A 144179-nucleotide genomic window follows, 5' to 3' on the forward strand; every position below is an offset into this window, starting at 1 on the left:
CTGCTCCCTCCCGGACACGACCGATGATGAAGCCTCCTCGACGCTGAAATCCTGTTCCATAGCTTCGCCCTCAGCAGTATCTGAAACAGACGATGAAGCCGCCCCCTGGGCCGAAACCCTGGGCACGGTCGACACAGCAGGAGAAGACACAGCCGCACCAGCCCCAGACGCCTCTGGTCTTGCCAACTGAGCCGCAGCGGAGCCCATAGCCTTGCAAGCCTGCATGAACTGATCTACCGCTGGCCCTAGAGTAGCAGAAATTGAACGCTGCCTCTGATCCACCCTTTCACTATCTGCTTGGCTAGGAGCCAATGCCGCAACCATGGGAGCAAAAGCAGATGTCATTGATGACATCATGGCCGCAAAAGCTGCAGGGTCAAAGGACTGACTTGCACCCCCCACTAGGGACCTGAGTATCCACATAGCCAGAAGCTGCTGCCCCAGACATGGCCCTGTCTGCTGATTGCTGACTAGCCTGCCAATCATCCTCCATCAGCTCTCCCTGTCCTAAAATGGCTGCCTCCCTGACTGACAAAGCCCCTAATGTGCTGCCAGGGCTGTCCATCTCCCCCACCTCGACATTCCCCACTTCATTAACTGTGGGGGAGTCCCCCCTGCCCCTCCGGGCACTAACAGGGCTATTAGCAGCCCTCCTTGCGGTGCGCGTGTGCGCCTGTGACCTTTGAACCCGCGGGGGGCGAGCGCTCACCGCCCTAATCGCGGCAGCTCTGCCCTCCCGCGGGCTCACTAACTGCCTCTCGCGGCTGCTCAGAGCAGCCGCGCCTTCCCCCCGCCGGCGGCTGTGTCCAGCCGCCCTGACAGCACCTGCTTGACGGCCGCGGGTAAGCGCGGCCGCGCCCGGCCGCCCATGACGCCGCGGGGCTGCGCGACTCGCGCTAGCCCCTTCAGCTCCCTCTTGAGAGGCAGGAGCCTCCCCAGAACTCCCTGGGCCTTCTTCCTGTGCCCGGTAACGGGCGGGGATCCACGATGAGCGGTGCGGGCGGGGCATGCTACCAATTTGGGGGGGGTCACAGTCCTTATAAGGGTTAGGAGGATTGTTAGAAAATGCAGAGCGCAAAGGTGGGGGAGGGCAGAGAGAGAGAGGGATAGATGAAGAAGGTGAAGAACAAAGATAAGAAGAGGAAAGAAAAACAGAAGGATGGCTATGAAGAAAATATAACAGAGCTCAGGTAAGAGCACTTACCCACTCCAAGACAGGAACAAAAGAGGCTGACTCCGCCTCCAACAATCTCTAATATCCCTGCTATAACCTACAACCCTAAAAACCCATTGGCCCTAATTATCACATGATTCCTCACACTGGTCTGCCCCCAGACTAGGAAGTTTAACCCTCTCCACTCCTATACAGTCATTTCGTTTATCTACATACAGTAATACACCAGCTCTGATATATACATACAGTAATACACCAGCACTGATATATACATACAGTAATACACCAGCTCTAATATATACATACAGTAATACACCAGCTCTGATATATACATACAGTAATACACCAGCTCTAATATATACATACAGTAATACACCAGCACTGATATATACATACAGTAATACACCAGCACCGATATATACATACAGTAATACACCAGCACTGATATATACATACAGTAATACACCAGCTCTGCTATATACATACAGTAATACACCAGCACTGATATATACATACAGTAATACACCAGCACTGATATATACATACAGTAATACACCAGCTCTAATATATACATACAGTAATACACCAGCTCTAATATATACATACAGTAATACACCAGCACTAATATATACATACAGTAATACACCAGCTCTAATATATACATACAGTAATACACCAGTACTAATATATACATACAGTAATACACCAGCTCTGATATATACATACAGTAATACACCAGCTCTAATATATACATACAGTAATACACCAGCACCGATATATACATACAGTAATACACCAGCACTGATATATACATACAGTAATACACCAGCACCGATATATACATACAGTAATACACCAGCTCTAATATATACATACAGTAATACACCAGCACTGATATATACATACAGTAATACACCAGCTCTGATATATACATACAGTAATACACCAGCTCTAATATATACATACAGTAATACACCAGCACTGATATATACATACAGTAATACACCAGCTCTGATATATACATACAGTAATACACCAGCTCTAATATATACATACAGTAATACACCAGCACTAATATATACATACAGTAATACACCAGCACCGATATATACATACAGTAATACACCAGCACCGATATATACATACAGTAATACACCAGCACTGATATATACATACAGTAATACACCAGCTCTGATATATACATACAGTAATACACCAGCTCTGATATATACATACAGTAATACACCAGCACTAATATATACATACAGTAATACACCAGCACCGATATATACATACAGTAATACACCAGCACCGATATATACATACAGTAATACACCAGCACTGATATATACATACAGTAATACACCAGCTCTGATATATACATACAGTAATACACCAGCTCTGATATATACATACAGTAATACACCAGCTCTGATATATACATACAGTAATACACCAGCACTGATATATACATACAGTAATACACCAGCACCGATATATACATACAGTAATACACCAGCACCGATATATACATACAGTAATACACCAGCACTGATATATACATACAGTAATACACCAGCTCTAATATATACATACAGTAATACACCAGCACCGATATATACATACAGTAATACACCAGCACTGATATATACATACAGTAATACACCAGCACCGATATATACATACAGTAATACACCAGCACATATATATACATACAGTAATACACCAGCACCGATATATACATACAGTAATACACCAGCTCTAATATATACATACAGTAATACACCAGCACTGATATATACATACAGTAATACACCAGCTCTGATATATACATACAGTAATACACCAGCACTGATATATACATACAGTAATACACCAGCTCTGATATATACATACAGTAATACACCAGCACTGATATATACATACAGTAATACACCAGCACTGATATATACATACAGTAATACACCAGCTCTGATATATACATACAGTAATACACCAGCTCTGATATATACATACAGTAATACACCAGCTCTGATATATACATACAGTAATACACCAGCACCGATATATACATACAGTAATACACCAGCTCTGATATATACATACAGTAATACACCAGCACTGATATATACATACAGTAATACACCAGCACTGATATATACATACAGTAATACACCAGCTCTGATATATACATACAGTAATACACCAGCTCTGATATATACATACAGTAATACACCAGCACTGATATCTACATACAGTAATACACCAGCTCTGATATATACATACAGTAATACACCAGCACTGATATATACATACAGTAATACACCAGCTCTGATATATACATACAGTAATACACCAGCACTGATATATACATACAGTAATACACCAGCTCTAATATATACATACAGTAATACACCAGCACTGATATATACATACAGTAATACACCAGCACCGATATATACATACAGTAATACACCAGCACTGATATATACATACAGTAATACACCAGCTCTGATATATACATACAGTAATACACCAGCACTGATATATACATACAGTAATACACCAGCACCGATATATACATACAGTAATACACCAGCACTGATATATACATACAGTAATACACCAGCACCGATATATACATACAGTAATACACCAGCACTGATATATACATACAGTAATACACCAGCTCTGATATATACATACAGTAATACACCAGCTCTGATATATACATACAGTAATACACCAGCACTGATATATACATACAGTAATACACCAGCACCGATATATACATACAGTAATACACCAGCTCTAATATATACATACAGTAATACACCAGCACTGATATATACATACAGTAATACACCAGCTCTAATATATACATACAGTAATACACCAGCACTGATATATACATACAGTAAAACACCAGCACTGATATATACATACAGTAATACACCAGCCAGCACTGATATATACATACAGTAATACACCAGCTCTAATATATACATACAGTAATACACCAGCACCGATATATACATACAGTAATACACCAGCACCGATATATACATACAGTAATACACCAGCACTGATATATACATACAGTAATACACCAGCTCTGATATATACATACAGTAATACACCAGCCAGCACTGATATATACATACAGTAATACACCAGCTCTAATATATACATACAGTAATACACCAGCTCTGCTATATACATACAGTAATACACCAGCCAGCACTGATATATACATACAGTAATACACCAGCTCTAATATATACATACAGTAATACACCAGCACTGATATATACATACAGTAATACACCAGCACCGATATATACATACAGTAATACACCAGCACCGATATATACATACAGTAATACACCAGCACCGATATATACATACAGTAATACACCAGCTCTGATATATACATACAGTAATACACCAGCTCTAATATATACATACAGTAATACACCAGCACTGATATACTCTAATATATACATACAGTAATACACCAGCACTGATATATACATACAGTAATACACCAGCACCGATATATACATACAGTAATACACCAGCTCTGATATATACATACAGTAATACACCAGCTCTAATATATACATACAGTAATACACCAGCACTGATATACTCTAATATATACATACAGTAATACACCAGCACTGATATATACATACAGTAATACACCAGCACTGATATATACATACAGTAATACACCAGCACCGATATATACATACAGTAATACACCAGCACCGATATAAACATACAGTAATACACCAGCTCTGATATATACATACAGTAATACACCAGCACCGATATATACATACAGTAATACACCAGCACCGATATATACATACAGTAATACACCAGCACTGATATATACATACAGTAATACACCAGCTCTGATATATACATACAGTAATACACCAGCTCTGATATATACATACAGTAATACACCAGCACTGATATATACATACAGTAATACACCAGCACTGATATATACATACAGTAATACACCAGCACTGATATATACATACAGTAATACACCAGCTCTGATATATACATACAGTAATACACCAGCACCGATATATACATACAGTAATACACCAGCACTGATATATACATACAGTAATACACCAGCACTGATATATACATACAGTAATACACCAGCTCTAATATATACATACAGTAATACACCAGCACCGATATATACATACAGTAATACACCAGCACTGATATATACATACAGTAATACACCAGCTCTAATATATACATACAGTAATACACCAGCTCTGATATATACATACAGTAATACACCAGCACTGATATATACATACAGTAATACACCAGCTCTGATATATACATACAGTAATACACCAGCACTGATATATACATACAGTAATACACCAGCTCTGATATATACATACAGTAATACACCAGCTCTAATATATACATACAGTAATACACCAGCACCGATATATACATACAGTAATACACCAGCTCTAATATATACATACAGTAATACACCAGCACCGATATATACATACAGTAATACACCAGCACCGATATATACATACAGTAATACACCAGCTCTGATATACACATACAGTAATACACCAGCACCGATATACACATACAGTAATACACCAGCACCGATATACACATACAGTAATACACCAGCACCGATATATACGTACAGTAATACACCAGCACCGATATATACGTACAGTAGTACACCAGCACCGATATATACGTACAGTAGTACACCAGCACCGATATATACGTACGGTAGTACACCAGCACCGATATATACGTACGGTAGTACACCAGCACCGATATATACGTACGGTAATACACCTGCACCGATATATACGTACGGTAATACACCAGCACCGATATATACGTACGGTAGTACACCAGCACCGATATATACGTACGGTAGTACACCAGCACCGATATATCCGTACGGTAATACACCAGCACCGATATATACGTATAGTAGTACACCAGCACTGATATATACGTACAGTAGTACACCAGCACTGATATATACGTACAGTAATCCACCAGCACTGATATATACATACAGTAATACACCAGCTCTAATATATACATACAGTATTACACCAGCACCGATATATACATACAGTAATACACCAGCACCGATATATACATACAGTAATACACCAGCACCGATATATACACACAGTAATACACCAGCACCGATATATACACACAGTAATACACCAGCACCGATATATACACACAGTAATACACCAGCACCGATATATACACACAGTAATACACCAGCACCGATATATACACACAGTAATACACCAGCACCGATATATACATACAGTAATACACCAGCACCGATATATACATACAGTAATACACCAGCACCGATATATACATACAGTAATAAACCAGCACCGATATATACATACAGTAATACACCAGCACCGATATATACACACAGTAATACACCAGCACCGATATATACACACAGTAATACACCAGCACCGATATATACATACAGTAATACACCAGCTCTGATATATACATACAGTAATACACCAGCTCTAATATATACATACAGTAATACACCAGCTCTAATATATACATACAGTAATACACCAGCACTGATATATACATACAGTAATATACCAGCACTGATATATACATACAGTAATACACCAGCACTGATATATACATACAGTAGTGCACTAGAACTGATATATACATACAGTAATACACCAGCTCTAATATATACATACAGTAATACACCAGCTCTGATATATACATACAGTAATACACCAGCTCTAATATATACATACAGTAATACACCAGCTTAATATATACATACAGTAATACACCAGCACTGATATTTACATACAGTAATACACCAGCACTGATATATACATACAGTAATATACCAGCACTGATATATACATACAGTAATACACCAGCACTGATATTTACATACAGTAATACACCAGCACTGATATATACATACAGTAATATACCAGCACTGATATATACATACAGTAATACACCAGCACTGATATATACATACAGTAATACACCAGCTCTAATATATACATACAGTAATATACCAGCACTGATATATACATACAGTAATATACCAGCACTGATATATACATACAGTAATACACCAGCACTGATATACACATACAGTAATACACCAGCACTGATATATACATACAGTAATATACCAGCACCGATATATACATACAGTAATACACCAGCACCGATATATACATACAGTAATACACCAGCTCTGATATATACATACAGTAATACACCAGCACATATATATACATACAGTAATACACCAGCACTGATATATACATACAGTAATACACCAGCTCTGATATATACATACAGTAATACACCAGCACTGATATATACATACAGTAATACACCAGCACCGATATATACATACAGTAATACACCAGCACTGATATATACATACAGTAATACACCAGCACTGATATATACATACAGTAATACACCAGCTCTGATATATACATACAGTAATACACCAGCTCTGATATATACATACAGTAATACACCAGCACCGATATATACATACAGTAATACACCAGCACTGATATATACATACAGTAATACACCAGCTCTGATATATACATACAGTAATACACCAGCTCTAATATATACATACAGTAATACACCAGCTCTAATATATACATACAGTAATACACCAGCACTGATATATACATACAGTAATACACCAGCTCTGATATATACATACAGTAATACACCAGCACCGATATATACATACAGTAATACACCAGCACTGATATATACATACAGTAATACACCAGCTCTAATATATACATACAGTAATACACCAGCTCTAATATATACATACAGTAATACACCAGCACTGATATATACATACAGTAATACACCAGCACTGATATATACATACAGTAATACACCAGCACCGATATATACATACAGTAATACACCAGCTCTGATATATACATTAGGGGTGAGCGGGTTCGGATTTCTGAAATCCGAACCCCCCCGAGCCCCCCCGAGCCCCCCCGATCCGAGTCCGATCCGAGTCAGGCTCGACTTTTCCCGCCTGACTCTAATCTGAAATCGAGGCAAAACGTCATCATCCCGCCTTCCTAGTCTCGCGGGTTTTGGATCCTATATAAGGTACCCGCGTCGGCGCCATTTTCTCACTCGGCTGTGGACAGTGAAGAGGGAGGGTGGGAGTTAGGGCTGGCTGGGCTGTGTAGTGTAGTGTAGTGCAGAGTAGTGTTGTGTTGTGCTGTGCTGTGCTGCGCTGTGCTGCTGTTGTCCACTACTTCAAAGTCCATAGGGGCTGGCTGTGTTGTGCTGTGCTGCTGTTGTTAATAGGGGCTGTGTCCACTACTTCAAAGTCCATAGGGGCTGGCTGGACTGTGTTGTGCAGTCAGTTCTCCATAGGGGCTGTGTACACTCCAAAGTCCTGTGCAGTGTCCCAGTCCTAAAGGGGTGCTGTAGTGTTGTCCAGGGGGTGCTCTGTCCATCAGGGCTGCTCCCCCCAAGTGCTAAAAAAATTATATATTTTCTGTGTTTGTGAATTGTGTGCGCAGTAGCCGCACGTGCATCAACAAAGTAATGCCAAGCGTGCGCCTGAGTCATAAGTAAAGGGCCGGCTGGCTTGACCGTTAAGGGTGCTGTAACCCCCGAAAGTACACTCCAGTCCAAACCCCCAAAAAAATAATTTTCTGTGTTTGTGAATTGTGTGCGCAGTAGCCGCACGTGCATCAACAAAGTAATGCCAAGCGTGCGCCTGAGTCATAAGTAAAGGGCCGGCTGGCTTGACCGTTAAGGGTGCTGTAACCCCCGAAAGTACACTCCAGTCCAAACCCAAAAAAAAATTATTTTCTGTGTTTGTGAATTGTGTGCGCAGTAGCCGCACGTGCATCAACAAAGTAGTGCCAAGCGTGCGCCTGTGTCATAAGTAAAGGGCTGGCTGGCTTGACCGTTAAGGGTGCTGTAACCCCCGAAAGTACACTCCAGTCCAAACCAAAAAAAAAATTATTTTCTGTGTTTGTGAATTGTGTGCGCAGTAGCCGCACGTGCATCAACAAAGTAGTGCCAAGCGTGCGCCTGTGTCATAAGTAAAGGGCCGGCTGGCTTGACCGTTAAAGGGTGCTGTAACCCCCAAAGTACACTCCAGTCCAAACCAAAAAAAAATTATTTTCTGTGTTTGTGAATGGTGTGCGCAGTAGCCGCACGTGCATCAACAAAGTAGTGCCAAGCGTGCGCCTGTGTCATAAGTAAAGGGCCGGCTGGCTTGACCGTTAAAGGGTGCTGTAACCCCCAAAGTACACTCCAGTCCAAACCAAAAAAAAAATTATTTTCTGTGTTTGTGAATTGTGTGCGCAGTAGCCGCACGTGCATCAACAAAGTAGTGCCAAGTGTGCGCCTGTGTCATAAGTAAAGGCCCGGCTGGCTTGACCGTTAAAGGGTGCAGTAACCCCCAAAGTACACTCCAGTCCAAACCAAAAAAAAAATTATTTTCTGTGTTTGTGAATTGTGTGCGCAGTAGCCGCACGTGCATCAACAAAGTAGTGCCAAGTGTGCGCCTGTGTCATAAGTAAAGGGCCGGCTGGCTAGACCGTTAAAGGGTGCTGTAACCCCCGAAAGTACACTCCAGTCCAAACCAAAAAAAAAATTATTTTCTGTGTTTGTGAATTGTGTGCGCAGTAGCCGCACGTGCATCAACAAAGTAGTGCCAAGCGTGCGCCTGTGTCATAAGTAAAGGGCCGGCTGGCTTGACCGTTAAAGGGTTCTGTAACCCCCAAAGTACACTCCAAACCAAAAAAATATATATTTTCTGTGTTTGTGACTTGTGTGCACTGTGGCTGCACGTGCATCAACAAAGGAGCAGCGCCAAGCGTGCGCCTGTGTCCCATAAGTAAAGAGCCGGCTGGCTCATTTCTTAAAGGGTGGTGTAACCCACAAAGTGCACTACTCTCCAGCAAAAATAAAAAAATATTTTCTGTGTTTGTGTGCGCTTTAGCCGCACGTATATATATCAATATAACATAAATGGAGGACCAAACTTTCTCCGATAAAAATAAAATAGGGAAAGATCAAGAACCACTTCCTCCTAGTGCTGTTGCTGCTGCTGGGAGTTGTTCATCATCCCAGAGAGGAAGTAGGAACATCACTACTTTAACTAAACAATTGACCCTCCAACAGTCCCTAGCGATGAGGATGAAGTACGACAGCAGTCATCCTGAAGCAAAATGTATAACTGAGGCCTTGACTGCTATGTTGGTGTTAGACGTGCGTCCGGTATCCGACATTAGTGCAGTGGGATTTAGACAATTGATGGAGGTAGTGTGTCCTCGGTTCCAAATCCCGTCTAGATTCCACCTGCATCCTCAAAGCAGCAGCGACAAGCATGCGTCTGTCTGTTAAAGGGTGGTGACACCCTCAAAGTGTGCTACACAAACAATTAAAATATTGTTCTTTTTTCTGTCTTTGTGAATTGTGTGGGCTGTAGCCGCACCTGCATCCTTAAAGCAGCAGCGACAAGCATGCGTCTGTCTGTTAAAGGGTGGTGACACCCTCAAAGTGTGCTACACAAACAATTAAAATATTGTTCTTTTTTTTTTGGTCTTTGTGAAATGTGTGGGCTGTAGCCGCACCGCAGCAGCGACAAGCGTGCATCTGTCTGTTAAAGGGTGGTGACACCCTCAAAGTGTGCTACACAAACAATAAAAATATTCTTCTTCTTTTTTCTGTCTATGTGAATTGTGTGGGCTGTAGCCGCACCTGCATCCTTAAAGCAGCAGCGACAAGCGTGCGTCTGTCTGTTAAAGGGTGGTGACACCCTCAAAGTGTTCTACACAAACAATTAAAATATTGTTCTTTTTTTTTCAGTCTTTGTGAAATGTGTGGGCTGTAGCCGCACCTGCATCCTTAAAGCAGCAGCGACAAGCGTGCGTCTGTCTGTTAAAGGGTGGTGTAACTCTCAAAGTGCTCCAAAAAATAAAAAACTATTTTTTTAATGTGTTTGTGACTTGTGTGCGATGTAGCCGCACTTGCATCCTCAAAGCAGCAGCGACCAGCGTGCATCTGTCTGTTAAAGGGTGGTGACACCCTCAAAGTGTGCTACACAAACAATAAAAATATTCTTCTTTTTTCTGTCTTTGTGAATTGTGTGGGCTGTAGCCGCACCTGCATCCTTAAAGCAGCAGCGACAAGCGTGCATCTTTCTGTTAAAGGGTGGTGACACCCTCAAAGTGTGCTACACAAACAATTAAAATATTGTTCTTTTTTTTCCGGTCTTTGTGAAATGTGTGGGCTGTAGCCGCACCTGCATCCTTAAAGCAGCAGCGACAAGCGTGCGTCTGTCTGTTAAAGGGTGGTGACACCCTCAAAGTGTGCTACACAAACAATTAAAATATTGTTCTTTTTTTTTCGGTCTTTGTGAAATGTGTGGGCTGTAGCCGCACCTGCATCCTTAAAGCAGCAGCGACAAGCGTGCGTCTGTCTGTTAAAGGGTGGTGTAACTCTCAAAGTGCTCCAAAAAATAAAAAACTATTTTTTTAATGTGTTTGTGACTTGTGTGCGATGTAGCCGCACTTGCATCCTCAAAGCAGCAGCGACAAGCGTGCGTCTGTCTGTTAAAGGGTGGTGACACCCTCAAAGTGTGCTACACAAACAATAAAAATATTCTTCTTTTTTCTGTCTTTGTGAATTGTGTGGGCTGTAGCCGCACCTGCATCCTTAAAGCAGCAGCGACAAGCGTGCATCTTTCTGTTATAGGGTGGTGACACCCTCAAAGTGTGCTACACAAACAATTAAAATATTGTTCTTTTTTTTTCGGTCTTTGTGAAATGTGTGGGCTGTAGCCGCACCTGCATCCTTAAAGCAGCAGCGACAAGCGTGCGTCTGTCTGTTAAAGGGTGGTGACACCCTCAAAGTGTGCTACACAAACAATTAAAATATTGTTCTTTTTTTTTCGGTCTTTGTGAAATGTGTGGGCTGTAGCCGCACCTGCATCCTTAAAGCAGCAGCGACAAGCGTGCGTCTGTCTGTTAAAGGGTGGTGACACCCTCAAAGTGTGCTACACAAACAATAAAAATATTCTTCTTCTTTTTTCTGTCTATGTGAATTGTGTGGGCTGTAGCCGCACCTGCATCCTTAAAGCAGCAGCGACAAGCGTGCGTCTGTCTGTTAAAGGGTGGTGACACCTCAAAGTGTTCTACACAAACAATTAAAATATTGTTCTTTTTTTTTCGGTCTTTGTGAAATGTGTGGGCTGTAGCCGCACCTGCATCCTTAAAGCAGCAGCGACAAGCGTGCGTCTGTCTGTTAAAGGGTGGTGTAACTCTCAAAGTGCTCCAAAAAATAAAAAACTATTTTTTTAATGTGTTTGTGACTTGTGTGCGATGTAGCCGCACTTGCATCCTCAAAGCAGCAGCGACAAGCGTGCGTCTGTCTGTTAAAGGGTGGTGACACCCTCAAAGTGTGCTACACAAACAATAAAAATATTCTTCTTTTTTCTGTCTTTGTGAATTGTGTGTGCCGCCGCACCTCCATCCTTAAAGCAGCAGCAACAAGCGTGCATCTGTCTGTTAAAGGGTGGTGACACCCTCAAAGTGTGCTACACAAACAATTAAAATATTGTTCTTTTTTTTTCAGTCTTTGTGAAATGTGTGGGCTGTAGCCGCACCTGCATCCTTAAAGCAGCAGCGACAAGCGTGCGTCTGTCTGTTAAAGGGTGGTGACACCCTCAAAGTGTGCTACACAAACAATAAAAATATTCTTCTTCTTTTTTCTGTCTTTGTGAATTGTGTGGGCTGTAGCCGCACTTGCATCCTCAAAGCAGCAGCGACAAGCGTGCGTCTGTCTGTTAAAGGGTGGTGTAACCCTCAAAGTGTGCTCCACAAACAATAAAAATATTCTTTTTTTTTTTCTGTCTTTGTGAATTGTGTGGCCTGTAGCCGCACTTGAATCCTCAAAGCAGCAGCGACAAGCGTGCGTCTGTCTGTTAAAGGATTACATCGGTGACAGCATCCAAGTAGGCATGTCAGACAGTCCGTACCTGTACTGGCAGGAAAAAGAAGCAATTTGGAGGTCCCTGTACAAACTGGCTCTATTTTACCTGAGTTGCCCCCCCTCCAGTGTGTACTCCGAAAGAGTGTTTAGTGCAGCCGGGAACCTTGTCAGCGAAAGGCGTAGGAGGTTGCTTCCACAAAATGTGGAGAAGATGATGTTCATAAAATGAATTATCAACTCTTCCAGGGAGACCAGCCTCCAGAACGTACAGAGGGACCTGTGGTTCCAGCAGGGACGAATTAATACTCTGTGAGGATGAGGATGTACACACTGAAGAGGGTGAGGAATCGGTGGATGAGGATGACATCTTGCCTCCGTAGAGCCAGTTTGTGCAGGGACAGATAAATTGCCAGCTTGTTTTGTGGGGGCCCAAACGAACCAATCATTTCAGCCACAGTTGTGTGGCAGACCCTGGCGCTGAAATGATTGGTTTGTTAAAGTGTGCATGTCCTGTTTATACAACATAAGGGTGGGTGGGAGGGCCCAAGGACAATTCCATCTTGCACCTCTTTTTTTTCTTTGCATTATGTACAGTTTGGGGCCTAGTTTTTCAATGCCATCCTGTCTGCCACTGCAGTTTCACGCCTAGATGGGTCACGTGTTTGTGCCGCCCACTCGTGTCGCTTAGCATAGTCATCCAGCTACCTCGGTGCAACCTTTTGGACATAAAAACACTATTGTGAGGTGTGAGGTATTCAGAATAGACTGGAAATGAGTGGAAATTAAGGTTATTGAGGTTAATAATAGCATAGGAGCAGAAAAACCTACAAATTCTGTGATTTTAGCTGTTTTTATGCTTTTTTTCAAAAAAATACAGATCCAAAACACAAAACCCAGAACCCAAAACACGGAAGGGTGGTTTTGGCAAAACCAATCCAGATCCAAAACACGAAGAAAGATCCAGATCCAAAACCAAAACACAAAACACGAAAAGTGGCCGGTGCACACCCCTAATATACATACAGTAGTACACCAGCACTGATATATACATACAGTAAAACGAGGTTCCAGAGTTCCAGTTTTAATAAAAGTTATGAATACAAGTGTCATTTCATTGCTTTCAGGGCATGATTCAGATCCGCTCGCTAGATGCCTTCACATGCAGTCAAAGTATGCAAATCCCGCGATCTCACGGCAAGGCATTAGCACGCCCACTATGTCTTGCCGTGCGATAGCAGTGTGTATTTAGATACCCACCAGCCTGTCTTAAGATGCCCACTTTCCCTTAGTGTTACACGTCATCTCCAGGAAGTGTATGCAACAATCGGTAACATCGGATGCATACGCAGCACTTGTGCCTGACCATACCCTACCCCAAGCACTGCGAGTGCTGCAGTGTGTCATTCAGCCATGTGACGTGTACTATGATGCTGCATCTTAATTGTGCACGCCTCTGAAACGGCGTTAAGACGCTCAGACACGCCTGCGTTCGCACCACTACTCCCCCCGTATCCATCACCATTCCCAGTCACCACCCACAAACGGCTCATCCTGTCACTCATTCTAGCGAGGTGGCTATGCTCTGCGAGCGAACGCCTCCCGATAGCATGGACTAGTTTGTGCCCGTGCACTGCGTCTTACACGCATGCGCACATTGCAAACATCGGCAGGCTACATGCGACCGCAGCCTAGCGAGCGGGTCTGAATCAGGACCTCAATGTGTGTACTGAATTGCATTCCGAAACGTGTTGAATTATATGTCTGGTGTGACAATGGTTATTTTGTTATCGGTGAATTGATATCGGTGAATAAGTCTTACTTTGTGCTTAATCATATTGCCTGTATCTATATTGTAACCCTTCGGAAGTATCGTAGAGCATCCAGAGGCAGTGTAGCTTGGTAAGAATTATTCCATTACACCACATCTAGACCTGTCCGTATAGTGGGTGTCACATCAGGAGCTGAGTGCTACACGTAATGCTACAGTGCAGCACCCGGCTCCTGTCACTGAGTCAGCACTTTGGTGTCACCCATCGGAAGGTGACACCCAGGTGCAGCCCGCACCCCCCTTGTGATGTCACTGTGGCTGGTACTCCCTCCACTTTATCAATCTTGAAGACTTAGGGCCTGAATCAGATCTGCTCGCAAGCGCTATGCTCTTGCAAGCGGGTCGATGGCCGAGCAGTGTGCACGTGCGCAAGCCCCGGAGCGAGCGAGAAATCACTTGCTCCAGGGCTGGCAACGAAACGGGGCTGCTGTCGATGTTGATTGACAGCTCACCCCATTTTATAGGCGGGGAGGGGGGTGGCTGGCCAAACGGAGGCGTTCCCGAAGGAACACCTGCCGTTCGAGGGCGGCCCTACTGACATCACTTGTGATGTCAGTAGTTGAGCTTCCTGTACTATTAGAGCAGAAAGCTCACTGGGGCTTGCGGGAACGAGACCCTACCACAAGGGTCTTGTCGCAAGCCCGATGGTCGCGATAGTCGGATGGTCACCCACAGCTTAGCGACCGGCCAGGAGGTCGGCTCCAATAAAAAAAAAAAAACACCCTGATTCATAGTGAGCGCTCTGAATCAGGGCCTGAGTACATCTCCATACAGTGGTCTGGGGCACCAAAGCCTAATAAAGGAATATGTGAGAAGACCCTGATAGGATGACAATCATTCTAATATCCAATCTTGATGTGATTTAACAATCCTAGGTTACTATTGCCTTATGGAAAACATAGACTGCCAGTAACTAATGACTGGCCATGCACTAGTAGAAGATCCCAAAAAAATAATAATTGTGAATTGATGGTTTACCTGCTGCCCTGCAGGGCTGACACTATATTACATGAACTATTCAGTAAAACTGGAAACCACTGGGTTAAAGTCATATATATCATGTTTTGTTTAATATAATTACTGATGTGCGATGAGGTCAACCAGGAATATGAGTTGCATTAACCAGAGAAATATGAACCATGTAATCTTGTTTTTTTCAATTACATCCCTGACTTAAAAACTGCCAGGCAATAAGGCAACGGGGAGGTTTGAAGTGAGTGACTGGGAGACGCTGCTGCGCTGTGTATTCAGGGGAACATTTATGTATGGGCGAAGCGTCTGGCCAAGGAGACATTACCTCACAGTCATTTATAAACAGTCTCACCGAGACAAAGCACAAAATCATATATTACGCTATACATGGCATGGAGACGGATGTTATTTGTATATTTTATGCTCTAACCCAGTTATCCGCAATGAGAGAAGACGACATGTTTAGGAAAGGGCTGCGGGGGTCGGTCTATATTCCCTATTGTCTCTTCCAATTATCTAGCAACTGAACGCGCCGCCATGAAGATGGGAAATGGGAGAGGAGTTTGTGGATGTAGCATTTGACTGTGCAAGGACAAGGCCTCGGCCATCTGTGGACAAGACCTGTGCTGGTCAGGATCAGGGCCGTAGAGTGCCTGGCCAGGCCCGGGTAAAGGAGGGGGCATGGAGGAGGTGGCCACGCCCCATTGGGAAAAAAAAAATCACTTTTTCAGCGCCGCGTAGCGGTGCTGCACGCCATGGAGGGGGGTGCTGTAAGCCCCCCAGCCCGGTGCTAAGAAGGGGGGGACGTGATCAGTGTGATCGCTCCCCCCCCACAGCCATAGGAGACTGCTCAGGCTGCTGCCCAGCACAAGCTGTGTGCTGAGCTGCTGTGGGGGTGGGGGGGGGGCGACGCCGGACCTGGGCCCCGCCGGGCCCTTCTAGCAAGCCCGGGCCCGGGTAAACTGTACCCGCTCCCCCCCCTCTCAGTGCCCACGGTCAGGATAGGGATAGTGTAGAGTAGTGTAGGCTCTGGTGCATGTGGAAAACTGCATCATACATGACAAGTGTCATTTAACCCCTTCAAGATTATGGTCCTGATTGAGACGAGGATGTACTGCCGATGTTGGACATAGTGGAGCCATTTTTTTGATACTGTGCATGTGGGTAAGTCGCACAGCGCTTGCATTCTAGTTGCCGGATACAGAGATGTATGATAAATAATATCACCACACTGTTACATCATTGTATACCGCGTCTGTGCGGAATGATGCTAAAGCCGCAGGAGGCATCTTAAGTAAAGGGTTCCACTGCCAACTTCTCTGATTCACTTCTGAGTCTGAAGACGCAGCATCGGATAAACTGCATAAACATCGGACATCTGAGCAACTCTCAGGTTACTTATGATGTCCGGCAAAATCGCGCTGTCAGGGCCAGTGAAGGCATGTACGAGGACGCAACCGCTGTCACCGGCATGCCCATAAGATGGGGCCGACACGCATAGTTTCTGGGAGGCTGCCCACTGTAGCCCCCAAATGCCAGCTGCATGTCAATCATGCTCCTGCGTTATACATGCTCAGAGCATTACACATCAGAGAGTTATGTAAAGATATGAATTATCCCCGAGTTGCGGCTACAATTTCCGTATGGAGATGTGTAGGGGTCATTACTGGTCGGTGACAGGGAGGTGGCATGGCGCATACACGGAGATGGTCCATCTTATGGGTGCGTTATGGGAGTGTCGCAAGCATGTCGGGGAAAGTGGCTGCATACGCAGATGCTCACATAGAAGTCCTTATTATAACAGAGAAATTGTACCTGCCATGGAGCCGGCACGCGCTCCGATGGTGCAACCGATGGTGAGGTCTAAGGACACACCAATTGGTATTTTTGGGTGCAGAGATGCTGGAATCTCAGTTCTTGTACATTTGTGTACCTGGAAGTAGTTGTATGGGCAGCACAGATGATGTAATGGTTAGCATTACTGCTTCACAGCACTAGGTTGTGGGTTCAATTTCCAATGCGGCCCTAAGTGTGTGGCGTTTGTATATTCTCCCTGTACTTGCGTGGGTTTCCTCCCGGTGCTCCGGTTTCCTCCCATACTCCCAAAAAATATACTGTTAGGTTATTTGAGTCCAACAAATTTACTCCTAGTGTGTTAGTGTGTGTGAGCATGTGGTAGGGAATTTAGATTGTAAGCTCCACTGGGGCAGGGACTCATGTGAATGGCCAAATATTCTCTGTAAAGTGCTGCAGAATATGTGTACGCTATATAAATAACTGGTAATAAATAATAGTAAAGAGTAGTGGTTGTGTGTCCAACGCTAACCTTATATCTGTCACAAGCCGTGGCAGCGGCTTGTTTCCCACCGGCTTGAGACCTACACTGACTCACAATATTCAGAATCCAGTCCTGCTGATTACCAAGCATCGGGGATGCTGCAGAGAGTGACTCATACTCCCATATGCTGCTGATTGGCTGCCCCTCCTGTTTGTAGCTTCCAAATTCATTCCCCCTCGCCGGTTATAGAGTTTTCCCCTACAGCTCGGTCTAGTTGTTCCAGCTATCCTCCGTGATTGTCTACACTTCTGCCGCTGCTTCTGTTTACCACTCTCCGTCTCCCTCCACGCTGCCTTCCAGGCTTCAGCAGGTAGCTCAGTTATTCAGACTGTTGTTCCACTCTGCTCTGAATGCTGTTAGCTTGCTTTCTGTTTTCACCATCCACATGCTGTGCTCAGTGTATGCAGGCCCAAGCCTTTGGGTCCGTGCTTCCTCTGTGTAATCAGCAGCTACAGCTTTCTAAGCCCTACTGTGTGTAATCAAACTGTACATTTGCACCTGTACTATTTTCAACCTGTTGTATCCTGCACTCCTGTCAGGCAACTCATCTAGCCAAGTTATCCTGCCCTCCTGGCAGGCAACTCATCTAGCCAAGTTATCCTGCCCTCCTGGCAGGCAACTCAGTTATCCTGCCCTCCTGGTAGGTAACTCATCAAGCCAAGTTATCCTGCCCTCCTGGCAGGCAACTCATCAAGCCAAGTTATCCTGCCGTAACCCTGCACAAATCCTCGCCGCACAGATCCAAGTACTTACACAAAAAGTTCAGGAGCTCTCTATAAGACTTGAGGATGTTCAGGCATCCACTACTAGAGCCGTTCCCAAGGAACCTAAAATGAATCTCCCCGATAGGTTTTCTGGAGACCGTACTCAGTTCCTGAACTTCCGTGAGAGATGTAAACTCTATTTTCGTCTCCGACTTTTATCTTCTGGATCCGAGACTCAGTGGGTAGGATTAGTGATCTCGCTCTTACAAGGAGATCCACAGACATGGGCATTTGGTCTCACTTCAACACATTCTGCGCTTTTATCAGTAAATGCCTTTTTTAATGCCCTTGGATTATTGTATGCAGATCCTGACCATAGTTCTATGGCTGAATCCAAGCTGCGGTCCCTTCGGCAGGGAAAGAATCCCGCAGAGGATTATTCCTCAGAGTTTCGGAGATGGGCGGTGGATTCAGGATGGAACGACCCGGCATTGCGTAGCCAATTCCGCTTGGGTCTTTCGGATGCCATCAAGGACATTTTGGTCCAACATCCATCACCCTTGACGACTTAATCTCTTCAGCCATCCATATTGACCGTCACCTCCGAGAACGCAAACAAGAACGCAGTCTTTCTCTACAGTCGCCTCGGTCACCTTCCTGGCTGCTGGCAGAGGACTCTGAGGAACCCATGCAACTGGGAGCTTTCCGGCTATCGCCCAGGGAGAGACAAAGACGACTATCTCAAGGCCTCTGCCTATATTGTGGAGCTAGAGATCATCCACTGAAATCTTGCCCACATAGACCAGTAAAAGATCGGGTTTAAATGTAAAGGAGGAGTTACATTTAGGCCTGGCATCTGTTTCCTCAAAAAATTCGTTGCTAGTTCCTGCGGTGGTACATCTGTCGCAGTCCGTCCATTCCGTATTGGCGTTTGTGGACAGCGGTGCTGCTGGGAACTTCATGGACTTGTAATTTTTTCATTCCTTAGGTTTAGCTGCAGTTCCTTTACCTCAAGAGGTTCCTATTTTTGGGTTAGATGGTGGTCTGGTGCCTAATGGTCTTATCAAATTCTCTTCATCTCTCAGTTGGAATTTTGCATTCGGAGATGATTTATTTTACGCTACTCCAGTGTCCATTTGCTCCCATCATTTTGGAGTTTCCATGGTTAATGACCCATAATCTTGTCATTGATTGGATTACGGGGGATATTGTCAAATGGAGTCCAGCGTGTCTAAATTGCTGTTTATCTACACCCATCCGGAAGGCCTTCTCTGCTGTCTCAGAGTCTCTTCCAGGACTTCCTGCTCAATGCCATCTTTTTGCAGATGTTTTTTCTAAATCAAAGGCCAATTCTCTACCACCTCATCGTCCGTATGATTGCGCCATACAGCTGTTACCAGGAGCCAAGTTACCCAAGGGTCATCTCTATTCTCTTTCAATTCCTGAGAATAAGACCATGGAGGAGTATATTGCGGATGCCTTGACTAAAGGATTCATCCGTCCTTCTAAATCTCAGGTTGGGGTTGGTTTCTTCATCCAGAAGAAGGATGGGTCATTACGTCCTTGCATTGACTTTAGGGCATTAAACTAAATCACCATCAAAGACTCGTACCCTTTGCCCTTGATCTCGGTACTTTTTGTTCAGCTCCAGCAAGCTTCCATTTTTTCCAAGATCGATCTCTGTGGAGCTTATAATTTGATCCGGATCAAGACCGGAGATGAATGGAAAACAGTGTTCAATTCGCATACGGGGCACTATGAAAATTTAGTTATGCCGTTTGGTTTGGCTAATGCTCCAGCAGTCTTTCAAGACCTTATCAACGATGTACTCCGGGAGTTTCTTGGCATTTTTGTGGTTGTTTATCTTGATGACATCCTCATTTACTCTCACTCCATGCACCAGCATGTCCAGCATGTCAGTCAGGTCCTATCTAAATTGAGAGAGAATTCTTGTTTGCCAAGTTGGAGAAGTGTGAGTTTCATGTGGAGCAAGTATCTTTTCTTGGATATATTATTTCTACTCATGGCTTCTCCATGGATCCTGGAAAGGCGAAAGCAGTATTGGACTGGGTTCAGCCTACTACATTGAAAGACATTCAACGTTTCCTTGGTTTTTCCAATTACTATCAGAGATTTATTGGCTCTTTTTCCTCCATTGTTGCCCCCATAGTAGCGTTAACCAACAAAGGTGTGGATGCTTCTAACTGGCCTAGTCAGGCAATTCGGGCTTTTGAACATCTCAAGCTTGCTTTCGCCAGCGCCCCGGGTCTCAAACATCCGGATCCAGATCTGCCTTTTGTGGTTGAGGTGGATGCCTCTGAGATTGGGGCTGGAGCTATTCTCTCTCAGAATAATCCGTTGGATAGCAAACTCCATCCGTGTGCATTTTTTTCACGTAAATTTTCTTCAGCCGAGTGTAATTATGATGTTGGGAACAGGGAGCTGTGTTGCCATTAAGTTAGCTTTCAAGGATTGGAGACATTGGCTTGGAGGAGCCAAACACCGGATCTCTGTCCTCACGGACCACAAAAATTTGGTATACATTGAATCGGCCAAGAGGCTTAACTCCAGGCAAGCACGATGGGCATTATTTTTTACCAGATTTGATTTTCTCATTTCTTTTCGACCTGGATCTACTAACATCAAGGCTGATGCATTGTCCAGGAATTTCACTCCTGTCCAACAGGATACTATGATCAAAGATTCCATCATTCCCAGATCTTGTATCCAGATGGCTTTATCTCGAAATTTGGCTGAGGATCTGTCAGTGTTTCAAGTGGATTCGCCTCCTGGTAGACCGTCCAATCACCTGTTTGTTCCTGTAAATTTGAGAAAAGCTGTCCTACAGGACTTTCATGTGAAATGGGCTTTCGGACATCCAGGCATCAATAAGACCATTGAATTAATGTCTCATGCAGTTTGGTGACCGTCTTTGGCTTTGGACGTTTGGGAGTTTGTTTTGGTATGTGAGGTTTGTGCTCGTAACAAGACTCCTCGTACCCCACCATCAGGATTACTGCTTCCTCTTTCTACACCAAAAAGACCCTGGACACCCATTGCGATGGACTTCATTGTGGACCTTCCTCGCTCTGCTGGCTGTTCAGTTATTTGGACTATCGTGGACCGCTTTAGCAAAATGACGCACTTTGTTCCTCTGCCCAAATTGCCGTCTGCCAAAGAACTTTCTGTCTTCTTCTTGGAACATATTTTTCATTTGCACGGTCTTCCCTGTGACAATGTTTCCGACCGTGGGACGCAATTTGATGCATGGTTTTGGAGATGTTTCTGCACTGCACTGGGTATCAGTCTCAGCTTGTCTAAAGGATATCACCCACAGTCTAATGGGCAGACAGAATGTGCTAATCAAACCCTGGAGCAATATTTACGGTGTTACGTCTCAAAATTCCAGAATGATTGGGTGTCTCATCTTCCCATGGCTGAATTTGCTTTTTCCTGTCACTCTGCATCTTCAGTTTCACCCTTCTATTGTGTGACAGGCCAACATCCTCAGGCCAATTCATTTGATTTATCTTTCTCCACATCCTCTGAGTCAGGGACTGTTTCCAGACTCCATGGTATTTGGGCCAAGGTGCATCATAATCTCCTCAAGGCATCTCTCCATTCTAAGAAATTGGCAGATAGACATCGGAGGCCTTGCATGTTCAAAAGGGGGGACTTAGTGTGGCTGTCCACTAGAAATATCAAACTCCGGCAACCCACTCACAAATTGGGTCCTCGATTTATTGGTCCTTTCCGGATCATTTCTCAAGTTAACCCAGTTGCTTTCAAACTCCAACTACCAAATTTGTTAAAGATAAACAACACTTTTCATGCCTCTTTATTAAAGCCAGTCCATAAGTCAGATAGATTTGGGAACTGGAGTTCATTCAGGCCTGCTCTAGTGGTGGTCCACGGTCAACAGGAGTTTGTGGTCGGTTGCAGTTTCTGGTCCATTGGAAGGGCTACAGTCCGGAAGAACGTTCCTGGATTCCAGAAGATGCCTTACATGCTCCCAGGTTGAAGAGGTTGTTTTTTCAGGAATTCCCTTTAAACTAGGCTCTGGGGGTTCTTCAACCCCGCGTCAAGGGGGGGATACTGTCACAAGCCATGGCAGCGGCTTGTTTCCCACCTGCTCGGGACCTACACTCTGACTCACAATATTCAGAATCCAGTTCCAGTGATTACCAAGCACCGGGGATGCTGCAGAGAGTAACTCATACTCCCATATCCTGCTGATTGGCTGCCCCTCCTATTTGTAGCTTCCAAATTCATTCCCCCTCACCGGTTATAGAGTTTTCTCCTACAGCTCGGTCTAGTTGTTCCAGCTATCCTCCGTGATTGTCTACACTTCTGCCGCTGCTTCTGTTTACCACTCTCCGTCTACCTCCATGCTGCCTTCCAGGCTTCAGCAGGTAGCTCAGTTATTCAGACTGTTGTTCCACTCTGCTCTGATTGCCATTAGCTTGCTGTCTGTTTTCACCATCCACATGCTGTGCTCAGTGTATGCAGGCCCAAGCCTTTGGGTCCGTGCTTCCTCTGTGTAATCAGCAGCTACAGCTTTCTCAGCCCTACTGTGTGTAATCAAACTGTACATTTACACCTGTACTATTTTCAGCCTGTTGTATCCTGCCCTCCTGGCAGGCAACTCATCTAGCCAAGTTATCCTGCCCTCCTGGCAGGCAACTCATCTAGCCAAGTTATCCTGCCCTCCTGGCAGGCAACTCATCTAGCCAAGTTATCCTGCCCTCCTGGCAGGCAACTCATCTAGCCAAGTTATCCTGCCCTCCTGGCAGGCAACTCATCTAGCCAAGTTATCCTGCCCTCCTGGCAGGCAACTCATCTAGCCAAGTTATCCTGCCCTCCTGACAGGCAACTCATCTAGACAAGTTATCCTGCCCTCCTGGGAATCAACTCATCAAGCCAAATTATCCTGCCCTCCTGGCAGGCAACTCATCTAGCCAAGTTATCCTGCCCTCCTGGGAGGCAACTCATCTAGCCAAGTTATCCTGCCCTCCTGACAGGCAACTCATCTAGCCAAGTTATCCTGCCCTCCTGGCAATCAACTCATCAAGCCAAGTTATCCTGCCCTCGTGGCAGGCAACTCATCTAGCCAAGTTGTCCTGCCCTCCTGGCAGGCAACTCATCTAGCCAAGTTATCCTGCCCTCCTGGCAGGCAACTCATCTAGCCAAGTTATCCTGCCCTCCTGGCAGGCAACTCATCTAGCCAAGTTATCCTGCCCTCCTGAGAGGCAACTCATCTAGCCAAGTTATCCTGCCCTCCTGGCAATCAACTCATCAAGCCAAGTTATCCTGCCCTCCTGGCAGGCAACTCATCTAGCCAAGTTATCCTGCCCTCCTGGCAGGCAACTCATCTAGCCAAGTTATCCTGCCCTCCTGGCAGGCAACTCATCTAGCCAAGTTATCCTGCCCTCCTGGCAGGCAACTCATCTAGCCAAGTTATCCTGCCCTCCTGGCAGGCAACTCATCTTGCCAATTTATCCTGCCCTCCTGGCAGGCAACTCATCTAGCCAAGTTATCCTGCCCTCCTGGCAGGCTTCTCTACAAGCCAAGTTTTCCTGCCTTTTTCTGGTGAGACACTTTTTCATTCTTTAAGACACTTCATAACAATATCTATAAGGGGTCTATTTACTAAACAGTGTTAGGAGAAGAGATAAGTGAAGAGTGAAAAGTGTTAAGGTGCCAGCCAATCAGCTCCCAACTGCCATCTCACAGGTTGTGTTTGAAAAATGACAGTTGGGAGCTAATTGGCTTGCACCTTATCACTTTTTACTCTTCACTTTTCACTTCTAACACTGCTTAGTAAATAGACGCCTAAATGTGGAAAATGGTGTAGTTTGATCAGGGCTGCCATCAGGGGGGGAGTCCCGGGCCCGGACCCTGGCTGAATGGGGGGGGGCCCGGCCACTGCTACTGCCCACTGACGCTGCTAGCTACCACCCGCCGCTGCCGACCTAATGGTGGAGGAGGAGGCGCTCCTCCACCAACCTGAAGGATACCTGTTGGCCCCTGTTATGCTTAATAAAGTTTGTTTAGGAGTCGGCGCGCATGACGTCATGACGTCACGCGCGCCGCTGGAGGAAGAGGTCGGAGGAGCCGCGGATCGAGAGGAGAAGAGTAGAAAACACCGGAGCCGAAGCAGGGAACTCAGAGCCTTCTACAAGGAAATATGATAAGTGGAAAAAGCTGTGCACAGCGGGCAGATGCCACATGGATTAAATAATAATAAACAGGGCAGGGGCAGCGAAGTTGGGAAAAAGAACTGTGAAGGGGGCACAGACTGGATTTACTAAACGGGGGGGTGAAGTGGGGGAAAAAGAGCTGGGCAGATGGCACAGACTGGATTTAGTAAATGGGGTGGGGTTGTTAGTGAAGTGGGGAAAGCTGGACAGATCATTGCACGGACTGGATTTAATAAATGGGGGGAGTGAAGTGGAGAAAGAGCTTAACAATTTTTGCCCAAAACATTTGACGATTTTTTTTTTATTGTGAATGAATAAGGAGGGGGGCCCGGCCCTTGCCTATTTAGTCAGTTCCGGGCCCCACAATTTCTGATGGCAGCCCTGAGTGCGATTCTTAATGTACACATGCAAGTTTTATGTTAAAACAGTTGGTGTTTAAAAAGATGAGCAGGATAAATGTAAAGGAGTCACAATGCTCCTATACAGAATTCAATTAAAAGTCCAGATTCTATATTGATAATAGTCTGTGATGAATACTGGTTCTTACTAGGGTGAGGTAAGATGACTCCTTTAGGTTGTCTCTTTCTGTAGGGCACTAATAAGTGTCTACATGTCCCTATGGCCAGATAGAGTGATCCCAATATGCTGGAATGTCTCTCAGTATAGGTATGCTCCTTGAATAAATGAACGGGTTGCAGGTAACATAAGTAGGCCCCTTTAGGGGGTCCCTTTCCTAATAACACTGAGTGCCTACGTCTCCCTATTATCACCTAATGTGACAACCCGTGAAGTTGTGACAGTGAATCGCAGTCTCCAATGAGTTAATCAGTGGAGCAATAAGTACTGTGCAAGATGAGTGTAGGGTGTTGGTATTCCCTCAATGAGGGCTGACCTGCCATATGAGAGTATCATACATTCCCTCGCTCGGTATTGGTAACACTGCGGGTAGTGTGTATGCTGAAATACAAGACAGGGGCGGCGTCCCGCACTCCTGTCCTTACCGTGAGCAGTGTTCCCTCCCGCTTGTGCAGTGTCTCTGATCGCCTCCCGCCTCCACATGCGGCTTGTGGTCTTCTCCGGGGTGCCTGCTGCCGGGATGGTTGTCAATGTGCACAGTGCGTGCGCGGTGCGACAACGATCTGCTGCTGCCGCCCGGGTGATAAGCAGCTCCTTATTGTATTCTTCTATATACTATTGTGTGTTTCATTTTTTTAAATCTGACTATGTTTTATACTATGCGGATTGCTTTCTTTATGTTTTAACTCTATTAAATATTTTTTTTATATATCATTATAGTCCTCCACTATTATTATTAACGATAATTTATCGTCTTATTAACTTTATTTGAGGCACAGCACTTGCACTTTATTGATTATATATTCTATATTACCACGGTACTGATATATAGGTACATAAATGTATTATTCTATTGAATTAAATGATTGCACGACACTTTAGATATATGAATTAGCAACCCGTTAAGTCACTCTCTAGTCAATTTCCTTTTTCAATGTTTATGCATTTAGTATTTTTACCAGTACTAATTTATTATTGATTTGAGCTGACGCCTTTATATTTAGGCACTTTTGGCGGTTGTATTGTCTGGATTATATATAAGACATCTTAAGTGGTATATATATTCATTGGCGCTTTCTGCCACACATTTATTATATACGAGGGTTGTTCAAAAAGTAATGCCTAAATGCTCATAACTCTGAAATAATATGCAACATTTATTTGAAACTTTGTCAGTTTGTAGTTTAATATGTCTGCTAGCTATATATGTGATTTTGTTTAGATAGTCCAAGAAATACCATGGAATCCAGGATGAAACAAAGAGCCGTCATTCAATTTCTGGAAAAAGAAGGCTGCAGTGCTACAGAAATCCACAGAAGACTGAATAAAGTGTATGGTGAGCGTACGATGGACTATAGCAATGTCAGAAGGTGGATGAAGCGTTTTCAATTGGGAGAATAGTCCGTGGTGGCAGACCATCAGCTGCAGTGCCAGCAGAGAACTGACACTAAGTCGGTGCCATGATTCAGAAAGACCGTCGTGTGACCATCAGAGATGTCAGTGATGACCTGGAATGTAGCCATGGCACTGTAAAAACACTAATCAATGATTTGGGATGTCGTAAAGTGTGTGCTAAATGGGTTCCAAAGCAATTAACCAGGGATCATAAGGCCCAGAGGGTGGAAGTGTGCAATGACCTTTTGACCAACTTTGAAGCCAACTCTGAGACGATTTTGGAAAATGTCATTACAGGTGATGAGACCTGGGTATTCCTTTATGACCCAGAAACAAAGACCCAATCAAAGCAATGGAAACACCTAAGTTCACCTAAGCCAAAAAAGTTTAAATCACAGTGATCCGTAAACAAAGTCATGGTCACATTCTTCTGGGATTGCCGAGGTGTTATTCTCATCGATTACTTGGAACAAAACCAATCAATCAACAGTGATCTATACATTATTACACTTAAGAAGCTGAAGGAAGCCATCCACAAAAAAGGTTAACAATTCCACTGTCAAATGTCATCTTACACCACGACAGTGTCAGACCTCACACTTCGAAGGCAACATCTGCGGACATTGCCAAAATGGGGTGGGCAATAATGCCACATCCACTATTCAGTCCTGATTTGGGCCCTTCTCATCTGTTTGGCCCTCTCAAAAACTGTTACCGTGGTCAACATTTTAAAGACATAAGAGGTTGTTAAAAACGCCATACGTTCCTGGGTCAAACACCAAACACTGGAATTTTTCCAAAGTGGATTCACAGCTTGGGTTGAGAGGTGGAGAAAATGTTTGAGGGCAGATGGTGAATTTTTTCAGTAGAATCATTCTGTTACTAAGGCTTCAAAGTATTTTACTGCAAATTTTCAAATCAGCATCTATAACAAAATTTGAGTTGTGAGCATTTAGGCATTACTTTTTGAACAACCCTCGTGTATATATATATATATATATATATATATATATGACACAAGAATGACATGGCAGCACATACCCAGTGTTGCTCGGCTCAGTGGTTCTACAGCAATGCAGTCCAACAAACACACCTTACAGCTAGCAGGGGACTCCAGCTTCCAACTTCGCCTTCCATATTGAGATATTGTGCTGCGTGATGGTTGCCTTTCCTTGGGGATACTGGGAAACCTTATAGACCATGGTCCTGATGTCATCCACACAGCCGCCTGGCTGGAATGTGATTCTGTCCTCCGCATTGGCCATGGCCCTTAGCGGAGAAGCAGCTAGCCCACGCGTCACTACCTCTGTCCTCATTTCCAGCTTTATCCTCCCTGCCCTCCCGGTGACTGACAACTGACGTTACTGGGAGACGGGGCTTAAGTCAAGCTGCTCTGGGAGGTGGGGCTTAAGCACATCATATACTACAGTATAGTAGTTTGTATCTATATATATTACCCAATACTGACCTTGTCTTGTTTTTCATTGTCCCTACTATATTTTGTCCCTGTGTTGTGCGATTCTGTGCCCGTCACTCCATTACTTAGTAAATGCACCTTTACTGCATTGGACCTAACCTTCATTTATTGCATAAAATCCACCATTAACACAGCTCTGCAGTTATTTATTGAGCAAAAGTCTTTATTTTGTTTGTGAATAAACTTGAGAGTACATGTACAGTATATAACAAACCAAAACTTACAACAATGAGTGTGATACATTCCGTGTGCAATCCAGTTGCACATTTATATCGAGAGCAAAACTGACTTGATCATTTATTAAAATCTACCTACCTGGTTTTAGGCGCAATGTTTTTCTATGTTAGGGGCTAATTTATCAAGCTGCCCCTTGTATATAGGGATTACATACTGTATGTTTATGTTTTTAATCATCGCAATTTACAAAATATTATGGCTGGGGCAGTAGGTTCCTCCAGTCTGCGGATGTGCGCACGCATTAGTTAAGATACCACCCAGGGGAGTTATTATCACTGGTGCTGGCAATATTATTATTCAACATCTAGGAAACATTTTAAACCTGGGTCTGTCCCAGTAAATTAGGGATGGCTGGTGTCTATGTATTATGAAAGCTTCCATGGAAGATGTAACCCAACATTCAAGTGAAGTTACGTTTCGTCAGTGACTTCCAGCGCACATCAGAATCCTGTGATTTCTTTCTTTTCTTTGTTACTGTTGTGTAACATTAGTGCAGCAGGTAGATTGTGATAAAGGATCAATCCAATGTAATATATTATATTCTGACACATAAAAAGCACAGTCATACAAGGAGAATTTACAAGTTTGCTATTGCAGTTTGTGCGCTGAGATGAAAACATTTCTCCGCAGTAGTGAAATTATTCTGCACCTTTACAGAATGAAGTTATCGGACAATTTTAGGTCCTACCAGCATAAACCATAGACAGAAATAGCTCTTTTAGCCACTTTGGGAGCAGATGCATAAAATACAGTGAAAAGGAGAAACACCAATAATATCCGTACCGTTACGTCACTATATAATATGCAGATTAGCGGTTTCTCTTTCCCCAGTATGCAATGTTATAATGGGAAACTATAGTTATAAAGTGAATGCTAAATATGATTTTGTCTCAGTATTTAATTTAGCTTAAAGGAGATACAATTATAGAGAACACATTCATTGAATAAGATAATATAATACAATCACTGTTTGGTCCCCAGGAGCCGCAATTTCAAATGCGGTGGTTTTACTTAAACTGAGTAGTGAATTGAAGTTTCCAGACAATTTAGGCCACTCCCACATTACACCAGTCTGCGCCTGATACACCCAAACCACGCCCATTTTTTGGGGGGGCAAAGCCTGCTTTAGCCTCCTGAAGCTGGGAATGATCTGCTAAAATCAGGACTGTTGGCATGTCTAATAAGAGGACCACTACACTATTACTAGACTAAAAATGGATCAATATTATGCATCTTAAAGCATGATATGTAAATGAACCAATATCTGACACATGTGCGGGTTACTAATGCATGCATGCCATTTTAGGCTCTCAGTGCCTCCATTCTCCTCAATATACTAACAGACATGACGTCTAGCGTGTACAGTACAAGTGCTTCCCTTATCTGTAAACTATTTAGCTTATGTGAAAGACATCGATGATAAATATTGTACAGGATCCTGGTGCTATAATCCCTTACAACATTTTAAAAAAATGTTCTGCTAAAAATGACTGTGGACTCCGGGCCTCATTCAGCAAGGATCGCTACTCTGCTAATATGCACGCAATGCAGTTGTTAATATCAATGGTGATATGTAAATGACTGCATTCGCATTGCGATCGCAGCCTAACATTGGGACGCTCACTTCCGCTTACTCACATCCATACACTTTGGCAACATAGCAATATAATCGGTAACATCGGACCCATACGCACAGGTAAGGCAGGTCAGAGCTCACTCATGCAAACTTCAGCGCATGCTATGAGCCCTCAGGCTGTCCCTGGTATCGCAGTGAATAATTTATGCACGCCCCTGCAACGGCATTACAATGCACAGGCACGCCTGCATTTCACCGACCACCCCCCATCACCACCCACAAACGGCAGTTCCTGTCAATCACTCTGCCATGGGTCTGCGTGGTCACTGTGATCACAGTTGCGATCGTAGCGGCTGCTTCGCGCACTGCGATGCATGCGCAGTGCGAATAAATCAGCCGATGGCGTGCATATTAGCAAATGAGATCCAAGCTGAATCAGGCTCTTTGTTTGTTTTGTTGGGTTTTTTTGTCCCCGCACATATTCTTCCATATAGACATTTTCCTCATTATATCTCAGCCACACCACAGAACAGCACAAATTGATGCTGGCATTGTCCCTGTTCTTTATATATACTATAATTTTCACATAGTGAGCATAATGTGGAAATTATAAATACAGCGCAGGGAGGCAAAGCAGAAACAAAACTGGCAGATTGTAATGGCGAAACGCGTTTCGTTCAAGATGTTTCTCATTTTCAGCCTGTCGCTTGACACTTCCCTTGTCACAAGTAGCTCTGGCCTCACTAATATAATCACATGAATGGACAGGTTACTGCCTCATCATACCCAGTGAACATTATTATATGTTGATATAGTTGGCTACCTGGCTCCAAACATTGTTGCCGGGGATTGTTAAACTCAACTGTGGAAAGATCAGTTGTGTCTCTGTGTGATTGACAAGAGTGTGGTATTAGCCTGCCCCCAGACTCCTGTGTCAGCTAGCTGCCATTAGATAGTTTTGGCCAATAAGAGCTGACACAGAAGTCTAGGGGCGGGATAATCTGGCGTACCTCTTATCACACATAGACCCATATGATCCTTCCCTGGTGAGCTTAATGATCCCTGGCAACAGTACATAGTGCAGGGCAGACTTCATATTGTTTAAACTGCACCCCTCCCCCACCCTGACAGTTTTGGATTGTGCTGTAGCCCCCATCTTGCAACCACAATTGCATATGATCTTCATTAGACTCTTCAAGGACCTTAAAAAAAATATCACAACCCTAAACTTAAATGTATAACACCAATAATAAAAGGAAAGAAGAAAGTGCATATCTCATATAATTCATCAGGTCTTAGCGCGCACAATAATTCAAACAAAACAAATATTCATTCTAAAAAAAGCATCTAGCAGTGTCAACATCTGGCTTATTTAATGTGAATTGAGATCACATACAAAAGGGGGATCTTACAATTAATCACTATAGAGCTGCTGCAAAACCACACGGCAGCCAGTAGCCTGCTGTACCGCTGAGATCGGTCATCTTGTATCGTGATGTCACACAGTTACTTACCCTTGTGTTTGCTGCGCTCCAAGAGATTGCACACATGCATAGAGGAAAGAGAGTCAGCAAATGGTCACTGATACCCAGATGCATCGCGCTTTTTGTGGTGGGACACAGCAGGATGTTGTATTGGCCCCCTATTTTTTTCACTTTTAGTTTTTATAACCATTTCCAGAAAAGGGAATAAATCAGTGAAATCATTTCAGAAATGACTAAAATAAGCATCTGCGCACTTACAGTACTGTATTTATTCCTGAGAGACAATGGACCTTATTCAGAGTCGGTCGCGAGCGCTGAGCGCTCGCAACCGACTCGATGTTGGTCCACAGGGCATGCGCACGACGGAGACGGCTCCATCGCGCGCATGCGCGAGCCCCCGCTAACGACGTCATTGGCGGGCTCGAAGCAGATGGAGCGAGCTCCGTTTGCTGGGCGGGCAGGGGGCGTGCCTGGCCAAACGGAGGCGTTCCTTTCGGAACGCTTGCCGTTTTGTGATGTCAGTGGGGAGCTTCCTGCTCAAACAGAGCAGGAAGCTCCCTGGGGCTTAAGGTTAAGGTTAACGAGACCCTACCCTAGGGTCTCGTAGTAAGACCCGATGGTCGCGATGGTCTTGACCATCGCGACCATCTCCCTTAGCGGTCATTAGAGCTGTGGGTGTTAACCCACAGCCTAACGACCGACATGGAGGCGGCCGTTCAGGATGCAAGCGGCCGCCCTGTTTCTGAGTGACTGCTTGCATCCTACGACCGCCTCTGAATGAGGCCCAATGTCTCTGTTCTGAGTGCCGGTACCATTTTTCATGAAAAAAGCACTGCCTAGATCAGCGGTGGCCAACCTGTGGCTCTTCCATTGTCCTGATGCGGCTCTCCTGCCGTCTCCCCTGACTGACACTGACTGCTGGAGTGACACATGCAGAGGCTGCTGTTGTGACACATCAGGGGCCGCTGGAGTGACACATGGAGGGGCTGGATTGTATTATGTAAATCTATTTTTTTTTCCAATGTATATTTTGTGGAAGTGGCTCTTTCAGTGTATTTTATGTGGATGTGGCTTCTTCAGTGTATTATTTGTGGATGTGGCTCTTACATTGTATTTTATGTGGATCTGGCTTGTTTTAGTGTATTTTATGTGGATATGTTTTTTTTTTTCAATGGTTTTTTTTTATATTGTTCTGGCTTTTTCTTTACCTTTAACAGTTACCTCCATGGTGATTGCATTCATGTGATTTTACACACTCCTACAAAAATCGTACCAGGGACGTGGCCTAGCTAGCACAAGGCCATACCCCTTTTTGCATGTGCGCCTTCGGCGTGCACATGACCTCGGCTCTTTGACATACCTACAGATATTTTTGGGCTCTTTAACTCTGGCTGGTTGGCCACCCCTGGCCTAGATGATATCACTGGATTTCGCTAAACATGGCACCCACCAAAACTGCATCATACGTGGGATGTGTGGTTTGTGCGTGTCTGTAGAACTGAGTAATGCAAAGAAGTGCCCCATACATGTATGTCCAGACGCTATTTGTGTGATCATTACCCTGCCGTTTACTATGTCTGAGGTCACAGCCATCCAGCTATAAATGCAAGAGAAAAGCGTTGCGCTGATGAACTAATATAATTTTCTTTCAGAAACAGTTTATATTGCAAAGAAACAAAGTGTCAGAGTGTTCTGCTAAAATACGACAGCAATTAAAGCTTGATACAGTATGCCCCGCTGTACGTATGCTGGAATTATGTACAGTAATGAGAGGTGACTTGTGTATAGTTAGTATGCAACTTACAGCAATTAATATGGACACAAACCAAACGTAAGTTGTGATACCTATTCATCTTCCCAATGTACACATCTATGTATTTTATATACAGTACTGGTAAGTGGAGTATTTAGCATAAATGTGTGCGTGCTTTCTATATACTTACTGTAACAATATCTCTCCAGCACCTAAACTGAGTTTGGCTGCACTGAGTTACAGATGAAAGTTCCTGTGACAGGACCTCTATATTTTTCTTGGAAATCAAGGGGGTTGAAATAACCACATAAAGTAAAAACACCCTGTGCATACACTCATTTCATAACATTACACAGCCCCCCCCCCCCCTCAGCTGGAGCAGGATGGACAAGCTGCGGCCGTTTGGGGGAGCAGCAAGGTCAGGGCTGGGGAGCGTTCTTGCAAACTGGGGCGTGTCCTCCGACGCAGCTTCACTGTCCCCTGTAGAGCAAAAACTCCATTCATACTGCGTAACATGAGGGTTGCTCAGATGGCCGATGTTTTCGTAGATGAACCAATGGCTGCCTTCTCGGACGCAGCTAAGGATCACAGGAGCTGGCAGGAGGCTTTACACAAGATGCCTCCTGCAGCATTAGTATATTTTAGCATCGCTGCTGCGTCTGATTTTATCTTTTTTTTTTACTAAAACAACTTTTTGAGAGGAATGTCGTTAAATTACTTCCTTAGTAAAGAACATATGGAATAATATTTACAAAGGTAACACCATCACAATGTAATACGAGTCGCACGCAGTGGAGTATAATGGCAGGCTCCGGTCTACAACTTTAGGCAAATGCCCGCTACATACTCCTTCCATTTTGTGCACGGACTGAGATATCCACTTTTAGTGCCCGTGCACACTGTAACACCGATTTATTCATCCTTATACATCACCATCAGTTGCACCATCGAAACTTGCACCAGCTCTATGACAGGTGCAGTTTCGCTGTCTGACCACGACCTATGGCTGTGGCTGTGCATCCGGGAACGCGGCTGCTTGCATTGACACGCCCATGACATTCCCATAATACGCCCACTGAGCATACTATCTATGAGTGCACTACTAACCACCTCCCATCACTTTTTCCACCACATTTCTGATTCCATCTGTCCACATCGCAGCAGCGCCTCTGTGTGTACGCTCTGTGTAATGCACGCGCCATAGGAGTTTTTACAAATTTTTGTGCATGTGCAGTTTCAAAGAATAGCTTAACTACGTGAACATCGGTGTTGCGTTCGGCCCCAATCAGACCCATTGTTGGGCCAATAATCAGAAGAGAAGAATGGAGTTTATGCAGCATTTGTACGTTCAAAGTTCAACAGGTGCATCATTTAGAGACAGAATATGGTTTCCGCCCAGCGATCTATACTCAGACATTACTGAGAATTGTCAGACATTGTTGGGGGAGCATAAGGTCTACGTCTGACAATGGATAACCTGCATTTCAGGTCAACGTTTTTGTTCACGAATGTTGATCATTTTGAATTCACTGTAAAAAATAATCTACAGTCATAACATTTTGTTTTTCGTTCCTCAGTGCTGCAATCATGTAACTTAAGTTCCATTAAAAGTGGTTACATTCATTTAGAGAAAGTAGATGGTCCTTTTGGCCCCGGTGGCCCAGGCAAACCACGAGGTCCTGGAATCCCAGCTTCCCCTTGTGGACCCACTGGTTCACTTGCCTGAAGTTCTGGTCCTCCATAGAAGACGTTGGGCCCTATGTATCCTGGAGGTCCACCAGGACCTATCAGACCTATATCGCCTTTTGCTCCTTTTTGACCTTTGGGACCTGGTGGCCCCATGCTGCCCTTCTCACCTTTGAGACCTGCAGCCCCTTTTGTTCCAAGGGAACCTTTTACTCCCATAGGTCCAATATCACCAATAGGTCCTCTTGGTCCTTCATGACCAGGATCCCCTAAGTCAGCCATGTCACCTTTATCTCCTTTTAGGCCTAAAGGTCCCTTGACACCCACATCACCTTTGAATCCTCTCGGGCCTGGAAGACCTGGGGAACCTGTTAAAAAAAGAATGACATATTAGTGGCGTTTATTTACAGGTATTAATCATATTCAGAATTATCCTGCATATTCATGTTTTTTAACTATCTATCATGTACATATCTTGTGTGTAACGGAACCTTGTGGGCTTTCGGATGTCTCATGCAGGATGGCTGAAACAGAGCTATTTTCTGATTCATGCCTGTATTTTCTGAACTGCCTGTATTGGGATGAGCGGCCTGTATTGGGGTGAGCGGCCTGTATTGGGATGAGCGGCCTGTATTGGGATGAGCTGCCTGTATTGGGATGAGCGGCCTGTATTGGGATGAGCGGCCTACACTGGGATGAGCTGCCTGTATTGGGATGAGCAGCCTGTATTGGGATGAGCGGACTGTATTGGGATGAGCGGACTGTATTGGGATGAGCTGCCTGTATTGGGATGAGCGGCCTGTATTGGGATGAGCGGCCTGTATTGGGATGAGCGGCCTGTATAGGGATGAGCGGCCTGTAATGGGGTGAGCGGCCTGTATTGGGATGAGCTGCCTGTATTGGGATGAGCTGCCTGTATTGGGATGAGCTGCCTGTATAGGGATGAGTGGCCTGTATTGGGATAAGCTGCCTGTATTGGGAAGAGCGGCCTGTATTGGGATGAGCGGCCTGTAAAGGGATGAGCGGCCTGTATTGGGATGAGCTGCCTGTATTGGGATGAGCGGCCTGTATTGGGATGAGTGGCCTGTATTGGGATGAGCGGCCTGTATTGGGATGAGCTGCCTGTTTTGGGATGAGCGGCCTGTATTGGGATGAGCGGCCTGTATTGGGAGGGATGAGCGGCCTGTACTGGGATGAGCGGCCTGTATTGGGATGAGCGGCCTGTATTGGGATGAGCGGCCTGTATTGGGATGAGCGGCCTGTATTGGGATGAGCGGCCTGTATTGGGATGAGCGGCCTGTATTGGGATGAGCGGCCTGTATTGGGATGAGCGGCCAGTATTGGGATAAGCGGCCTGTATAGGGATGAGCGGCCTGTATTGGGATGAGCGGCCTGTGTTGGGATGAGCGGCCTGTATTGGGATGAGCGGCCTGTATTGGGATGAGCGGCCTGTATTGGGATGAGCTGCCTGTATTGGGATGAGCTGCCTGTATTGGGATGAGCGGCCTGTATTGGGATGAGCTGCCTGTATTGGGATGAGCGGCCTGTATAGGGATGAGCGGCCTGTAATGGGGTGAGCGGCCTGTATTGGGATGAGCTGCCTGTATTGGGATGAGCTGCCTGTATTGGGATGAGCTGCCTGTATTGGGATGAGCTGCCTGTATAGGGATGAGCGGCCTGTATTGGGATGAGCTGCCTGTATTGGGAAGAGCGGCCTGTATTGGGATGAGCGGCCTGTAAAGGGATGAGCGGCCTGTATTGGGATGAGCGGCCTGTATTGGGATGAGCGGCCTGTATTGGGATGAGAGGCCTGTATTGGGATGAGCGGCCTGTATTGGGATGAGCTGCCTGTTTTGGGATGAGCGGCCTGTATTGGGATGAGCGGCCTGTATTGGGATGAGCGGCCTGTACTGGGATGAGCGGCCTGTATTGGGATGAGCGGCCTGTATTGGGATGAGCGGCCTGTATTGGGATGAGCTGCCTGTATTGGGATGAGCGGCCTGTATTGGGATGAGCGGCCTGTATTGGGATGAGCGGCCTGTATTGGGATGAGCGGCCTGTATAGGGATGAGCGGCCTGTATTGGGATGAGCGGCCTGTGTTGGGATGAGCGGCCTGTGTTGGGATGAGCGGCCTGTATTGGGATGAGCGGCCTGTATTGGGATGAGCTGCCTGTATTGGGATGAGCGGCCTGTATTGGGATGAGCTGCCTGTATTGGGATGAGCGGCTGTATTGGGATGAGCCGCCTGTATTGGGATGAGCGGCCTGTGTTGGGATGAGCTGCCTGTGTTGGGATGAGCGGCCTGTATTGGGATGAGCGGCCTGTATTGGGATGAGCTGCCTGTATTGGGATGAGCGGCCTGTATTGGGATGAGCGGCCTGTAGTGGGATGAGCGGCCTGTATTGGGATGAGCGGCCTGTATTGGGATGAGCTGCCTGTATTGGGATGAGCGGCCTGTATAGCGATGAGCGGCCTGTATTGGGATGAGCGGCCTGTGTTGGGATGAGCGGCCTGTGTTGGGATGAGCGGCCTGTATTGGGATGAGCTGGCTGTGTTGGGATGAGCGGCCTGTATTGGGATGAGCGGCCTGTATTGGGATGAGCTGCCTGTATTGGGATGAGCTGGCTGCGTTGGGATGAGCGGCCTGTGTTGGGATGAGCGGCCTGTGTTGGGATGAGTGGCCTGTGTAGGGATGAGCGGCCTGTCTTGGGATGAGCGGCCTGTATTGGGATGAGCGGCCTGTATTGGGATGAGCGGCCTGTATTGGGATGAGCGGCCTGTATTGTGATGAGCGGCCTGTATTGGGATGAGCTGGCTGTGTTGGGATGAGCGGCCTGTATTGGGATGGCTGCCTGTATTGGGACGAGCGGCCTGTTTTGGGACGAGCGGCCTGTATTGGGACGAGCGGCCTGTATTGGGACGAGCTGCCTGTATTGGGACGAGCTGTCTGTATTGGGACGAGCGGCCTGTATTGGGATGAGCTGCCTGTATTGGGATGAGCGGCCTGTATTGGGATGAGCGGCCTGTATTGGGATGAGCTGCCTGTATTGGGATGAGCGGCCTGTATTGGGATGAGCGGCCTGTATTGGGATGACTGGCCTGTATTGGGACGAGCGGCCTGTATTGGGATGAGCTGCCTGTATTGGGATGAGCGGCCTGTATTGGGATGACTGGCCTGTATTGAGATGAGCGTCCTGTATTGGAGTGAGCGGCCTGTATTGGGATGAGCGGCCTGTATTGGGATGAGCGGCCTGTGTTGGGATGAGTTGCCTGTGTTGGGATGAGCGGCCTGTATTGGGATGAGCTGCCTGTTTTGGGATGAGCGGCCTGTATTGGGATGAGCGGCCTGTATTGGGATGAGCGGCCTGTATTGGGATGAGCGGCCTGTATTGGGATGAGCTGCCTGTATTGGGATGAGCGGCCTGTATTGGGATGAGCGGCCTGTATTGGGATGAGCGGCCTGTATTGGGATGAGCGGCCTGTATAGGGATGAGCGGCCTGTATTGGGATGAGCGGCCTGTGTTGGGATGAGCGGCCTGTGTTGGGATGAGCGGCCTGTATTGGGATGAGCGGCCTGTATTGGGATGAGCTGCCTGTATTGGGATGAGCGGCCTGTATTGGGATGAGCTGCCTGTATTGGGATGAGCGGCTGTATTGGGATGAGCCGCCTGTATTGGGATGAGCGGCCTGTGTTGGGATGAGCTGCCTGTGTTGGGATGAGCGGCCTGTATTGGGATGAGCGGCCTGTATTGGGATGAGCTGCCTGTATTGGGATGAGCGGCCTGTATTGGGATGAGCGGCCTGTAGTGGGATGAGCGGCCTGTATTGGGATGAGCGGCCTGTATTGGGATGAGCTGCCTGTATTGGGATGAGCGGCCTGTATAGCGATGAGCGGCCTGTATTGGGATGAGCGGCCTGTGTTGGGATGAGCGGCCTGTGTTGGGATGAGCGGCCTGTATTGGGATGAGCTGGCTGTGTTGGGATGAGCGGCCTGTATTGGGATGAGCGGCCTGTATTGGGATGAGCTGCCTGTATTGGGATGAGCTGGCTGCGTTGGGATGAGCGGCCTGTGTTGGGATGAGCTGCCTGTGTTGGGATGAGTGGCCTGTGTAGGGATGAGCGGCCTGTCTTGGGATGAGCGGCCTGTATTGGGATGAGCGGCCTGTATTGGGATGAGCGGCCTGTATTGGGATGAGCTGCCTGTATTGGGATGAGCGGCCTGTATTGGGATGAGCGGCCTGTATTTGGATGAGCGGCCTGTATTGGGGTGAGCGGCCTGTATAGGGATGAGCGGCCTGTATTGGGATGAGCGGCCTGTGTTGGGATGAGCGGCCTGTGTTGGGATGAGCGGCCTGTATTGGGATGAGCGGCCTGTATTGGGATGAGCTGCCTGTATTGGGATGAGCGGCCTGTATTGGGATGAGCTGCCTGTATTGGGATGAGCGGCTGTATTGGGATGAGCCGCCTGTATTGGGATGAGCGGCCTGTGTTGGGATGAGCTGCCTGTGTTGGGATGAGCGGCCTGTATTGGGATGAGCGGCCTGTATTGGGATGAGCTGCCTGTATTGGGATGAGCGGCCTGTATTGGGATGAGCGGCCTGTAGTGGGATGAGCGGCCTGTATTGGGATGAGCGGCCTGTATTGGGATGAGCTGCCTGTATTGGGATGAGCGGCCTGTATAGCGATGAGCGGCCTGTATTGGGATGAGCGGCCTGTGTTGGGATGAGCGGCCTGTGTTGGGATGAGCGGCCTGTGTTGGGATGAGCGGCCTGTATTGGGATGAGCTGGCTGTGTTGGGATGAGCGGCCTGTATTGGGATGAGCGGCCTGTATTGGGATGAGCTGCCTGTATTGGGATGAGCTGGCTGCGTTGGGATGAGCGGCCTGTGTTGGGATGAGCGGCCTGTGTTGGGATGAGTGGCCTGTGTAGGGATGAGCGGCCTGTCTTGGGATGAGCGGCCTGTATTGGGATGAGCGGCCTGTATTGGGATGAGCGGCCTGTATTGGGATGAGCGGCCTGTATTGGGATGAGCGGCCTGTATTGGGATGAGCTGGCTGTGTTGGGATGAGCGGCCTGTATTGGGAAGGCTGCCTGTATTGGGACGAGCGGCCTGTTTTGGGACGAGCGGCCTGTATTGGGACGAGCGGCCTGTATTGGGACGAGCTGCCTGTATTGGGACGAGCTGTCTGTATTGGGATGAGCTGCCTGTATTGGGATGAGCGGCCTGTATTGGGATGAGCTGCCTGTATTGGGATGAGCGGCCTGTATTGGGATGAGCTGCCTGTAGTGGGATGAGCGGCCTGTATTGGGATGAGCGTCTGTATTGGGATGAGCGGCCTGTATTGGGGTGAGCGGCCTGTATTGGGGTGAGCGTCCTGTATTGGGATGAGCGGCCTGTATTGGGATGAGCGGCCTGTATTGGGATGAGCTGCCTGTATTGGGATGAGCTGCCTGTATTGGGGTGAGCGGCCTGTATTGGGATGAGCTGCCTGTATTGGGATGAGCTGCCTGTATTGGGATGAGCGGCCTGTATTGGGGTGAGCGGCCTGTATTGGGGTGAGCGGCCTGTATTGGGATGAGCGGCCTGTATTGGGATGAGCGGCCTGTATTGGGATGAGCGGCCTGTATTGGGATGAGCGGCCTGTATTGGGATGAGCTGCCTGTATTGGGATGAGCTGCCTGTATTGGGATGAGCTGCCTGTATTGGGATGAGTGGCCGGTAAGGTACATTGTAAATTTCAGGTTTTACCTGCAGGGAGGCAAAATAATGGTAATTTCGACCGAATCTGTTTGTGCGTCACACTTTGCAGACTTCTGTATATTTTTCTATTATCAAACTGTCCTGATCATCTCTGTCACAGGCGCCATCCGTACATCTGATTTTATATCGCACCAGATGTATTTTGCCTATAATGTCTTTAAACACAGTATGTGCTCCCTGAAAAGTGGAAAAATAATATTGGCTGTGTGATTAATCCTTTCTCCTTGAGCTGGGAATCTGTGTATGAAGTAATGCTTGGAAACGAGTTATCCCACCAGCCGTGGAACTGAAAGGAAAGTGCATTTTACAACGTGTGCAGTCCAGTCCTGAGTTACGCTGCCAGGTTTGTCACAGACCTACTGAGCTTCTCTGTGACTTTTGTTTTTATTGTTGAACTTTTTTTTGTCATACACAATGCAGCTAATACTTATTTCCCGAATGTTGTTATTGAAGTTTTGCTATACCAAAAAGGCAACATCCCCCCCCCCTTCCACCTGTCAGAGGTTCATTTATACTCAGCAGGAGACAGTACACTATAGGACGACACACTAAAGCTGCATACACACACAACGATTTTGTTACCAACGATTTTCTGAACGATTATCTGTCAGATTTTTTAAAGTGTAATAAACGATTTTTTTTTAACTACAAACGATTTTTGAAAATCGTTCAGTTGGTCAGTCAGAATGAACTACAAACTACAGACGGGAACGCGCATGAACGATAATCGTTCATCATTATAACTCAGAAACTGAACAATTTTTTCAATGATTGAACGATAACGACGTTGTTATAGTTAAATCGTTAAAAAAATCGTTACATGTATATGCAGCTATAGAGATGTACATATGTGTCCTCACACACTGTGGCTTCAGTCGTGCCAAATAGCCGTTCTCGGCGCGCCAGGTCCCGGGCATCTCAGCTGTGCCAAGTGTCTAGCTCAAAATGTGCATTTACTCACATAAATAAAACAACTGGAAGCGACAAATCTGCATTGCTAGCGTACACTGATCAAATGGATGTGCAACGTCTGTGTGCGATTGAGTCTGAATCTAGGTAAGAAGTGCTGCAATGCAGCGGCCATGGCTCTGCGCCACGCCAATTTCTGTAATAAATCATCTGCAACTTTGTACGGGTTTAAAACCAATTTATGTGAGATGAATGTCGTACCCCAGAAAAGTAGGGCACCCTAGTCCTCTCAGAGCATCTCAACCACGCCGGTGCACCCACACTAGACAGCCCAGGCCAGGGATCCCTGTGGAGGTGGGGACCCCCCAATAAAGGGGTACCCCCTCTCCTGGGTACCCCAGGTCAGTGCTGAAGCCTGGGGCTATCCTCCGGATTCCTGGCTGGTAAGTGCACACTTGATGGGGTTAATAATTTTTGTAAAAGTAATATTGTCTTTTACAGGGGGGTAGTTGTCCCACCAAGACTCCCTCGCATGCCGGTATTATAGAACTACAGGTACAAGCATGCGCGGCATTAAGGGCCTGCTGGTGCCACTTTTCCGCCTGTAAAAGAAATATTGAAAAAAAGACAGTAGACATACCATAGCTTTTAATATTTTATTACACATACACTCACTGAATCACTCACCCGCACTCACACTACATACTTACCTTGTCCCGAGCGCTTGTCTTTCCCCTTCAATGATCAGTACCTGTAAAAAAAATCCATACGCACCCACCCATTGGTTCTGGTCCTCTTCATTCCATGTAGGCATCCTTGGTCTTGGTAAAATAGAAATAACACCAATGCCGAGCCCACCGGACAGAGTACTGCCCTCTAGGGACAGTACTTCCCGAATGCCAGTTCAGCCGCCACGTGTCCCATAGAAATACATTGACTGAACGCTCATTGGCTGAGAGAGGCAAGCCTCCGCCTCTCAGCCAATGAGCAGTTCCCTCATTGACTTCAATGGTGGGAATGAACTTTAATAACTCTGCGGTTCCCACCACTAAACTGCTGCTGCACAGCCAGAGAAAGCAGATCTTCAAGCACATAAGTGCACAGGTTCTGCCTATTTTTACTATCATCTACTGTATAATAGTGGATTCATTTGAGGCATTTTTCAGCCCCATTCCACTTATTATCTACCTTCTTTCCCATGTGTGGCTCAAATTATTGTTAATTATCACCAGTGCTTACAGTGGTCCTAGAGACGTGCTGGAACTCACCCCCCCCCCCCCTGCCGATGCTTTTTTAATAAGGACAACATGCATGACAAAAAGGGGTGTGGTCTCAAAAGAAAGGGGCGTATTCACACAATAGTATCCCCAATTCAAATTATGCCACACAGTAGCACAATCTTATTCACATTACATATTTTCCCTGATTAACATTACACCACATAGTAGGTTCCCTTAATCATGTATGACACACAGTAGTGCCCCTTTTACACAATGCCCACAGTAGTAGTGCCTCTAATGCACATAATACCCACAGTAGTAGTGTCTCTTACACAATGCCCACAGCAGTAGTGCCCCTTATGCAATGCCCACTGTAGTGGTGCCCCTTATGCAATGCCCTCAGTACTGGTGTGCCTTAGGCAGTGCCCCCAGGTAGTGGTGCCCCTTATGCAGTGCCCCCTATGCAATTCCCCCATTAGTAGTGGCCACAGTGGTAATGCCCCCAGTAGTAATGCCCCCATTAGTAGTGCCCCCAGTAGTAATGCCCCCAATAGTAGTGCCCCCAAAAGTAATGCCCCCTGTAGTAGTGCCCCAATTCTAATGCCCCCTGTAGTAGTGCCCCAGTAGTAATGCCCCCTGTAGTAGTACCCCCTGTAGTAGTGCTCCCAGTAGTAATGCCCCCAGTAGTAGTGCTCACTGTAGTAATGCCCCAGTACTAATGCCCCATAGTAGTAAAGCACCAGCAGTAGTGCCCCCAGTAGTAGTGCCACTTACACAAAAATAAAAAGTAACACACAATACTTACCTTAAGCCCTGCTCCTGTGTTCGCTGTTGTCCGACTGGCTGCTCCTTGGAACTATGGGAGAGACGTCATGACGTCTTTCCCATAGTGCCCACTCCGGCTTCAGCTGTAGGGAAGGAGCCGGGCGCCAGCTGGTAACAAAATCTCAATGGACTCCCGGCAATTCCCTGCAGCGCAGGGCTGACTGGCCGGGTAAGGTGGGCTGGAAAAGGCGGAACTAATTCCACCTCCAAATAGAACCGATAGAAAACAGTTCAGGCTCCGTTCCGGCCCACTTCAAATCCTGATTATCACTGATATTGATAGAAGTATGTGGTATCTTTACATAATAGTGGAATAACACATCATTTCCACTATACATCTTTGCACTTTTATTATTCTTGCTATTTTACTCTTTATATATTTTTTCTGCTTTTCTCATTGTCAGTCAGTATTTGATATTTAATAGCATCCATTTTTTTTAAAGAACTAATTAAAAGTTCAATGTTAGTATAACCTACTTTCTAGAGCTTCTTTTTCTGTCTGTTATTCGTTCAGATTAGTATGGTTCCTCATTGTTTGTTATATAATACTCAGATGCTTTTACTCAAACTATAAACTATTAGAGATTTTTTTGTTCTCCTGTGTGAGAATCTTTCTCCCCTGTTTTCCCTTTCCCACATAATTACCCCATACTGTACTGCACCTACCTTGTGTTTGTCCATATTATAGAGCTATCAGCTGAGAAGTGTTCATACATGTGGCAAATATCACAGTGTGCGTGACATGGGTCCTCTGGTGGGGTTGTACACGGATTGTAGCAGCTGGAAACATTATTTTCACTACTGGGGGTTATAACGTGTTGTGTAGCTGTATGTCAGCGCTGTATGTGTGGAATGCATTATATGCATATAAAAAATTTTCATAAAAGAGAATGGTATCAATACAAAACATTCCTCATTGACAAGTTACAAAAACATGGATATCTTGTTTTTTTCAGTATATTTTCTACCAGCAGTGTGTTGTGCAACATTGTTACCAGAATATTTTGTTACATATTTTTTTCTTATTTTGATTAATGGTGGGACTAAAGAACATTCTTCCAGGAACTTATTTATTAGGCCCTGATTCAGAGCCGGATGCTCTGACCAGAGCGCTCGCTCTGAATCAGGGCCCACCTCCATAAATATGGAGCGTCCTCCTGGACGCTCGTACAGCTGTGGGTCACCACCCACAGCATATACGAGCGTGCAGGATGATGGTCACGCTGGCTTTGACCATCGCGACCATCGCCACTGCGAGCAGAAGCCTGCGGTTGAGTTTCTCAACCGCAAGGCCTGGAGTGATTTTGGCTCTATCAGAGCCAAAATCACTCCCACTGACATTACTAGTGATGTCAGTGGGGCCGGCTTCTGACGGTAGGCATTCCCTTGGGAACGCCTCCGTCTGGCAGGCATGCCCCCGGCACGCCCACCAAAGGGGGCGTGCTGTCAATCAACATCGACAGCACGCTCCCTTTGATCAGACACTACGAGCGAAGGAAAGTCCTTCGCTCGTCGCGTCTCGCGCATAAGCACGACGGAGCTCCCTCCGTCGTGCGCATGCGCAGTGCAGACCATCGACCCACTTGCGAGCGGACAGCCGCTCGTGAGTGGGTCTGAATCAGGGCCATAGATCCATCCAGACACTTGCGTTATATTAAACTGCTAATCAGCTAATTGGACCAACATCACTGGGTGTTTACGTACAGTAGCTACAAAACAAGAACAACATCTGGGAATAGTCCAATCAAAGTTGATTAGATCTTTAGTGTCCATGTTTGGATATGGGGTCTGGAGATGAGCACAACGGTCATTGATGATCAACTTCTGGTTGCAAGTGTTGGTCCCTCCATTCTGCACTTCTGTGACCAGATTAGAACGTTATTATGCCCATCAGAGCTTGGTCATCTGGAACAGTCATGTGTGTGGCATGAAATAAATAACTCATAAGGAATAACTAGCAATTTACTAACAGAGAAGCACAATGTTATTGCTTCAGCTAGGAATTTCCACCAACACTATACATGGATAGCTTATTGTGCATATTTGAATGTGTTTTACTTCTTTTGTGCCCATTTTTGTACTTTAATATATGGAGATATATATTTAGACCTTTATTATGGCCACATTCCTCCAGCAAAGCATTCAACGGTCTGCAGACAGAAGCTCAAGAATAGTCAATGAAACGGGGGCACAAAGATAGATGCCGGCTGGTGGAGTAAGTGCTTTGGGACATGGAAAATGTAATAACATTCTTTCTATTTTGGTTTAGTGGCCCATTAAAAACACAGGCACTAGTTATTCTGCACAGCGGTGGTGGGGACAGACGGAGGGGTAAGAAGTATTTCTGGCATAAATCTATCTGCACAAGAAATGACGCTTATATCATGTCTGTTTATTTCATCAGAATATCCCTTTAGATTGTGCCTTAAAGCCCCATTTATTTTGAAAGAACCACCCATAGTTTTCGATAATTTGTCTGCAAAACTGTCAAAAATAATTTTGTCCTTTTTTTGTAGTTACTACCAGGATAACGCGTTTTGTTTATTACCAAGGCAAATGGAACAATAAGTCATCTGTAATAATTCAGGTTGTCTTACAGCAATCTGTGGTCTTGTAAAATCCAGCCTTGCTGTGACATTTCCTGGCAGAGAAAGTCTCTCTCACTCCCAGGTCATTGTGATTTGTGGTATAAATAGTTTTGCTTTCTGCATAGTTAAACTTTAAACGTTTCCATGAATCACGTAATGACAACAAGACTGAAGAAGTAAAATGTATGTGGGTACTAAAGTAATTATAACTGACTCTTTCTTTTAAAAATGTCTATAGTAAATTGAGACGAGACATCTGAGTAAATAGGGGGTAATTCAATTCCCTGCAAGGTGCTGTGCTGAAGTGCACTGCGCACATCACTGAGAATTATTGTAGTCCAACGTAGAGATGTGGGGTTCGGTTCTCCAGAAATTCAAATCCACCCAAATTTCTTGAATCCAGACAGATCAGAGTCATGGTTCTGATTTAATGGAGGCATTTGGAAATCAGATTTTAAATCCAAATTTTGGGTTTTAGATTGAAAAAAATTACATGATTTTAGCTGTTTCTAAAAAAAAAAATGTTTAGAATTTTGTATTTATTTATTATTTTAAAACCCAGATCGAAAACCAAAATGCGAAGATGAATCAGATCTAAAACCGAAAGATGGGGTTCAGCGTACATCTCTAGTCCAACATCAGACATTTCCCTATGCACCTCTATTGGGTGCGCATTAAAATGTGTGACCTTGGTCACTATGATGTACCAGCGTTCCGACCGCTTGTCCATCACTTTTAATTGAATTTCCCCCATAAAGTGTTGTGTATAGCGAGGACAGGGTTTCATGCAAAAAATAGCATGATGTACCCAATCCATAAAGTATACTGTAAATTGTAGCAAATTATTAGCCAAAACTAGTGGCAAAGTTCATGAATAATTGTGGGTACAAAACACAATAGCCTTTTCACCTACATTCATCCGTATTAATGAACAACTAATCCAGAAAATGAAGCTCTTTGTATAAAATGCAGAATTCATCTGATTTCAGCTCTGTTAATAATAAAATATGATAGAAAGTTCACATATTCCCTGTGTATCACATTTAAAAGAAAACTGCGCAATCGGAAGCCGGTGACAAAATGGCCGCTGCTCTGTTTTGAAATCTACACTGGTCATGCCATATTGGAATCCACTAATGTCAATAACCTATTTATACATACATAGTCCACACATGTCTTGTTCCCATGCTCACAGGTATTTAAACTAGAAATCTGGCCTAAATGGGATAAATCAGGAAAAACATGTACTAAAGTGTATTGTGTACATATTCTACACCCCCCTTCCCCCAACAGGATTGGTTGGTGCTTAATCAGCAGCTGACTTTGAGTCACATGGCTCTATATTCTGTATTGGGTCTTCGGAAAGACCCATTCTGCACCAAACACTATCAACAGAGGTCTTGATAAATTTTGGCAAAATACTTTATGAAATGGATAACTGCTGTGACACCATGTATGTGAGAATATTTAATGAGAATGACCTTTCAGGGAAATGCAAACGGCGCTCTGCATTTTATTCCATAAATGTGAAGTATCGCTTGCCAGTCTTACCTTGCACAATAGTGACCTTCTGAAGAATTTCCCCGTGACTGATGTCCACTAACTTCATTTCTTCCATGATCATTGATAGGTTCCGTACGTCAAAATCTAACTGCGCGTTCATTAAACTGAACCTCTCTCTCAGCAAATCGGTGGCGCCCAGCATGAGCCCGACCGTTTTATTGAGGTAATATAATTCCTCGGCATGAGAGTTGAACCCGTGGGTGCAAGACAGTCGTACGTCGTCAAGGTATTTCAGCATGCTGTGCACGTGGGTGTCGGTAGCATTGATATTGGCAAATATTGTGCCGATTTCTGTCTCATGGGAAAACATCCTGCCCTCCAGGCTCTCGAACCGCTCAACCGTCCGGTTCTGCGTGTACTTGGAATGATATTGGAGATCTTGCATGTTTTCCTCGTGGTCGTCCAGGAAGGAAGTAATGTTATCCAACTGCAGCTGGAGACTCATCACTTGGAGAACTAGGTCATGTATGACCTCCGTGTTGAGGGTGATTTGTTGGGCGGTGGCTCCCATGCTGCTCTGAATGTTCCTCACCATGTCAATTGTTTTGCCCGATGTGGCCTTAAATGTGGTGAAAACCTTGCTGTAATTTTGCCAATCATTGACGATTTTTTGCAGCGTCAGAGTTTCCTCGTCAGTCTTCCTGTGTATAACTTGTATCCAGTCTGATGTTTGGCCTAGAGTAAAATTTATCTGCTGAACAGCCGCTGTGATGTCATACCTCTCCTGGACCAAGTTCTTCACCGAGGCCTCCAGCTCCGACGCTGCCGTCTGCCAGCCTTTGACCTGGGACAGGAAAAGACCCAGGGTCTGGTTTATCTGACGAAGGGAGACGTTGCTTCTCACTATCTGGTTGTCCATTTTGCTGTTGACAGCTGTCAGTAGTTGATGGTTCTGAGAGGTTCGGTACATTTTCACATCCTGTGCCACGAGCAACTTTTGCATTTCCTCCAGCTCCCCGTGTAGTTTGCTGATCTCCTGGCTCAAGTAGTTGGCGTCATGGCAGTACGAGCAGTTGCCCACAGATTTCATGTCTAATGATCAAAAACATAATTATTAAAATGCAGTGCTATAAATGGAATCAACAATTACATAATTGCTTAATGATTGCTAATTGCCTCTCTTTTTAGCATGGTGTTTCCAAGCTATTAAATAGATGACACTCATCTGATTTGCTCTGTAATAAAGACTAATCTCTCCCCCTCTCTCTCTCCCTCTTTCTCTCCCCCTCCTTACAGCCCTTCTAGTTGCGCCATGCCGTTGCGTTACTCGGTAACGCTGAGCGTCTTTTCATGCAACTTTTTCCTTCAATGCATATTATTTATAAAGCCATGCAAATTGGACACACATGCAGCTTCTGCTGATTAAAATGATATGCGGGATGCCTATATTCTGTGTGTGACTGCGGGTGTATCTGCATACCTATATTCTGTGTGTGACTGCGGGTGTATCTGCATGCCTATATTCTGTGTGACTGTGGGTGTATCTGCATGCCTATGTTCTGAGTGTGACTGTGGGTGTTTCTGCATGCCTATATCCTGTGTGTGACTGCGGCTGTATCTGCATGCCTATATTCTGTGTGTGACTGCGGGTGTATCTGCATTCTTTTATTCTGTGTGTGACTGCGGGTGTATCTGCATGCCTTTATTCTGTGTGTGACTGCGGGTGTATCTGCATACCTATATTCTGTGTGTGACTGCGGGTGTATCTGCATGCCTATATTCTGTGTGTGACTGCGGGAGTATCTGCATGCCTATATTCTGTGTGTGACTGCGGGTGTATCTGCATACCTATATTCTGTGTGTGACTGCGGTTGATCTGCATGCCTATATTCTGTGTGTGACTGCGGGTGTATCTGCATGCCTATATTCTGTGTGACTGTGGGTGTATCTGCATGCAAAATGCTACTTTGCAGTGGCAGTGTCACAGCCGCTGACACTGTAACATAGCATTTTGCATGCAGATACACCCACAGTCACACACAGAATATAGGCATGCAGATACACCCACAGTCACACACAGAATATAGGCATGCAGATACACCCGCAGTCACACACAGAATATAGGCATGCAGATACACCCACAGTCACACACAGAATATAGGCATGCAGATACACCCGCAGTCACACACAGAATATAGGCATGCAGATACACCCGCAGTCACACACAGAATATAGGCATGCAGATACAGCCGCAGTCACACACAGGATATAGGCATGCAGATACACCCGCAGTCACACACAGAACATAGGCATGCAGATACACCCACAGTCACACAGAATATAGGCATGCAGATACACCCGCAGTCACACACAGAATATAGGCATGCAGATACACCCGCAGTCACACACAGAATATAGGCATGCAGATACACCCACAGTCACACACAGAATATAGGCATGCCGCATATCATTTTAATCAGCAGAAGTTGCTTGTGTGTCATATTCTCATCGTTTTCGCACAAAAAGACGATCTGTGCTACCAAGTGGCACGGTGCTCACGCGTTATGTTTAAAGCGACTTGTAGCACATGGATGTGAGATGTATGTGGACACATCTGTAGATATACAGTATATATATATATATATATATATATATATATATATATGTAATATATCTGTCATGAAGAGGAATTGTTTAATTCAATGTCTTATTAAACATATATGTCCCAGTCTCTGACCAGCAGAGCCTTGGGTGGCGCAAACTGTAAAATGCGTTGGGTTTAGGAAATGAGATATAATAGGGAAAATTGTATTTAGGTGAGTTAATTTAATAATATGATGCAATGAAATATATAACAAATTATAATAAGGTAGTGCACACCTCTAAATGTACTGTATAATGGTGCCATATAGCCTGCGTCAAGGGTTATTATTTAAATATATATGAATAAGCATAAACGTTGAAGCAGTAAGCATTGTTCTGACAAGGATGTAATAAAACAGAGAAAAAAAATATGCCACGCTGTAATTACTCAAAGTGTATAAAGTAGTTTTCATAAATAATTGTTTATTATTTAAATTAGAGACGAGCGGGATTTACTTGGATTTACTCGGATCTCAAAACGGCATTTTATTGGCTATTGGCTATCACGTGTTTTGGAAAGCTAATAAAATAAATCCGAACTAATCCGAACTTGCGGTAAAATGGCGGTAAGGACCGAGTAAATCCGAACCCGCACATCTCTAATTTAAATACACCTTTGCTCAATCCTCTCCAAATAGCCTGCAAGCTACTTTGTACACAGCTACGATGCAAATATGTCACAAAAGTTTTGGGAAAAGTACAGTACAGTATGAATTGCTGTCCATGGTGGAGCATCTAAGTGGCACCATCCACCATATAGTAAATAAACGCTAGGTGAATGAGGACACATCTGTACATTTTTATTTAGATGCTACACATACCGCACAAGAAGGCTTGAGAAGTTCCGCACAAGCTGATACTCCCTGTTACCCAAATCATTCCATGGCACGTTTTTAATTGCAGATGTTTATTGAAAAACTAACCAAATAATTGTGTTTTTCAGAGCAAACAACATTTAAATCACTTTAATTAGTTAATCAGCATCATTATCTCCAGCTGACTATAACTAAGTATCTGCAGACGGCCCTCCTGACTGGTCTGCAGCCATTTATAGTTCACAAATAACTTTATGTTCAAACAGGATGTGGAGTTTTGTAGGTTGAACTTTTGGTAGCAGCAGAACACATGGTTCTCAGTCTGGACTGATGTTTATTTGGGGGGGGGGAAGCTGGTGTGTAAAGTACAAGAGTTCTCAGCCGATGCGGAAACTCAAACCTGCTTTTCTGTGGATTATTTCAGCGTTTGTAAACACTTCAGGGTAGCGCAGATCTATTTCATGTCCCAAACGTGTGGTTGTTGAGACTTTTATGGGTAGGGTCCTCTCGGAAGTTAAAACGCAGAAAATAAATGCGTCAGTTTTGGTAAACGTTCAAATCCCCATAATTTACACTTCACTGCAAAAGCAACACACAGCTGATGTGTTCTGGGAATAAACATACACGGGCCTGAAGCCTTGAATGTCCTTACCCCAGTCCTCTAATGAACTGGCTGGAAAAGTGTTGTTTGTCAGAGATAATGCTTGTGCAGCATGTACACAGCACACGCGTGTAGTAATTCTCCAGATGTGGTAGATTTATAGACAAAGAAGAACATGCACTTTGGATACTTGCTATTATTATTATTATTATTATTATTATTATTTTATTTTTTTATTTTTTTTAACACTAATTTAACTATAAATATTCCTATATATTTAAAAAAAAAAATCATAATCAGTAAATAATATTAATAATGTTAATTATAATAACAGAGGAAATGGGTTATAATAATAAGATTTAGCTGTATACGTTAGACAGGGGATAGCTGTGTTAAAGAGCGTAACCATCATTTAAAACTTTGAACTTAAGCTAAATAGTTCCTGAATTGAATAAGCTTGTCACTTGTCTCTAGATAAATATTTTTTTCTATTTAATAAGAATAATAATAATAAAAATAATAATTTTGTATTTTCTGCGATAATGATGGTTATATTGTATTACTTTTCGTATATTGTACACTATAAGATATAATGTATGTTAATATTATGTATTTTTGTCTATCAAGAAATTAATTTAATATTGAGTATATACTACTGACTACTGAGTCAAAATAAAAATATATTTAAAAAAAAATAATAATAATTTATATTGTTGTATATCATATTATACTGCTTTATGGTGGATATACAGCACTAAGTGGCCTATTCATCATCAGGGGCTGGGTGACCCCCAACATTTATGTATCCAACTTGCCTCTAGTTGGGGCAGTGGATACTGAATTACTGGAGCAATTCAGTATTCCTCTGGTGCGGGGACAGCTGTCCTCGTGATCCCTAACAATGTTACCTCTCCCGTGTTGGGCCACGGCGCATGCATGATCCAAGCTCACGACGGCAGGTCACGCAGTGGGGAGGTGTCAAGGGGATCTGCTTGGATCCCTCTTTGCAACCCTGGATCTCTTTCCCACAGGAATAAGCGGGGATCTGGGAATCAATGCCATCTGAAGATGCTGTCAGTTCCTGCAAGCAAACTCCCCTAATATGGAATGGGCACTGTTACAAAAACCATGCAGGAACTACACTATTTAAACTTTTAACATTGAATGGAAATAATATTGTTTTAGCAATGTACATGTTCTTAAATACCTCTCTGAATCCTGGGTATCTTGAGCACAATTTCCACTGTTTACCCAAATCAGCACGGTCCTGGTACATTACATTTAAGGCACACATCCACTAGACGATTTAATTGGGTCGATTGAACGATAACGATATCGTTATCGTTTGATCATTTGAAAATCATTTGATAATCGTTTGAACATCGTTGGTCGTTTAGACATCTATCATCGTACAAATATGTTGTACAACCTGACGATATCGTCAGGTTCAACATGTTTGCAGATGATTGATGACCTTACACCGAACGACTGCTCATTCAGTGTAGGCTCATCACAGACTGACAAACGACTGCACAATTACAATGTCGGAATTGTGCAGTCTTTTGCCTGTCATCTAGTGGATGTGTGCCTTTAGTCTTATCTCTGAGGGTCGGAGGATGTGATTACTGTGCCAATAGAAATAATGTCTGCTTCTTGAGCGATTGGCCACTGTGTTCTATCAGTAGCCCCCTGTCAGTTCCAGCCCCTCCTCCAAGGCTCAGAAATGATCATGGATGCCGCCCAGCAAAGATCCACAGTAACTTTAAGCAACAGAACCAGACTTAAACTAGTGATACTATTGGGATCTCTATGTCTTAGTGATAGAGGCCCCTAGAGTTGGAGAAGAGACATTAAATAACTTTATTGTCAGGTGAAAACCCCCTTTAACTGGAAACACCGCAGCTTTATGTCTGTTACATTTAAAGAACAGATGAGCAGCTCATATACTGTGTCCTAGCAAAATAGGCAATTACAGTAGTTTAGAAGAAAACAGAGATAATTCCACAAAGATAAAGCGACAATCGGAATATTTACCGAGCTCTTGAAGATTTACTTGTACCGAAACAATCTTCTTCTCGTAACTGGACTTGGCCGAGCTGAAGTCTTCGTGCAGAGAATCGACTCTCCTGAAAACTACAAATAACAGGTGGGGATGAGAAATCATGCTTCACTGCTTCCTAATCATTTCTGGGTGACATTATAGACCATTCCTCTTATTTACTAAGGTACACGAAGAAAAACTGCCCCTTGAGCCTTGTTCTTTTGGCTGTCACAAATGTATAGGTATTGTACATTACAGGCCTATACTGTACTTTCATGAATGAAACAGACTTGTATTCTTGTTACTGTACACTATGCACAGCAATGTGTAATACAAGGGAAACAACTGTAACACTGGGCCTGATTCAGACCCGGTCGCAAGCGCTGAGCGCTCGCAACCGGGTCGATGGTGGCCCAGAGCGCATGTGCACGATGGAGCTGGCTCCGACGTGCGCATGCGCGAGACCCGGATAGCGACGGGCACTCCGTCGCTCCGGCTCTCGCAACAAATGGGGTGAGCTGTCTATGTTGAGTGAGAGCTCGCCCCCTTTGGTGGGCGGGCCGGGGGGGGTGGCTGCCCAAACGGAGGCGTTCCCATGAGAACGCCTCTCGTTTGGGGGCGGCCCCACTGACATCACAAGTGATGTCAGTGGAGAGCTTCCGGCTCTGTGAGAGCCGAAAGCTCTCTGGGGCTTGCGGCCACGAGACCCTACCACAAGGATCTCGTCACAAGCCTGATGGTCGCGATGGTCTTGACCATCGCGACCATCATGATAGCCGCTCGCTATAGCTGTGGGTGGTAACCCACAGCTATGCGAGCGGCCAGGAGGCCGTTCTAAAAAACAAATAGCCCGGCCCTGATTCAGAGCGTCCAGCTCTGAATCAGGGCCACTGGGCCTGATTCAGAGCCGGACGCTATTTGCGCTCGCTCGTTCAGAAAAAAGGGGTGGCTATTCAAATGAACCGTTCGCTCTTTGCGGTCTGTTCACGCCTCTATGTCTGAACGAGCGAACAAATCTTGCGGTCGATTTTTGGGAAACTACGCCCCCTGGCCGCTCGCATCCTACGTCATGTCCGCTATTTATTAGATTAATCGAGTACATCGACCAGCGTATGAACTGCTCGCTAGTCTTGTGGTTGGTTTTTCCTACCGCAATCTTGCGAGCAGTTCTGACTATAAAATAACGCAGTGACGTGGTCAATGACGCTGCTGTATTAATTATGCACACCCATAAAATGCCCGTTTTGACCTTTAAGCACGCTTGCGTTCGAATCTCCACTCACCGTTTTCAAGCACCTTCCCCTGTTACCACCCACATACGCCTCCTCCTGTCACTCAAAATAGCAGGCAATCGCCATTTAGCGAACAAACGATTTTCGGCCGCACTGACTGGTTCGCGCATGCGTATTACGATCCGTACGCATGCGCAATTGTGCAAACATCGCTCGGAACGAACGAGCGGCCGCTTACGAGCGGCTCTGAATCAGGCCCACTGTCCACATCTATAAAATTCATGGAAGTTCAAGTGGGGCAAGTAGTCCCTTGATGGGCCTTGTTATCCCTCCCCATTGTGGGCCTGATTCTTAGTTGAGAGAAAAGCAAAAAAGTAACTTTGTATCTGGAGCAAACCATGGGGCAATGCAAGGGGTGCAAATACATGAATTGCTCCTGCAAGTAGGGTAAGTACTTGTACATGTAGCCCACAAATGCTGGCCAGCTTTATTATTGCACTGCAATTTACATTTGAGTTTGGACACACCTCTCCCAAATCTAAGGGGTCTATTTACTAAGCAGTGTTAGGAGACAAAGTAAAATGAGATAGAGTACCAGCCAATCAGCTCCTAACTGCCATGTCACAGGCTGTGTTTGAAAAATGACAGTTGGGAGCTGATTGGCTGATCCCTTATCTACTTTAACTTTGTCCCCTAACACTGCTTAGTAAATAGACCCCTACGTCTCTTTGCACATGTTACATATGCCCCACCTGCAGTGTAGTATGGTTTTACCAAGGTGCAAAGTTAATGTCTTCTTTTTTGCTTTACTCCCAACTCAAAATAAGCCTTTGTATATTGATGTTTCTACCAGTCACAGTTCATGCCGTTGTGGATGTTTGTAAACATTTGAGTGGTGGTCAAATTCCATACTCTCAGGATAACACGGGCGAGACCTTAAACTGGCACCCCTTTTCCTCATGTTGTCTCATAGAGCTGCTCATTCAGTAGGCATGAAAGGCCAGACACCCCATGGCAACTTGTTATGTATACAGATTCTGAGTCAAGGTTCGACTTCCTAAGTCAGTCCGATTTCCTCAGGAGAGAAGTATGGGATCCCGAGGGGGAGGACCACCGTTATGCCGACATTGTAAGGGGGCATTATTATAATAAATGTATACATTTGAATAGAAGTTTCATCATATTATGGAAAGCGGTGATATAATAGGGCAGGAGAATCCCCATTGAGTGGACAACGCACAGTCCTTGCTTTCATATTCTACAGCAGACAGTGCACATATGACTAGGGGTGTGCACCGGCCACTTTTCGTGTTTTGTGTTTTGGTTTTGGATCTGGATCTTTCTTCGTGTTTTGGATCTGGATTGGTTTTGCCAAAACCACCCTTCCGTGTTTTGGGTTCTGGGTTTTGTGTTTTGGATCTGTATTTTTTTGAAAAAAAGCATAAAAACAGCTAAAATCACAGAATTTGTAGGTTTTTCTGCTCCTATGCTATTATTAACCTCAATAACCTTAATTTCCACTCATTTCCAGTCTATTCTGAACACCTCACACCTCACAATAGTGTTTTTATGTCCAAAAGGTTGCACCGAGGTAGCTGGATGACTATGCTAAGCGACACGAGTGGGCGGCACAAACACGTGACCCATCTAGGAGTGACACTGCAGTGGCAGACAGGATGGCAGTTAGAAAAACTAGGCCCCAAACTGTACATAATGCAAAGAAAAAAAGAGGTGCAAGATGGAATTGTCCTTGGGCCCTCCCACCCACCCTTATGTTGTATAAACAGGACATGCACACTTTAACAAATCAATCATTTCAGCGCCAGGGTCTGCCACACAACTGTGGCTGAAATGATTGGTTCGTTTGGGCCCCCACAAAACAAGCTGGCAATTAATGTGTCCCTGCACAAACTGGCTCTACGGAGGCAAGATGTCATCCTCATCCTCCTCATCCACCGATTCCTCACCCTCTTCAGTGTGTACATCCTCATCCTCACAAAGTATTAACTCGTCCCCACTTGAATCCACCACCACAGGTCCCTCTGTACGTTCTGGAGGCTGGTCTCCCTGGAAGAGCTGATAATTCATTTTGATGAACATCATCTTCTCCACATTCTGTGGAAGCAACCTCCTACGCCTTTCGCTGACAAGGTTCCCGGCTGCACTAAACACTCTTTCGGAGTACACACTGGAGGGGGGGCAACTCAGGTAAAATAGAGCCAGTTTGTACAGGGGCCTCCAAATTGCCTCTTTTTCCTGCCAGTACAGGTATGGACTGTCTGACATGCCTACTTGGATGCTGTCACCGATGTAATCCTCCACCATTCTGTCAATGGTGACAGTATCATATGCAGTGACAGTAGACATGTCAGAAATTGTTGCCAGGTCCTTCAGTCCGGACCAGATGTCCAAACTTGGTCCTGCCTGCCCTGCATCACCGCCAGCGGGTTGCTTAGGATACCTAAGTTTTTTCCTGGCAGCCCCAGTTGCGGGAGAAAATGAAGAAGGAGCCGTTGACGTGTCACGTTCCGCTTCAGCTGACAGTGTGTTCACCAGCAGGTCTTTGCACCTCTGCAGGCTTGTGTCGGCCGGAAAGAGAGACACCACATAGGCTTTAAACCTAGGATCGAGCACGGTGGCCAAAATGTAGTGGTCTGATTTCAACAAATTGACCACCCTGGAATCCTGGCAAAGCGAATGAAGGGCTTCATCCACAAGTCCCACATGCCGAGCGGAATCGCTCCGTCTTAGCTCCTCCTTCACTTTCTCCAGCTGCTTCTGCAAAAGCCTGATGAGGGGAATGACCTGACTCAAGCTGGCAGTGTCTGAACTGACTTCACGTGTGGCAAGTTCGAAGGGCTGAAGAACCTTGCACAACACGGAAATCATTCTCCACTGCGCTTGAGTCAGGTGCATACCCCCTCCTTTGCCTATGTCATAGGTGGATGTATAGGCTTGTATGGCCTTTTGCTGCTCCTCCATCCTCTGAAGCATATAGAGGGTTGAGTTCCACCGCGTCACAACCTCTTGCTTCAGGTGATGGCGGGGCAGGTTCAAGAGTGTTTGCTGGCGCTCCAGTCTTCGGCACGCAGTCGCTGAATGGCGAAAGTGGCCAGAAATTTTTCGGGCCACCCAAAGCGTCTCCTGCACGCCCCTGTCGCTTTTCAGAAAATTCTGCACCACCAAGTTTATTGTGTGAGCAAAACATGGGACGTGCTGGAATTTGCCCAGATGTAATGCCCGCACAATATTGGTGGCGTTGTCAGATATCACAAATCCCCAGGAGAGTCTAAGTGGGGTAAGCCACTGGGCGATGATTTCCCTCAGTTTCTCTAAGAGGTTGTCGGCGGTGTGCCTCTTACTGAAACCGGTGATACACAGCGTAGCCTGCCTTGTAACGAGCTGGCGTTTCTGAGATGCTGCTACTGGTGACGCTGCTGCTGTTGCTGCGTAAGGTGATACATCTACCCAGTGGGCTGTCACAGTCATATAGTCCTTAGTCTGCCCTGTTCCACTTGTCCACATGTCCGTGGTTAAGTGGACATTGTGTACAACGGCATTTTTCAGGACACTGAGGACACTTTTTCTGACGTTTCTGTACAGTCTCGGTATCGCCTGCCTAGTGAAGTGGAATCTAGACGGGATTTGGAACCGGGGACACACTACCTCCATCAATTGTCTAAATCCCACTGCACTAATGGCGGATACCGGACGCACGTCTAACACCAACATAGCAGTCAAGGCCTCAGTTATACGTTTTGCTTCAGGATGACTGCTGTCGTACTTCATCCTCCTCGCTAAGGACTGTTGGAGGGTCAATTGTTTAGTAAAAGTAGTGGTGTTCCTACTTCCTCTCTGGGATGATGAACGACTCCCAGCAGCAGCAGCAACAGCAGCAGCGGCAGCAGTAGGCGTAGCAATGCAGGATCCTCCGGAGGAATCCCGGATAGGAGAGTCAGTCATGCCAGTGATATGGCCTGCAGGACTACTTCCGATCCTGACTAAGGAGGAAATTGACGAGGAGGGAGTTGACGGTGTGGTTTGCAGGCGCTTGGATACAACAGGACAACGGGATTTAGGTGTCCCTGGACTGCTTACGGTCTGAGCCAGTTTCTGAACTTGACAGTAACTTTTTATGAACGCGCTGCAGGTGCCGTATAAGGGAGGATGTTCCTAGGTGGTTGACGTCCCTACCCCTACTTATTTCACCTTTACATATGGTACATATGGCAAGACAGTTGTTGTCCGGATTTGGATAGAAATATTGCCAGACCAAAGAGGTGGAATGTTTGGTCTTCTGCCCAGGCATGACCGTGATGGGCTTTTTCATCCCACGGACAACAACTGTCTCCCCCGGAGCCTGATTTAAACAAACCACATCACCATCAGAATCCTCCTCGCCAACTTCCTCCTCAGCGCCAGCTACACCAGTATCCTCATCCTGTTGTACTTCAACAGTGACATCTTCAATTTGCATATCAGCAAGTGGACTGTGGGTGCTCCTTTCAGCACTTGCAGGGGACGTGCAAATGGTGGAAAGAGCCACCTCTTCCCGTCCAGTGCTGGGAAGGTCAGGCATCGCAACCACCACCACACTTGGACTCTCCTTGGGGATTTGTGATATCTTCTTAGAAAGCACAGTTCTTCGCTGTGCTTTTGCCAGCTTAACTCTTTTGATTTTTTTAGTGGGAGGAGTGCTTCCATCGTCATGTGAAGCTGAACCACTAGTCATGAACATACTAGGGATCGACCTTAGCCGTTCCTTGCCACTCCGTGTCGTAAATGGCATATTGGCAAGTTTACGTTTCTCTTCAGCTGATTTAAATGTCTTTTTCAAGGTCATTTTCCTGAACTTTGCCATTTGGGATTGTATGTGCCCTCTACTATGACATTGGGCATCGGCCTTGGCAGACGACGTTGATGGCATGTTATCGTCTATGTCATGACTAGTGGCAGCAGCTTCAGCACTAGGAGGAAGTGGTTCTTGATCTTTCTCTATTTTATTTTTATCGGAGAAAGTTTGGTCCTCCATTTATGTTATATCGATTTGATATATACGTGCGGCTAAACACAGAAAATAATTTTTTTTTTGGTTTGGACTGGAGTGTACTTTCGGGGGTTACAGCACCCTTAACGGTCAAGCCAGCCGGCCCTTTACTTATGACACAGGCGCACGCTTGGCACTACTTTGTTGATGCACGTGCGGCTACTGCGCACACAATTCACAAACACAGAAAATAATTTTTTTTTAGGTTTGGACTGGAGTGTACTTTCAGGGGTTACAGCACCCTTAACGGTCAAGCCAGCCGGCCCTTTACTTATGACACAGGCACACGCTTGGCACTACTTTGTTGATGCACGTGCGGCTACTGCGCACACAATTCACAAACACAGAAAATAATTTTTTTTTGGTTTGGACTGGAGTGTACTTTCGGGGGTTACAGCACCCTTTAACGGTCAAGCCAGCTGGCCCTTTACTTATGACACAGGCGCACGCTTGGCACTACTTTGTTGATGCACGTGCGGCTACTGCGCACACAATTCACAAACACAGAAAATAATTTTTTTTTAGGTTTGGACTGGAGTGTACTTTCGGGGGTTACAGCACCCTTAACGGTCAAGCCAGCCGGCCCTTTACTTATGACACAGGCGCACGCTTGGCACTACTTTGTTGATGCACGTGCGGCTACTGCGCACACAATTCACAAACACAGAAAATAATTTTTTTTTTGGTTTGGACTGGAGTGTACTTTCGGGGGTTACAGCACCCTTAACGGTCAAGCCAGCCGGCCCTTTACTTATGACACAGGCGCACGCTTGGCACTACTTTGTTGATGCACGTGCGGCTACTGCGCACACAATTCACAAACACAGAAAATAATTTTTTTTTGGTTTGGACTGGAGTGTACTTTCGGGGGTTACAGCACCCTTTAACGGTCAAGCCAGCTGGCCCTTTACTTATGACACAGGCGCACGCTTGGCACTACTTTGTTGATGCACGTGCGGCTACTGCGCACACAATTCACAAACACAGAAAATAATTTTTTTTTAGGTTTGGACTGGAGTGTACTTTCGGGGGTTACAGCACCCTTAACGGTCAAGCCAGCCGGCCCTTTACTTATGACACAGGCGCACGCTTGGCACTACTTTGTTGATGCACGTGCGGCTACTGCGCACACAATTCACAAACACAGAAAATAATTTTTTTTTTGGTTTGGACTGGAGTGTACTTTCGGGGGTTACAGCACCCTTAACGGTCAAGCCAGCCGGCCCTTTACTTATGACACAGGCGCACGCTTGGCACTACTTTGTTGATGCACGTGCGGCTACTGCGCACACAATTCACAAACACAGAAAATAATTTTTTTTTGGGTTTGGACTGGAGTGTACTTTCGGGGGTTACAGCACCCTTAACGGTCAAGCCAGCCGGCCCTTTACTTATGACACAGGCGCACGTTTGGCACTACTTTGTTGATGCACGTGCGGCTACTGCGCACACAATTCACAAACACAGAAAATAATTTTTTTTTTGGTTTGGACTGGAGTGTACTTTCGGGGGTTACAGCACCCTTAACGGTCAAGCCAGCCGGCCCTTTACTTATGACACAGGCGCACGTTTGGCACTACTTTGTTGATGCACGTGCGGCTACTGCGCACACAATTCACAAACACAGAAAATAATTTTTTTTTTGGTTTGGACTGGAGTGTACTTTCGGGGGTTACAGCACCCTTAACGATCAAGCCAGCCGGCCCTTTACTTATGACACAGGCGCACGCTTGGCACTACTTTGTTGATGCACGTGCGGCTACTGCGCACACAATTCACAAACACAGAAAATAATTTTTTTTTTGGTTTGGACTGGAGTGTACTTTCGGGGGTTACAGCACCCTTAACGGTCAAGCCAGCCGGCCCTTTACTTATGACACAGGCGCACGCTTGGCACTACTTTGTTGATGCACGTGCGGCTACTGCGCACACAATTCACAAACACAGAAAATAATTTTTTTTTGGTTTGGACTGGAGTGTACTTTCGGGGGTTACAGCACCCTTTAACGGTCAAGCCAGCCGGCCCTTTACTTATGACACAGGCGCACGCTTGGCACTACTTTGTTGATGCACGTGCGGCTACTGCGCACACAATTCACAAACACAGAAAATATATTATTTTTTTAGCACTTGGGGGGAGCACCCCTGATGGACAGAGCACCCCCTGGACAACACTACAGCACCCCTTTAGGACTGGGACACTGCACAGGACTTTGGAGTGGACACAGCCCCTATGGAGAACTGACTGCACAACACAGTCCAGCCAGCCCCTATGGACTTTGAAGTAGTGGACACAGCCCCTATTAACAACAGCAGCACAGCACAACACAGCCAGCCCCTATGGACTTTGAAGTAGTGGACAACAGCAGCACTACACTACACTACACTACACAGCACTAACTCCCACCCTCCCTCTTCACTGTCCACAGCCGAGTGAGAAAATGGCGCCGACGCGGGTACCTTATATAGGATCCAAAACCCGCGAGACTCGGAAGGCGGGATGATGACGTTTTGCCTCGATGTCAGATCCGAGTCAGGCGGGAAAAGTCGAGCCTGACTCGGATCGGACTCGGATCGGGGGGGCTCGGGGGGGTTCGGATTTCAGAAATCCGAACCCGCTCACCCCTACATATGACTAGTGTACAGTAGATGTCCTTCATCTGTCATTAGTACAGCCCACCAAGTACATGTGTTATTGTGCATAGTTTGGAATAAAACGGGATTGCGGGAAAGGTCATGTACTCCCACTGTTTATATTATGCTGAAATGTTGTGTTTCTCTACCAATAAATCAGATATAGATAAAGTCCTTGCATACAGTACACTTTGGTCAGCATCATTATTGAAAATAAACAACATTTCTCAATGTTTGATTGCAGCATAAAAATATTTGAATCCAACATTTATCTTTCTGCTTGCCAAAAATAAAAAATAGCTTTGGTAGCATGTGAAAGTTTTTGCTAAGTAAATAGATTTAGCACAGTCAGATGCAAGGCTTCTACTTTTTTTTTTTTTAAAGAAAATATTATTATTATTATTATTATGATTATTATGATTGTAATAATAATAATAATAATAATTATTATTATTATTATTATTATTATAAAATTAAACATGTACAGTAATATAATTACTGTAGATTACTCTTCTTCCATTGTTCCGATCTGTCACTTATCCATTTCATGAAATGACATGCAGATCCCAACACTTGCCCCTATTTTTATTCTTTCTCCAGCAATCTGGTAGTAATAATCTAGGAAAATCCTGGAAACAGACATTCCCCTGTTTTTCAAAAGACACTTTAATTCCCTCTTAAACCACTGTATTATTTACTTGTTTCATACATGTAGAGGATGAATTCTGTCCTAGTTAACTGAAAAAGTGTTGTGATGGAAGGGCACTACTTATACTGTAGCTTTATGTGAGTCTTCTAGGTGGGCGTGTGTAAATACATAGCATGATAACACAATAAATTGTTCACTGATGTTCTGATAATCATAAATTAGCATAAAAACATGCACATTCTATAAAGGTATATAAACATCATGCCTGATAAATAATAAATAAATAACCTCTGATGGCTGGATTAAAATTATCTCTGAAGGCACAAAAAATTATATTTGGTAGCAGAAATAGCACCATCTGTGGTACTGTATGACTTGTTTCAACTAAGCAGTCAGCTAAATTACCTCTGAAGGCGAAAGAATAAAGCTTGTGACTTGTGACAGAATTTCTGAATAAAAATCAGCATTTATTAATGCACAGTAAAATAATGTGTGTGCCAAAATGGCCGTCGTTACCAGAGAGCAGACTGGGTAAGTACGGTGGCTGGAAAACTGAGATTCTGGAAGTCTCTGAAATTTCCTCCGATACTGCAGGTTGGATTCGGTGGTGACTGGCGGCCTCCTCCTACCTCCTCTCACATACATTTCACTTTGGGGTTTTGGATTAACCCAGGTGTGTTACACCAAGAGCAGTGCCCCAATTCCCAACATCATATATATTTATATTCTAGGCAGGGTGTAGTGTGTGGCCATGGTGGCCAAGCATGTGTGCTCTATCGCGCCAAACCCAAGTGTGCCAGGTGCCAGGTAGGGGGCATATCCAGCATGTACCCCCTCACAAAGCTCTTCCCTCCTCACACATATCCCCACACACACACAGCTCCCACACACACACACACCCTTACTCAGCTCTCCTCCCCTCAAACACACACAATGCTCACCCTTCACTCAGAGACCCCCCCTCTGCTCTCCCCCTCACTCAGCTCACCTTCCCTTACACATCCCTCCCCCCCTCACTCAGCCTCCCCTCACACACACTGGACCTCATTCAGAGTTGGTCGTTGTGGCCGCACGGTCGTACACCACCGATGTTCGCTAAACTGCACATGCGTAAAGTTCGCAATGCGCGTGCGCAAACTAGCTCTTACGATCAGAAATGTCTCTCTCCTTGAACACAGCCAGGTCGTTAGTTTGAGTGACAGAATGAACCGTTTGTGGGTGGTAATAGGGGAAGGTGTTTGAAAATGGGGGAATGGAGATCCGAACGCAGGCGTGCCTAATTATGCGAACGGCGTTTAATGGGAGTGCATAATTAACAAAGTAGTGTCATGGCACATGTGACATGGGAGGTTTTTACACTGACTTGATCGTAGTGCTTAAGAGAGGGTATGGTCAACCTTAAGCTCTACGACCAGCTCCGATGGTTCCCGATGCTCGCGATTAATCCTTATATCCCAGGAGATGACGTGTGTTGTGAACGAGAAGGGGGCGTGATTTAGTCTTACGGCCGCTTCTTACCCTCGGTCGTTCAGCTAACGATCTCATCTTAGGACCGCAACTTGTGATCGCTTCATTTGCATATCCGGCCCCTTTCCCCTACGACCGTGCGGCCGCAACGACCGACTATGAATGAGGTCCACAGTGCTCCCCCTCACTCAGATCATCTCCCCCTCACTCAGAACACCCCCACAGCTCTCCCGCTCCCTCAGCTCTCCTCCCCTCACACAGCTTTCCCCACTCATTCAGCCACCCCCTCACACACACAGCTTTCCCCACTCACTGAGATCCCTCCACACAGCTCTCTCTCCCTCCTCATTCAGACCCCCCCTTCACACACACACACACACACACACACACACACACACACACACACACACACACACACAGATCACCCCCCTCACAAAGATCTCCCCTCCTCCCACACTCACAGTAGCCCACCTTATTCAGATCTCCTCCCCCTCTCACTGTTGCAGGGCGCCGGGGATCAGCCACCAGACGGGGGACAGATCACGTGCTACTGAGCAGAGCCTGTAGCACATAAAGAGATCAGTGCCTCCATCCTAGGTGCTCACCGTGTTTTATCTGGCACTGTGCCTGCACTTTTGCACACAAATGGTTGCAGAGCCGCCCATGATGTCTTTCCCTGTACAGCTGTACTTGTTGAAAGTGGAGAGTGCTAATGCGCACACTCCATCTTCTTCCTCCATGGAGGTTTCGTTCTTGAGTGTCACAGTGGAAGACAGTAGTCTCCCGCTTAGCTCCAGAGAGACCCTGGTCATACCGCCACCCACAATGCCTTCCAGCATCCCTGTATTGCTACCCAGTCTACAGATAGACTAACCGGTTAGGTTAGTTGTATATCACCCTTCTCTGCTCAAGCTCCTCTGCTTCAAACCAGCGTATAACAGTGAGTACGGCTGTATCTCATATAACACCAATAAAACCACTCCTCTGGTTAAGCAACTGTGCTCTTTGTTGTCTCAGGGCACCTGGAAGTGTGTACTGGAATTCGGCTGTCTCAGGTTATGTATACAGATGTGTACTGGAAATTGGCTGTCTCAGGTTATGTATACAGGTGTGTACTGGAACTCGGCTGCACCTACAAACCTGTACACACATATTTACAACAGTACTGTTATCACCAAGAACAGCTTTTTGCATCCATGATCGCACGGAAAGGCATTAGCACGCCTACTATGCCTTGGCATGCAATCGCTTTGTGTATGCAAACGCCCACCAGCCTGTCTTAAGACGCCCACTTGCGCACGTCATCTACAGGAAGTGTATGCAACCATCGGTACATCGGGCACCATCGGATGCATTCGCAGTGCTTGTGGTTGACCATACCCTACCGCAAGCACTACGAGCACTTCAGTATAAAAACCAGCCAGGTGACGTATACTATGACGCTGCCTGCTACTTATGCATGCCTCTGAAACGGCGTTAAGATGCTCAGGCACGCGCACTGCAAACCATCGGCAGCTACGAACGAACGCTTCCTTACGAACAGGTCTGAATCGGGCCCTGAGTTTCAGTGTAGGCGAATTCCGGCTGGAATTGAATTTGGAGATACGTTCCGAACAGACGAAAAGTAGCAATACGCAAAACTTTTTTGCCGATTACGGCTTTTCGCCTCTAATTATATACAGCCCATAGTGGTCAACTGAGCACCCCTAGTATGTATAATAGTGCTCAGCTACTGTGTTTCCCAGTTCCGTAGGACACAGACTCTATAGAAGAGGTCGTTTACAATTATACTGGTTGCAGAAATGGAATTGGCTCAGCTACTGGATATTATGATATTAAACCACAAAGAGCAGAAGTTCATGCTGAAATTAAGAATGCAACAGACAGTTTTGGCAGTCGGCAGAGGATGTAACATTTGGGGAGCTATAGATAGTAAATAAATAATAGAATAAAACACAACAGCTCTCTTCCAAGTTAGTTCTTGAACTCACCCAATGACGCTAACACAATAACAACGATGATGAGGATCACAACGAAAACGTAGAGAACTTTCACTGAGTTCTGGAGGGACAGGTTCTTCTGACACCTGGTGCAGTTCGGCCTGGTCCTTCCTTAAAATAAGAGATCACAATAAAATGTACTGTTATTTGCTGGAGCAACCCAGAAATCTTGGTGCTCACATTCGTTACTCTTTATTTGCTAATGGAAGATGGGTATAGCTGACTGTGACTAGTACATTAGGTTTATTATGCTGAGTCAGTAGGTAAATATTGGCGCGATATACAGGATGAGGCTACTTCAGGTTGAGACATGGAAGCTTTCCAAATATTCTCTGTCAGTTTTCAAGTTACTTTATGTCCCCATTGTAAGGAAGTGATGTAGATCATATAATGAGTAGGACCTATTAATGCACGCCTTAGTGGAACAGCCAGTGCAGACCGAAGAAATGTTGGCGTTGGGCTCTGACAGTACAGTCTTTGTATGAGTCTGCTGGAATAATCTTATGTACTGTGGACCTGCGAATGCCCATATACGATCGCATTGCACGCCCCAGTCCTCCGTACATGAAAGCAGCTGTCATCACCACCATTAGCAGTCATTAGTTAAGAGCTGGAGACACAACTGAATCTGACGTGCACTGTGTGTTACACAAAAATGAAGCTCCTTGACTGGCAATTAAGGAATGGCGATAGACTATGGGGGAAATGTAATAGGTGGCGAGATGCAGGTATCGGTGCGAATCTGGCGAGTCTGCCCATTTTTATTAAAGCGGCAAAAGTTTAAAAGGCAGAAAAGGTTTTTCCTTTTTAAAAGTCGACGGAATCACGCCGATGCGATGAGTTAGACGTCCTACTGTTATGCAGACAGCTTCAGTGTAAGTGTAGTTATATACTCTAAGGCAGGGGTGGGGAACCTTTTTTCTGCCGCGGGCCATTTTGATATATATAATATTATTCACGGGTCTGATGCAGGCCCCGTCCCCTCTCCGTATGGTGTCACACGAGGGCGGGTCCACAATCGCCGGTGATTACGGCAATGCCCGGAGCATCCTGAAGATGCTCCTGGGAGCTGTAAGGGCAGTGGGTTGACCGTCTGTAGCATCCTAAGGATGCTCCATGTAGCACTGCTGCAAAGATTCTGGCTGCGGGGTGACATTCTAGGCCAGATGAGTCTAGCAGAAAAAAGCTCAGAGGGCCAGACCAAATGATTCCGGGGGCCTTATACGGCCTGTGGCACCCCATCCCTGCTCTAAGGGATATATTTACTAAAGTGCAGGTTTACAAAAGTGGAAGTGTTGCCCATAGCAAACAATCAAACTCCACTTATCATTTATCTAGTACCTTCCAGAAAATGATAGCTAGAATGTGATTGGTTGTTATGAGCAACATCTCCACTTTTGTAAACCCGCACTTTAGTAAATATACCCCTAAGTGTCTCATTCAGAGATGAATACAAACCTGATGATTTGAATACATCACCAATGGTGGGGCACATGGTCAGAATGGGTTCAGTGTTGGCACATGCAGTGCCCCCTGAGGATGTGGGTGGTGCAGATCTCTGATCTGGTCAATGGGGGCATGTCGCCCCATTTTCTGAGAGTGCCAAGGCCAGTCTTCCTGGCCTCGGCTAAGGAGTTGCAAGGACCAATCTGAATAACCTCAGTTTTACTGGGGTTGATGTCCAGTTGTAATCCAAGTGTAAATGCTCCTGTTTCTGCTGGTGTAATCCTATTTATGTGCGCTCCTATTTTTCCTGGTGTGATACTAACACATACAGCATGCTCCTGTTTCTAGAACACAAATGTTCCTGTTTTTCCTGATGTTAATAAAGAAAATATTTATTCCTGCTTCTCCTGGTGTAAATCTAGAAAACACATGCTCCTGTTTCTCCTGGTGTAAATCTAGAACACACATGCTCCTGTTTCTCCTGGTGTAAATCTAGAAAACACATGCTCCTGTTTCTCCTGGTGTAAATCTAGAAAACACATGCTCCTGTTTCTCCTGGTGTAAACCTAGAACACACATGCTCCTGTTTCTCCTGGTGTAAATCTAGAAAACACATGCTCCTGTTTCTCCTGGTGTAAATCTAGAACACACATGCTCCTGTTTCTCCTGGTGTAAATCTAGAAAACACATGCTCCTGTTTCTCCTGGTGTAAATCTAGAAAACACATGCTCCTGTTTCTCCTGGTGTAAATCTAGAACACACATGCTCCTGTTTCTCCTGGTGTAAATCTAGAAAACACATGCTCCTGTTTCTCCTGGTGTAAATCTAGAACACACATGCTCCTGTTTCTCCTGGTGTAAATCTAGAAAACACATGCTCCTGTTTCTCCTGGTGTAAATCTAGAACACACATGCTCCTGTTTCTCCTGGTGTAAATCTAGAAAACACATGCTCCTGTTTCTCCTGGTGTAAATCTAGAAAACACATGCTCCTGTTTCTCCTGGTGTAAATCTAGAACACACATGCTCCTGTTTCTCCTGGTGTAAATCTAGAACACACATGCTCCTGTTTCTCCTGGTGTAAACCTAGAACACATATGTTCTGGTTGTAGAGCTAAGCACAGCCTGCGATGCATTAGGCTCAGCATGCACACATACTGTAACTTGTGTTTATAATACGTAAAGTCCATCCAATCTACAATAACAAAAGTAAAGTGTAACATATTCTACTAACAATTCCGTGATAAAATATGTGTAGAATTTCTTCAACAGGATGTTGAGGACAGATATAATCACTGAAATAATCTAAACGCATAGCTAAGGAACGTGGTATCTAGGTCGACCCTTGTTCTTATATCAGTAGCAAGTGGTTAAAGACTCCAGTGTGCTTAATAACAATATTAAAGTGTGTAACATACTGCACTAACAATCATGTGATAAAATATGTGTAGAATTTCTTCAACAGGATGTTCAAGATGGGTATTATCACTGAGATAATAAAAAATAGTGGTATTGTAGCTGATTTGCTTTTGGAGCTGTACATAAACTATCCTCTGGAAGATGGCCAGTGACTTTAGTCATAATTGGTAGTAGTGATTTTCATCTTGTGATAGCTGTGTATGTCTAAAAGTAAATAATATAATCTGCAAACAGGATATATTCAACATACATGTTATCAGCAGTGGTTATTTTGTTCCTTACAATAACACAGTTTTTCTGTTTTTCTAATTGCTCACAGAGTACAATATGTGCATAGAATAACATCACTTCTGTATTACTATCTATATAAATGTTAACATTTGATTGACATACAGTAGGTTATTGCTATGTTTAATGGGTTTTTGATTTTAGGTTTGTCAAGTCATTCTGTATGTGATTTAATGTGATTTACAGTCACTTACTTAATCATCTATACATATCTTTTATTTCTGAACAATGGCAAAGGTTCAGCTAAACAAAAACATAATATACTATGGGGCATAACAATATAGGGAATGGGTAGGACCCCATAGCTGTACCCAAAGTCCTTATTACACAAGAGAGTGCTGTGAAGTACCCCTAGCAGAAAGTTCAATGCTAATTGTGATTTCCTAGTCTTAACATGTGGTTCCTGCTACAGCACAATGCACCATACTAGCAGCTAATTAGGTGTCTAAGCATTAGCCATGTGACCCCGCTGGATGAGATGTTACTGAGATCAGACTGCAGGACTAGACTGTTGCCTATATTATTGCCTTACACGTAAATTTGGGATTATGGTCAGAGAAAACTGCTGATGTGTTTGTGTAGTAACTAATGGTATATAGTGGGACCTATTAGGAATGAGATAAATACTGTACAAATAACAGACCCAGATGAGTAGTCAGGAGGTAAGAGGTACCAGTGGACTTGACACAGCTAGAGATTAATTCTTACCATTCTGTCTGTATCTGGTGGAGGACATGTCATCCTCTTCTTGTATAAGTTCCTCGTCTGAAAGACAAAATAAATCTGCTTCTTTTTATAGCATATAGATACAAAGTCTTTCATTCAGCTCCTCATGTCATTCTGGTTATGACATTACTGAATTCTTATAGTTACAGTACATGATAAAATATTTTTATTTACTGTAGTTTGGTATGGGACAAAAGTATATATTGTATATACAGTGTAATTCTTGAACACTTAAGGTTACCTTTAGCAGAGTATGAAGTTTTATTGTATGAATTATTCCAAGTAGTTATATGTAGGCAAGCAGGCGATGAAATACGCGTGTCTGCAGCTAGTTTTATGCAGAATATTAACAGCAGCACATAGTTGGCCTGCTTCTGGGTTGCGATCACTATAGTTTTTTGCCGTAGCCTGTATGGCCTCCAATGTAACCGACTAAGGACCATATTCAATTAGGTATGAAAAGTCGTGTTTGGCGAAAAGCATTCGCAGGGCGAAGTTTTCACCCTATTCACCAGTTTTGATGCAATTTTTTCTCGTATTTTCGCAATGCGCACTCTCGCTTTTCATCCTATTCATTTACAAAACACGCGAAAACGCATATGTGCGATAATTCCGCATGGCGAAACTAGTGAAAAGTGCAGCACATTTTGTGGAAATCAGTCAGTACCCCATAAATAGCCCAACTGACACTGGAAATCAATATAGAAGTGTATTAATAGCCCTAATATAAGTATTTTGGGTTCTTAAAATGTCAAAGGGCTGTTATATGCTTATTTGTGTGGAAGAATCATAAAAAGCAATTTTTGGGGGGGAAAAATAATTGCTGTAGTTAAATTGGGGTACAGTAAAATGGGTCCTAGTACATGTTTGTGTCTATATAGTGCAGTTTTGAAAAATTTTAAAAATACACCTACTGCAGCCCCCTGCAATCCTAAAAACACCTGTACCATCCATACAGCCCCCCAAATACCTGTCCATCCATACAGCCCCCCAAACACCTGACCCATCCATACAGCCCCCAAAACACCTGTCCCAACCATACAGCCCCCCAAAAAGACCTGTCCCATCCATACAGCCCCCCAACACCTGTCCCATCCATACAGCCCCCAAACACCTATCCCATCCATACAGCCCCCCAAATACCTGACCCATCCATACAGCCCCCAAATACCTGTCCCATCCATACAGCTCCCAAATACCTGTCCCATCCATACAGCCCCCAAATACCTGACCCATCCGTACAGCCCCCAAATACCTGTCCCATCTGTACAGCCCTCAAATACCTGACCTATCCATACAGCCCCAAATACCTGACCCATCCATACAGCTCCCAAAATACCTGACCCATTCATACAGCCCCCCCAATATACCTGACCCATCCATACAGCCCCCCAATATACCTGTCCCATCTATACAGCCCCACAATATACTTCACCCAGTACTTTAAACCCATTTTCCAACACTTTTTACATTTTCACCCCAAAAATTACATTTCATTATGATGGGGAATTAAGCTAATTTAAAAATTATTTTTGCCTAATCAATCATTATGGGGAGCATCCAAAGGGTTCTGAATCAAAGGCCTGATTCAACAAGGATTGCATTTGCTAATATGCACGCAATCGGGCGATTGTTGCTGTCTGCGCATTCATATGCATCAAAGTGCGTGCGTACGAACCAGCCGCTGCGATAAGCACTGCGATTGGAGAGCCTACAGACACCCATCTCAGAGTGATTGACAAGAAGTGCCATTTGTGGGTGGTGATGGGGGAGTGATTGGCCAAACGCACGTGTGCCATTTCAGGGGCATGAATAAATTATTCACTGCGAGAGCCTACGCTGGTGTCATAGAGTGCGCGGCTGTTAGCAATTTCTGAGTAAGGTCAGGGCTTATGCAAGTGTACGTATGGGTCCGATGGTACTCAATTGTTCTGATAGTTTTGCTACTCTGCTAAATATTACGGATGTGAGTAAGGGGAAGTGGGTGTACTTATGTCAGGCTGCGATCGCAATGCGAATGCAACTATTTGCATATCACCGCTGATATTAGCAACTGCGTTGTGTGCGTATTAGCAGAAGAGCGATCCTTGCTGAATCAGGCCCCAAGTGCCCACATTTTTAGCCCAAAATAGGGATTTTGCCCATTTTATCACCTGCTCTGAGATGTGGAGAAACTTTTTGCCGGTTTCTGCCTATGGAGTTTTTGCACAAGCGAACACTCCGACAATTATATAGTGGATACGCATTTATGCGCAAAAAGTTCACACTTGCAAATGCTTTTTGGCAAATGTGACTTTTCGCACCTATTTGAATAAGGCCCTAAGCGTCTGTGTATGCAACCACTCCAGCAGGATTAGGCTACAGATGGGGGGTAAGGGTTAGGCACCACAGGGGGTTACTATGGGGGTACTAAGGGGGGGGTTAAGTTTAGGAACAAAGGGGGAGGGTTAGGTCTATGCACTAACAGGGAGGGTTAGGGTATCGTTCAGTGCCGGGCTCCCTCCCTCATTCCCGAACATGCAACAACCTGACAATATCGTCAGGTTAGCCTTCATGTTCGGGGGATGAACAGCAAAGACCAACAACCTGCGGGAGCGCGCATCGTTGGTCATTATCGTTCATCATTTTTGCGTACGAACAATCGTTATCGTTCAGTCGTCCAAAATATCGGCAAGTGTGTACGCACCTTCAGTCAGTTACAGTAAGCTAGAACATGTTCTCCTCAATGGAGGGAGATGAATCTAATCTAATTTTCCATCTTTCAAAACTGCATTTACTAGAAACGACTGAAGAAAGTTGACAGATTTAGGAAACCTTTAAGAATTTCTAACAAGCGGCACTGGATAAGTGCTATAGCTAGACCCGATGCCGCAAGATATCATTTCATGCTTTGGTCCATTCGCACCTGATGTTCTGTGGTATCAGTTTGAAGCCAGTTACTTGCGGATAACCAGTGGCCGGGTATAACATTTGTAATGAAAGGAGGGAATACGCCAAAGGTTCATGAGTCTTTATATAGTGATGTGATCCTGCGCTTTCAGAATACAGTGTAAGATACAGGGAGAATCAGTTTAATTGGGGTAGACGTTCCTAATTCTGGAATACCTTTGGAAGTAGCTGCAGCACTCTAGATATGTTCCCAAGAAATGGAAGGCTTTCTCATGCAGCAAAGGTGGTTTATTATTATTGTTATCATTTTTATTGTCTGTCAATTATATAGTGCTACCGATTACCTAGCGTTGTGCAGAGAATATTTGTCATTTACATAAGCATATTAGCTAGAGAGTATGAACTGAAAGTGTTACCCATCCTGCATGGTTCCCCGTGCATATAAACACTGAGGGCCTCATTCAACAAACGAGTTTTATCACTCAAAACGAGTGCTAAAACTCCCTGTGTATGTATGATAATGGTGCTCCAGCCAATAAGCTTCCAACTGTCATCTGTTTGGAAAAGTGACAGTTGGGAGCTGATTGGCTGGAGCAACATTTATCATACACAGCGAGTTTTATCACCCGTTTTGAGTGATAAAACTCGTTGATGAATGAGGCCCTGAGTTCCAACAGGATTCTGAGAATGCCGCTAAGGTGCAGAAATATTGCTACAGTATGTCCAATTGTCTGAGAAGCCTCTGAGACTTTACGAAGCAGATCCATAAACATTTGTCTCCAGCCTCATTACCGGGTTTGAAGCACGGTCCATCTCCGGGATCATAAAAAGAAATTAGAACCCTGGCAATGGAAAACACACTGACAAGAAAAATCAGACACAACAGTCTGCTGGGAAGATTACTACAGTAGCTACTGACTATTGTGTTTTGGGATGCGAATGGAGTTATAGTGATAGGATACATGTAGGAGGGGGGATTATTCAAAGGAGGAGGAGTCAAGGGGTAGGGATGGCCAAGGTATGATTCACCATTAATGGTCTCCATGGATAGTGACTTCAGTACTTTACATCGATGGCAAGAAATAATCTCTGGGAAACCCATTGATAGTTTGAACCATCGGTGGGCAACACTACTGTGGGACAATTGATGGCGGCTGGACAATCAGGCAAAGGGCCATGGCTTAGCTGTGCAACAAGTTATCTGTGCGGTGAACCAGAGGAAAAATAATATCACCACATCTCTGCCATCGATGATGGTGAATCATCTAAAAACTCCACCATCGATGATAAAACAAACAACCATTCAGTAAGTAGCAAGCAAACCATCGATGGGTCGGGGCATCGGAGAAATCCAACATGTTGGTTTTCCCTGATTTACAGATTCCATCCAAAAAAATCTTCGGGATCGATGAGTCAGGGAATTTTAATATACTGTATTTCCTCGATTCCCCAACAGATTGCTGATCATCGATGCTCGTCGATCATCGGTTTTGATCACCAATCCATAGATTGGTTTGGCATCAGGGGATCAGGGAATTGCAGCACTGGTGTATGGCCTGCATTACTTTCCACATCTATTATTTGAGTTGCAGCCTCATAAGAATGATATATGCAGTCTTATACCTTCTGTACAGGTGCCTCCAGAGCAACAGTCACCATCGCCTCTAAAACTTTTTCCTGTAGGGAATAAATTTACCTCTCATATCTATAGTATCTCAAAGTCTGTGTAACTCAAAAATAAGTCACTCACTCATTGAGCCTTGCTTAACTTGTACCTACAGCTCTTTGCTGTACATCGTTTGCATCTTAAAACCCTTGTCCCAAGTCTCTGAACGTAAAGTGTTGCAAGTACAGAACAAAAAGCCTCTTTCAGCCATTTTATTGATGTGATATACAGTCTAAGAGGTAGATTTACTAACCCGTCAAACCTGCCAATCTTTGGCGGCTTTGACCGGTAAACAAGCCATATCTAGCATTGATTCCTGATGCTGTTTTAAAAGACGCCAAGGGTCATCGGCTTTGGCAGACCAACGTCTAGTAAACCTACCCCTAGATGTTTATTCATATGCATTAAACAATTTCACATGTCAGAAACTGCTGAATCTATGACTAATGGTTAATTTCCAAACCAATATTATTTTTCACTTGTCGGCATCATTTTACTGGCAGTCAGGGAATAAGAGGACTTCTAGCCAGTAATAACAGTATGACATCATTGGGATGACGGGTGTTTTTTTCCAGCAAACTGGACAAGTGAGAATTGAGGAAATAGTGTAACTGAGCTCCCTGTATTGTCCGATAATCTGAGGGTCTTATTCTATACGAGGAGAGAAGCAGACACTTATCCTTTTCAGAGGCAATAGAGGGTATTAATCAAGCAGCTGTCTCTCCCTATATGTATCCTTATATTAAGGTTCTCACTGTACATCATACAGCCATAGCCTGTCTACAAACAGACCAATGACTTGTGTGGGTATTACATAATGCGGCAATGCTGGCCAACATTCTGACAAACTCCACAGCTTGTCCTGGGCTTGTTAATAAGCTCCCGCAGGTGGCCATTAATCATCAGTCCTGTCCCTGGCTCCAGCTCTTGTCGTGGAGCTTCCAGAATCCGGCACTTTGGGAATTGTGCTTTGCGTCGTGTTTCATGTTCAGCATAAAGTGTTTCTTAAGATGCCTCGTTGAAAACAAAAGAATGTCAGGCAACTCATGAAAGCGATTATTCCTTTGGAGCTGTTCCCTGACTCACAGCAACTTTTTAAAGCTCCGTGATGAATACCAATTACTTGAAGACTACTTAGATACAGTGTTCAACTCTGTAACTTTTAGTCATGATTCATGCTCTAGCGTATAGGTGGTGGAAGCAAGTATGTGAGGATTGAGGGTGCAGAAGTGCTGACCCTGAGCCTCCTATGGGAATGTGTCAGCTGTTTGGGGGTCTGGAATTGCCTCCACACTTTGCTGCAGTTATTCAGTGCTGGTGGCAACAGAAAGACACAACTATGAGTCAACCAGTGACTGACGGGCAAACGTGTCTTTATTTTTATTTAACAAGCCTAATTTTAGTCCCGGTCATTACTGGAGAAAATGGGTCTGATTTAGGACGTAAACGTTGTAGTCCGGTGCGTTGGAAGTGCTCAATGACGCGTGACTAAGCCTCCATGACACATGGCCATCCCTATTTCCCCAGCACCTTCTCCAGCCGCTAGAAATCATCAACTTCAAAACTTGGACCTGGTCTGTGCAGAACTAAAATTTACATCTTGTATCTAACAAATGTAAAGATTCATATGGTCCATTTTTTTTATTATTTGAAAGAGACCCATGACCCTGACCATAATCGATTTTTAAAAAGTGCAAAATTTTGATTCATGATGCCTGTTTGTGAGCAAATGGGCCTAATAAATTGTGAAAAGTGCCTTCATTTGTGGGACAGGACAGCGGTGCAAAATATAGCGTCTTACAATTAAAGATGTGCGCAGACACCCAGGTTTCGGTTCTAAATCATCATTGTGTTTGGTTTGGTTTTGGTTCTGGATTTCTTTAAAAACAGCTAAAACAATGTAACTTAGACCTGTTTTGTTCCTGTAATAGAATTAACATCAATAACATTAATTTCCAGTTTCCAGTCATTTCCTGGGAATTTAGACCACCTCCCAGCACCTGAAATCATGAGGGAGGGATTTAAATGCAATTCAAAACACGTGTGATCTCCGTTTTTAAATCCACGTTCTAAACTTAATTCACTACCGATTGCTACTGCGATTACGCACGCAATCGGCCGATTGTTGCATACTGCGTATTCATCGCAGTGCACGTGCGCAAACCAGCCACTGCGTTCAGGACTGCGATCGCAGTGACTATGCATATCCATTGCTGAGTGATTGACAGGAAGTGCTGTTTGTGGGTGGTGACTGGGGTTGGTCGGCGAAACGCAGGTGCACCTGTGCATTTGAATGCTGTTGCAGGAGCGTGCATAAATTAGCCACTGCGATGGCCTACGCAGCCTGAGGTATCATAACATGCATGGAAGTTAATAATTCCTGAGTAAGGTCAGGGCTTGTGCAAGAGTGCGTAAGACTGCGATGGTACTCGACTGTACCGATGGTTTTGCAGTATTGCTAAGGATTACGGATGTGTGTAAGGTAAAGTGGATGTCCCTGTGTAGTGCTGCGAGGGCATAGCGATCGCAATGGTTTAGCATACTATCGCAGTAATCGCTATTGTAATCACAGTTGCGTTCCGTAGTTAATCAGGCCCTCTGTTCCACTCGGAACTCCAAAATGATAAGAGCTGGCAATGGGTTCTATTCAGGACCCCAAATTAATATGATCTTGGACTTGGTTCTACTCAGAACACCAAAGTGATACAAGCTGGGACTTGGTTCTTTTGTGGAAACCTAAAGTGATAGGAGCTGGGACTTAATTCTACTCTGAACCGCAAAGAGATATGAGTTGGGACTCATTCCACTCATTGCATAAGGGACACTACTACTGGGGGCATTAAGGTGCATATGGAAAGGAAAGGAATCTTCCCAGAGTGACGAGAAATGATGTCAAGTTTAGTTCTGCACAGACCAGGTGCAAGTTTTGGAGTTGATGATTCCTTGCAGCCCAACCTTCAAACTGCCATCTAGGTTATGTGCTTGATTACAGTGGCCATACCCCAATATGTTAGGGTAACACTCTTCCCTTCTTTCACTCATTCTCCTGGTTGTTATCCACTGTATATATTTGGCATACCTATCCTAACCCACTGCGTCATGCTCCTTGTTCACTGTCTCTCACCTCTGTGTCATCCCTGTATGTCTACCCTCCCCTCTAGACTGTAAGCTCTCACGAGCAGGACCCTCATCCCTCGTGTGGTTTGCCTTCCATCTCTTATACCATCATCTCCTCCCCACTGCCTACCTGCACCTTTCCCTTGGGTATTATGATTGCTGATGCAGAAATGTTTTTTATAACTCGTGTCCTGCATTGTTTTCTACTGTAAGTCACTTTGATCTTGCTTTGTTCATACTTTTCTGTTTCTGTACCTTGTAGGGCACTGTGGACCCCTTATAACGCCATGTAAATACAAGAAAATAATAATAATAATAATACCTCCTAACATTCCAGTTGTGATTTCAGGATATAATGCAGCAGGTATCAAAATGGGACATTGTTACATCATAATTTTGGCATAATTGCATCATGTTGGGTTATACCATATCTGCCAGGACACCCTTAACTTATCTGAAGCACTAGGATGGCCCCACCCTCCTCTCCCTGCGATCACACACGCAAAGCCAGATTAATAATGGGGTGGATGGAGCCAGAGCTCCAGGCCACCACATAAAAATATGCCCAGCAATATGAGAGCGTGATGATGACCGGCTGCCTAGAGGACCGCACGGTTGGCCACAAATCATGAGTATTACATTTGCATTTCTAGTTTTCTCACAAAATGATGCAAGTTTTCTATTTTTACGTATTTAGAATGGCATAGAAAATCGGATCCACCTGAATTTTGGGTATTCGGGGCCACAGCTTGCATCTCCATGCTTGCCCCGGATCCTTCTCCAAGGCAAAACATTGCGATCCCGCTGTTGGATTGCGAGGTTTTGCATTGAGCGGGCTTAACGCTTATTGGCTGAGAAAGATATCTGTCACAGCTCCCAGCCAATCAGCGTTAAGCCTATTGAATATGGGCAAGTAAGGAAGATACCACCCACCCATCCCCTGCTGCCTGACGCCGCCGGCACCCCCCGCTGATGACACCGCCGACACCCCCTGCTGCCGACCCCAACTGGCAGAATGCTCTGCTGCCAACAGCTCCACAGCCAACACTGCTGGCATCCTGCATTGAGGACACCACCGGCACCCATGCATTGCCGAAACCATCAGGATCCCCCACACTGAGGACCACGCTGGCACCCCTGCTCTGCTGGCACCCTGAACTGAGGACACTGCCAGCACCCCTGCACTGCTGCCCCACGTACTGAGGACACCATCAGCAACCCCACACTGCCGGCACTCCCACACTGAGGACACCACTGGCACCACTACACTGCTGACACTGTCAGCACACGTGCACTGAGGACACCGATGGCACCCCCACTTTGCCGACACCCTGCACTGAGGACACTGCCAGCACCTCCGCACTCCCCACGTACTGAGGACACCGTCAGCAACCCCACACTGCTGACACTGCCAGCACTCCCATACTGAGGACCCCTGCTTTGCTGACACCACTGGCACCCTGCACTAAGGACACTGCCAGCACCCCCGTACTAATACTCCATGTATTGAGGATGCCGTCAGCAACCCCACACTGCCGCTACTCCCACACCGAGGGCATCCCAGCACAGACGACACTGTCAGCACTCCTGTGCTGAAGACACCGCTGGCACCCCTACTTTGCAGCACCCTGCACTAAGGACACTGCCAGCACCCTCGCACTACTGCCCCAAGTATTGAGGATGCCGTCAGCGACCCCATACTGCCACTACTCCAACACCGAGGGCATCCTCGCACTGCCAACACTGGGCCTGATTCAGACCCACTCGCGAGCGGCTGTCCGCTCGCAAGTGGGTCGATGTTCTGCACTGAGCATGCGCATGACGGAGGGAGCTCCGTCGTGCGCATGCGCCAGACGCGACGAGCGAAGGACTTTCCTTCGCTCGTTGTGACTGATCAAAGGGGGCGTGCTGTCGATGTTGATTGACAGCACGCCCCCTTTGGTGAGCGTGCCGGGGCGTGCCTCCTTGACGGGGGCGTTCCTAAGGGAACGCCTACCGTCAGAAGCCGGCCCACTGACATCACTAGTGATGTCAGTGGGAGTGATTTTGGCTCTGATAGAGCCAAAATCACTCCGGGCCTTGCGGTTGAAAACCTCAACCGCAGGCTCCGGCTCGCAGTTTCGATGGTCGCGATGGTCAAGACCATCGCGACCATCAAACTGCACGCTCGTATAGGCTGTGGGTGGTGAACCACAGCTATACGAGCGTCCAGGAGGACGCTCCATAGTTATGGAGGACGGCCCTCATTCAGAGCGTGCGCTCTGCTCAGAGCGTACGGCTCTGAATGAGGGCCACTATCAGCACTCCTGCACTGAGGACACTGCTGGCACCCCTGCTCTGCCGACACTGCCAGCACCCTGCACTAAGGACACTGCAAGCACCCCTGCACTATTGCCACACATATTGAGGATGCCGCTACTCCCACACTGAGGGCATCCCCGTACACTGTCAGCACTCCTGCATTGAGTTGGCACCCCCGCTCTGCTGACACTGACTGCACTATGCACTTAGGACACTGCCAGGACCCCTGCTCTGCCAACACCACCACACTGTCAACACTGACGGCACTTCCGCATTGAGGAGACCACTGGCACTCTCGCATTGAGGACACTGCCAGCACCCCGCACTGCCGACACTGCTGTCACAGTAAGTGCACTATTGGTGTATCCAACCCACACTCTATAACATTGTATCCGTGTTGGAACTTGGAAATTGAACTGCCAAATGTTAGTGCCGCCCACTGTTGTCGCTTACCTTAGTCAGCCAGCAAGCTTGATGCAACTTTTTGGCCTTAAACTAGATGAAAAAATCAATATTGTGAGGTTGTCAAAATTGATTGGAAATTATTTATTTCCAGTTATTTATATAGTGCACACATATTCCGCAGCGCTTTACAGAGAATATTTGTCCATTCACATCAGTCCCTGCCCCAGTGGAGCTTACAGTCAATATTCCCTACCACATGCACACACAGGTTCATTTTTGTCGGGAAACCCACGCAAGCACAGGGAGAATATACAAACTCCACACAGTTAGAGCCCTGGTGGGAATTGAACCCATGACCTCATTGCTGTGAGGCAGTAACGCTAACCATTACACTGTCTGTGCGGCCCAGAAATGGCTGGAAATAAATGTTATTGAGGTTAATAATACTGTAGGAACAAAAATATGGCCAAATTATGTGATTTTAGCTGTTTTTATCATTATTTTTTTAGATAAAATACAGATCCAAAACCAAAAATCAAAACACGCAAGGACTTTTTTGGCAAAACCAATCCAGATCCAAAACCAGAGGAGATACAGATCCAAAACCAAAACCAAAATATGGCGGTCGCGCACATCTCTACACCCATACAGCTCTGGCCACACCCACACAGCTCTGGTCACACCCACACACTACTGGCCACTCCCACACAGCTCTGGTCACACCCACACAGCACTGTTCACAGAGCTCCTTCACTTCACATTATAGGCCCCTGAATATTTTCAGCCCCATGCCCATGTGGCCCTTAATCCTTGCCCTGCAGGGCAGGGTGGATGAGGTGTGTGCACTGTTTGGTTATGATTTTGTTTGTTGGGAGTGCTGAGAGAATGCATTGTATTTTCCCTGATGCAGAGTAAATTCCTGAAACGGTGGAATACCGGATGAGTGACGCTTTTCCATGCTGAATATTGTATTTACATGTAGTCTACCACAGCAAGACATCATTGAGTGCCTTCCGCTCGGGCATTATATAATAATCCATGATCCGGCACTCATTAATATAACAGCAGCTGGCCCAGGTGCCTAACCAGGAAAGGTATGAAACTCACACGGCAAGATGGTGCCACTCTTAGTAAATAAGTTAGGAGATACTGTACACAGTGTTTCCAATGTTTAAAGAGAAACACTGGAAACTGTTTACACTATCTCTCTACTTATTTACAAAGGGGTCTACTTACTAAGCCTTGGATGGAGATAAAGTGGACGGAAAACGTCCCAACCTATCACCTATTAACTGTCATGTCACAGGCTGCGTTTGAATATGACAGTTAGAAGCTAATTGGTTGGGACTTTATCTGCATTCATTTTATCTCCATCCAAGGTTTAGTAAATAGATCCAAAGTCTCTGAGTGCCACCATCCTGCTTTGTAAAACCCACCCGAACTTAGGGGATCCGAGTCAGATCCGAGTCGGCTCGGGTTTTTCCGCCTGACTCGGATCTGAAAATGAGACAAAACGTCATCATCTCGCTGTCGGATTCTCACAGGTTTTGGATTCTATAAAGGTCCCGCGATCGCCGCCATTTTTCATTCTGGCTGTGTAGATTGAAGAGGGAGGGAGCTGGGAGCTGTGCTGTGCTGCACTGTTCTGTGCTGTTCTGCTGTGCATAGGGGCTGGCTACTTATGTCCATATGTGCATAGGGGCTGGTTACTGTTGTGTCAGGGGCTGGCTGCTTATGTCCATATGTGCTAAGGGGCTGGCTAGGCTACTGTTGTGTCGGAGGCTGGCTGCTTATGTCCATAGGGGGCCGGGCTGGCTGTTGTCCATATACTGGGGCTGGCTTGATGTTGTCCTGTCCACTCCATAGGGGCTGGCTGTTGTCTATAATATCCATATATACTAGGGCTGGCTGGCTGTTGTCCTGTCCACTCCTTAGAGGCTGGCTGTTGTCTATAGGGGCTGGTTGTGCTGCTGTGTTGTCCAGGGGGTGCACTGTCCATCAGGGGTGCTATTGAACCCAAGTGTGAAAAAAAGTATTTTATTTTTATTTCTGTGTGTGTGCGCGCCTGTTAGCCAAACTTATCAGCAATGTAGGTGCACAGGGGTGCTGTGCTGCCTGTGTCTCATTTATCAAGGGGCAGCTGCCTCGTTCAGGGGTGCTCTTCACCCCCTGTGTGAAAAAAATAAAATCAATTTTTTTGTGTGCGTGTTAGCCTGCTACACACTACCGGTGTGAAAATAAAAACAATTTTTTGGTGTGTGTGCCTTTTAGCCTGCCATATATTACCGGTGTGAAAATAAAAACAATTTTTTGTGTGTACACCGCCAGTGAAAAAAATAAAAATAAATTTTTGTGTGTGCGTAATTGCGTATTAGCCACACCACCAGTGAGAAAATCAAAACAATTTTCTGTGTGTGTGGTTGGTTGTGTGCATTAGCCGCGCTTTAATTGCTTGTTGACACTGCTTTAAGACCGCATTGAGTATGGAGGACAATCACATGACAGGAGAGCAGGATCCACATACCAGTCTTGTAGCTGCCGGCAGCAGTCATGATGACGATGCAAGACCGTCAACGTCATCTATGAAGGTTGATGTACCAGGCCAAAAAGTCATGCTAAAAAAATTAACTTTTACCCTGTTAAAGAAGCTAAGTCAGCTTTAGAGAAACAAAAAATTGGCAATATGCCATTCACTACACAAAGTGGCAAGGAAAGGATAAGGCCTTGGCCGTTATTTATGACTGGTGGTTCTAGTTGTGATGACTTAAGCCCTTCTGCTTATAGAAGAGGTACAAAAGAAATTGTTTCTGAAAAGTCACAGATCCCTGAGGAGAGTCCAAGTGTGTCCACGGTTGCCATATGTGAGCCTGACCTTTCTAATACTGTACTTGAAGATGATCCTCCTTCCACCATTTGTGTGCCCTCTGCAAATGTGGGGATGAGCAGTACAAGTCAACCTGCTGACGTAGAAATCGAGGATGCTTCTGTGGAACTGCACGAGGAGGATGAGGAGGATGAGGATGATATTTATGTAGTTGGCGATAACAACAACAAGGATGATGAGGATGTTGATGATGATGAGGATGTTGCTGCAGAGGATGTTTGTGCAAAAACTGTAAATCAGGCAACAGTTTTTGCCCATGGTGGGAAAAATCCCATTGTTGACCAAAAAATCCACATCTCATGTGCGGAATAATTTCCAGCCAAATCCATTGCCATGTAAATGTGAGTAGAGGTAAGGACCTTAGCCATTTTGGAACCTCCTCCCTGTTACATCAATTGCAGTGCATTCATCAAATTGAAAAGGGTATAGAAACTTTGGGGACAAAAAAATTAACAACAATCAGTCCAGTGTCACCTAACTGCTCCCTTCTATCTGGATCAAAGTGTCTGCAATATCCACCTACAACACCTGCATCATTATCAATATCCTCATTCATGATCGGAAGTAGTCCTGCATCCTTGAGTGTTACGCCTGCTGCTGCTGTTATTATGAGTGGATCTTCATCCCAGAAGGGGACTAGGAAGAAGACTACTTTTAGTAGTTCAAGTTCAACCAAACAATTGACTGTCACACAATCGTTTGCATTGGTGAACAAGTTTGACAGCAAACACCCAGTTGCACAGCGGATTACTGATGCCATACAGCTATGCATCCAGTATCCACCATTAATGCGGTGTGTTTTAGACAGTTAATGGAGGAATTGTGTCCACGCTACCGTGTCCCTTCTAGATTCCACTTCTCTAGAATAGCAATTCCCAATCTGTACAAAGACATTAAAAAAAACCCTTATTAATGTCTTCCGAAATGTCATTGTGACCACTGTCCACACATATGTGGACAAGTGGAAGCGGGCAAACTACAGATTACATGACTGTGACAGCCCACTGAGTAGGTGTATTGCTTCCAACAGTGCAAACAGCAGCTGCAGCAGCATCTAACAAATGCCAGCTCATTCAGAGGCAGGCTACTCTGTGTATCACCGGCATACCGCTGAGAACCTCTTAGAAAAACTCAGGGAACTCATTGCAAAATGGCTTACCCCACTTGGACTCTCCTCGGGATTTGTGATTTCTGACAATGCCATCAATATTGTGCGAGTATTACATCTGGGCGATTTCGAACACATCCCATGTTTTACTCACACAATGAATTTGGTGGTGCAACATTTAAAAAAAATGACAGGGGCATGCAGGAGATGCTCTAGGTGGCCCGAAAGATTTCTGGACATTTTCGACATTTTGCAACTGTGTGTCGAAGATTGCAGCACCAGCAAGAATTGTTGCATTTGCCCTGCCATCAGCAGAAGCAAGAGGTAGTAACTAGGTGGAATATGCTTCTGCAGATGGAGGAGCAGAAAAAGGCCATCCAAGACTACACTGTGGCCTATAACATAGGGAGAGGAGCAGAAATGCACCTTAATCAAGCGCAGTGGAGAATAATTTCCGTGTTGGGCAAAGTTCTCAAACCCTTTGAACTTACCACATGTGAAGTTAGTTCAGACACTGCCAGCTTGAGTCAGGTCATTTCCCTAATTAGACTTTTGCAAAAGCAGCTGGAGAAAGTGAAGGAGGAGCTGAAATAGAGTGATTCCACTAAGTATGTTGGACTTGTAGATCAAGCCCTTCATTCACTTCGACAGGATCCAAGGGTCATCAATCTCTTGAAATCAGATCACTGTATTTTGGCGACCATACTTGATCCTAGGTTTAAGTCAAACCTTGTGTCTTTCTTTCCGATGGACATAAATCTGAAAAGATGCAAAGAGCTGGTGGTGAAAAAATTGTCAGCTCAAGCGGAACATGACATGGCAGCATCTCCTCTTTTCTACAGCTGCCAGGAAAAAACAAAATTTTCCTAAGAGACCCACTGCTGGTGGTTATGCAGATCAGTCAGCAAAACCTCATGACATCTGGTTGGGTCTGAAAGGACTGGCTACAATGAGAGACATGTCTACCATGACTTTGTCTGATATGGCCACCATTCAGAGAATGGTGGATGACTATTTTAGGGATAGCATCCAAATAGGCATGTCAGACAGTCCCTTTCACTACTGGCAGGAAAAAGAGCCAAATTGGAGTCCCTTACACAAACTGGCTTAGCTGTACTTACGTTGCCCACGCTCCAGTGTGTACTCTGAAAGACTTTTCAGCGCAGCCAGCAACCTTGTCAGTGATCATCGTAGGAGGTTACTTCCCCAAATGTGGAAAAGATGATGTTCATCAAAATGAATTACAATCTCCACGAGGACGACCTTTACCTGCACTTAAGTCCAAAAAATACAGAAGCGTCTGTAATGGTGGATTCCAGCGGGGATGAATTAATATTGTGTGAAGAAGAGGAGGATACACACACTGATGGGGATGACGATGACAACATTTAATCTAATGTATTGTAAATCCAGTTTGTGTATGGGATCATTGCCACCAATGTCCACTGCGCATTGGCAGCTTGTTTTGCGGGGGTTCCAAACAGTGGCGTACCTAGGGTATTTGGAGCCCAGGTCAAATCTGAAAAGGGAGTACCCTCCCCCCCGATATGTGCGTGTGGCGAAGGCGCACGCGGCAAAAAATGGGCGTGGTCACTTAAAAATGGGGCGTGTCAACATGACACACCAGTTTATTTTCACGCTGAACATTCCTATCCATATGCACCTTAACCCCAGTAGTGCCCCTTATACAGTACCCCCAGTATGCAGTTGTGGTCCCTCTTATGCAGGTCCATAGTAGTGCCCCTTATACAGCATCCCCAGTAGTGGTCCCCCTTCTACAGCCCCCAATTAGTTCCCCTTATTCTGTGCCCCCAGTAGTGGTCCCCCCAAATGCAGTGCCCCATGTAGTGTTCCACCTTATGCAGTGCCCCCAGTAGCAGTCCCCACAATGCAGTGCGCCCAGTAGTGGTATCCCCTTATGCAGTGCCATTTATATAGTGCCCCCAGTAGTAGTCCCCCCCCCATGCAGTGCCCTTTATATAGTGCCCCCCAGTAGTCCCCCCCATGCAGTTTTCCCAGTAGTGGTCCCCCTTATGCAGGCACCCAGTAGTAATCCCCCCCTATTTGGTGCCCCCTGTAGTGGTCCCCCCAGTGCAGTGCCCCTAGCAGTAAGCCCCTTATATAGTGCCCCCAGCAGTAGTCCCCCCCATGCAGTGCCCCCAGTAGTGGTCCCCCTGATGCAGGCCCCCAGTAGTGATCCCCCCTATCCAGTGCCCCTGTAGTGGTCCTTCTTATTATTGCCCCCAGTAGTGGTCCCCTCAGTGCAGTGCCCCTAGTAGTAGGCCCCTTTTATAATGCCCCCAGTAGTAGTCCCCCCCCAAGTAGTAGTCCCCAGTAGAGGTTCCCCCTCCCGATTAAGTGCCCCCAGTAGTAGCCCCCCCAGTAGAGGTCCTCTAAGTAATGGTGCCCCCAGTATTAGCCACCCCCCCTCTCCCCCATTGTGCCCCCACCCCCAGTAGAGGTCCCCCCTATAGTAGCCAACCCCCCTCCCCTGTTGTGCCCCCAGTAGTGCAGACAGGTTTAAAAAAAATATATATACAAATATACTTACCTGAATCCACGCTGCTGCTCAGGACTGCGACACCGCTCCCGCCGCCGCCGCCCGCCAGTCCTCCCAGGGCTGGCGCGCTCAGCATTATGGGAGAGACGTCATGATGTCATGACGTCTGTCCCATTACCCACTGCAGGAGCCGGACGGAAGCCCGGCTCTTGCAGTGGGTGCTGCAGCAGTCAATGAGAGTCTATCTGACTCTCATTGGCTGCTGTTTAACACACGCATCGCCGCCAGCGCTGGCGGCGATGCGTGTGTTATGCACAGCCTGAGCCCGCCTCCTGGTGCTATTGGGCAAGCGCTCAGGGGGAGGGAACGGGCTCAGCTGTGCAGCTCAGGACCGGCGCTGGAAGCCTATTGCCAGTCCTGTGTAGATGTGTAGCGCTGACCGCACTCAGGGCCTAATTCAGACCCGCTCACAAGCGCTGATCGCTCGCAAGCGGGTCAGTGTTGGCCCAGTGTGCATGCGCACGACAGACCCGGCTCCGTCGTGTGCATGCGCGAGACTCGGATAGCGACGGGCAAGCCGTCGCTATGGGTCTCGCTACAAAGGGGGCGTGCTGTCAATGGTGAGTGACTGACACTTTCGTGGGTGTGCCGGGGGCGTGGCTTGTCAGACGGAGGCGTTCTCATGGGAACACCTACCATCTGGGGCCGGCCCCACTGACATCACAAGTGATGTCAGAGGGACTGCTTTCGGCTCTGATAGAGCCAAAAGCACTCTTGGGCTTGCGGAAACGAGACCCTACCACAAGGGTCTCGTCACAAGCCCGATGGTCGCGATGGTCTTGACCATCTCAACCATCTTCCTGGCCGCTCGCTATAGCTGTGGGTGGTCACCCACAGCTATATGAGGGGCCAGGAGGCAGCTCTAAAAATTCAGAAGGGCGGCCCTGATTCAGAGCGAGCGCTCTGTCAGAGCGTCTGGTTTCTGAATCAGGGCCTCACTGCGGTCGGTGCTACACTGGCTAACTAGGGCGGGCCGGACCGTGGCCGGCAGTGCCCCCCCGCGCCGCCGGTCCCACGGCGCTCTGGTCACACGCCCTGCTCGACCCCCCCTAGATTCGCCACTGGTTCCAAACAAACCAATCATTTCAGCCACAATTGCCAGGCCCTGTCGCTAAAGTGATTGGTTTGTTAAACTGTGAATGTCCTGTTTCATACATACAACATATGGGTGGGTTGGAGGGCCCAAATACAATTCTATCTTGCACCCTTTTCCTTTCCATTATGTGCTGTTTGGGGCATTGCTGCCTGACATTTTTAATGTTATGGTTTATGAATGTCCAGAAATTATAATGGCCACAGACAGCATCTCCTGCATGCCCCTTTCATTTTTTTAAAAGAAAAGTCTGAATCAACTGCTGCCTGTTGTGTCAACCTGGTGGAATAAGTCGCACAACAGTGACATTCAGCAAAGGGTTCTCAGCCCTCAAGGCTGCTACACGGCCCAAAGGCTGCATCCTGCTTCACAACCCAAAGGCCACCTGTCGTCACTCCTCACCAGCCTTAAGGCTGTAACGGCCTCAACTTGCCAAGAGTTCCAGCCCTCAAGGCTGTTTCAGGACTGGTTCCTTCCTAATCATAGCTCTGTATTCCACTACTACTCAGCCCAGAGGCTGCAGCAACAATTTACTATCAACTATCAATTCTTCAGCCAGTTGCTGCACCAATTATCAAGTACTACCTCTTCTTACTTCAGCCAGTGTCTGCACCAATTATCAAGTATCAACTCTTCTTACTTCAACCAGTGTCTGCATCAATTATCAAGTATAAACTCTTCTTACTTCAGCCAGTGTCTACATCAATTATCAAGTATCAACTCTTCTTTCTTCAGCCAGTGGCTGCACCAATTATCAATTATTCAGCCAGTGGCTGCACCAATTATCAAGTACCAACTCTTCTTACTTCAGCCATTGTCTGCGCCAACTATCAATTCTTCAGCCAGTGGCTGCACCAATTATCAAGTATCAACTCTTCTTTCTTCAGCCAGTGTCTGCACCAACTAAAAATTCTTCAGCCAGTGGCTGCATCAATTATCAAGTATCAACTCTTCTTACTTCAGCCATTGTCTGCACCAACTATCAATTCTTCAGCCAGTGGCTGCACCAATTATCAAGTATCAACTCTTCTTACTTCAGCCAGTGGCTGCACCAACTATCAACTATCAATTCTTCAATCCTCAAGGGATGCCCCAACCATCATCTTTGCACAGTTCTCAACTCTATTTAACACTCAGTTTTGAGCCAGCTAGCTGGATGCAACCTTTTGGTCCTTAACTAGATGAAATAAACAATATTGTGAGCTGTGAGGTTGTCAAAATTGACTGGAAACAAGTGGAAATATATGTTATTGAGGTTAATAATACTGTAGGAACAAAAACAGGCCCATTTTATGTGATTTTAGCTGTTTTTATGATTTTTTAAGAAAAAATCCAGATGCAAAACCAAAACCGAAAAACAAAACACGGAGGTGAGGTTTTGGCAAAACAAATCCAGATCCAAAACCAGGGGAGATCCAGATCCAAAACCAAAACCAAAACACGAGGGTCGTTGTGCATCTCTAATATATATATATATACTGTATATATATTAGAGTTGTACGCCGACGCCCGTGTTTTGGTTTTGGTTTTGGATCTGTATCTCCTTCTGTTTTGGATCTGGATCTGGTTTTGGATCTTTTTTCTTAGTGTTTTGTATTTAGGTTTTGGTTTTGGATCTATATTTTTCCCAAAAAATTATATAAACAGCTAAAACCACATAATTTGGGCCTATTTCTGTTTCTACAGTATTATTAACCTTAATAACAATAATTTTCAGGCATTTCCATGCATTTTTAACCACCTCACAGCTCACAATATTGATTTCACTATTTTTCACCAATATAGGCCAAAGGCTGCAGCGAGCTGGCTGGCTAAAGTAAGCAACAGAGCAGCGGCACAAACGCACGGCAGTTTAAAAAAATATAGGACATCTATGAAACATTGCCACACAGCAGTGGCAGACAGGATGGCAGCTTAATAAACTATAATAATGTCAGTCGACAATCCCCCAAATTGTGCCAAATGTAAAGGAAAGAGGTGCAAGATAGAATTGTCTCTCCCACCCCCTCTTATGTGGGATATTAAAAAGGACATGCACAGTTTAACACACCAAGCACTTTAGCGACTAGGACTGACTCTTTTGTGGCTGAAGTCCTCAGTTTGTTTGGGCTCCCACAAAACATTTTTTGGAAGGACTACCTTCAGTTATAAGGAGGAGGTTGATGATGAGGGTGTTGGTGGTGGAGATTGCATGTGCTGCTCCAAACTGCTGGTAGCTGATACTGGACTGCTTGTTATTAATTTAGAAATTATTATAATTTTGTTAAACAAATTGCATGAACTCACTGCAAATTACGTAACAGGGAGAAGATGCCTAGATGGTTAACATCACTTCCTCTGCTAACTTTGGCTTCACAAATGAAACAGATGTATTCACAACTGTTGTCAGAATTTAGATTAAAATAATTCCACGCCCAAGACGTGGCTTTTCTGGTTTTCTTTTTATCATGAGCAAGGACTGCTGCCACTGGTGGCTGATTTACGCAAACAACATCCTCATCATCAACATCCTAATTAGCTTCAGATAGGACACAAATTTGTCCCTCGTCCTCCTTTTGCACTTCCTCCACACTATCAACCTCATGTTCTATTATTTCACCATATAATACTAGCACAGCCGTCATGGCATCAGTGATCCGCTGTGAAACTGGGTGACAGCTGTTATACTTCCTCTATCAAAGGACTGCTTAATAATCAATTGTTTTTTTAAATGACTACTAGTAGTAGTCTTCTTGGTACCTTTCTGGGATGAAAATCCACCCCCAGCAGCAACAGGCATAGCACTCAAGGATCCTTCTGAGGAATCACAGATAGGAGAGGAGTCAGTCATGCTTATGAAATTGGATGCAGGACTACTTCCGATCATGAATGAGGATGTTGATGATGATGCAGGCATTGGTGGTGGAGATTGCAGGCATTTGAATCCAGATAGAAGGGAGCAGCTAGGTGACACTAGACTGATTGTTGTTCAGTATTTTTGTCCCCAAAGTTTCAGAATTTTAAATACTCTTTCCAATTTGATGAATGTGCTGTAAGTGACGTAACAGGGAGGAGGTTCCTAGATGGTTAAGGTCCTTGCCTCTACGCACTGTTGCATGGCAATAGTTACAAATGGCTTGGCAAAGGTTGTCTGGATTTGGGTGGAAATAATTCTACACGTGAGAAGTGGATTTTTTGGTCCTTTGCCCAGGCATGGCAACAATGGGATTTTTCCCACCATGGGCAACAACTGTTGCCTGATTTACAGTTTTTACACAAACATCCTCGCCATCAACATCCTCATCATCCTTGTTGTTATCACCAACTAGATAAATATCCTCCTCATCCTCCTCGTGCAATTCCACAGAAGCATCCTCGTTTTCTACGTCAGCATGCTGACTTGTGCTGCTTATCCCCACCTTTGTAAAGGGCACACAAATGGTGGAAGGAGGATCCTCTTCAAGTACAGTATTAGAAAGGCCAGGCTCACACATGGCAACCGCGGACACACTTGGATTCTCCTCTGGGATCTGTGACTTTTCGGAGCACACAATTGGTTCCAGTGTCTTACACATCTTAACAATTTTTTTTGCACCTCTCCTACAAGCAGAAGGGCTTAAATCATCACAACTAGAACCACCAGTCATAAATAAAGGCCAAGTCCTTATCCTTTCCTTGTCACTTCATGTAGTGAATGGCATATTCCCAATCTTTTGTTTCTCTAAAGCTAACTTAGCTTTAGATTTTTTTTTTTAACAGGGTAAAAGTTGATTTTACATGGCCTGACTTGCATCATCATCATGACCGCTGCCGGCAGCTACAAGACTGGTATGTGGATCCTGCTCTCATGTCATGTGACTGTCCTTCATATGCACTGCGGTCTTACAGCAGTGTCACCTAGCAATTATAGCGCAGCTACATCGCGGCAAACACACACAACCACACAAAAAATATATATATTTTTCAAACTGGGGAAGAGCACTCCTGAACAAGGCAGCAGCCCCTTGATAAACAACACAGGCAGCACCACTGCACAGCTACGTTGCTGATAAGTGTCGCTAATGCGCAAATACACACAGAATTTTATTTTTGTTTTGAACTTGGGGGGGTGAGCACCCCTGAAAGAGGCACCAGCCCCTTGATAAACGACAGAGGCAGCACTCCTGCGCAGCTACATTGCTAATAAGTGTTTCTAATGTGCACACACACACAGAAGAAAATCCCCCTTTTTTTTTTTACTTGGTGGGGACAGCACTCCTGAACGAGGAAGCAGCCCCTTGATAAATGACACAGGCAGCACTCCTGCGCAGATACATTGCTGACAAATGTGGCTAATGCGCACACACACACACAGAAATAAAAAGTATATATTTTTGTTTGCACTTGGGGGGGAGAGCACTGCTGAAGCAGGCACCAGCCCCTTGATAAACTACACAGGCAGCACATCTGTGCAGCTACATTGCTAATAAGTGTGGCTAATGTGCACACACATACAGAAATAAAACTTTTTTTTTTGCACTTGGGAGGGAGAGCACCCCTGAACGAGGCAGCAGCCCCTTGATAAACGACATAAGCAGCGCTCCTGCACAGTTACGTTGCTGATATGCAGGACTAACACCCACACACAGACAAATAAAAAAATGTATTATTATTTTTTTGCTCTTGGGAGGGAGAGCACCCCTGAACGAGGCAGCAGCCCCTTGATAAACAACACAGGCAGCGCTCCTAGCGCCCCTGCCAGCTACGTTGCTGATAAGTGTGGCTAACGCGCACATACACACACAGAAAAAAAAACGATATCTTTATTTTTGTCACACTGGGGGTGAAAAGCACCCCTGATGGGCAGAGCACCCCCTGGGTAACACAGCAGCACTCCTTATGGACTGCAGTGACAAAGGAGCCACTGAAGCCCCCCTATTCCACAGCGGGAATGAAAAGGGCGGTGATCGCGGGCTTTTATACAGTCCAAAACAAACGAGAATCCGATGTTTTACCTCGATTTGAGATCCAAGTCAGGCAGGAAAACCCGAGCCGACTCGGATCTTGGCTCATATCACTAAGTTTGTGTGGGTTCGGATCTCAGAGATCCGAACCCGCTCATCTCTGATATATATATATGTATGTGTATATATATATATATATAAATATATATATATATACTGTATATATAGTATAGTATAGCATAGCGTAGCATAGTATAGTTAGTATAGGATAGTACATAATGATCGGAGCTGGTAAGATGACATTTTGCCTCGCTCTGGTCTCCAGTTATTTGCTCTGTGCTGTTTTCCTTGAGCAGCCCAATGTTTCCTGGTCAGGAACAGATAGTATTCAGACGCTCGGAAAAGGAAACAGTCCAGACCTTTAAAGTGATATTTGTAATCACAGACTGAATAAACTGCCTTAATTCACATTGGCTTTAGAGGCCAGCTATTGGACATTACAGGGGTTTTCCAGTAAATAAAATCCCTTCCCAATAACAGCACAATTTTGCGCTCACACACAGGATTTGTTGCTGCCCTGGCCAGGCCCTAGCAGCAGTCTCATTGGGCACAATTGTACTACAGTTAGAATTGCTAATCAGCTACAGCATTTGCTCAGACTTTTTTGTGCTTAGGTCTCTGCATACCCTGAGAGCCGATGCCCATTACTGTAAAGAGGTAGCAGGATGCCTGTTTCTGTCCTGCTATTGTAGGTCTTAAAATGTATGCTGGGACTTTTAGTTCTACTACATCTGGAACGCCACTTGCTGCTTGAACCTGGTCTGGATAATTTGAAATATTACGAAAATAATTCAATTATGAATAAATAACCTGCTGCTTCCTTCTGCACTTATGTATCCGGATTCTGAGGACATTGAGTTAAAAGATATTGTAATTTGCCCACAATAAAATGTAGCTTTGGGTGGAAATAAGGTGAGATTAGTAAAACTAACAATGCAACTCTCCCTGATTCTATGATGTAAGGGGTCACTAGTTGGGTTGTACAGGTCCCTTTCCTGCAAGAACCCCAATTTGGATAAAAAAAAACCTCTTGTCTAACAATCACAGACAATCACAGACGTACGGCATTCAGCGCCTGCAGGAAACCCACTGCAACAATGCAACACTGCAACAATGCAACACTGCAACAATGCAACCCTGCAACAATGCAACAATGCAACGCTGCACAAGTGCACTTCTCATAGTATGTCTGTATTGCAAAAGCAAAATATGTGTTGAACATTCTTGCCGATATTCTGGCTGCCCCCTATGGAAGGGGGTTGCCAGATTGGCAAGGCTTGGGGGCATGGCGCGGCATGGGGGGGCAGCCGGGGATAATATCTGGCACTAGGGGCAGAGCGAGGGGCGTGACGACGTGATCGCGTCATTTTGGCTATGTCCCCGCTACACAATGCTGAGATTACTGGCATTTTGAAACAGGGGGTGGGGCCATGATGACGCGATTCGGCACTGTGGGGGTTTGTGTGGGAGCTGCAGGGGGGGGGTTGGCGGCCAGCAGGAGACGCCTGCTTTTCCGGGGGGGCCAGGAGCGCCACCCAATTTTTGTGAGGCTCCTGTCTGAATCGGGAGAGTAGGCAAGTATGCGCTTGAATACTTCCAGCTGCAGATTATTCCAACATATGCCGCGGCCCCTCCATTACCGATCGCAACAGCAGTCCCTATAGGTCTCTATGGCGGGCAGCTAAACTGTCAGACTTACCAAGTTCCAGAATGCAAAACATTCCATGGCTTAGCTCAGGTACCCATGAAATCTTCTTATGGCGTAAGCCCATAGTTATCGCTTTTGTGTAGTATCCTATGGGCAGCCCGATGGTGCATACACAGCCATATGGCCCCACTTGCCGCGGCCAAATCCAGAAGCAAAGTGAAAGCTGTTTCTTTCCTTGCCTAGAGCTCCGGTGACTTCTACATGCTGCTGTTTTTCTATCTATATTACAAATCACCATTATTAAATGGCGGTGGAGGGGGTGTGAGTGGGAGGACCAATCACTAGCCTGGTTGTACCTTTGAATGATTCATACCTTCCAGTAGGTCAGTTTCACTCCAGATATACAAACTCCCCAATTTATCACCTGTTCTAGTCTTGGTTGAGTTCAACAATTAATGTTAAGGGTGTTTAGGCGCGTCCACACTAGACGATTTTTTTGAACGATTTGCCCGATTCCACCAAATTGGAACGACAGATTTTTCAAATCGTCAAGTGTGTACGCACCTTTTTTCAACATTTATTCGCCTCAGTCCTGATTATAGAACATGTGTACCATTTTGTGGACTGAACCAATAAGAGAGTATATAGCCGCATGTCACCAGGGACACACATGCTGGCTAATAATAAACCGTTAGGGTCCGTCCTTCGCTTGAATATCGGGTCAACCCACAATGTGGTAGCCCTGGTAAGAGTGTAGCAGATGAACCTAATTTAGCTAATGAGAAAAAGAGTCAGATAACCCTCAGTCAATCAGCGTTAAGGTGCAGGGACCCATGTGGGGGAACTGTCAGTCTTGGGGAAGCACTGTGAAGTATGTGATTGTATAATAAAGGGTTAATATAACTTTCACCCATTAGCCCAATGCCACCAAGGGGTGCAGGAAATAGCTGAGAGCTTCCTCAGGAAGGGGGGACCCCTTTTTTGGGGGGTACTCCTTTCCTGAGAAATCCCACAGCTGGTGTGGCCAATTTGGGGCTGGATAATGCTTTGGCAAGGACCCCTTGATACGTGTCCCCCTGCTAATGCATTAACTACTGGCTGGTGTATCCTGGTGCTGGTTACTAGAAATATGGGGGAACCCCTTGCCTTTTATCCCCCATTTTTCCAATATCAAAACAGGGTCAGTGGTCCGGGTCTGGTTATGCTTTTGAAGGAGGGGGGGGGGGCACACCGATTTTTTTCTATTTTTTTAACACTTTCATTGCACTGTACACACAATAGCACTGCAGAGATTACATCGATCTGTGCAGTGTTTCAGCTGAACATGCAGCTCACAGGCGCTTCTTCATTTCTGCTCTGTGTTTTCAAACGCGGTTCTTGGTAAATCCGTCAGTTGTTTTCCTGTCTATGGAAACAACTTGCGTGTTGATTCGATGGTCTATTGACAATTTTGTGAAGTCAAAGATATAGTAGTGTAGGCACCTTTCAATGATGAAACAACCAAGAATCTAAACCTGGCGGAAGCTTGTGCAGTAGGTACAATATGGCAGCAGGTGTTACAATCACTGCACCCATCCAACATCCATAAATCTACGGGCTGCACAGTTGCGTAATTCCAATAGTTTAAATTCTTCAGCCTTATTCTCACAGTGCACAATATCAGTGACATAATGCTAGGGTTACGTTAATAAATACATGTTACTATATAGATAATAATGTCATCTTACTCTAAGAATGCATGGACTGTAACTTCCTCTAATATTAGCAAACACTACAGATTCTGTTTTTTAGGACACGTCTTTGTATAATGTAGGTTCGCTGTTTCTTCTACGTTTTCTCGCTATACATTTTCTCCATTACTGTGCACTTTGCAGTTTATAAACAAGCAATAATTATTAAAAAATGCAACAATAATTAGTAAAACGAGAAGCAGCATAGATTTAAATAGTAAAGAACCGAATGATTAATTTAAAGGTAGTTTTCATAAATCCGTGGAGGTTAGCGCCTATTACACCTGAAAGAACTGTGAAATATCAATTTTTTGGTCAATAGGTTTCCAAAAAACTCACTAAGGGGTCTATTTACTAAGCAGTGTTAGGAGACAGAGTGAAAAGTGATAAGAAAGTGATAAGGTGCCAGCCAATCAGCTCACAACTGTCATCTCACAAGCTGTGTTGAAAAATGACAGTTGGGAGCTGATTGGTTGGCACCTTATCACTTTCTTACCACTCTTCACTCTGTCTCCTAACACTGCTTAGTAAATAGACCCCTAATACTCCTGTATTCTATGTTGCTTTTTGTCAACAGGGAAATCTGTCCGTCACTACAGCAAAGTTAGAAATAAAGAAAGATAGGGGGCGTGTGAAGTGGGCAATACTTCATGGGGTGCAAATGCAATATATGTATATTACTTTTGATCCCAGTAATTGTTAAGTGATAAGAACAAAGACTTTTTTTTCAGTCACTGCACAAACCCCACCTGCAGAACAAGCAATCGTGTAACCTGGTGCTTCTGCAGTAAAAAATATGGAACTTGCAGCTACCAATCAGATTATTCTTGCACAGGTTAAAAATAACGAAAGCAAAGGTTTGATTGGTTGGTAGGGAATACAGTACCTATTACACAGTCACCAATATCTACAAGTGTTCCCCAACAAGTCAAGTAAAACCTTGCACCATGGGATGAGTTAGCGTTGGAAGGCTTATGCTGCATACACACGATACGATCTGTACAACCAACGTTATCGCTGAACGATTTCCCTTGAACTTTCTGTAGTGCAGGACAAACGATATTTGGTGTACACACTGATAGATGTCTATGATCGATCTCTTTCAGTGAAGTCATCCTGCCACATCTCTGAACAGGCAATTCTTGAAGACACAGTATCGTCCAAGTTGGCCTGCATGTACGGACGACCACAGACATCGTTACCGTCCATGCGGGAGCGCGCATCGTTGGTCGTTCATTGCATACGCACTGAACGATATGAATGATTTATTGTTATCGTTCATATCGTTCAAAGATATCGTACCGTGTCTATGCACCTTTAGATTAATGTAGCCTGATGCCAGTGCTTTGTGTCACAGAAACCAGTCCGCTGGCTACAGTATGTCTCTCTTTTGGCATACTCAGATATCCCTGGTATTCCCCCACATCTGCTATTGTTCATCCAGCCTCACAGTCACAGAACTCTACACATGTTGCCAGTGACCGTCACCTACCTTTCATGGCTCCCTGGTCGACGCAGTCCGTAGACCAATTATCTTGCCGTTCCTTTCTCCCCGACTCGGTTTCCGGCACAAATGTATTGTCTCCGTTAGGATGAAAATATAGTTATTATTTTATGTTGCTCATGCTCTTGGTAAAACTGGAGAGATGATAATCTCCCTGCCACAGTACAAGAGATGTCTGGCTGTAATTACCTTCGTCTGTTTCCAATAACATAACGTAACACACAACATACCATCCTCTTTAGCTGCAAAGCTGCTTCATATATATTGTTTCTTGCTTTAGCAGCTGAAAATAAAAGAACCGTATCCCAAAAGGCGCCTTCCTTTGGTTTACAGCCCAGACAAACTTCCTCGGTGTTGGAGAGCACAATATAAGACAGTGTTTGTATCCTACACTTCTACGTTCTGGGACTCGCTGCTCCGGGCTCAGCCTGCAAAATGATTTGGACGGTTCCCACTGCAGGGAAGGAGTAACATGACACAGCTAAGTATAGGCTGTAGAGAGGGATCATCGCCCCCCTCCCATTCTGTAATGAAAAGAAAAAAAAAGGCAAACAAATGTGGGAGCCTGAAGCTGATAGATGGTTTGATTTTAAATGCGGGGAAGAATGAGCTGGACAAATTGGAATAGTGCAGTGCTAGCTAAGTGGCAGGTACAGTAGGGAAACCATCACATCAGTCACAGAAAGATTTGCACTTATGACCGTAACCGGCCTACTGTATTTATCAAGCAATTCTGACCTCAAAATCAGTGGCAGCTCCAGAGATGAGGCTGCCAGCAGCGCAGTCCAAAATTCAAATAGCAACACCAACTGCCACTCCAAACATTGCCGTCTGGGACTCACTGGCAGTTGGTGTGGTTCTCCTATATGAATTTGAGACTGCGCTGAAGCCCGACCTCTGGAGTCGCCACTGCTTAAAATATATACGGAAGCTGCTGTTTCTGCATGTTTAATTACGTGTCACTAGTATGTAATAAGATAGAGTGCAGGAGAGTTTGGAGATATCTCCTGCTTTCTGCCCACCAGCACCCGGTAATAGGTTGCGTGTTTCCGGCGAGATTAATCAAGCTGGAACCCTTGAACCTGCATCGAATTTCCAATTAGTTTGATCTGAAACTTGCTGAATGTAATAGTCGACAACCTTCCAGCGATGTCTGGCGCATTATGAAGCCATAAATCTCCGGCATTCCAGCGTGTTTGCTGGAAACAAATCATTAAAAAATAAAAAAAAAAAGTTAAATAACTGTTTAGTCCCCCTTTCCCCCTTTTAGCATAACCAGCACCAGTGCTTCTGTAACATTTTCCATTACCAAAACTAGGCTTGACCAGCCAGGGCTAGTGTAACCATTCAAGAAAGACCTACAGTGTGGGGTCTCCATGATTCCACCAGTCCCAGGCCAAATGGCAACAGGGCTGGTTTCCCCAGGGGGTTACCACTAGGGGGTCCACAAAAAAAAAATGCCCTCCCCCCTCCTGGGTATAACAGCCCTAGTGCCAACAGCATACATATGACGACTTAGATCTTGCTGGAAATCCTACAGAAGCATGCCAGATTTCCAAAATTATATTTTCACCATTTGTACAGTAATCTATGGAAGTCTGCTCTGCAGTATATTACCCTGTTCCAATTACCCCTGATTAATACAGTATTTCTCCTACAGCTGTGAATAGCAACAAAGCTTAGGGCCCCCATACATCAGCAATCTGAAAACCACAATTGGACAATTTGAAGATTTGCTGCCCGATTTTAGGATTTCCCAAATTAGCAATCTGCGCTCATACATTATAGATCTTTTTCAGTGATATGCAGATTATTTTCAGCAAACACAGATCTTCCAATCTTGAAAGGCCATAATTATACTAGTAACGGTCTGTAAATCTGCTGATCATGTCCATACGCTAGCAATCTGCAGCCCCAATCCATCTGTGACATCCAACATGTTGGACAACCTGATTTACTAATTCCAATCACTTTTTGGTTGAAATCTGCGGTCCGTGAAGCCCCATACATTGCAGATTTTTTTTACACAATCATCTGCAAATTGCAGAATTGCCACAATGGATTGCTGATGTACAGTATGGGGGCCTTTAGTTTATTTCATCCCTTCTCACTCTAATACTCGCAGTGTTTGGTAATGTGTTAGCGGAACTCTGCACCCATCCTTGTCATATAAGTTATGAGGTGCAGTTTTCCCAGCCCTAAACTAGAGTGGGAAGTGTTTTGCTTTGTAACTCATTTTTGCTTCAATGAACGGATTGATGAGAATGTAGAACTGCTAGAGCAGGTAAACTGCAAAGCGACACAGGCTCTATGGCCATGCAGGGCATTGTTACAAACCAGAGAAAATTCTCAGCAACTCTCACGGGCAATGCCTTGGTGGGGTTAAATGGGTATGCAGTCGGGAAGCCGGCGGACCTAATGCCACCAGCCAGCTTCCCGACTGCTTAATCCCGGCGAGGGTTAAATGACAGGCATCTAAATCTAGACGCCTGTCATTTTACTGATGCCAGTAGACCGTAGCCCGGCGTCCCGATCGAATGGACGTCGGGCGCCGAGCGTGGATAGCCGTGGGAGGGAGGGTTAGGTTTAGGGTTCCCGGGGGGACTTAGGGTTAGGCACCCACCCGAGAGGTTAGGTCTAGGCTAGGGGAAGGGGGGTTAGGTTAGGCACCCCCGGGAGCGACTTAGGGTTAGGCACCCCCCCAGGAGACTTAGGGTTAGGCTGCGGGGAAGGGGGGGTTAGGTTTAGGTACTTAGAGGGGGGATTAGGGTTAGGCACTTGGGGGGAAGGTTAGGGTTAGGCACCCCTAAGGGAGGGTTAGGGGGTAGAATTAGGTTAGACAATACTTACCTTGGACGATCAGGATTTCCTCCTCTGCCGGGATGCCGCTGTCGGGATTCCAACCGCTGGGCATTGGTCCAGCGTTAAATCATACCGATTCCGTTAAATGATTCACTTTTGATACTTAGTTGATGCCAGGACAATTTCTTGTGGAACAGTATCATAGCTGTCCTCAATGTTGCCAGTTAAAAGAGACACTAAATATTGTCTTTCTTTCTTTCTTTCTTTCTTTCTTTCTTTCTTTCTTTCTTTCTTTCTTTCTTTCTTTCTTTCTTTCTTTCTTTCTTTCTTTCTTTCTTTCTTTCTTTCTTTCTCTCTCTCTCTCTCTCCTTTTTGCAGCACTTATTTTGGTGTACCTAGGGACACACATTATCACCTATCGTGCCTCTATTTAACAATACTCCTGTAGCAGGATCAGGGTATAGCAACAGTTTTATAAAAAGTGCTAAAAAAAAATATGCTCCTGGTTGAAAGTGTCTATGAATTGTTTGGACGACACTGTCAGAATAAAGAGAGAACTAGCAGTGACAGAATGGCAGAATCTGCTGTTTCATTCATCAATTTATGAAAACACTAAAATCCGATTGAACATACATAAATAACCAATGAAGGCTGGAATGTCTCCTGGATAAACAACATATTACAATAACACAGAGACTGCATAAGGGTATTAATTAGATGGATAAACGTCTGTAAGACAAACACCTCACCAGTAAGGTTGAAGATCTGTAAATCCTTATTAGAAAACAATAAGGGAATGTATTATCTACTTGTATGAAACTACGGCACAGTTTAAATGAGCATAGTATAAATGTTTAATAGGTAAAAGTTGGAGAGTGATAAATCGGGACACAATTGTGTAGACACAAATTGCAGCTAATGGTCACAGTAATGACTGCAGTAACACTTCTTGTCTGAATCTTCTGCTGATAGCACCTTCAACATGTAATATACCACTGGTCAGTGATCAAGCTCAAGTGTAGTTGCTATCACAGACAAGACTAATGAGAACACAGTAAAAGATAAGGGCTGGTGGCAGACAAGCAGAGCCAGTATATGATCTGTCAGGGCTGGCAGAAAGCAAGGCATGTCCAAAAACTAATCAAGGTCAGGACAGAAGAAAACAGCATAATTCAAGTACAATCTGAGTCAGCAGTAGGTAATCTACAGTAACACAAGTTTACAGCAACTGGGTAGCAAGAATATATAACAACACAGGTTGGAAAGAGGGGAGGCTTTTTATTATTTGAACGACCCAATGGAGATAGTTCAGAAAGACCTGCCTCTTCTCAACTGCACCTGAATTGCAAATATTCAAAAAGTTTCTATTTACTTAGCAACTGGGAAGAATGGCGGCACTGATAGGTGAAAGCAGACAGCCATTTCTGGACTTTGATCGCCGAGAGTAGCTGAGGGGCGATCAATTTTTAACACCAGTGCTGAAAGTGATTGTGATTAACCCCCAAATAAAGATCAGCTCCTCCAGTATGATTTCCTTTCAGTTTTCTTGGCTGGACCATGCTGGTAAAGACATGGCCCACAAAGAGCTTCCAAAACACCCAGTGGATCTCATTGTTGAATGTTAGCAGTCAGGAGAAGGTTTTTAAAGGATTTCAAAGGCATTGCATGTAACCTGGAATACTGAGAAGACTATCATCAATAATTGGGACAAAATGTATCACACCGAGAACATTGCAAAGTTCAGGACGTCGTCAGGGAGAAATCTCAGGGAAGTTAGCAAAAGGCCAATGGCGACATTAAAAAACCTTCAGGTGTTTCTAATAAGAAATGGTAATTCCCTGCTAGTGACAACAATCTCAGGCATTCTGCACATGCCCAGGCGATGAGGTGATCGCAAGACACAAGCAATTCCTCACATAGAATGGACACAAAGTTCATCTAAATTTTGGAAAATAATACATTCAATGATACATTCCCAACCAAGCCATGGGGAAATGGTTTCATGTTTCAAATATCACAAGTAAATTTGCGGTAATATACCCCTATAATTTTTGATCGCTTATGTGCAGGAAAACCTTGTTGCCAGGACAGCTCTCACGATGTAAAACTGTCTCGGTGATGTATAGACTTCCAGGTTTTGTTCTGTAGCCAATGTTATCTATTGATGGCTTTGGCTAGTGGGCATAAGCTCTGGAAAGTTATGGTTTCCGGAGCTTGTAGCAATGCGGGCACAAAGCAGCCCCGTAAAATCCTAAAGCAACTGCAGTGGACCTTTATAATAAGTATGAGGAGCCATAAGTATTGCAGTAATCCTCCAAAAACAGCAGTTTTAGGAGGATTTACTGCATTTTCTACCTTTATACATCCTGCCAATGAACCGATAAGACCAAGGTTGAACTTTTTGGCAGCCACTGGAGGACGGGTTCCACATTAGGCAAAGCAGGCCACTGCCTAAGGTGGAGTACCATTCTTTTACTATACAGATGTCGCCGGCCTCATCTTTGCTGCGATGTGCCCGAATGTGAGCATGCATCACGGCTTAGTGCAGCAATCGCTAGGCTGTGAGCGCTCGTAGCCGGCTACTACCCCATTGAAGTCTGTGGTATGCATGCATACGCACATGCACGCCATAGATGCACTCGTATCGCAGCATAGATGAGCGTGGCTAAATCTGTATAGCACATATGTCAAAGTTATGTGATATGTGAGAAAGAAAAATTAACTTTTTAATTATTATTATTATTATTATTATTATTATTATTATTATTATTATTATCCTTTATATATTGTGATTTTGATGCCCCCATCAAAATCACAATATATAAAGGATGATAATGATAATAATAATCATCATAATAATGATAATAATAATAATATGAAATAAAAATAATAATAATAATAATAATAATAATAATAATAATAATAATAAGAGGGGTGAAACTATTTTTTTTTACAAATAGTTTAACACTCCTAGAATCTTCATCCACTGTATTCATGTAGACATAAAACAATGTATTTGACAATGTAGATTGCTCCTTACAGAACTCCCCAGCAAAATTACATTGGACGGGAGGTATCAAAGCCTAAAATGTGGTAAAACCTCAGAAAACTGCTGTTTTTGAAAGTTTACCACAATACATATGGATCCACATATCAAAAGGTCAGCAGCAGCTATCGGAGATACCTACTACTGACCCTTGGCACAGCAAGCCCTATAGAATTCTATGGGGCTGTGATGTGCCCAGATGCAGCAAGCTCTGAAATGCGTAACGTTCCATAGCTTGTGCCCAATAGGCAATGCCATAGAGCTATAATGTTCCATAGCTTGGGCCCAATAGGCAATGCCATAGAGCTATAATGTTCCATAGCTTGGGCCCAATAGGCAATGCCATAGAGCTATAATGTTCCATAGCTTGGGCCCAATAGGCAATGCCATAGAGCTATAATGTTCCATAGCTTGTGCCCAATAGGCAATGCCATAGAGCTATCTGCTCCTGCAAAGGAAGCCTGCAAATTCTAACTATATATGAAGCTACCTGTAATTGTCTGTATAAACCGTTGCAGCTGGGCACATCCATGTTAGGTCTGGCTGCAGGGGCTTGGATGTGTGGCTGCACTCTATACCTTCCGTCAGTGATCTACCTTACCACCCCCAGGTCGTGCACTGATGTTCTGATGGAATATCCTGCTGCAGGTGAAGCTTCCCCAGCACTCTCCTACATCCAGAGCTGGTGAGTTATACTGCATAATTATTGTGTATCATCACTGCTTGCAGCCATTAGAATCACATTGTATTTAGCAGTGACACCTGGAGAACAGTGGCTCTGGCAGTTTTTTCACAGGGATCGGTACCTCTTGGGACAAATCAGATATGTAACGCCCCTTCCCCATGAGGCCACATCCCTTTTTTGGGAGGCAGACTCCTAATAACCCTAATTAGCAGTTCAAAAACATGTGTGAGGGGTGTGGGGGTTTGGTATGGAGTGAGGGGAGCGCCGGTGGTCTTTCTGGCACAGGACACCAAAAAGTCTAGTTATGGCTCTGGGAAATCCCATCTGTAGATTCATTTACTAGCAGATTAGCTCACCTCTTACTGCAAAATGGAAAGTTTAATGACAAAATCAAGAGACATTTGCCTTCTTATGTTTGATGTGTTAAATATTATTAGCAGTTACACAGTACAGATCTTTCTGCAGTGTGAAAGGAATAGACAGATGGAAGCGAGTTATCTCTGAGGGCCATTTGTATCACAATCTGCAGCTCAGATTCGGATGGGATGTGATAAATTTGCCCAAAGTCTTAATGCAATATTTCAATATATTGCAAGGATGTAACAAATATTGCATGCAGGGACAGAGCTTGTGAGAAAGCTCTGTCCCTGTTAATCCCCTTCAAGCACTTTTCAGGATATTTTTGCAAAAAATACCCTGAGAATGTGCCTGTGCATGCGTCTCTGGCTATCCCTCAGTCCCTCCCCCCCTCTCCCACGACCACCCCTCCCTGCTTCCACTACAAAATAAATCAAACAAAACTTACCTGCAACAGGATCGGAGATCGGTATCTCCTTGTGTGTGACTTGGTCAGCTAATCTGTGCAGTAGCCGGTTAAGTTGCTGTGAAAGTCCCGGCCAGTTTCTCAGCTGAGGTCACACAGATCAGCCGACTGGGTCACACAGAAGGAGACATAATCACCGGTTCCTGCAGGTAAGTTTTACTTGATTTATTTAATATTTTCACTATTTATTTTCACTGTGATCAGCCTGTGGTCTATCAGACATAAATGGCTGATCACAGAATCCTACTCCAGGCTCTGTTCTTCAGCAGGCAGGGAAGGCTGAGTTAGAGTAGGTGAAATGCGTGGGTGTAGGGGGGGATGTGCATAAAGCCATCCTCAGATTGTGTTATTATTGCAAGGATCCGCTGGGTAATATTTTACTTTTTACTTTAGCAAGTTTGAACAGATCACATTTCCTATTACAAGTATGTATGTGATCTGTTTACTAAAAAAATGCGATATTGAGGACTTGGGGGATTGTTTTTTTTCCGAAAACTCATGAAAATGTCCTTTCATACATTGCCGAGGGGATGCGGTTAATTTACCACTGCCTGGAATGCCGGCCATCAGGATCCCAATGGTGGAAAGCCGACCCAGGACTAAAGATTGGTGTCAAAATGTCGACGCCTATCTTTGGCCCCATGCTGAAATCCTGACGCTTGGCATCTTAATCAAGGTCAGCTGGGGACAGTTAGGATGTAGCCGCGGGCGGGGGGAGGGTTAGGTTTAGGTACCCCCTGGAGAGTAAGGTTTAGGGTGCAGGGAGGGGGGTTAGGGTTAGGCACCACCAGGGGAGGGCTAGGGTTAAGCACCCCCCAGGGAGGTTAGGGTTAGGCACCACCAAGAGAGGGTTAGGGGGAGAGAGGGGAGGATTTAGGGTACTCACGTGCCCCTGTTGGGATTTCCTCCTGTCGAGCTTCCAGCGTCGGTGTGAGAACCGGAGGCTATTCAGCCATCAGTATTTCATACCGATTCAATGAAAAGGGTGTTCAACCGGATATTTGTCCCAAAAGGAACATGTTGCTTTTCACTCTGTGTTAGGCTTTTCCATTCTGGATATTAGTAGCAAAGTCTTCTATTTAATTTCTGCTTCATCCTTAAGGCATCTAAAGAGAGGTTTATATTATCTTGTTACCTCATTATGATCACCACACTAAATAAAAGGGAAAGCACGATTTCAGAACAGCAGTACCAGCTAGATGTATTTGCCAAGGATCAGTTCCTATTACGTTCCCGAAAAAAGGATGGGCCGTTAAAGGGGTTCTCGTAACGTAATTCATTTTCAGGTTCAGTATTACAGCCGACCAAAACCTGGGAGGAACACACTGTATTTAGCAGTAGCCGTAGCTCTGTCTAGGAGACTCTCACAAGGTGGTACTGCAGCTTTAAAGGAAAGATGGTAGAGAAGAGAACCCCGAGTAGAATAATCCAGGAGTAATGGTGGGTACACACTACATATGCTCCCTGAGCGATATCGTGTAGTGTGTCCCCGGCAGGCTGTGCTCAATGTCGTTCATGACATTGAGCACAGCCGCTGAACGATTTCATTAACGATATCGTTCAGCGCCGGTCTCTCTCCCCCATTCCCCAACATGCAGCAACCTGACGACGTCGCCTACATGTTAACCCGATGAACGATAATGACGAACGACCCGCGGGAAAGAGCGTAGTCGTTATCGTTCATTGGCCCTCATTCAGAGCCGTACGCTCTGAGCAGAGCGCACGCTCTGAATGAGGGCAGGCCTCCATGAAAATGGAGCGTCCTCCTGGACGCTCGTATAGCTGTGGGTCACCACCCACAGGCTATACGAGCGTGCAGTTTGATGGCCGCGATGGTCATGACCATCGCGACCATCGAAACTGCGAGCCGGAGCCTGCGGTTGAGGTTTTCAACCTCAAGCTCCGGAGTGATTTTGGCTCTATCAGAGCCAAAATCACTCCCACTGACATCACTAGTGATGTCAGTGGGCCGGCTTCTGACGGGAGGCGTTCCCATGGGAACGCCCCCGTCAGGGAGGCACGCCCCCGGCACGCCTACCAAAGGGGGCGTGCTGTCAATAAACATCGACAGCACGCCCCCTTTGATCAGACACAACGAGCAAAGGACTTTCCTTCGCTCGTCGCGTCTGGCGCATGCGCACGACAGAGCTCCCTCCGTCGTGCGCATGCTCAGTCCAGAACATCGACCCACTTGCGAGCGGACAGCCGCTCGCGAGTGGGTCTGAATCAGGCCCATTGTTTTGGTGTAAAAAATGGATGATAAAGTGGACAACTGAACGATAACGATATCGTTATCGTTCAGTCGTCCACTTTAATCGCCCAGTCTGAATAAAAGAGGGGGGATGCTATATGGGGTTAGTACCCAACACATGGTCATGGGGTTGGCAGCCCCATCATTTACCAGGAGGAGGTATACAGTATCTGCTGCAGCTCTCCATTACTAAGAGTAGATTAGCTGTCCCATGTTTAATATATACTTCAGAAGTATATATCGTATTCTCTATAAATCACACAGACATTTATAAACACAAGACAGATTTTACAATGGTAAAAAAAACAGAGTAGCATTTTTTTAGGGTCACTGGGGCTCAAAGTATTTCCGTTGTCTTTCTACAGCATGAAAACAAACATGACCTTACATACAGTCACTATAGCTCGGGAGTAACAGTATTTAGTGTACCGTATACAACGCAGTTCCGGTCCCAACCAGCAATGTACTGTATGATAACATTGGGATAAATGCAGGAACAATAGACGGAATTATGTAGGGGTGAGAAAAGTGACACCTAAGCGTTAAAATACTGTACACTGAATAAATGTCTACAAGATCGATACAAATTCTCAGGATGTTTTTTTAAGGAGTTGCAATTTTGCACTTATCCCTGTCCCCAGCAATAGGCTCCGCCCCTGCTCTGCCCCAAATGATTGTTATCAGGAAGGGAGCAGGAGACAGAGATGTCTTTGGAGTGGGTTCCAATTGGAAACTCTTCCTGCTCATCATCTCACACAGGGATGAGTCTCAGAAGGAGGAAGCTCCTACCCCTGTGGGACTGCCGTGTGATTAGCATTAAGAGCATCCAGCAGGAAGCCCACACTGTGCTAATCACTGACCATAATGTGTTTCTAGGGGCTGCAGACTGTTCTAATCGCTGGCCATAATGTGCTAATAGGGGCTGCAGACTGTACTAATCGCTGGCCATAATGTGCTTCTAGCAGCTGAAGACAATACTAATTGCTGGCCATAATGTGCTTCTAGGAGCTGAAGACAATACTATTCGCTGGCCATAATGTGCTAATAGGGGCTGCAGACTGTACTAATTGCTGGCCATAATGTGCTTCTAGGTGCTGCAGACTGTGCTAATTGCTGGCCATAATGTACTAATATGGGCTGCAGACTGTACTAATCTCTGGACATAGGCCCTCATTCAGAGCCGTACGCTCTGAGCAGAGCGCACGCTCTGAATGAGGGCCGCCCTCCATAATTATGGAGCGTCCTCCTGGACGCTCGTATAGCTGTAGGTCACCACCCACAGCCTATACGAGCGTGCAGTTTGATGGCCGTGATGGTCGTGACCATCGCGACCATCGCCACTGCAAGCCGGAGCCTGCGGTTGAGGTTTTCAACCGCAAGGCCCGGAGTGATTTTGGCTCTATCAGAGCCAAAATCACTCCCACTGACATCACTAGTGATGTCAGTGGGCCGGCCTCTGACGGTAGGCGTTCCCTTGGGAACGCCCCCGTCAGGGAGGCACGCCCACCAAAGGGGGCGTGCTGTCAATCAACATCGACAGCACGCCCCCTTTGATCAGACACAACGAGCGAAGGAAAGCCCTTCGCTCATCGCGTCTGGCGCATGCGCACGACGGAGCTCCCTCCGTCGTGCGCATGCTCAGTGCAGACCATCGACCCACTTGCGAGCGGACAGCCGCTCGCGAGTGGGTCTGAATCAGGCCCATAATGTGCTTCTGAGGGCTGCAGACTGTGCTAATCATTTGCTATAATGTGCTTCTCGGTGCTGCAAGCTGTGCTAATCGCTGGCCAAAATGTGCTTCTAGGGGCTGCAGAAAAAAAAAGGGGAATAAGGTATCTGCGCTGGCATTTATATAAATTTGTAACACCTGTATGAATCAATAATAAAGTTTATTCAATAGTGAACTGCAGTTCATTAAAACATACACACTTGAATCAAGTATTGTTAAAAATAGTTACCATAAATGGCACAGGCAGCCAAATATTTGAGATAATGTTTCAAAGAAATGTATCCAATGTTCCCAACAATTGGTTTAAATAACCAGTGGAATAAATGTAGCAATTCACACCATATACGTGCATAAAGGCTGCCCCATGTTAGGAATTAAGGTTCTGTAGCTGAACAATGTCAAGTTCCTCTTATATCCAAATAAGTGTATTCCGTATAATAATCCTTACCCCACAGAGGCTCACACAATAGAAATAAACGGCAATGATGTCAGCGGATTTGCGCCGTTGTGGTGATGGTGGCCCGCACTCTGGGTGTGGATCGATGATCCGTTGTTTTGTGGGTGCAAAGTTGTGCAAAAAGGGTGCCAAGGCTGAGCTGGATGTTGCCACCGATGTGACTCCCGTACACACCCCGGGCAGACGGGCAGCGGCCCGCACGGAGATGGAAGCCGCAGCACAGAGATGGGCTGCAGACTGTGCTAATTGCTGGCCATAATATGCTTCTAGGGGCTGCAGGCTGTGCTAACTGCTGGCCACAATGTGCTTCTAGGGGCTGAAGACAGTACTAATCGCTAGCCATAATGTGCTAATAGGGGCTGCAGACCATGCTAATTGCTGGCCATTATGTGCTTCTAGGGGTTGAAGACTGTGCTAATCACTGTCCGTAATGTGATTCTAGGGACTGCAGGCTGTGCTAATCACTGGCCATAATGTGCTTCTAGGGGCTGCAGGCTATGCTAATTGCTGGCCATAATGTGCTTCTAGGAGCTGCAGGCTGTGCTAATTGCTGGCCATAATGTGCTTCTAGGGGCTGCAGACTGTGCTAATCGCTGGCCATAATGTGTTAATAGGGGCTGCAGACTGTACTAATTGCTGGCCATAATGTGCTTCTAGGGGCTTCAGACTGTACTAATCCCTGGCCATAATATGCTTCTAGGGGCTGCAGGCTGTACTAATTGCTGGCCATAATGGGCTTCTAGCGGCTGTAGACTGTGCCAATTACTGGCCATAATGTACTAATATGGTCTGCAGACTGTACTAATCTCTGGCCATAATATGCTTCTGAGGGTTGCAGACTGTACTAATCATTGTCTATAATTGATTGAGGCACAGGGTCTCAATATGATACTTAATATGTATTGGGGGGGTTCCTGTGGTGGGCAGAGCCGTTACTAGGAGTGGTACAGTCGCATTGAGCGCAGCACTCTGTGGGCGGCACCGTCGCTCACCCACGGCTCCTGTATCTGGCTAGAAGGGTGCCGTCACTGGACTGAGCAGTGCCTCTGCCCTTACAGCTCCCCAGAGCGTCCTCAGGATGTAATCACCAGCTATTGTGGCCCCGCCCCCTCCACATGACGTCACGTGGAGTAAACGCGGCCTACACTGGGTGCCGGGAGTGCTAGTTAGTGGTGGCTATTCAGACACAGGGGTCTATTTACTAAGCTTTGTTAGGAGATAAAGTGAACGGAGGAGAGGTAGCAGCAAATCAGCTCCTAACTGCCTTGTCACAGGCTGTGTTTGAAAAATTACAGTTAGGAGCTGATTGGCTGGTACCTTATCACCGTTCACTTTATCTCCTAACAAAGCTTAGTAAATAGACCCCTTAAGGAGATTCACAGTCTTATGGGCGTGTTATGGGCGTGTTACTGTTTGCCACAGTTTAAGGTGTTTTAAAGTAGATTATTTGTATGTGGTATACGTGGGAGACCAGCAGTAGCTAGGAAATTGCAGCCTCCGTTAAGTCCGAAGTGTATATTAAGTAAAGTGGGAGATTCTAGAAACAGAGATGTTGTCCATAGCAACCAATCAAGTTCTAGCTATTATCTTCTAGAAGCTGCTAGATAAATGTTAAGTAGAATCTGATTGGTTGCTATGGGCAACATCTCCCGCACTTTAGTAAATATACCGTAGGTGGGAGCCAACACTGGTTAGAAATATATCCCATACATAAGACTTCATCAGTTTCCGCAATGTTACAGCAAATGCGGAAACTGATGACGTCTTATGTATGGAAACACAAAGCTCCTAGAATAGCTTATAATAGTATGATATGCTCTAGACAACAAGGAGGCCTCAATCTCCCTGACCTACCTAGGTACCATGAAGCTGCCCTCCTTTCTCAGCTGTGTGATTGGTTTCTCCACCCCCCACACTAAGCACTGGGTGGACCTAGAACGTGCCCTTTTTCAAGAATTCCCTTTATCGACCTTCTATGGTTACCTAAACAACTACGCCCACAATCCCCATTACTTCCCAAGTCTGCCCTCGATACCCTAAAGATATGGGATGTTAGGCTCCCAACTCATTTTAATTTCACTCTCCCTACTAGGACCATATCCCCCCAAGCATTAGATAATTTGTTTCCCAATCTCCACGTGTTTTACTGGATGCAATTAGGTATTCAGGACCTCATTCAGAGTCAGTCGTTGCGGCCGCACGGTCGTAAGGGAAAAGGGGCCAGATATGCAAATGATGCACTCGCAAGTTGCGTCGCTAAGATTAGATCGTTAGCTGAACGACCAAGGGTAAGAAGCGGTCGTAAGACTAAATCACGCCCCCTTCTCGATCACAACACACGTCATCTCCTGGGATATAAGGATTAATCATCGGGACCCATCTGAGCTGATCGCAGTGCTTAAGGCTGACCATACCCTCTCTTAAGCACTACGATCTAGTCAGTGCAATAACCACCATGTCACGTGTGCCATGACACTACTTTGGTAATTATGCACTCCCATTAAATGCCGTTCGCATAGTCAGGCACGCCAGCATTCGGATCTCCACGCCTCCGTTTTCAAGCACCTTCCCCTGTAACCACCCACAAACGGTTCATTCTGTCACTCAAACTAACGACCTGGCTGTGTTCAAGGAGAGAGAAATTTATGATCGTAACAGCTAGCTTGCGCACGCGCATTGCGAATTTTACGCATACGCAGTTCAGCGAACATCGGCTGCGTACGACCGAGCGGCCGCAACGACCGACTCTGAATGAGGTCCTCAGTCCCTAGCAGATTTTCTTTCCCCACCTCTATTTTACCGTTTTCTGATTTACTGTATGTGCCAAATTTGAATTGGGCCCATTATCTTCAACTTCATCATTGGATAGCTCAATTTAATACTGGCCCCTCCATGCTCCAAACACCACCAGACCAAATTCTAAATAGACTATCTAGATCCTCTTCCCGTGGGGCCATCTCCTTTTGGTACTTACTGTTGTCTCCTGCTGATCAGACAACCAAATCTTCTGTTCAGCTTCGATGGGAGGCTGATCTTCAATGTTCCTTTACCCTTAAACAATGGGAATCTATCCATTTAGCCTATTTTCCCCTATCTAAATGCACTAATCACGCAGAAATGCATATTAAACTCCTAAACAGACTATATTTGACACCTACTAAACTACATGGGATATGGCCTACGGTTTCTAAATTTTGCTGGCGTTTATGCCACTCTGAAGGTACGATTTTGTCATATTTTTTGGGACTGTCCCTCTTTACGGCCTTTTTGGACAGAATTATTTTCCCTTAAACAGGAAGTTTTAGGTCTCACATTGCCTCTAGATCCCTCTCTAGCCCTTTTACATTGGTACCCTCTCACTATTCCCAAACCTGCTCGTTATGTTCTTGGTCATATTTTAATATCTGCTAGGGCTACAATAGTCCAACATTGGAAGTCCCCTTCCCCCCCCCCATTTGCCAAAGTTGTTACAAAAATTCAATTTCATTTTGAAATGGAGACTAGGGATGCTAGTTACTCTAAGGCTCCGTCTTCACCTATTGTAAAGTGGTACCCATGGCATATCTATGTCACTGATGGTGGAGGTGCCCCCTCTGCGAGAATTAGCCCTCTGGACCCGTCTTCCCCTTGCAATCTAAATGAACCTCCCACGGGAGATTCAGATGTTTAGTCTATCTATTTGCTATATTTTGTATTGTAATTATTGTTAGATATTTATGGATGTCCTGTTCATACCTTATAATTTTCATTGTTATTGTGTTTTCTTTTACCCCCTATGCTCCTTTCTCCTTTTTCTGTACCCCATTTTTTCTATTTTATTCTCAATAAAAATTTATTGATGGAAAAAAAAAAGAAATATATCCCAAATCAACATGCTTGATGTTACCCTTAAAAAAAAAAAAGTTACAGTTAAATATCAACAAACATTGGTGATTTTGTAAAAATCAGATCTCATGGAATAACCCCCCTACAGTATAGGATTTTCTAAACCGTCAAGACAAGAGAGCCTCATGGAGTTTTGTGTCAGTTTATACTGTAAAGTGTTCTGTATGGTTTGAGTCAGTGCCGGTATACAACGGTATGACATACCGGCATTTCCAGCACTAATTTATTTTTTTTGCAAGTTCAGCTGGACAGCAGAGCTCCGCTACCCTATCACTGCTCAAAGGCTGTCAGTCAAATGAGGAGAGCCTGTAAAACAACTCCTACCTGAAGCGCGGCTGGCTCTGTATTATCACTGCAGACTTCACCCCGCTCAGCCCAGCTGCAGAGTCTAACTGAGCCGGGTTGGGTGGGGTAGTTAGGCATATGCTGGTGTGTGCCTTCATATGCTACGGAGTCCCGGCAGCAGGGGTGGGCTGCGGGGGGCGAAGTCAGGCTGGTATGTTGCGGAGTCCGCAGGCTGAGCGGGAGGAAAGAGAGGAGAAGGGAAGTCAGAGGTACTCCGGTGTGCTACGGAGTGCAGGGGCGGGCTGAGCGGGAGGGAAGTTAGGCTGGTGTGTGTCTTCATAAGATACAGCTCATAGGATGCAGTCTCAGTCAGGCTGTACTTTCCTGGAGCAGGGGCGGAATTACACCGCACCACAGTTCCCTTGACTCCAACTCACTGAATCATTTTTACCAGGTGTCTCCCCCGCCCCTGGATTGACATGCAGCTGGGGCAGACTGGGCTGAAGCTGGGTTTGGGATTCCCCAGTGATGACGTCATGCTGCACATCCGCTCTGTGTGTGGCATGCCTGTGTCAAGTGCTCTGGATGAAGTTCCTGAAGAGCAGGCAGCATACATTAAACTGGCTACCGTGACTGGAGCAGCATGTTGCCGAATTGAAAGCAAAAGGAACAGTCCGACTGCAAACATTAAGGTAAATTTAGGGGGGGGGCTTGTTTGTTTAGGATGGGACACAGATGACTGGAGGCTGGAATGACAGGGGGCTGGAGGGGACGTAGAAGGCTGGAATGATGGGGGGCTGGAATGACGTGGGGCTGGAGGGGGGACAAGAGGCTGAAATGAAGGGGCCTAGAGGGGACACCTAGGACTGGAGGATGGAATAACAGCGGACTGGAGGGGAGACAGCTGGAATGATGGGGGCTATAAGTGGACACAGGGGAGTGGAATGATGGGGGGCTGGAGGCGAGACAGGATCCTGGAATGAAGGGGGCTGGAGGGGACACACGGCTGGAGGGGACACAGGAGGAATGGAATGTTGGGAGTCTGGAGGGAACACGGGGCTGCAGGCTGGAATGACAGGGGGCCAGAAGGAAAACACAGGGGGCAGGAGGCTGGAATAACAGGGCTGGACAAGACATAAAGGATGGGAGCGGGTTGGTTGTTTAGGTTACACAGGAGGCTGGAATGAAGGGGGCTGGAGGGGACACAGAGGACTGAAGGCTGGTGGAGACACGGGGCTGGAATGATGGGGGCTGGAATGAAGTGGGTCTGGAGGGAACACAGGAGGCTGGAATAAAGGGACTGGAGAGGAGACAGGAGGCTGGAATGATGGGGGCTAGAGGGAACACAGGGGCTAGAATGATGGGGGCTGGAGAGGAGACAGGAGGCTGGAATGAAGGGGGCTGGAGGGGAGACAGGAGGCTGGAATGAAGGGGGCTGGAGGGGAGACAGGAGGAATGGAATGCTGGGGGTCTGGAGGGGACACAGGGGGCTACAGGCTGGAATGACAGGTGGCTGGAGGGGACACGGGGGGCAGAGGGCTCGAATGACGGGGCTGGACGGGACACAAAAGGCTGGAATGCCAGGGGCTGGAGGGGACAAATGGGGCTGAAGGCTATAATGACAGGGAACTGGATGGTACACAGAGGGCTGGAGGCTGGAATGACAGGGGTCTGTAGGGGACACAGGGTGCTGAAAGCTGGAATGAGGGGGCTGGAGGCTGGAATGATGGACATGTGGGGAAAGAGGGGGCTGGAAGACAGAGCACTGGAGGGTACACAGTGGGCTGGAGGTTGGAATGACAGCGCTGGAGGGTACACGGGGCTGAAGGCTGGAATGACAGGGGGCTGGAAACTGGAATGATGGGCTGGAGGGGAAAGAGGGGGCTGGAATAACAGAGGGATGGAGGGTACACAGAGGGCTGGAGGCTGGAATGACATGGGGCTGGAGGGGACACAGAGGGCTGGAGGCTGGAATGACAGGGGGCTGGAGGGGACACAGAGGGCTGAAGTCTAGAATGACAGGAGGCTGGAGGGACCACAGGAGCAGGAGGCTGGAGGGGACACAGGGGGCACAATTCTGTTTGAACTTCTATTGTATGATGATGACATTGGTTATATGCCTACACAAACAGGCATCTTCTGGACCATGTGATATTCAACGTGAATAGTGACTACTGATTGAGGACACTGTCTGCCCACGGAGGATCAATTTCTTCAGAGGTTCCCCATTGCCGAGAAACCACCATATAGGTAAGGTGAATTTTTATTTGTACACACAAAACAATATAGAATTGTTTATTATCCTTCTAACTTGTAGCTTCCTCTTATTTTATCCCCAGCATCTCCTGACCTCCCCTATCTCTTCCCTGGCCCTTCCCCATGAGGCCATGGTGTGTTATCTCCCTATTTAAAAAATAAGGGGGCGCCAATGCTCTTTGGCACAGGGCACCAAAAAGTCTAGTTACGGCTCTGTGTACATGCCCCGCCCATGTGATGACACAAATGTCATCACTAAGTCACTCCCACCTCCTAACCTGTTTCCGTACCCTTTCCTCCCAGACACACCAGTGATATTAGGCAAGATTTTATACACAGTGTTAAATACAGATTTATTTAATTTATTAATTACAATACGTAACATTTAGAAGCAACACATGTTAAACATAAAAAAAGTGAGGAGCACATTATTGTGATATAATGTCATGTTTTACCGATCAATATAATTGTTCCTTAACTTATTAACCTTGTTCTACATTCAACCAAGTAATTTAACTCATTTGGCTTTAAGTGTTCCCAGTCCTGCCCCGGCAACACCACACAGCAGAATGAAATGAGCATCAAACTCTTTTTACGGTATTTCTTCTTTCCAACTATTGGAATACAGTGACAATTGCTGAAATGAAACTACAGTAGAAGGTCTCTGGCGCCCTCTGGCTGTAAACTGTGTACTGTAAATTTAAAATAATTAGGAGACGAGGTGATTCAGCATCGGACGGAATTGCAAAGCTGCAAGCAGGCTATAGATATATGATGTATACACGCAGGCTATAGATATATGATGTATACACGCAGGCTATAGATATATGATGTATACACCCAGGCTATAGATATATTATGTATGCACGCAGGCTATAGATATTTTATGTATACACGCAGGCTATAGATAGATAATGTATGCACGCAGGCTATAGATATATGATGTATGCACGCAGGCTATATATATATAATGTATGCACACAGGCTATAGATATATGATGTATGCACGCAGGCTATAGATATATGATGTATGCACACAGGCTATAGATATATGATGTATGCACGCAGGCTATAGATATATGATGTATGCACGCAGGCTATAGATATACTGTATGATGTATGCACGCAGGCTATAGATATATGATGTATGCACACAGGCTATAGATATATGATGTATGCACGCAGGCAGCTTTGCAATTCCGTCTTTGCTGATATGCAAATGCAGCAGGAGGTGTATGATACTCCCTGCTGTATTTGCGATCCCAGCACTGCTACCAAGGTCACAGATTGGGATCACCATCGCGACCATCGGTGGTCGATGGGAAACTGCGTCAGTCTGTGCAGTCCTTGGCCTTGCCACTCCCAGAAAATGGAGCAGGCATGCCCCCATTTCTGGGAACCCCGGCCTCCCCTGCACTGTCCCTTAAATGTCTCTGCTTGTCAATCAGAGGCACAGAAGGGGCTGCGTGTGATTACGCAGGACACATTATGCACACTCGCAGTAGTGGCCGGCTGTGAAGGCTCCGGTGGGTATCTCAATCCAAAAACTGCAGACTGATGCATCAACATATTTTAGCAATTGCTAAGCGGCAAAAATTGCAAATGCGTTTGTGTTACTGTACAACTCTGAATTAGGCCCACACCACTGGCGCACGCAGGGGAAGTTTCCGAGTACTTAGAAACACCCCTCTGACAGAGGCGAGAGCAGGCACTATTTTGTTAAGCCCGTCCCCTCACGGTAAAATGCGATTCACAGGTCAATATGGAGGAGGCGGAGCCAATTTGATGTGATTCCATTAGACTCAAGTAATTCAGCCCCTCCCGGTTGACCCACGAACCGCGGCATTTTACCGCTAGGGGGAGGGGCCTAATGCCATTGTGCCAGTCTGCCAGGTCCAGTCATCAGATTTACAGCCCATATCTGCTGCAAGGTAGGCACGTGTGTGTGTTTTATGTGTGACATATGTGTGTGTGTGCATATAAGTATCTGTGTGATATGTACTGTATGTTTGTGTATATATGTATGTATATCTATATATATATAGCTATGGAAAACCCATGTAAAAATCTTGTGTTTGCTCCGTATACTGCTATGGAGCACTGGGCCTGATTCAGAGCCGCTCGTAAGCGGCCGCTCGCTCGCTCCGAGCGATGTTCGCACATGCACATGCGTATGGGTCGTAATGCGCATCCACCAACCAGTCATTGCGGTTGGAAATCGTGCGCTCGCAAAAACAGCGAATGCTTGCTAATTTGAGTGACAGGATGAGGAGTTTGTGGGTGGTAACAGGGGAAGGTGCTTGAAAACGGGGAGTGGAGATCAGAACGCAGGCGTGCCAAACGGTCAAAACGGGCGTTTAATGGGTGTGCATAATTAACAAAGCAGCGTCATCGACCACATCACTTGGTTGTCTTTTAGCCTGAACTGCTCGCAGTGATTGCGGGAAGTAAAACCTACCACAAGCACTGCGAGCTGTTCAGACGCCTTTTCGATGTACTCGATTAATCTAATAAATAGCGGAGATGACGTATGATGCGAACGGTCAGGGGGCGTCTTTACAAAATAGCAGGCGCATGTTTCGTTCGCTCGCTCAGACATAGAGGCGTCAACAGACCGCAAAGAGCGAGCGCTCAATTTAAATAGCCGGCCCATTTTTCTGAACGACCGTTCGCAAATAGCGTCCGGGTCTGAATCAGGCCCACTGTTCCTCCGTCTCACTGCTTCCAAAGTGAAATAAAAAATCATTTCTCTATTCACTCAGGAATAAAGTCTGATATTTAGTTGTGTTGGACCAGCAGCTAGATTAGGCCTGGTTTAATATTTCTACATGACTATTTATGAAGAAAACACATTTCCTGTTGTGACCTCGCATCAGACTGATCTGAGTAAAGGCACTAAGTAGACCAACTGTAAGGGGATCGTCAAATCCTATAGGTCTCCAATCTTGACCCAAAAAAGACCAGTTTGGGGCTGGTTGCCCTTATGGCAGGAGGACTACGCTCTGTGTCTCCCTGCAATAACAACAGCCCCCTGGCTGGTTCAGCCTAGTGCTATTTATTGGAAAATAGGGGGAACACCATACCATTTTTCCCCCACTTTTCCAAAACCAGCCTAGGCTCAGAGGCCTGGGGCTATTTATAGATTTGGGAAGGGACCCCACGCTTTTATTTTCTTATTTTAACCATTTCTTTACATTTACCGCTAACAAAGCCTGCAGAGATCATAGTGATCTGTGCAGGGCTTTACCTCCACAGCAGATTGACAGCAGGTTTCACAGTCAAAACTGATGCATAGTAAATGCTGTTTTTCTTTACAGCAAACCGATGTTGGTAATCGTTGGTCTTTAGTAAATTTGCCCCCAAGTTTTAGGGGTCTAGTTACTAAGCTGTCTTAGGAGATAAAGTGAATGGTAATAAGGTACCAGCCACTCAGCTCCTAACTGCCATTTTTCAAACATAGCCTATGACATGGCAGTTAGGAGCTGATTGGCTGGTACCTTATCACCGTTCACTTTATCTCCTGGGATGTACTAAAGGAAAATGCTGTAAAAACCCTTTTTTTTACTGCATATTCATATGTACTATGCCCCGGCCGCACTTTTATCGGTGCAGAGGGTAACGCCAGAAAAACCAGGTGTTACCCTATAGAAGCCTATGGGCTTCTTACCGCACCCCGCTCCCGAAACTTCGCCACCGCCCCATCATTGCCCAGTGCTGGCCCCCACTCACCTGATCTCCATGGTCGCTGGCCCACGCTCCTCCTGGGTCCTCCGCCTCCTCCTCCTCCTAATCTTCTTCCAGGTGCAGGGAGGAGGAGGAGCCCGGGGCTTCCTGCACATGTGACCAGCAGGAAGCTCCCGGGGCTCGGAGGGGGTGGGGTCCCATGGTGACCCCGTCACCCGGCATCGGCTGCTTCGCAAAGGGCAGCTCTTATCGCAAAAGCTGTCCTTTGCGATGCTAATCGCATATGCTAGTACATATGTGATTAGTAAGGTTGCGGTGACTGGCGGAATGGTCACTGCAACCTTATTACATCCCGGCCTTTATCTCCTACCACAGCTTAGTAAATAGACCCCTTAGACACTTAGGATGGCCAGGAAAACACAAACCTGTTGATCACTGGGTGAAAAATCCACATGTACAGATGTGTCCTCTTGCATCTATGGCGCGAGTCGCGTACCCGCGAGTGTGTAAGTGCGCTGCATTCGCACCAGCGACTCCATAGGTTTGCATGGTGCGAAAGTAGTGCACGGCATGGCGTAACATAGCGCAGGCGGCCATGGCTATTTGTATGGATTGTTACGCGTGCACATTTGTAGCGCGATCAGCAAAGGTGCAAGAGGCCACATCTGTATTGTTGGAGAAGCTGAAGGAAGTTCCTGTATACGGTGTAAAGCCAGAAACAGGGCAAGGCCTACAGCTGTGTCATCACTTACTGGTTGTTTGAATGCCATATGGCGCAAGACTCTCGGCATTACTGAGATGCTCTAAGAGGAGTAACGTACCGGATTTGTCTTTACATTTTAGTCGCAGATGCAGCATAAAGCCGCTCACAGTGTACTAGAGACGCGGGACTGCGACTGTAATGGCAAAGGAATTGGTCTTACACACCTACAAGTCACAGATTGAGCACAACAGAACCTGGAGGGAGAAAAGGCCAAGGCTGCTCACATTGGAGCCTTTTTTGCACAGATTCAGGCTCAGTCGCACACAGATGTGCAAATGTTACACACCCCATTGGTCATTGCACGCTAGCACTGTCATTTTGTCACTTCTGTGTGTTTTATTAATGCAACTAAGACACATTTTGAGCAAAAAAGAGCAATGAGCAAAGAGAAAGTGGCAGATTATGGGACTGATTCAGAGCCGGACGCAATTAGCGCTCGCTCGTCCTGAAAATAGGGGTGGCTATTCAAATGAACCGTTCGCTGTTTGCGGTCTGTTCACGCCTCTAGGTCTGAACGAGCGTACAAAACTTGCGGTCGTTTTTTGGGCAACTACGCCCCCTGGCCGCTCGCATCCTACGTCATGTCCGCTATTTATTAGATTAATCGAGTACATCGAACAGGGTATGAACTGCTCGCTATTCTTGTGGTTGGTTTTTGCTACCACAATTTTGCGAGCAGTTCTGGCTATAAAATAACCCAGTGACGTGGTCAATGACGCTGCTGTTTTAAATATGCACACCCATAAAACGCCCGTTTTGACCTTTAAGCACGCCTGCGTTCTGATCTCCACTCCCCGTTTTCAAGCACCTTCCCCTGTTACCACCCACATACGCCTCATCCTGTCACTCAAATTATCAGGCATTCGCTATTTTGCGAGCACATGAATTTTGGCCGCACTGACTGGTTCGCGCATGCATATAACGATCCGTACGCATGCGCAGTTGGGCAAACATCGCTCGGAGCGAACGAGCTGCTGCTTACGAGTGGCTCTGAATCAGGCCCTATGTTTGCACAGAGACAGTCACATTTCCCTGCTTTAGGACATACTTGCCTACCTTTTGCTCGTCCTCCCTGGGAGAAGCCGGGGGAGGACAAGCAGGTGGGCTGTGATGGGGGCGGTGCTTGATGGGGCATGTCCATTAAGCCCCGCCCCTTCATGACAATTGCCGCGATTGGCTTAAATTTAAATAGGGGGTGTGGCTAAATGACCCAATGCATGTAGAATCGCATCATTAAGCCCTGCCCCCTACACGGGGACCCGCGATCGCTGCGGAAATTCGGCCCATTCTGCCCACTTCACTTCTCTGCCGACTTCATTTCACATATTTACAGCCCTAAGTGTGGTGAATATATTGTGGGCAAAGGAGGAGGTGCCCCTCCAGTGCTGGAGCCCAGCGGCAGATGCCTCCATTGTCTCCCATAGTTCTGCCCCTGGCTGGGATAATGACATGTCTGGGGTCAGTGCCCATTCCAGAAGTAAATGGACGTATGCAAATACCTGACTAGAGGTCCTCGGAAGTGTTTTCTCTTAATTCCCAATACATCCTCAACATTTAAAAATCGGAACTAAATTTGAAAAATGTGAACAGGTTTAACCGTGTCTGAGCTCGTTCATACAAGTTTGAGCTTGCACGGCTACAATATAAAGCATCCGAGTGGGAAATCCATCTGCATCCAGCTAAAATACACTAATGTTCACTGTTCATTTTTTCTATTCTTTTTTTTTCTCAATTTATTTAAAATCCGACTTCAAGCCACAAATTCCAACTTCAAACCCGAATCCAAATTGAACCAGTCCCCAAAACGTGGTCATGCCACTATCAATTTCGAGGCCCTTCAAATGAATTGCCAGGTCTGGGTTAGATTGTGTTCCCGGACTGGGGTCTAAGGGCCTGATTCAGCACGGATCGCTTATATGCACACAACGCGGTTGCTAATATCAGCGGTGATATGTAAATGTTTGCATTCGCAATGCGATCGCATCCTAACATAAGGACGCCCACTTCCCCTTACTCACATCCGTATACTTTGGAATCATAGTGAAATAATCGGTAACATCGAGTAACATCGGACCCATATGCACAGGTAAGGCAGGTCAGACCTCACTCAGGAATTGCTAATGTCATAACGTCAGCGCACACTATGAGGGCTCAGGCTGTGTAGGGTAATGCAGTGAATAATTTATGCACGCCCCTGTAACGCCATCCCAACACACTGGCATGCCTGCGTTCGCACGCGCCCCCCGTCAACACCTACAAACGCTGCTTCCTCTCAATCACTCTGCCATGGCTCTGCGTATTCTCTGCGATCACAGTGGCTAGTTCGCGCACGTGAACTGCGATACATACGCATGCGCAGAACGCAACAATCTGCACATTGCGTGCGTATAAGCAAATGCTTGCTGAATCAGGCCCTAAGACAGGAGCTGGAGAAGGAGCTGTGTATAGAAAACTAGGTGGTCAGATGAAGTCACTGCTCATGGATGAAATAGCAAAGACGAACCGGACTAGGATCAGATAAAGTTCAGTAGTGTTAGTCAGGGCAACAGGGGTGGTCGTCCCGCGGCCCCCACACACAGAGGGGCCCACACACAGTGTCGATGTGACCCTGCTGAGATAAGGTGTCCAGCAATATCTGTTCCCAGGTGGAGGCTCAGCAGCACAGTCAGTGCCGCTGCATCAACTTTCTTCTAGGGAGGAGAGGGGCCGGCTCTAGTGTGTGTGTGTATGTATGTATGTATGAGATTCGGGGCCTGATTCAGACCCGCTCGCAAGCGGGTCGATGTTGCCCTAGGGCGCATGCGCACAATGGAGGCTGCTCCGTTGTGCGCATGCGCGAGACCGGAATAACGACGGCCAAGCCGTCGTTATGGGTCTTGCACCAAAGGGGGCGTGCTGTCGATGGTGATTGACAGCACGCCCCCTTTGGTGGGCGTGCCGGGGGCGTGGCTGCGAAGACGGAAGCGTTCCTATGGGAAAGTCTACCGTCTGGGGCCGGCTCCACTGACATCACTAGTGATGTCAGTGGGAGTTCTTTTGGCTCTGATAGACCATCGCGACCATCATTTTGGCCGCTCGCTATAGCTGTGGGTGGTCACCCACAGCTATGCGAGCGGCCAGGAGGCCGCTCCAAAATGAAGGAAGGACGGCCCTGATTCAGAGCGAGCGCTCTGTCAGAGCATCCGGCTCTGAATCAGGGCCTCTGTGTGTATACTGTATGTGTTATGGTGTATGTGTTAGAGTGTATACTGTGGGATGCACTGACCTACAGCCAGGATGCCGGCTGTGAAATCCTGGCGCCAGAATCCCAATCAGCATGGGAAGACCGGTGATGGACTCCTGACATGGCTGGAGAGGCCAACACCGGAATCCCAACAGCCAGCATCCCAATCGTAAGTATAGGGGCTGGGTAGGTGTTAGCCGCAGGAAGGGGAGGTTATGTTTAGGCGCCCTGGGGAGACCTAGGCTCAGGCTGTGGGAGGGGGGAGGTTAGGGTTAGGCCCCAGACAAGGGGTGGGGGGTATGGTCAGGCACTAAGTGAGGAAGTTAGGGTTAGGCACTAAGGGGGTGAGAGTTAGGTTTAGGCACTAAGGGGGGAGGGTTAGGTTTAGGCACTAAGGGGGGAGGGTTAGGTTTAGGCACTAAGGGGGAGGGTTAGGTTTAGGCACTAAGGGGGGAGGGTTAGGTTTAGGCACTTACTGGGAGGGTTAGGATGTGGGGTAGGGAGGGCTAGTGTTAGAGTACAAGAAAGGAGGGTTAGGGGTTGAATAGGGCAGGGGAACACTACTTACTGTTCCCCATTGGGATTATAGCCATTGGGATGCCGCTGTCAGTGTATTGACAGCCGGCTTTCTATACGTCGGTATATCATACCCAACCCATATACTGTGTACTGTATGTGTTAGTGTGTATGTATGTGTTAGTGTGTATACTGTGTATGTGTTAGTGTGTAAGTACAGTATGTGTTAATGTGTATAGGTGTGTGTATACTGTGTTAGTGTGTATGTATGTGATAGCGTGTAATCAGTGTATGTGTTAGTGTGTATACTGTGTATGTGTTACAGTGGCGTAACTATAAATCTTGCTCCCCCAAGCCAAAAAAGTTTCAGGCGCCCCCCCCCCCCCCGCCCAAAGATCAAACACACCCAAAGACGATGTTTAAGGTGTGTGGTTACATGATACAGCAACGTGCCTTACACATTATGACACACTAAGTGATGCCACTTATAACACAGTGTGCCACACCGGAATGCCCCTTACAACACATTATGACACACAGCAATGCCCCTTACACATGCCACACAATAATGCAATGTATAACACATAATGACATACTGTAAAGTCCTTATAACAAATTCATGCCATACTGCAATGCCCCTATTTCACATTATGCCACACTGTAATGCCACATACAACACATTATGCTACACAGTAATGCCACATACAACACATTATGCCACACAGTAATGCCCCTTACACATTATGCCACACAGTAATGCCCCTAATATCACATTGTACACACAGTAATGCCAAATACACATTATGCCAAACAGTAATGCCCATTACATCCCACCCTGACAGATCTACTTCACCAACCCTCCTCTCTGCTCCTGCCAGTCTGTCAACTCAGCCCAAGACAGGTTGCACAGTTATGTCCGTGTAGAACCAGATTATTGGGAACATAGTTTATAACCTCTAAACTGTGTGTATCAAGTTAGTGCCCCTTATACAGTGCCCCCTGTAGTTGTGCCCCAAAATGCAATGCCCCCTATACTAGTGCCCCTTATGCAATGCCCCCTATAATAGTGCCCATTATGCAATGTGTATCAAGTTAGTGCCCATTATGCAGGACCCCCTGTAGTTGTGCCCATTAAAGTAGTGCCCCCTGTAGATGTGCCCCATATGCAATGCCCCCTATACTAGTGGCCCATATGCAATGCCCCTGTAATAGTGCCCCTTATGCAATGCCCCCTGTAGTAGTTCCCATTATGCAGGGCCCCCTGTAATTGTGCCCATTAAAGTAGCGCCCCCTGTAGTTGTGCCCATATGCAGTGCCCCTTGTAGTTGTGCCCCTTCAAGTAGTGCCCCCTGGAGTTGTGCCCCTTCTAGTAGTGCCCCCTGTAGTTGTGCCCAGTAGTTGCCCCCTATAGTGAGCCCCCTGTAGTTGCCCACAAACACACACAAAAAAAAACACTTACCTTTATCCCCACTCCAGTTCTGCTGCTGTCCATACCCCGGCGTCCGCTCCTCGGCACTATGGGAGTGACGTCATATGTTTATGTGTGAGTGTATGTTATATATGTAAATGGCTCAGTGTGGGGCTTTCAGGGGGGTAGACTCTGTGTGGGTTGGATGGGCCCCCACAATTTAGTTGCCCTGATGCCCCCACAAGCCTTAATCCATCGTGGTGCTGGGATCTGTATTATTATTATTTTTATTTTATTTTATCTATTTATATGGAGCCACATGTGTTATGCAGAGCCTTACATAGTACATAAACAAATAAGTGACCAGTGACTTACAGTGCAAAACAGTGTAGGACAAGGATATGGATAATATACATTGCTAGTATATTAGCAACCATAACACCCAAATAGCAACAGCATAAGCAACCAAGTGTTAGGTGCCCTAGTGGGGAGTATGGAATAGATGAAAGTAAAGAGAATCACAATACGGTAGAGGACCCTGCTCATGAGAACTTACATTCTAAAAGGGAGGGGCAGACAAACAGGCATGACACAGATGGGGTAGACAGGGAGCAAGGAGCATGCAGCAGCGGGTTAGGATGAGAGCTGTAAGGCATTGATGAAGTAGTGGGTCTTGAGAGCCCATTTGAAGGATTGTAGAGAGGTGGAGAGTCTGATAGGGAGAGGGAGAGAGTTCCAGAGGTAGGGAGCAGCACAGGCAAAGTGGGAGGAAGTAATCAGTTGGCAGGAGAGGCGGCGTGTATTCGTTGAGTGAAGAGGGGGGCAGGAGAGTGAAGATAGAGGAGATCAGAGATGTAAATGGGAGAGGAATGGGTGAGGGCTTTGTAAGCGAGTGTAAAAACCTTGAAGTTGGGTTCTGAAGGGGAAGGGGAGTCAGTGGAGGGCTTGTAGGAGAGGGGAGGTGAATGTAGAATATTTGAAGAGGACAATGAGCTGAGCAGCAGCAGCATTGAGGACAAACTGGAGAGAAGAGAGATGGGATTTGGGGAGGCCAGCTAGGAGGAGGTTACAGTAGTCCAATCTGGAGATGACCAGTGAGTGGATGAGGGTTTTAGTAGCATCCTGGGTGAGAAAAAGTCTGATCTTGGAAATACTGTATTTTTTAGATGAAAATGACAGGACTGCAAGAGGTGCTGGTTATGTGGTTTGAAGGACAGGGAGTAGTCCAGGATAACTCCAAGACAGCACACTTGGGGCTAGAAGAGATGGTTGTGCCATCAGTTTGATAATGAAATTGGGGAAGTGATGTTATGCAGGAGGGTGTGAAGATGATCAGTTCAGTCTTAGACATATTAAGTTTAAGAAATCACTGGGACATCCAGGAAGAGATACCAGAGAAACAGTTGGAGATACGAGTGAGGAGAGAGAGTGAAAGGTCAGGGGAGGAAAGGTAGATGTAAAGTAGGTAGCAAAGTCAAGGGCAGAAAGCGAGGTGAGGAGGGGGTGGGCAGAGGAGGGAATTGAAGGTGGAAAAGAGACACTGGGGGTTTGAGGACTGGGAGGAGACGAGGTTCTTGAAATATGACTGTTTAGAGAGAGAAAGGGCAGCACTGTAGGATGAGAACATAAATTTGAAATAAAGAAAATCTGCCTTAAAGTGTGGTCTTCTCCACTGTCGCTCAGCAATTCGTGAACACTTTTGCAGATATTTGGTGCATTTCGAATGCCAGGGTTGTGGTGTGGATCTGTGTGGGTGAGTAGTCGATTGCCTCAATGTTACACTTTGTAGTGGTGGCCTTAAGAGGAGGAAAATGATAGAGGGATAAGTTAAAAGAGAGAAGGTGATGGTCAGAGAGGAGGAATGGGGAATTGGAGTAATCAGAAATATCACAATGGTGAATGAAGACCAGATCAAGTGAAATGTGAAACTTAGGAACTGGGCTGAGACCGGTAATGCATAATACAGTAACTGGACTGGGACTGGTAATGCGTAGCACTGAATTCAGTGATGCTGGTAACTGGACTGGATCAAGTGATGTTGGTGACCAGACTGGAGCTATTGATGCTGGAGCCTGGACTGTGACCAGTGGTATTGTTGACTGGACTTGGACCGATGGTGCTGGTGACCAGACGGGGACCGGGGGTGCTGATGACCGGACTGAGACTAGTGATACTGGTGACTGGACTGAGGCCAGTGGTGCTGGTGAATGGACTAGAACTTGTAGTTCTGGTAACCGGACTGGGACAGGTGGTGCAGGTGGCCGGACTGGGACTGGTGGTGCTGTTGATCAGACTGGAACCAGTGGTGCTAGTGACTAGACTGGGAATGATGGTACTGATGTCTACACTGGGACTGGTGATGGTGACCAGTCTGGGTCTCGCGGTATTAGTAAGTGGTGGAAGAACAGTGGTGGATAAACCCCGGACCATATGCCCCTGAACCACTGCAAGGAGCAACTTGCCCTCCATGAAGAGCTAAAAGTGGCTAATGGTTGGTGATTGGAGAACTGGGTCAGCTGTTCCCATTCATTCTCTCCATTGGTAGTGCATCGGTCACATGAGCCAAAACAAGATGGCTGCTTCCAGGAGACAGAGCAGGTGGGAACTGAGCAAAGAAAGATGCTGATGCTGATGCTGGAGCAACCTGCGGCATTACAGAGCAGATATAGGCAGTGAGCAGCATTGGATTGACAGTTTGTGACTGGCAGACAGCAAAGCCTAGAAGACCCCTGCCAGAGATGAGACAATCACCGAAGAAATGAGTGCCGGGCAGGATGAGCTGAAAATAACATACTGTAATTCCACCTAAGGTGGGAAGCAAGTTGAACAACCTCCAGTCAAAACCGACAAGATAACAGAGGTAGAACGCTTCCGACAGGTCATGGTTGCAGAAAGAGATTGGTGGGGAACTACCAAGCTCCACCTCCTTAGTATGTTTTCATGCCAAATATCACAGAGTACCCGAGGCTAAAAATATCATGTTTGCTTACTAAGTGGCAATAGACTGGTGCGCCTTGGCTATCAACTTGAGGGATGCATAGTACCCATACAGTATATTCATGTGCTCCACCATCTATTGTCCATAATGTTATGTTATTGATGGTATAAATAGAAAGGGTTTAGTGACTGAGAGGAAATGTATCAAACCTTCAAAATAGATAAAGTGAAGTTGCCTATAGCAACCATTTAGCTGCTGTCACGTTATACTCTTGACTGTGCTAGACAAATGATAGCTGGATGTTGATTGGTTCCTATGGGCAACTTCTCCACTTTATCTTTTTTGAAGGTTTGATAAATCTCCCCATATTGCTGTTATTTAATTGTGTTAGGTCCAGATATTTTTGATCCACTGGATCTTGAATTGATAGGGAGTCCATCTTACTGTCAGTAACCACCTGTTACTGACTCCTCCTGCTGCGTAGTGGGCGGTTGATGCTGCCACCATCAAGCTCCTGCCACCGGCATTTGAAACTGCTTACAGCCACCCAGGCTCCTGCCATCGGTACCTGGAACTGCCTACTTCTAGGTATGTGTGGATTTCTCTGTTCCCCAGTGTACAGCATTCAGCCCTGCAGTGCTGGGACACCAAGAGTTAGGCTCCCGATTAATGATGGATCTTACCTAGGGGCTGCGAGGCTGCAGCCCCCCCCCCCAGTAAAATCAGCCACTTCAGTGAGCCAGTGCAGTCTGTGACTGGACTGGCTTCACTGTAACTGGACGTGGCTTCCCATTGGAAGTGCCACCTACCAGTCACACCGGACAGGAAGGAGATGTCTCCAGTCCCGACGCCTGCCAGAATCATTGAGCAGGCACCAGGACCCAGGCTAACAGCATCGGCAGCCTCCCTCAGGTAAGAAGGCAGGAGCCACTGCTGCTCCCAATCCCTTAGCAGTAGGCATGCAGCCAGGTCTGATTATATTTTTGTATGCTGTGATACCCCTAAGCTCCATCTGCAAGGGAAAGTGTGTTTTTCAAGACACTGAGCAATAAATATCTTGCCTTTAAGATGACTGCATCTGTATCCTGTGACCAACAGAATAGTGCAGCTGAGCCCAGTGTCTCCAGGCTAAAGCCCTCTGCCAGCTGCCCTGCAGAGACTGGTCCATGGTGAGGGACCAGTGGAAGTTAGCCAACACTATCCAGGAAGTGTCCACACATATACAGTACCCAGAAGTAAGTGGTTCCAGGTACCGATGATAGGAGCCTGGGAGAAGTGGTTCCGGGTACCAGCACAGGAGCCTGGGTGGAAGTAAGCGGTTCCAAGTGTCGTTGCAAAAGTTTGGTGGAGGCAACAAGTTACCCCCCCACTACGCAGTGGGCGGAGTCAGTAACAAGCGGTTACTGATGGTAAGAGGTAATTCCTATTCCTCCAAGATCCAGTGGGATCAAATAATCTGTGATCGCCTGGTGGGGTGAGGTTATACAGTCACAGGGACTTAAAAGGGTTGTCAGGGTCCAGCCATGTGCCCCTCCCCTTGCAACTCCCATGTACCCACCTCTTCCACACTGGCTTATTATAACCCCCCTCCTGTTATTGCATAAATGAACTGTAGTGCCCTTGTCGCTCTGTAAATGAACTGTAGTGTACTTATCATGTAACCTGTCGTTTCCTTGTAAAGAAAGAAATAAACTATAGTGCCCCCTCTCTTTAGAAGAATATTTATATTAAATAATGGTTATTGTTATGTTCTTATGTCTAAATGTGATGTGACTAATGGTGCAGCGTTTGCAGGTTGCATCTCTTACACAGCCTCTAATGCATCATTGAAGCGGACTGGGGTTACCATCGATCAGCAGAACTGTGAGCTGGGAAGTTCACAGAGGGCAACACATTGTTATATACAAATGACGGACAGCTAATTGCCAAATACCAGCAGGGAACCAGGTCACACGTTGTTACACAACTCTGTCTGTTGTGCATTAAGCGTGTTCCTTTCTTCCCAGAGACTGGACATAGGCCAGAACATACGCTCATTATGCAGATGTTGAATGTGTTTTAGAGAGAGTGATACAGGGACTTTTACATGGGCCCTGTCTATTAAATTCAGCTTTCAGATTCTATTTGAGGTTAAATGAACAGTTATCTTCATAAGGATTAGGTCAGGGTAGAAACAAAGGCCCTCATTCAGAGCCGCACGTTAACAACAGTACGCTCGTTGCGTTCTGATGTTGACTAACCGCGCATGCGTCGGTGTTACACTGCGCATGTGCGTACGGCAGATTGCGAGCTTTTTTTCTCTCGTTCCTAAAATAGCGTACAGGAAGTGACATGTCAAATGTGATTGACAGAACAGGGCGTTTTTGGGTGTTGACGGGGGTGGAGATGAAAAAACGCAGGCGTGGCGAGGCGTTTTTGGGGTGTACATACATTAGCAGATGCGAACGTCAAATGTGTTCGGATCGTCTCATACGTCACTGAAACATCCGCTTTCCCTTCAAAATGCTCGCACAGCTTAGGGTCAGGATTACTCGACCACATTGGCGATGGCCTTCTCCTCCGTCCCGGGACTCCACGATGGTGCAGCGATTAATCGCGGCTGGTCAGTAAAGTAATTAGTGTTGGATTGAAATCCGGCTTGGTATGTGTTTGGAAAGCAGTTTATTGGGATAGCACAAAAGCGTACGCAGGTGGAAATCAGAGCTGCTAATGTCATGATTACACAATCAATTAGCGTACATTTTTGGGGTTTTATTTTGGCCACAATTTGGTGGTTATGGCCTATTGTAACAATAATGTCATCATCTTTTAATTTGCTCCCCTTTTTTTTGGTTTACTGTGGAATTTGCATCGCTATGTGATTTTTTAAACGTTCCTTAAAGAGGCCTTTTTTTTTTTTAAAGAGGGTCAGTTTTTGCGTTTAAGGCCAGGATTAAATGTAACCCATTTGTACAATAATGTCACAATACAATGTCAGTGTTTTGTTTTTAATTTATTGTTTACACACAAACAAATTGGCCTAATATTTTGTTGCCTTTTTTTGTGGCCAAGATATTTGATCCAAAAAAAAATATAACATAACTACTAACATAAGCGTAAATACAAAATTTAAAAACATTTCACAAGAAAGGAGAGGGAAGTTTTGACCAGAAAGGAATATGAGCCAAGCACAGAAGGAGTGTGGGAAAAGTCGCCATTGCTGTCACCGTTTTCTCGCCCGTTTGGCTGGGTGAGGGTGGGCGCCAGACCGGGTCCGGGATGCCATCGGGCTGGCCTGTCCAGAGGCAGATGTTGTGGCCTCTGGACTAGGCACAGGGCTAGGCACATTTGGAGGATTGGCTGATGTTGTGCCAGAGGTGGAGGATCCGGATGTTCCGGCAGGAAGAGAGGTCGGCTCCACCATGTGCTGGCGAACGAGCTGCTCCAGGGCATCGGCGATGCGGATGTTGGCCCTGGTATTTTCCGCCAGGGCCTGACCAATGGTCACGTTGGCCGCAGCATTTTGCTCCAGGGCCTCAGCCACCCGTAGCAGACTGGCGTCCATCCTCTGCAGAATCTCCGTATGGCAATCCGATTTAAAATTGAGTTCTGTGAGGAGGCCCACTGCCTGCGAGGGGGCACGCCCTGGACTGGCTTCTGCAGGGTCCTCAGCCGGATGTACTGGTTCCTCCCCTGCAGAGCCAGCAGAAATTCTGCGCCCAAGGCTCCCCTCTGGAGCAGACTCATCCGCCTCTGTCTCTGTTAGGAAATTGGAGAAAAGACTCACATTAGAATCTACATATTGGCACAATAGCATTTCTGAGTTGGTGACATCACAAGACTTACCTTGGCCAACATGAGGAGCCGCAAATTCTGGCATGTCCGTATCCATGTTGGACACGCCAAACACCTCCACAGCCTGCACACACCCCTGTGCCATCTCTTCTAAGTCTGTCAACTCCAATGACACAGGGGTGGGACCCCCACCTGTCCCCCTTGCATGCCTAGCCCTGTCGGCAAGTTTTTGTTTGAGACGATATTTGAAGTCTGCCCATCTGTGGAATGAAATTGGAACCATTATCCTTTTTTTTACAATGGGGTTTGTTTATAGGATGGGAAAGTGTTTACTTACCGCCGTTTGACATCCCGGGCTAGACGGACATAATCACCCACCCTATTGACAGCAACGGCGACCTCCTCCCACATTCTCCACTTCTGGCTTTGGCTCATATTCCTGGCTGCCTGGGGCAGGATGTCAACGCACTTCTGGATCAAAACCTCCATCTCCTTGCTTGTGAAATGTGGCTGCCTTTTTTTTTTGCCAGCTTTGGCGGGTTGACTGGGGCCAGCAGTCTCTTCCATGTCATCCTCCTCACCTATTTGGGTAAATATGCAGATTTAGCCACTTCACAACTTGCACAATATTATGTTTTAAAAGAATCATTGACACAAAATGCATGAAGGCCTTACCGCCGCAATTTTGACCATTGTTTCCCTGGTTTGAAGCCATGTCTCTGCTTCCAGCATGAAATCATCCAGAAATTCTATGTGATTTCGTGACGTATTTATACATGCGTCCTTAGTTTGCGGCCGCATCATTGATTGTGCGTCCCTATGATTCATCCTTAATTTGTGCGGGAAAATAAACACTATTTATGGCTTGGTGTGTGTGGAGTCGAGGTGGGGTTGTTGGAGTGTTGTCGGTTAAGTGGTTTGGATTTGGTTGTTTGCGGTTGGAGGATTTGGCAGAGTTGGTTTTTTGTTTGTTTTTGCTACATTTCTTTGGTTTTTCCGTTCGCATTTTTTTCATTTTTTCCACATCCTTTCCTGATTTGGTAAGTTTTGTGCATTCAAATTTGTGGCCAATTGGTGTATTCTTCTGTTTTGTGGTTCGTTAATTTGTTGAACACTCATTTCATCTTTTTTAGTTTGTTTTGGTTTTCGGACCCAAAGAAGTTTTTTGTGGAAATCTTATATATTCGAGTTGGGTAAGTCCATTTTTTGTCTTGCATTTGCGAATTAATTACCGCATTTTTGACTGTTGGTGTAGCGACTTGCATTTGCGAATTAATTACCGCATTTTTGACTGTTGGTGTAGCGACTTGCATTTGCGAATTAATTACCGCATTTTTGACTGTTGGTGTAGTGACTTGCATTTGCGATTTAATTACCGCATTTTTGACTGTTGGTGTAGTGACTTGCATTTGCGATTTAATTACCGCCTTTTTGACGGCTTATTCATCATATAATCCAGTTTTGCTTTTCCCTTTTCCATTTTTTGGGTCCATTTGAACCCTATTTGACGTACGGTGTGCAATGTCGTTTTCATCGATGGCCAAATGTGTGTTTCCGCTATTTTCTGTGTTGGCTTGCAACAATTTTTAAACAAAAAAAAACCCCTCTAAATTTTTGAAGTCTCATTGTTGGCTTTTTTACAGTTTATACGTATCATGACAATACCCCGGCATGTAAGCAGCTATGGATGGTATCAGAAAGCTAAGTTGTTTTTTGTTACTTTTGGGGTGGGTCAAAAGCCTTACATTGTAAACTTTGAATTTCAGGTAGATCTGGGGCGAATTGTTCTGGCCCTGCTCCCGGAAGACGACCAACCTCAAACTCGTCCCAGGCGTAGGCATCGTAGGCATGCAAGGCCCCAGATATTTCGAACACGTGTCACCCTTTTTGGAATGCCCGATGATGAGGTTTTAAGACGCTACCGTCTACCTCCCAAAATCATCATAGACACTCTCTCATTAATAGAAAGTGATCTTGAGCGGCAAATTGACAGTCCAACAGCAATACCACCACTGACGCAATTTATGGCGGTGTTACATTTCTGTGCCTCAGGATCGTTTCAAACAACGGTGGGAATAGTGGCGGGCATCTCCCAATCCTCCTTTTCCCGGATCCTGAGGGCAGTGATGGAGGCACTTTTCAAGCACCTCCATCATTTTATTAAAATGCCTTTGGATATGGGTGCCCTTAGTGTGGCCAAGGCCAATTTTTACCAAATAGCTGGCTTCCCACACATCATAGGGGTTGTGGATGGTACTCACATACCACTTCAGCCTCCAGCACGGCTGGAGGCCATATTTAGAAACAGGAAACACTATCACTCCCTGAATGTAATGGTGGTATGTGATGCCTCCCTCCAGATCCTGTCCCTGAATGCTAAATTACCCGGAAGTGCTCATGACTCCTTCGTCATCCGGCAATCAGGGATATGGCAGAAATTAACCAACCTACAAGCTGGTGATGCGTGGCTTCTGGGTAAGTGGAGACCTTTAGTACATAACAATGTTAAGCTTGATACACAGTGTTCCTGATGTGGTCTATTTTTGTTCACAGGAGACAGTGGATACCCTTGCATGTCCTGGCTGCTCACTCCTTATTTGGCTCCCACACCAGGGCCACAAAGTGCATATAATTCCGCACTTACAGCCACCAGGCAAGTGGTGGAGCGCTGTATCGGCCTTTTAAAAGGCCGATTCAGATGCCTCCACCGCTCTGGTGGCGAGCTCATGTATGTGCCGGATATGGTGTCGAAAATTGTGGTCCTGTGTGGGATATTTCACAACATTGCCATAAGGAGTGGTGTCCCAATGCAGCCAGAGGATGCCTTACCTGAGGATGGCCCCCCCGAGGTTGGTCGAAGGTCAGTATGTGGGGGGGCCATACGCGATGATGTGGTGGCCAGATTTTTTAGGTAAGTTTGAACAAAACTCCAGTGTTTATACCTAATGTGTTTGTGTTTTTTGGCGAACATCTAATTTATTTTTATTTTTCTCACCATCTTCTGTTTGTTCACATAATCTTTGGCACTCCAACGCTCACTACTTCCTGCTACCCTTACCAAACCTGGATCTGGTCCTTTTGGGCATATATTCTGGAACCCATATCGCAACGCCATGTTTGTGGAATCATGTTGGCATGGTCCTTCGTCAACCAGTTCTTGATTTTGTGTTTTTAATTAATTATTTCTTGGTATGTGTTGTATTTGAATTTATCACTGTGTATTTTTTTTGGGAGTGACCAATTTGTTTTCTCTGTTATGTTGTGAATAAATGTTTGGAGAGTGAAATGGTCTTCCTTTTTTGGGACGTTAACAGCAAGTGTAACCAGGTTAACACAAGTTACATTTGACTAAGGGGTAAACCAGTACTGACGCCAGTTGAGCAAAACTGAAATATGTTTTCAGCTTCCCAATCCACACCAAAAGGAAGCCTGGCCCAACCTTGGGATTTGTAAGATTGGCCTAAGCAGCTTGCGCACCAAGTAGGAACCTGGAAAATGTAGAAATCTGTAATTGACACTACACCCAAAAAGGGAAATGACATTGTTACTGTTATGTGTTTCTGGTGTCTGTTTGACATACAAAGACAAAACACAATCTAACTTTTAAAAAAGGGAAATCCTTGCAGGAACAGTCTACTTATGTCAGGCTAAACTATCTTGGTTTTGGTTTTTAAAAATGAGCCACAACGGATATTTGTCTGAATAAATTTATTTGGAAAATAGAACCAAAAAAAAAAAACTAATGCCGAAGGAGGCCAGACAGCCGGTCGAGGGCCACCAGAAGGCCGATTACATGTTGGCGCATCTGCCCCACAACATCCGCCACCTCTTGCCGACGCCTCTGTTCCTCTGTGGGTGAGAAAAGTGTGTGGGTTAATACAACAATAGGGAATCCACAGAAAAATTTAAAAAAAAAACCAAATCACTCCTAAACCCAAAAACAAAAATAAAAAGGGTGGGCTGGCAAAAATACAAGGCCTAGGTACAAATTCCCACAGGTATGATATGTGTATGCTTAAATCACCAGGAAGAGGTAAAGGCAAACCTTCACAATCAACAAAAGTCAAGCCACAAAAACACGAAGAAAGGCACGACACATGATTACATACAAACAGTTTGTGCTTTAAAAAAAAAAAAAAAAAAACATACCGGGAGACAAATCGGGAGCTCCGGCCAAACCTCCATGATCCTCCTCGGAGGATCCGTCATTCCCCAAAGAATGGGGCGGAGTTATGCTGGACTCCGGGGAGGGGGTAATTGGAAGAGGGGTGGGTGGAGGAGAGGGGGAAGTGGGACGGAGGGGAAGGAGGCCCGACATTTCCGGGAGAGGGTCTGGGAAGGATGGGGAGGAGTGGGGAATAGGGGAAAGATTTGGGGTGGAGTGTTGGCTGGGGGTTGGGGAGAGTGGGCGGGAACGCCGTCTGGACGGACGTTGACGGCGGAGTCTTGGCTGTCCCCCTAAAATATGTCAAAGAAATTGCGTTTAGTTTATGGACAAATCCGGGCAACCAAACAAAAAAACAAAAAAACAAAAAAAAAAAAAACAGTAGAATTAAAAAATCAGAAATAGAGGGGAAACATGCAGACGCAGATATGAGTACAAATAATAAATAGAACAGACAGGAAAACATGCAGACGCAGATATGAGTACAAATAATAAATAGAACAGACAGGAAAACATGCAGACGCAGATATGAGTACAAATAATAAATAGAACAGACAGGAAAACATGCAGACGCAGATATGAGTACAAATAATAAATAGAACAGACAGGAAAACATGCAGACGCAGATATGAGTACAAATAATAAATAGAACAGACAGGAAAACATGCAGACGCAGATATGAGTACAAATAATAAATAGAACAGACAGGAAAACATGCAGACGCAGATATGAGTACAAATAATAAATAGAACAGACAGGAAAACATGCAGACGCAGATATGAGTACAAATAATAAATAGAACAGACAGGAAAACATGCAGACGCAGATATGAGTACAAATAATAAATAGAACAGACAGGAAAACATGCAGACGCAGATATGAGTACAAATAATAAATAGAACAGACAGGAAAACATGCAGACGCAGATATGAGTACAAATAATAAATAGAACAGACAGGAAAACATGCAGACGCAGATATGAGTACAAATAATAAATAGAACAGACAGGAAAACATGCAGACGCAGATATGAGTACAAATAAAAAATAGAACAGACAGGAAAACATGCAGACGCAGATATGAGTACAAATAATAAATAGAACAGACAGGAAAACATGCACACGCAGTTTGCCCCACAAACACAAACATTAAAACCACAATACATAACACTTACTTGCCAGGATCTGCATGCGAAAGCATGCCAGCAAGCGGGGCGTTCGCCGTTGCAGGTCGGACCACCTGCGCTCCAGCTGCCCGATGTTGCGGCGTGAGCCGAAGGACCGCAGGCGGGACCGTACCTCCGCATACGCGGAGCGCTTCTGCCGGTTGGTCATGGGTTGAGGCTGGCTGGTGATCCGGCGATCCATGACCTCCGTAAGCACCAGCAGCTCGCGCCTGGTGAATGCGGAGGCTCTCATGATGGCAATGGTGTTTTTCTTAAAAATCATTTTTGATAAAGTGTGTAAAAATTTTCTGATTGGCTAATGTATTTTGGAAATTAACAGGAGCAATTTTAGTGGTTAGTGTATGAGTCATGTGTTCGACAGGGCCAGAAATCTCTGGAGAGTTATGATAGGCTTGATGCAGTGACATGCGTAAGCAAATTTAAATAAAGAAATGAACCCAGGGAAATATGCGGGGATCCACAGCAATAGAACAATTGTTTAATTGTGGTTCACATGTTTTTTGAACAATAAAAGCGAATGTTTCATCCGTACGTATTCTGCGGGTAAACACAAACACGGACAAGAGTAAAGTTTCTTGCATTGTGTTGAAAAAAAACAAACAATTAAGCTAATTGATACATTGATTGGCATGATACGATTGATGGAGGTAGGCAGAATAAAGGAGCAGGTAATCGACATCTGACAAGGCCACTTCCTGTTTATACGTGTGCGTGCGTTCCTTTCAAGCCATTTCGGGGATGTACGCTCGCTATTTCGTACGCTCGTTAGTTAGAGGAGGGGTCGTCAGAGTTTAGGGAGGAATTTTAGATGCGAACGAAAATACGAGCGAGCCATTGAATTTAAATATTTTTGTACGTACGCCTAACGTACGTGCGCCCGCTTGCGAGTGGGTCTGAATGAGGGCCAAAGGTGTTTGGTATTATAGTGAAAGCCACTTTGGAATAATTTATTTTTGTACAGTAACTGCTGGTAATGCACATACAGTACTTGTATAATAGGAGTTAGTAAAACGGCGATGGAGCGTTGGTGGGGGGAATATGGACTTTGATGAGTCTGGTTCCTAGCTGATTCTCTGCACGTAGGCGGTCAGACGAGAGTGGTCACTCCTGGAATTGATAGAGACGGGATGACAGGTTCGGCAGCACGTCTGATGACAAAGCAGACCTATTTAGGATCGCTTTGCTTTCCCTAATCTGGGGAGGGACCTAGGAAAGGTGGCCTAGACATAGTCCATCTCATCTTTCCCCAGATGGCAAACCGCAGTCCTCTGGGCACCAACCTATCAGGGTCGGAGGAAACATAAGAAACATAAGAAGGCACGAGCTCAAACCTTTATAATAGCTCTTCTTAGGGGAATATACAATTGGGCGTGAGGTTTAGCGAGGAAAAACCTTGCACCCTTTGCGCCCAATTTAGGAATACCGCGGGTATGCACGCTCCCGATACTCACGGTATTCAATTAAAAAAATATTGGTCGGAGGGTATTCAGCTCCGAAAACCCCGCGCCACGTAAATAAAAATAAATAAAAATCTACACCTACCTGGCTGGGGGTCTCTGGTGGTCTCCAGGGCTCCAGGTGCCTTCCCCTCTCTTTTCTTACTGGAGAGGGGGCTGCTGGGAGTCCCGGGGGCTCCTGTGAGGCTCCAGGGGCTGGTGGGAGGAGCAAGGGCTGCTGAAATATGTAGTTCTCCCACCGCCCATTCCGGGAGCCACACGGACATTGGGGGGGCACACTGGCAGTGGGGGTCACACACTCACTCATACACACTAACAAACACCACACACACTGACATACTCCCCCTGCTGCAGAAGAGCCGGCTCCTGACGCTGGACGCAGAAGACAGCGCTGCAGAAGGTAAGTAATTAAGGACTAATTAAGCTAATTGGAAACTTCCAATTGCTTAATTAGTCCTAAGGGGGGTGCCTCCGGGATGCCAGAGCAAGTCCCACTGAAATTTCCTAATATTAACGATTTTAGGAAGAATCACTCTTGCTCTGGAGGTGAAAGAATAAAAACCTCCCGGCGCGCAAAAAAAAAAAAAACCACGCACCTAATTGAATAGCAAAAAACCTGCACCTGCAGGAAAAACCTCACAGGCGCGGGTTTTTCGCTATTCTCACACCCAATTGAATATGCCCCATAGTGCTGCTGGTAAAGTTCTGAGGGCCTGATTCAGACCCGGATGCTATTTGCGGCCGCTCGCTCTCAAAAAAGGGCCGTCTATGCAAAACATGCGCTCGCTCTTTGCGGTGTAAGGATGCCTCTATGTCTTAGCGGGCGAGGGCTTATTGCGCTCGCAAGTGTTTAAAGACGCCCCCTTGCCACTCGCAACAAACGTCATCTCCGGGAAATGTAGGATTAATCGGGACCATGGGGAGCCATCGGAGCTGCTCGCAGCATTTAAGGTAGACCTAGCCTCCCGCAAGCAGTGCGAGCAGTTCTGGGAAAAATCATCCAAGCCACATGTTCAATGACGCTACTTTGCTAATTATGCACACCCATTAAACTCCGTTCTGATGGTCGGGCACGCCTGCGTTCGCACATCCACTCCCTCGTTCACAAGCACCTTCCCCTGTTACCACCTACAAACGGCACTATCTGTCACTCAAAATAGCGGCCCGACAGCGGGCTACGGGCGAGCACTTTCCCATCGCACTGACAGGTTCGCGCACGAGCATTGCGAATTATACGCATGCGCAGATTGAGAAAAATCGCTCAATGCGAGCCAGCGCAGGCGCAGGCGTCTGAATCAGGCCCAGAGTCATATCATTAACAAACGTCTGAACACGCTGGCAGAGTGACTTCTTCCGGAGAGTCAATGCGGGTTTCGTCCTAATAAAGGCACGGTTGAGGCAATCTTTGTTGTTAAGCAACTTCAAGAAAAGAACCTGGAACAACATCGGACTCTTTATATGTGCTTTGCCGAACATGAGAAAGATTTTGACAGGGTACCGAGGACTGCTCTTTGGATTATGCTGGAAAACATTGGATGTCCTGCGAGGTTGATTAAGCCAATCGCATGATGGCCAGAGTACAATATGAAAGTGACTTCAAAGACAGATTCCCAGTCATCAGCGGTGTCAAGCAAAGCTGTGTAATGGCTCCTACACTCTTCGCCGTTTACTTTGCTGCTGTGATCTATGATGCTCTGAAGGACTGCAGTGGACAAATACAAATAAATGTAAGGACTGATAAGAGCGTCTTCGACCGATCTCGCTTCAGGGTAAAACGTAAAGTCAGACAAATCTCTGTGTTAGAAGTTCTGTATGCCGATGATGTTTGCCTTATGGCTGGCAGCATGGAAAACCTGCAGTGGTCCACTTGGACGCCTCATGCCGTAAATTCGGCCTGGTAATAAGCGTGTCGAAAACCAAAATACTAAAACAACCTGTAAATGGTACACCTGCGAATGACACTGTTATCACACTGGGTGGAAAACAGCTGGAAGAAGTAAGATCACTTCAGTTCCTAGGAAGCATAATATGCAATGACTATCACCTCGAATCCGAAATTGCTACACGTATTGGCAAAACTGCTTTTGGCAAACTCAATCAGAGAGTATGGAAGTCTCACGATCACCAGCTGTAGACTAAACTCACTGTAGATAAAGCAATTGTGCTTCCCTTATTGCTGTATGCCTCTGAGACCGGGTGCCTCTACAGGGAAGACATTCGAAGACTGGACAGCCTCCACCTGAGATGCCTTCGGGCAATTCTGCATGTGAGTTGGCAGGATCATGTCCCAAACTCCAAGATTCTTCATCAGACTAAGATGAGCGGCATGGAGTGTTTGCTGATGAGGTGGTGTGGACACCTAGTGCACGTGAATGACTTGAGGTTGCTAAAGCCGGTTTTCTACTCTGAGCCTTTGTCACAAGCCGCCTCGCTGCCAATGCTGTGCGGGGTGAACGCCGGACAAGCATTCGCTGAAGTCTCCTCCTTCCTCCTGTTAGGATCTGTGGTTAGAAGCATATTGTTTGCAGTTCCAGTCTTGTTTGCTGTTGAGCCTCTGCACTAATTACTGCCTGTCTGTGTGCACTATCAGGTGCACACTGATTGATTCTCCTGTCTGAACACAGCCCAGGTGCTCAATAATCTGTCATTAGGGAGACTTGCTCTCGTTGGGCCCTGTTTCTGTTAAATTCCAGCCAGCCCTTCACTCCTTGCCAGTGATAGTTTCTCATACTTCCGGTTGTTCCAGTCTCCTGTTTTCCAGTCGAGTTCCAGAGCCAGTCTACTGTGTTTATTTACTGCCATTTGTCCTATCCAGTCTGCATTCCACCTGCTCGTGCTGCTTGTGTCATCTAGACGGCACAGTGCGCTTCCTCCACCTGAAGCGCCAGTCTGTGTCCAGCGCCAGTGTCAACCCGGCGACATTGGCCGCAACTCAGCGGTCTCAGTGCGCAATCTAGTGCACCATCGTAAGTGTCATCCCGGCAGCACTGGTAGCAACTCAGCATCCTCCTGCCAAGTCGTTCTGCCCTCAAGGCCACAACCAGCCCAGAGGCTGCCCAAAGGCCACATCACCACTCATAGGCCCAAAGGCCTCAACCAGCCCAGAGGCTGCTACCGGCCCAAAGGCCGCATCACCACTCATAGGCCCACAGGCCTCAACCAGCTCAGAGGCTGCTACAGGCCCAAAGGCCGTATCTCAACTCATAGGCCCACAGGCCTCAACCAGCCCAGAGGCTGCAACTGGCCCAAAGGCCACATCACTGGGGGTCAGTATCTTTGGTACAAGGATGTCCTGAAGCTACCACCTGGCTTCAAGTGTCCTGTCTCACGACACCTGGGAGGAACTTGCACTGGGTAGAATGGAGTGGCGAAATGCTGTCAAAAATAAAACTGACAACTTTGAACGTTTGCGCTTAGAAGATCTAGACACCAAGCGCCAAATCCGGAAAACCCGCTCAAAACCCTCCTATAGCTACACAGTGAACCCTAGCGGACAGTTATACAGTGCAGAGTTGCCATCAGAAATTGTGGTGCCCGGGGACTGACAAAATAGGCAGGGCGACCCCCCCCCAATATGGAAACCTATGGCCGCATTCCATATGTAGTGCACCCTGTAGAAAATGAGTATATAGAGCATTGAAACGATGGTTACACAAATGATGT

The 144179-nt window shown here is 45.8% G+C and overlaps 1 protein-coding gene across 2 annotated transcripts; it reads right to left on the reverse strand.

The window, feature by feature from the left end:
* Positions 1-28890: 28890 nt before the first annotated feature.
* On the reverse strand, positions 28891-99621 carry SCARA3 (scavenger receptor class A member 3). Of its 2 annotated transcripts, none has more exons than XM_088465706.1 (6): positions 99173-99621; positions 71280-71336; positions 67412-67531; positions 54385-54483; positions 48340-49383; positions 28891-35852 (listed from the first exon to the last, which is right to left on the reverse strand). In XM_088465706.1, exons 1-6 carry the CDS (start codon positions 99177-99179, stop codon positions 35419-35421), a joined length of 1761 nt encoding a protein of 586 aa, XP_088321832.1. In that variant the 5' UTR covers positions 99180-99621; the 3' UTR covers positions 28891-35418. The 2 variants fall into 2 exon arrangements, with proteins under 2 accessions (XP_088321832.1, XP_088321831.1); XM_088465705.1 differs by having other exon boundaries at positions 71280-71354.
* Between the last annotated feature and the right edge of the window lie 44558 nt (positions 99622-144179).

Source organism: Taudactylus pleione, unplaced genomic scaffold (assembly GCF_031769625.1).
Source record: "Taudactylus pleione unplaced genomic scaffold, aTauple2 ptg000063l, whole genome shotgun sequence".
NCBI lineage: Eukaryota > Metazoa > Chordata > Amphibia > Anura > Myobatrachidae > Taudactylus > Taudactylus pleione.

Excerpts from the sequence above, each read along its gene's own strand:
- SCARA3 (XM_088465705.1), bottom strand. Across the intron at positions 49,384-54,384 it reads AGTAAATCTTCAAGAGCTCG|ACATGAAATCTGTGGGCAAC; the intron begins GTAAATATTCCG and ends TTTGATCATTAG. Across the intron at positions 35,853-48,339 it reads GAAGGTCACTATTGTGCAAG|GTTCCCCAGGTCTTCCAGGC; the intron begins GTAAGACTGGCA and ends TTTTTTTAACAG.